Source organism: Panthera leo, chromosome B1 (assembly GCF_018350215.1).
Source record: "Panthera leo isolate Ple1 chromosome B1, P.leo_Ple1_pat1.1, whole genome shotgun sequence".
NCBI classification, from domain to species: domain Eukaryota; kingdom Metazoa; phylum Chordata; class Mammalia; order Carnivora; family Felidae; genus Panthera; species Panthera leo.
In genome coordinates this window covers 26466582-26578633 of record NC_056682.1, presented here as the reverse complement: position 1 = coordinate 26578633, position 112052 = coordinate 26466582, and the positions used below count along the sequence as shown (strand labels likewise).

Sequence of the window (112052 nt, the reverse complement as noted above, 5' to 3'; positions counted from 1 at the left end):
TCTACTGGTAAAACATCTGACTTTGGCTCAGGTGATGATTCATAGCTCGTGAGTTCGAGTCCCATGTCAGGCTCTGTGCTGACAGCTCAGAGCCTGGAGCCTGCTTCAGATTCTGTCTCTCTCTCTCTCTCTCTCTCTCTCCCTGCCCCTCTCTTGCTCATGCTCTCTCTCTCTCTCTCTCAAAAATAAACATTAAAAATTTTAAAAAAAAAGGAAGGAAGAAGAGGGAAGAGGAAGCAGAGTCAGAATCAGGGAAAAAAGGAGAAGTTACTGAACTGTTCAGAGCAGTAAGCCTTGAGAAAGACAGTAGGCAACAGCCCTTATGTCTCAAGGGACTCTGCAGTCGAAGACGACCAAAGAATTAACAGAAGAAAATCAGAACGACACCTAATGTCTTTGCTAAGAATTAATACATGGCTATATCAATCTCCAAGGCTTAAATGGAAACAATGTCAAAGTTGGCCTTTGTATATTCTATAATCCTGCCTAGTCACCAAGTAAGACCCATACTAATAGTTAGTTATCAGGTTGTTGTTTTTAGTGAAGTGTAATTTTATAACAGACCCGAGTAGCCTTTATAACAAATATTCTATTGTCCTCTGCATTGTTTTAAGCAGTAGGTGAAATAAACACGTTGGACCATGGGTCCCCCCTCTACCCTCCGAAATGTGTGCTCCTTGAGAGCTCAGGTAAGGCATGAGGCAGAGAAGGAATATTCTCCATACGGGGTGACTTCCTAGCTTCCATTGCTCAGCTTCTAGCTCCAAAACAGCCATGGTTTTCCATGTGGAGAAACTGTTACCGTGAGTTTCGAGAGGGAAGAATGCAGGCTTTAAGTCCTAATTCTCTAGAGGATATCGAATGATCATAAGGAAAACCACGAAGTCAGTTCAGGTGCTGCCTCTATGTTTCAAAGAAAAAGAGAAGTGATGGAAAATTAAAGGTGGCTGGAGAACATGGTGGGGTCCATTTAGAACTCATCGTGCATAAATATTTAATAGTTTTCCTCACCGCTCAAGTGAGTCACTGTTTTCTTAATGCCAATCCTATCGCAGCCTGTTTCTAAGAGTGCTATCCAGGCAGTTTTGGAAATAGCAGATGAAACCGGCTGAAACACAGTCGCTTACACCAAACCCAAAGTGCCTGCAGTATCCGAGGCATCTGACTCCAGAGGCATGTGGCACAAACAGCCCAGACCGAAGGGACAAGGCACGCGGCAGCCAAGTGGTCCGTCACAGGCCTCCAAAGAGCTTGACATATTGTTCTCCTCCGAAAAAATGCATGCCACTTGTCATGAAATTCTGGATGTTCTACAGAGGATCATATGTATACAGTCACGTGTTTAAATATAATTTATGACCACACCAGTCATGAACAAGGGATGAATGAGCAAAGAATATAAATATACATGGAGTTCTGCCTGATTCCGTTTAAGCCTGTGGCAAAGTGGTATTCCCCCGTCCCAGCCTCTCCACCTTCTCTCTGACCAGTCACCACCTAATACAATTTAAGTCAATAATATGGGTTATGAAGTCTCCATTCATAACACAAATTGATTCTGTACTTTGAGATTCAAAGCTAAAGCAAAAGATGAGGTATGTAGCTATTTTTACCCAGGCACAGAATGTATGATTCAGTGGTAAAAATTCCCATGTGCCTTTTTTTTTTTTTGTAAGCTAAGGTATAATTTGCCCCAAATCCACAAACCAAGACCTTAAGATTATTTAATTCTTAATTTTCCCCAATAGTGGGAATGAAAGATCAACATTGCTCTTTCTAAAAACAATTTGGCAATATAAATCAAGAGTCTAAAGAGCGTCTGTACTCATGGTCTGTACTCAGGGAAATAGGAAATAACCAGGGATGCAGGCAAAGGTTTAACTACAAAGATGCTTATCAAAGTGCATTAAAAATAGAGAAAATTTGGGGAAAAAACATCTAAGTGTCCCGCAATAAGAACATAGTTAAAGCATCGTCTTTGTATGCAAGAATATTATGCAGCTATCAAAAAGCATGTGAGAAAAAGTATAATATTATTAATGTACTCAAAATGAGAAGCTGTCATGAGTAAAAAATTAAGATCGTATACCTTCTTTATACTATGATCCTGATAATAGAATGTTTATGCATAGAATATACACTGAAAAAAAGATGGTGAATTATATTGGTAGCTATTGCTAGGTACTGCTGATTCTATCTCCAACTTTATATCTTTCCGGATTTTCTACAATGTCTACAGCAACCTAGCGTTTGTTTTACAATCATAAAAAAATAATAATAATAAATACAACTCAAAGGTATTGTAGCAGGTTCATAGGAAGAAGCTGCGACGCGCTCCGTATATGTAACTTTTAAAAAAGTAACACATTAGTCTCACTCGGGAACTCAAAGGCCCTCCCCAGTGAGGAAAATGCCCTACTGGGCTCTGGGAGCTTGGATGTGTAAACTCCTCAGGGTCTTCTCCCACACAAAGGAGACATTCTCCATAGACAAGAGGCTTACGGAATCCCTGTTAGTATTCAGATGCCTATCCCGTAAAACATGACCTAGCAAGTCTCTTTCAGTCAGATCTGAAAGAGGGGCAGAGGGCCCCAGGTAACCTAATGCGTCCAGAACATGTCTGCAGCTCTGACAGGTGCAAACAACTCCACTTGTCTAAATATAAATTCACTTAGGCAGTTTGGGAACAGTCTTTCCCACTTTCTATTCTGATCAGGCAAAAGAATGTTCTCTTCTTGAGTTCTGACTCTTGATGCTGGTTATTTATATTTAGAGGCACTTTGCAACAATTTTTATCCAAAGAGAAGGAAAAGTTAGGACTCTAAGAAGAAAAGAAAAAAGAGATTTTTCTTCCAAAATCTTGGATGAAGATAGACCTGGGCTTGGCTGTTTTTGAAATGTGCTCGGTTGAGAAGGAGATAAGATATTAATGATATTTTCAAAAACTTTATGGATGAACAGCAAGCTGATGTTAACCCATGCATAAAGAAACACTGTCTCACATTTAAGCCAGAAAGAAGACTTATTTTCTAATCAGCACAGTGGAAATTCTTTGGGGGAACATATAGAACTCTGCTCCTTTGCCAATTCCTGCCATGCTCTCCCCCGTTACCCCTAAACTCTGACTCCCCCTTCAGGATTCTGTTCAATGCTCACTTCCTCAGCTGACCCTCCTCACTCCCATCCCACCTCCACAGCCACACATAAGCAGTCTTCCTCTTAGCTCCCAAAATACAGAAAATGAACCTTCCACACACATTTATTCTACATCAGTACTTATTAGCCTAAGAGCTTCTTGAAAGTAAGGTCGTATTTCACTCGTTTCCCACTTCCAGCAGCCAGGTTTATAGTAGTTACTCAATAATGTGTTAAATGAATAAACAAATGTGTAAGACTGAAGCTGAGCCCAAGTGCAAGGAAGACAGCCACCAAATAGCCACGAATAGCTACCAAAAAGAAAGTTTATGGGAAAATGATAATTAGCTTTGCTTAGCTACTACTAGGATTTTGGTTTATTTTTGTGGGGAGAGTTGGCTTATTAAATGAAACTAAGGCCAGATTAAATGAAATTGAGTGCCAGATAGTCTAAAAGGAACTTGGTATGCGTTGACTAAAAGGTTGACACATTCTGTTTTTACTTTCTTTCTGCTATAAAATGACAGTGAGACAAGATTGTGACTAACGGCCAGTCCAGCTCTCAGCTTCTGGGGCACGGGAGTTGCTGAGTTCTGCTGGAACAGAACTTACTTCCCAGAACAGCCGACTTCCCAGCTCTGTTCTGATCTCGAAGGAGACCGTGCTCTTTTCAAACTCAAGGACGCCACACTCCTACCTACCAAGACTGTGGTGTGCCACAACTAAGTTTAGCCCCACTCTCCTGGTCTGAAATAGTCAGCTAACCCACAGGGGAAATTATGACCCATGGTTTCCTAGATCCATGTAAGGAAGATGCTTCCAAACCTTAATGCTATAGGTTTGTATTTACTTGTCCCAACTCCTTCCCAGTTTGGTTCAGATCGCCTTTTGCCTGCATTCATGTTGCAACACGGGTTGGCTCTTTATCTCTGCCCACTCCTCTAGCATGCTCGCTACCCTTGAGAAATGTAGCCAACACTTGGCTTAATAAATCCTCAACCTACTCATCAGCTAATAAAAGGGGTTGAGAGTTGGCAAAGGGAATATTCCATGGAAACTGTGTTTGCCAAATGCCTACCAACAGCTGATTTCAGAGGTGGTCCTCTATCATATATGTCCACTGAAAGAGAAGGAAGAAGCTAATAATTCCTCTTCAGATAGGCAGACTGTGTCTTGAGCTGAAGGCTTGTATTGGACTAATGCAACCCACCAGAGTTTTAGTTTTACATTTCTAGTAAAATTAGAATTTGCGCTCATCTCCCTTAAAGCAGAAGTTCCCAAATGCCGTGTTCAACAGAATGAATGTTCATAAAGCTAAATATATCCAATGTGAAGGAATAGCCTTTACTCTGAGATTGTTATTTTGTTTTTGTTGTTAAAGAGTATTTTTTAAAATAGAAGGACGGTAACACAAGACGGTAGGGTTTGTTTATGTTAATGTCTTGGCACTTTAAAAGGCTGACAACCCTCTATCAATTTCCAAACATCACGAAAACTAGAAAACTAGGATCCTCATCCCTGAAGTGGCTAGCTCAGAGCTGAGCGCCAAGGAGATGAATACATGACTATATAAATATATATTTAAATGAAACCATGTGAGAGGAAGGGTCTGGTCTCTTTTAGGGTCATCATTCTCTACAGACTTCAAGGTGTCTCACAGAGATCATGGAGGCCCTGTTGGTACAGGTAGTTGTAACAGATTCAAGCCAGGTAATTTCCTCTGAAATGTGCCTACCTATATACCTATATCTTCGGTACTCTGGCAGATGGCCCCAATAACAACTTTCTAAAACGATTTTACTGTATCCCTTTCACAGTTAACACCTGGACCCATGACTAACACAAAGCAAGCATCCGTAGTTACTTGTTTTCCACATGACCCTCACAGCTGAAGTGTCAATCCCAGAGCGCCTCTACCTAACACGGAGGCAAACACACTTCACATTCTCCTGGGGCTCCTCTGGGATCCGCACGTGATGGGGAAGTAAGGGACATCTGTGACCCCCCTGGCTCAAGCGTAAGATGAAGGCGGACCGCGGGACGGTGTGAATGCAACCGCAACTACCTCTGCAAATGTAGGCAGGCTTTGGCCCGCAGGGGCTTTGCCTAGGAAGAGGGAATTTGGCAAAGCCGCCTGCGACCCAGCCTTCTGGCTGTAACTGGACGCTCCTCTGTAGGAAAGTGCCTCTGCCCCCTGGCGCCCGTCCCCAGGCTTCTGATGAAAGAGTGACCCCACTGCCCCCTTCCCAGCCCCCGAACTGCAACACTATCACTCTGGGCGCGGGGCCCATCACGTGGCGAAGCGGTGCTATCCCGGACCGCGGCTCCACGGCCATTGGTCGACGGCTCGCGTCCCGAGCGCGCCCATTGGCTGTGGGGGGCGTTCACGTGAAAAGGGTTCCGGGATGGCTCCCCAAGTGGGGAGAGGTGCTGGAAAGTTAAAGGGAGCAGCGCGGCGGCTGGGAGCCTGAGTCCGGGGGACCGGCCGCAGGGACGAGGCGAGCGGGCTGCTCTCGCGCACGGACGGATGCGTCTGCCCGCCCAGGGCGCAGACCTGAGTCCCGGCCCCCCACTCCTGCCGTCGCCGCCTCTGCTCCTGCCACCTCGGCGCGGATGCTGCCGCGGGCTGGCGCATGTGTACTTCGGCACTTATGAGCTGTACTAGGTACGTCAGTCCCCAAGCCCTAGAGTCCCAGTGCAGGGCCGAGAAAGGGCTGCGAGGAGCGCGCAGTGGAGACCTTTGGTTCCTGCCACCTGCACTTGCACTGTCCAGCTTGCAGTTGCACTACGGGGGTGGAACACTCTAGACGCGCTTGAGTGGAGAGAGCAACCCAGGGACCAGAGGTGGGATGGAGCCTGGCTGGATCCACGTGTTCCACAGAAGTGCGGGTCTGGCCGCAAGGAGTGGCCCGGGCTGGGACTCTTGTGCCGAGTTCGAACCTGGGACACGGCGCTTCCAGCCTGGGACCCGACAGTCCCGGAGAGTGTCCCCTAAATTGGGCAATTGGGGACTGGAGTACAAGAAAGGTCTCTTTTTTTCTCAGCGCCTCGGTTTCTCTGTAATATGCAAGGAAACACACTTGGGCCATCTCTCAGGTCGCCAAGTTGCGATGGGACACAGAGCCACCCCGGTCCCCGGTCCCCGGGCAGGGAATGTCCCGGGACGGCGGGGGAGAGTCTGCCGCGCGGGGACGCTCTCGCGGCGCCGCTCCGACCGGGGTTGCCCCGCCGCCCCGCCCTGGTGTGATAACTTGGGCTCCTCCCCCTCGTCGTCCTCCTCCCCCTACGGGTCATATCTCCGGGAACGGAGCGCAAGCCCTGCCTCCCGGACACACGACGCTCACGTAGTCCGGTGGTGGCGGCCTCTCCTGCCACCTCCCTGCGGACTCTCCGATGCAGCGAACCAGCTGGGAAGGGGGCTTCCCCGCGGTCCAAAAGGTGGGTGAGGGACAAGTCGAAGGAGGCTCCAGGAGTGCTTGGGGGCGGGGTGCAGGCCGGTTGGACCGAGGGGGGGCAGGGTCAGGATGGCTTTGACCTGTGGGATCTTCCAAGTCTGGAAGCTCTGGCCTGCCCCCTGCCCTGTTCATGCCCCGCTTTTGAACTCGGAGAAAGGGGTGTGGAAGGGACTTGCTGTAAAAGACAGGGTATAGGGTCCAGAAGGACATACTTGAAGAGTTGTGGCCTGTCGGGTGTTGTTTTCTGCTCTAAAGGAGAAAATTGAGGACAGGCTTGACTTGAATACTTGGGAGAGTTGCTGAAAGGTGTTGGAGCCTGTGGTCTGTGTGGCCGGGCCTCCTTGGGAGACCCAGGGTCAGGGAAAAGAGACGTTAGAGCTTTGAGCTGGGGTGGGGAGAAGAGGAAATGGTTCATTTGGCGAGGTTGTCCAGGAGCCAAGACTAAAGTGAAGACAGCCTGTGGACTCACCACAAGAGGAAAGTAGAGGTATTTAGGGAAAAGTGAGTGGGAAGAGAAGAGAAGTTAGTGGGCATTATTAGCAAACAAGAACGTCAGAGCCAGAAAGGACCTCAGAGGAGAAAGCTGAAGCCTGGACAGATTCAGTGATTTGCTCCAAGTGGGCAGCCAGGCATTCCCAGGCCAGTGCTGTTTCACATTGGGCATTGTCAGGTGGCAGGTGGAGTTTTCTTTCCTGTAATATGCAGCTGTGTGTGTGTATCTCAAAGATGCTTTAGATGATGGTTACAGGATAGAAGAGTTCAAGTGGCTGTTAAGGCTGTGAACAAGGGCCCCATGGTCTCAGTACAAAGGAAAATACGTCAACTGTATTCATATTATGTCAGCCAAACCTTTTGGGGGGGAGTAAAGTAATGGCAAAGGGGTAGATGGACATATCTTTTAAAAAAGTATAACCTAGTTGTGAATGCTTACCTAAGGTAGTTTCAGTGTTCCTGGTGGGTTCTTGGTCATCTGATTTTTCTGCCTTTTCTTATCAGAGTATGAAAATGGAGGACAAATATCTTGGCCTCAATCCCCAAAAAAGTTTATTCCTATAAAAGGCACAGCCAAAAAGTCAGTAGCTCGGCTGTCTGAAACTGTGAAGGTCATGTGGTTATTTTCTACCAGTCTATAGTTTTCACAGGAAAAACCACCATGACATCTAACCTGACCAGCCGTCCTGAGAAGGTGTGTTTTTTGGCACTCGTGGAACAGGGAAAGTGTTTCTGCAGAACTCTCCCTGTTTTCTCCAATTTTCACGGAGAGCTGGGATTTGCCATCTTTTGACCAGGAACCCTGAAATCTACCCTTGGGCATGGCCCAGTCTCTCGTGGCGCAAAATTGGTCTCTTGGGCATCTATGTGGAACCCAAGTGTTTGAGACTCGGAGTAATAGCCACTCGTATTCTCATGATCTTGTCCCGCAGCAAACTGGTATCCAGTCCTCTGTCATGCTCTACTGGTTCAAATATGTGTCTGTGTCTTCTCCTGCTGGCTGTTTCCCTGGCCAAGCTTGGTGACTTATATTCCCTGGTCTGGGGAGAAAGGGGCTGAGCAGCCAGGGAGAGTGTCAGGCGGGGGCCTGAGATGCAGCCTGATGTGCACTGTGATGGCACCTTCTCGTTTTTATGTCATTTGAGGATAAAGCACCTTCCAGATGCCTTCCTTTCAGAGACTTAGGAAACTTACCTCGTACATCTCCACTGCTAGGAGGACTTGTGGGTGATGGACAGCCTTGTCACAGTCCATCGGGGAATTCCTGAGTAGAGGGTCAGGAGAGCTTCCATGAAACCAGAGTTTGGTATACTGCTTCTTAGAGAATGGTCTGGGTCATAAAAGCTGGGATCCACCTGTGAGGATAGGCAAGCGGCCAACAGTCAGATCGTATCCATATGTATGGGGCCACAGGGATTAATGTCCTCCCCTCCAGTTATGGTGACCCTAAAATAGTGAAGGGGACCCTGGGCAGTGATTGCTTGTGCAGTGTCCCTGAGGCAGTAGCCCTTGGGTGGCCAGGTAATTAACTTTATTTTTGCCTTTGATGGAAGAACGTTGCAAAACCAATTAGGCTGTAGAAAATGCCAGTGGAATTGTTTAATTAGAGCTGGCTCTGACCAGGATGTCACCTTCCCACCCCCATTTCCACTAGTGCTTAACAGCTTGGTGATAGAAGGGAGCTCAGGGGCAAATTTACACCCACTGGGTCCAAACAGGAAAACTTTACCAAGCTCTTCAACTAAGTCTTTGTAATCTTTAGGATTAGAAATTGAGAGTGACTTTAGTTTAAGTGTGCAGATCCTTTAACTGATCTGCTTGTTTTAGAATTCTGTTTCTACGGTATCCTGAGTTTCCCAACCTTTTTCTAATGAACTGTGCAGCAAAGCACGTAGGAGGTTGGTTTGCAGGCTTGAAGAGATCTAGAGAAGAAGATAGAGAACTTACAGTTGACCTTGTGCTGACTCAGGCAAGGAGGAAGGACTGTAGTGGACTGAGGGCAACTCCACCCCCCCTTGGGTCACACCCAGGTTGTCCAGGGTGGGCAGAGTGGGAGGGGCTGGGATGCAAGAGTGGGATGCTCACTTTGGGGGTATTTTCAATCCACATTTAATTAAAAAAAAAAAAAAACTACCCGTGTTAACATTAAAGCTGAAAGTACAATTCCAGTGCAGTCTAACCAATGCAATCTGTCAGTGCAGAGCCCGATATGTGGCTTGATCTCATGAACTGTGAGACCATGACCTGAGCCAAAATCAAGCACGTCCAGCTCAACCCACTGAGGCACCCAGGAGCCCCTAGGGGTTTCTTTTGACGTTGAACTCATTAGCCAACCCACAGACCCTCTGTAAACCTATCTTGCCTATTTCAGTCAGAACTTTTCCTTTCCAGGACGATTGCATGGATAAAACAGATAATAGAAAGCAAATTTGCTCCTAAAATGTTCACTCATTGGTTTTGTTAGAGGGGAAACAGTAAGACAAGTATCGTTTAAAATGTTATATTTAGGGGCGCCTGGGTGGCTCAGTTGGTTAAGCGTCTGACTTCGGCTCAGGTCACCATCTCGCGGTATGTGAGTTCGAGCCCCGCGTCGGGCTCTGTGGTGACTGCTCAGAGCCTGGAGCCTGTTTCAGATTCTGTGTCTCCCTCTCTCTCTGACCCTCCCCCATTCATGCTCTGTCTCTCTCTGTCTCAAAAATAAATAAATGTTAAAAAAAAAATTTTTTTTAAATAAATAAAATAAAATGTATGTTTAGATAACTACATTGCAGCTATAATTTATTGTTTTTGCTTTGAATGTGTATGTTTCTCCAGTCAGTCATCACTAAATGGTTCCTGCATCCTAGGGGAAGGGTTATATTTCTTTTGGAAAATGGGATCAAACCTAGTACGTCTTTGTTCTTATTTTTCTTTGTATATTTGATCAAATATACCATCACCCTGAAGCCCCCCACCAGTGGGCAGGAACCAGGGCAGGCCTGAGAGCAAGCAGCCCAATCCCAGCACATACCTTCCCCTTTGCCATGGCGAGGGGAGAGAGGTTTGGGAAGGAATCCACACCCTGTGTTCTGCAGTTCACAGACCAGATTTTAATCCTGGTTTCATCACTGACTTCTTCATTAGCCCATTGTAACCATCAAATCAATATAAATTTGCCATGGTAAGTGGAATGATAAAAATTGCTTGACTTTAGCGAGGCCGTAGTGTTTGATAGGATAGGTTTTTGGCCAATCTTAAATATTTGAGGCATTTTTTAGATTCATTTTACCCCTTGATGTGATTTTGGAAAATACAAGAAACACAAAACAGGAAAACAGAGTTCCTGAAATCACATCACCTGGATATTCTAAGGGTTTTAAATCTATCTCTAGTCTTTTTTTCTGCGCATATACCTAATATTTTTCTCCCACAAATCTAGTCTATGTACAATTTTATCTTCTCTGTTTTTTACATTGACAGTATATTATTATCCATTTTTTCTATGCCAGTTATATCTTTTTTTTCCAAATAATAGTTTTAATGATGATATAAAATTTTATCACTGGATGTGGTGGTATACTTGATTTAACCAGATACCTGTTATCGCTCATTTAGGTTATTTTCATTTTCTCACGTTTTCCTCCCTAGGATGCTGCATTGACCATTTTAGTACATTAACCCCCATGCATTTTTCATTAACTCTTTAAAATGAATACCTGTATGCGATATTAGAACCAAAAATGATCGGGACGCCTGGGTGGCTCAGTCGGTTAAGCGTCTGACTTAGGCTCAGGTCATGATCTCACGGTTCCTGGGTTTCCAGCCCCACATCCAGCTCTGTGCTGACAACTCAGAGGCTGGAGCCTGCTTCGGATTCTGTGTCTTCCTCTCTCTCTGCCTTTCCCCCTCTCACATGCTCTCTCACTCTCTCTCTTTCTCTCAAAATGTATAAAACGAATATCTCAAAACGAATAAATGTTAAAAAAAGAACCAAAAATGAGAAGAATATTTAGAAAGGTTGTGCTGACTTACACTAATACATGTGTTTATATTATCTTTTTTTTTTCTTTTTTTAAATTTTTTTTTTCAACGTTTTTTATTTATTTCTGGGACAGAGAGAGACAGAGCATGAACGGGGGAGGGGCAGAGAGAGAGGGAGACACAGAATCGGAAACAGGCTCCAGGCTCCGAGCCATCAGCCCAGAGCCCGACGCGGGGCTCGAACTCACGGACCGCGAGATCGTGACCTGGCTGAAGTCGGACACTTAACCGACTGCGCCACCCAGGCGCCCCTATATTATCTTTAAAATGTCTTTACTAACTCAGTAGTCAATAACAGGCATTGTTTTCTAATCTAAATTCTTTAAGTTGGACATTTTGTATATTTATGGGCCAATTTTAATTTTTTTCAGGAATCTTCTATTCATGTTCTTTGCTCATTTTTCTGTGTTGACTATTTTACTTTGTTATTGTTTTGTAGGAACTCTTTGTATATGAAGGTATTAACTCTTTGCTGCCATGCTTTTTATAAAATGTTTTCCCAGTTTGTCTTTAACCATTTGGTTTTATTTTTTCTCACTTCTAGAAAAATATAGTTTTTAGGAAGTCAGATTTAACCTGATCTTGTAGCATGATTCTCTTTGCCTTTTATTCTTATAGAGACTATTTTCCACTACAGAAAAAAACAAATATTCACCTATATGAAAGGCTGAAAACAACTGAATTGTTGGCATTTTTTAAAAGAAAAATATGCTGGAATATAAAAATCTAGGAGCACGTGGATGGCTCAGTTGGTTAAGTGACCAACTCTCAATTTCGGCTTCGGCTCAGGTCATGATCTTACAGTTTGTGAGTTCAAGCCCCACATCAGGCTCTATGCTGACAGCCAGGAGCCTGCTTGGGATTCTCTCTCCCCCTCTCTCTGCCCCTCCCTCACGTGTGCACACACACACTCTCTCAAAATAAATAAACATTTTAAAAAATATTTAAATAAGTAAATAAAAATAAAAACCTACTGTACAGCTTTGTGTCTGTCTTCCCCATTGAATCCCAGTGTCTAGCATAATATCTGGCATATAGGTACTACCAATATTCGTGGCATGAGTTCATTTATTTTTATCCTATTAAAGCCGTCTTCACCAAAGTGTGTTCCTCAGAACATGTGTTCCGCAAGCTGTTCCACAAAAAAAAGGATTCCTTAGTTAGATAAGTTTGGGAACTCTTGCAGACCGCCTGTTCTTTTCAGTATTCCCCAAAGCGCTCTGGCATGTGAGGCCCCCCAAGAAATTCCGACAGAAAAACCTGTGAAAATAGTTTGTTTTTTCATTTGTTTTGACCCCAGTCCTCTTTTTCACCCCACTTTACAGTCTTAATGTCCCCTGAACCCAAGGTCATGCTGGATCACACTTGAGTTAATACGGAACCACAGCGGAGGGGGGGCGGGGGGTGGGAGGCGGGGAGAGGGGCTGGGCCAGAGCTGAAGGCAGACATTGTTCGCCAGTCCCCGTTCGAATGAGGAGTTTAACTTCTGTCTGATCTCACGGCCGTTTCTTTCTTTCCCCTTTTGCCAGGGTTCTAGCCTGTTCCTCTAACCCAATGATGGCTGTGGACATAGAGTGCAGGTACAGCTGCATGGCCCCTTCCTTGCGCAGAGAGAGGTTCGCCTTCAAGACTTCGCCAAAGCCAAGCAAACCACTGAGGCCTTGCATTCAGCTGAGCAGCAAGGATGAAGCCGGCGGAGTGGTGGCCCCCACCGTGCAGGAGAAAAAGGTGAAAAAGCGGGTGTCCTTCGCAGACAACCAAGGGCTGGCCCTGACAATGGTCAAAGTGTTCTCGGAATTCGATGACCCGTTAGATATTCCGTTTAACATCACTGAGCTCCTAGACAACATTGTGAGTCTGACGACAGCAGAGAGCGAGAGCTTTGTTCTGGATTTTTCACAGCCTTCCGCAGATTACTTAGACTTTAGAAATCGGCTTCAGACCGACCACGTATGCCTTGAAAACTGTGTGCTGAAAGACAGAGCGATTGCTGGCACAGTGAAAGTGCAGAACCTGGCGTTTGAGAAGACGGTGAAAATACGGATGACATTTGACACTTGGAAAAGCTTCACAGACTTTCCCTGTTGGTATGTGAAGGACACTTACGCTGGTTCAGACAGGGACACGTTCTCCTTTGACATTAGCTTACCTGAGAAGGTTCAGTCTTACGAGAGAATAGAGTTTGCTGTGTGCTTTGAGTGCCGCGGACAGACTTACTGGGACAGCAACAAAGGCAAAAACTATAGGATCATCCGGGCTGAACTGAAGTCCTCTCAGGGAACAGCCGAGCCACAGAACGGACCAGATTTTGGAATATCCTTTGACCAGTTTGGAAGCCCTCGGTGTTCCTACGGTCTGTTTCCAGAGTGGCCTAGTTATTTAGGATACGAAAAGCTAGGGCCCTACTACTAGTGACTGTGCGTGACAGAGCGTGGCTGAGTGGGTCCAGGGAAGTCTAGCTGCAGTCACAGGCAGGCGGAGACGGAGCCAGAGAGCAGCTGAACTGCCATTAGGCACAGTTTTTGAAAAAGAAAGGATCCTACTCACTTTTTTCTGAAGCCAGCAAAACCCAGCCAGGGTTAGATCTCACAACTGGTTTCGCACGCCAGGGTAGATGCGGGGTGCTGGTCTGCTCGGCACCTGCGGCGGCCTCGGCCTCAAGGGTCGGAGCAGGAGACCAGTGCGGGAAGGGCCTGGGCGGGAACCAGCCTTGCGGGCAGTGCTGGAGAAGCTGGAGGGCAGTGGCTTTGAAATGATGCAACCAGGAGCGTGATCTGGCTGCCTGGAGGGGCCGCGCCTCCCTCCCCGAGATGTGGAAAATCAGTCACCTGAAAGTCACTCCGTGCCCAGTCACCTCCCATTGGACCCTTGCGGCTCATCTTTGTGCCCTGTCTGCCCAGCCGGGTCGCCCCCCCCCCACTCCCCACCCCTTGCTGCTGCTGTTCCGGGTCTCCACGTACTTCACGCTTTATCTCTGTGCTCTTTTTTTTTTTTTTTTGCATTTTATTTTCGTCCACAGCTCATCTGATGCAGAGGAAAAGATAAGCAAGGCAAATTAGCCTGTGCCGAAGACAGGCATTTCCTCTTTCTGACCCCACAGAGCGTCCAGCAGAGAACGATGCCCCAGTTAGCAAAAGTAACCGGCTCCAGTGCTGGGTTACAGACTGTGACAGGCAGAACAGTCTGGGCGGGATGCGGGTAGCATGTCCGCTTGGCGTTTGGGGGAGCTTTCGAAGTACTCGCTCCTGAGTCACCAGACGGCTCCGTTACAGGATTTGTTTGAACTCGCTCGCCGGTTTGCAGGCACCCCATTCTTCACAAAGGGATTTGAGACTCTCCTTTCCTCGAGAGCCCTCCTTCCTGCCGTGTTCAGGACATTGTAATTTGCAGATCCCATCTATCCTCAAAGCCTTCAGTGAGTGTTTGGTCTAATGCTGACCGTGATCTGCGACACCCGGGCCTCTTTCTGAGCACGCAGGGACTGTGACCTGGGGCTTCTTATTTATGGAGTGCAAGTGCATAAAGGGATCAGGGAGAAAAACCTCACCAAGTTCTCATATTTTATTTTCCATGTTTGGCGACTCTGAAATATCAGAGGTTACTTGTTCTTAACCATATTGGACTAATGCATTAAAAGTTGTCGGTTCATACTGATGTGAGACTCCTGGGACTTTCATTGACAGATGGATCCCCAGAGCCTGTGAGTTTTCTTGGGCAAGACTGGCTTGTACTTGGGGGTGTTTAAAAAATATTTTTACATATGTATTTGAAGAAGGTTGGGTTTTTTTTTTTCTGTTTTGCTTTTGTTTTTGGAGCTTAGTTACATGGCTGTCTCGTTTTCCTTTTGCCTGATCTGCGTAAAGTGAGGCAGGAAGAGGGGTGCACAGCTGCCTGGACACGGAGGCACAGCTACTGGCATCGGCAAGCGAGGAGTCGTCTTTGGCTTGCGTGTTCCAGACCGATTAGAAAAAAACCTCCTGGCTTCTGTGGCTTTGTCCATTGGCGCCAGGCAGGTATGGAGGGTCCAGGCTCCTAGAGTTTTGTGGTTGGGTTTTTTTTTTTTTTTGTTTTTTTCTTTCTGTTTTGAACTTTAACATATTTCGACTTTTTAAATGTTCTTAAGCGGTGTGGTGGTTGATGTTAGTTCTCGTTCCTAAAACTGGCTGTGACTAGTCTGCGACCTAGTGCTTTATTGCTTATGCCTCTCCCAGGTGGGTAGGACTCGGGATTGCGTAATACAATTTATGGGACAGTCACATTTTTGTCTTGTGCTGAACTTGGGCAGAACTGTGTTTTATTCTAAGCATATCTTACATCAGGCACACAGACGGCACTTTTGTTGTTACGGATCTGGCGACCAGCATGATTGATAGTGCAAATCAAAGTCGAATGGAAGCAAAACTGATTTCATAGAGGTCGGGAATATATTTTGTTTTAAGAAGTCCTGGGCCACCTCCGTCCAGTCAAGAAAGGTACAGGGTGCACTGTCATTTACATGTTACCAGACTAAAGGGAACGAGATCACTCTCTATGCAAAAGAAAAATGCCTCAGGTGGCTCCCGTTCGTTTTTTCAGTAATGGTGATCTTCAGACATTCCGGGGTCAAATTTGAAATATGGTAATTCAGTGATCAGTATCTCTTAAAACAGCCATAAACCCTCCCCCCACCATTCTTTCCTGGCAGCTCACCCCAGCTTTGTTGCTGGGGGCACTGGTTGCAACCCCCCCCAGCCAGTACACCTGGGAGCTCATCCTCCCAGGCAAGTCGTCACCTGCTTGCAAAGACCCTCCCCTGGCGAGAGAATGCAGTTCCCTGTCAGTCATTTCGCTGAGCGAGGGGCCTCTGAACAGTTGCACTGTCTTTATTCAGTCGTCAGTCCATCTCCCTTTGGTCCAGTTCTGTCCCAGGATATCCACAGATGGCCCCGGGACCTGCTTCAACAGAACCTCTCCTTTCAGAGCTCACCATCAGTAAGTAGGTCCACACACAGTGACAAGTTTCTTAGTTGGAGACGTCATTGCAGCCTGACTTGGGGGTTTGACCCTCAGACAGCTGTCGGTTATGGTGACCAACGTCCCCCAGCCCCAGTGCCCTTCCCAAAGTTGTCCCCAAAGGACCAGCCTCCCGCCCAGAAATGGAGAACCAGCTCCGTTTCATTTCCTATTTATTTCCCAAATACCCTGGGAAGCATTGGCAAATTAGGTGCAATAAATAAGCTGGACTATAGAAAGATATGTAATAAATAAGCTTTCAGTGTTTCTTGGAAGGTATGGAGCATTTGAATGGGTTTCTTTTCTCTTTCTTTTTTTAAGTATTCTTATGGTAGGGGAACTGGTGAGAAATAAGGGGAGTTTACGTAGTTCTCCAGAAATTAAAACCATTTCAGAGTCAAGGTAGAATTTATTTTTCCTCTAAGATTTAATTTTAACTGTGGCAAAACATTACTCTTTTCCACGTTTTTTTAAAGGTGTAAATTGTGAACTGCTAAAAGAATGTTTTTGTGGTTTTGATCCTTGCATATAATTTGCATTTTAAAAACAAGCATTGCTTGTAGTCACTTGGATGTTAAATGGGTTGTATATTATGTTTATAAACCAAAAAAGTGTCAGCTCATTTTTTAAAAGTGCCCTGTTTTCTGGGCTCTTCCCTCTCTGTGAAGTGAACGAAAACCTTGCGTGTTGTCCACCTGTTTCCTCCTGTAAAATTCCTCCCCTGGATGCGTGGCCCTCTGCTCTGGGAGGCGCCCATCACTGATACTGGGAATAAAAAGTCATGAGCATAATGGGACCTTACAGGGTCCTGGAAGACCTTCTGGCAGGTTCTGTGCACTTCCTGACCGGGAAGTTCGGCTGTGGTTACACGCGCCTTTGCCTTGCCATGGTCGTCAAGCTCGTCGGCCCAAGTTGTAAAGCCGTGAACGTTTTTGCAGTTTGGGTGATCTGATCCCAGAGACCTCTGGACCCGTGAGGACCCCCAGGAGGGCAGCTGCGATGACTGTGGCTCACTTTTACTCCAGCGTGAATGTAAACGGAAGGCTTGTCTTCATTCGATGCCTAAAAGTGCCTTGTTGTGAAACGTCTGCATGTTTTAAAAAAATAAATATTTTTGTACACAAAGTTAAAGGGGGGATGCACTTTAAAATCACAAGAATGGGTGTCTTTTGTGTGGTGTAAGAGAGTAGGTTGTCTGTATCTCAAATGTGAAAATATAATAAAGGTAGAAAAAACAAAACTGAAACTGTTCTATTTTAAAACTGACTCTATTCTGGGAGTCAGAGGCTGAGAATGTTTTTTATGGTTTTCTTTTCTTTCTTTCTTTCTTTCTTTATTTCTTCCTTCCTTCCTTCCTTCCTTCCTCTTCCTTCCTTCCTTCCTTTCTTTCTTTCTTTCTTTCTTTCTTTCTTTCTTTCTTTCTTTCAAGTTCTATGCCCAACGTGGGTCTTGAACTCACAACCCCAGGAGCGAGAGTCACAAGCTCTACCGACTGAGCCAGCCAGGCACCCCTGGGGAGAATTATTTTCAATCTGTATGTTTCGACATACAGAATATAGGTTTCCAGAGGGATGGACTGCAATCAGTGGCTGAGTTGAAAAGCTGTGAGACACACAGGAAGGGTGGTAAGGGTGGTAATTGCTTTTGAAGTTGTCACAGCAGTAAAGCTGGTCATAGTGACAGAAATAAGTGCTAGGGAAGAAGCACAGGGCCAGTGTTGTTCGGAACCCATTTTTACTGATCTGAGGGCATGTCTCCTACCCTCTCATTTGCTCTTGAAGCATATTTTTGGTTTCACTTTTTTTTTTAACGTGTGGGGTTTTTTTGTTTGTTTTGTTTTGTTTTGAGACAGAGAGCACACAGGGCAGGGGCAGAGAGAGAGGGAGACACAGGATCTGAAGCGGGCTCTGCACTGACAGCAGAGAGCCCAATATGGGGGGGTCGAACTCACAAACTACGAGATCATGACCTGAGCCGAAGTTGGATGCTTAACCAACTGAGCCATCCAGGCGCCCCTCTGGTTTACTGTTTTTAAAGGTGGAAAAACTGTAAATGCCCATGGTAGCTTGTAACTACTTACTCAAACTATAACCAGCAAAACGGACCAGCTCCTGGTGGGACCTCTTCTCCTTTGGGTGTCAGACATTCACCCTAAGTAAGATTTCCAGGGACGTTTTGGGGTGCCTGGGTGGCTCAGTTGGTTAAGCGTCTGACTTCAGCTCAGGTCATGATCTCACAGCTTGTGAGTTCAAGCCCCACGTCGGGCTCTGTGCTGACGGCTTAGAGCCTGGAGCTGCTTTGGATTCTGGGTGTGTGCGTCTCTCTCTCTGCCCCTCCCTGCTCGCATTCTGTCTCTCTCTCAAAAATAAATGATAAAACATTAAAAAAAATATATTTCTAGGGACATTTTATTTCAAAGTTCAGAAGATGGGACAGAGGGAGAGGCAAATTGTTGCCAGATGTTTCCTGTAACTCGGGCTGTGCCGCACTGCAGAAGGCAGTGGGGTTCTGCAGTGGGGAGGTAGAGCCTGTTAAACCTCAGCACCTAGTAAATAAACGCAAAAAAGGACCTACACACAACTGCCTTCCTCAAGGCTGCCAGGCACTGCCCACAATTGGCCTTCGCAGAAATGGGCAGGGGGAGGAAAGTAACAGTGGTTTCTATGAATGTCTATTTGAGATTCAGTATGGTTTGCATAATCCTTAAAGAAGTCTAACTTAGGAGACAGACAGCTCCGAGATGGCTGGAGGAAATTAACAACAACAGAACAAAACACTCTTCTAGGGCAGTGTCCCCAGAATAGCAAACACCCAGTCCTGAATTACTCTCAACATTTACTGCTTATCTATCATGTGCAAGGCGGTGCTAGATGCTGCTTCTACCCAAACCCTGTAAGAGACATTCATGTTCAAGGTGAATCCTCTCATAGCCAGGAAAAGCCGTGGGTTATGCTGTGTGTCAGTGTAAGGATTCGAGAAGCCTGGGCTCTGGCCTTGACTCTGCTGTCCCCCTGTCATGTGCTCTCCTGAAGGGGCTCTGAGTGTTTCCAGCAGGGATAAGGTTAAGGATAACGATACTGAGTACTTAGGAGCCAGCCAACACGTTCTTTTGAAAAATGCTCCTAAATATAAACTTGTGAGAAATACCATGTATCCTGCCTACATTCTTCATAAGAATCACAGGAACGAATAGCATTCCAGACAACAGCTTGGACTTCATAACACCCGTGTTCAAGCTGAAGAGACACCAGCTCGTTTTCATGGGTAAAAGGTATGAAGGCCCTGGGTGTGTTTCCTAAAGTCACATACCCAGTCAGTGGTAACGCCATGGACGACCACATGGGTCTTTTATTCTTTTTCCAAGAATTCTCCCCGTAACACTAGAATCACTCTCACAGAACTGAGACTAGAAGTCATTCTGAAAAGAAGTCCCTCAGATTGGAGAGATGCAGAAAACCGGGGAGGAGTGAACACGTCTTTAGATGCAAATGGCATGTCCCTCCCAAAGGCTTCCTCAGCACCCACGAGGCCCACAGGCCACGAGCAAGCATAAATGCAAACAGCACGTGATTTGGGTATCCAAGGGCCCAAGTGGGTGTGATCGGGGGCAAGAAACCACCAAAGGGTCCTGTGGCTACGGAGGCGCTGTCGCTGACGGGCAGGACTGGCGGCCTCAGCATTGACTTCCACGGGAGTGGAAGCCATGTGGTAGCACAGCAAGGCTCTAACCCTCCTTCCCCTCCCTTTGCCATGAGGAGCCTTGACGAGGAGAGAGAGAGGGAATCTCCATGGCGGTCTATGTCCACATGGGATTCTCTGGTAGGTGACATGTTCAGTTGGCGTCATTCACAAACTTACCGATGTGTCTCCGTAGCATCGGGCCCTCCGCTGGACTCGAACTTGGCAGCAGTAAGATGAGAAGGCATGACGGTCATTTTCCTTGGGGTCGAAAACATTAACAATGATCCAGGATCCTGGCCCTTCACCGCCAACTGCAAGACGAGAAGGTTAGAGCAGGGGCTGGCCACCTTTTTCTGGAATTGGCCAGGGAGTGACGATTTTAGGCGTTTTGGGCTGCATTCAGCCTCTATCACATATTCTTCCAAAACAAAAACAAAAAACGAAACTTTACAAATGTAAGAGCCATTCTGAGCTGCGGGCCTGTACAGTAATACGGAATCAGGCCAAGGACTAGACTCGAACTGCTGGCTGTAGTTTGCTGGCCCTGATAGAAAAGCCTCCGAGGGAGAGTGAGGCTTCAGAGTGGACACACAGACTCAGGGCTGAGGCCTGGAGTCCACTTCTCCATGTGTTCACTTAGAGACCATATAGTTTATGGCCCAAATGGGAATGCTTTTAAGAAGGAGCAGAGTTGGGGTGCCTGGGTGGCTCAGTCAGTTAAGTGTCTGACTTTGGCTCAGATCACGATCTCACAGCTTGTGAGTTCGAGCCCCGTGTTGGGCTCTTTGCTGACAGCTCAGAGCCTGAAGCCTGCTTCAGATTCTGTGTCTCCCTCTCTCTCTGCCCCTCCCCTGCTCACACCCTTTCTCTCTCAAAAAATAAATAAGCATTAAAAAAAAAAAAAGGAGCAGAGGTGCTATGAATTATCATGGAGCACTCAGCATGAGTGGGGAGCAAGCCCTGGCAAACCCTGGAGTGAGCCCTGACAGTGCTCACCTGGCCTGGGCCTGGAGATCTTCTCAGACCTTTGGGGAGCTCAGAAAACCCAGCCGTGGGCTCAAATCAGTTCTGGCTGGATAGTGCTTTTTTTTTTTTTTTTTGGATGGGTTACAACGGAGTGGTGATTTTGTCTGTGGTTTAGATGTGTTTTTGTTGGTTGGGTTTTCTGTTTCCTAATTGTAGCGCTGAGGGCCAAAAGCCCTCTGGAAACTCCAGTCAATCCAAAGAGGAAAGGGGTTATTCACGGTTTGGACTTATGTCTTACTACCTCTCTCTCCCCTCCCCGTGGTCCCCACCAAATAGGGCATGACAGACTCCCTGAGAAACTTGTTTACCGTGACAGAGACAGAGACTGAATCTAGCAGTCATGCAAGCCCTGGTCCCCAGAAAGTAACACGGAAGTGCTCCTGGGAATTTTGCCAATGACATGGTCTCAGCTCATCTTTCTCTGGCCCATAAAGTTCAAGAGGCCTTAAGAAGCACAGAAATGAAGGAGGTGGAAATTCATCTCCAAAGCATCCTGGGCCTCCCGTCCTGCTGGCCCACATGATCTTTCTTTTAAATCTGTCACCTCCTCCTGTTGGTGTTGACCTTTAGCCAGAACTGAAGGAAGGTCTGCTGAGAAAACCCTCATGTTAGTGCTGTGGGGACTTGGAAAGGTTTCTACGAAGCCCCAATATACCCAAAGGGAGCTAGTGGGGGGGGCGGTGAGGCTTTCCAGGGTTCACCCCTCTTTCAGAGAAAGTAGGGACACCACACATCACAACCTGTGCTGTTACAGTTGATGAGAAAGAGAAATGACTTACTTCTTCCACCGGGGCCACCTCCAGGGCCACCTAGTTAATTGCCCTTTGGGAGACACCTTGGTCCCATTTGAAGGTGGAGCTAGCTAGGTGACATTTCACTCATCCTACTATCATACCATGTTATTAAAAAAGTATTTTATTATTAATCATTTGCCATTAATCCATGATCGAAACACTGAAACACCCCCCCAAATATTTTCGTAAATTCTTTGTGCACACTGTTTTGCACATTTGCTCATGTGACAAAGCATTTGTTCATTTGAATTCTCCAGTAGCTTTTCCATCAGCTGATCAATCACCTCCCCACCTTGAATCCTCATGCTTTATATTACTCATGCATAATTATTATACACACACACACACACACACACACACACACTCTGAAAAGAAAAATCAAAGAAAAAATATTTTCTGTCCAAAAATGCCTTTCGCACCAGCTCATTTCTCTGCTCTCACAAGGGGAGTTTCTGCCCCAAAGCTTCAGGAGAGGCGTTCTTGGTTCTGGCCAGGACTGAGGGCAGCACTGAATGAATTCCACTGCCTGCAGTAGCCAGATCAAGAAAGGAAGGCATTTGACACAAGGCGTTGGTTCTTCTCCCCCTCCCAGCATCCCTCACTCCTCATCTGCTCAGTGTCCCTGCTATCTCCCCAGACAGGGAATGCGGAGAGACTCCAGCCCTGAGGAACAGCCACCTCAGTCAGGAGCCCTGGAGCTTTTCAAGTGTATAACGAAGGATTGAAATCTGTTCTTGAGCCAAATATTATGGGAATGCAATTTACAAAATAGATGGAAAAGGAGCTGCCCAAGGTGGAAATTGCGAGAAGCAGGGAACCATGCCCATTTCCCCTCCCTGGACTCCTAGGACACTTCCTAAGAGCCCCGTGGCCCAGAAATAAAGGGTGAGAACCTTTTCCTGAGAGCACAGAAGTTATAAGCCTCCTGCTTCCTATGCTAGTGAATGTAGTTCAAGGATATCCTGTAAAAGAAAACAAAAGCAAGCTGACAAACAAAATTTCTATGGGAGCAAAACACAAAAATTTAACCCCACATTCTGCAAAAGGGCTTGGTTATGTTTTGGTTATGCTATCAGAGATAATTATTATCTTCCTTCACACACACAAAAATCACTGGCTTGTTCACAAGAACCTCATTGGAGTTGCCTTTTCTTGTAGGTATGTGTCTCACATTTACATACAAAAATTAAACTTCCTGACAAGGCAACTTCTACTCCATACTAACAACAATACACAAAACAAAATTACTGAGTGCTTCTTTATTTTTTCTTTAAAAAAATTTTTTTTAACACTTATTCATTTTTGAGAGACAGAGAGAGACAGAGCATGAGCAGGGGAGGGGCAGAGAGAGACAGAGCACAGAATCCGAAGCAGGCTCCAGGCTCTGAGCTATCAGCACAGAGTGACACAGGGCTCGAACTCACTGACCATGAGATCATGACCTGAGCTGAAGTTGGACACTTAACCGAGTCACCCAGGCGCCCCCAAAATTACTGAGCACTTCTGTGGGCAAGGCTGCAGTTGGGGCCAAGTGCTCTGGGGAATCTAGAAAGAAAAAGACAGAACGTTGTCACCAAGTCCCTCCCATGGTGATGTTAGCCTTTTCTTCTCCTAAATGGCATATGTTTTTACTACATTTACTTGCATCAAACTAAGCCCAGACAGAAAGCACTAAAGTTTCTTTTTTTAAAAAATTAAATTTGTTATTTTGAGATCATTGTAGATTCACATGCAATTTTAAGAACTAATGAGAGCCAGGGTACTGTTTACCAAAATTCCCCCAATGGTAACATCTGGTATAAGTATAATACAACGTCACAATCAGGATGCCGACATTGATGTGGTCAAGACGTAGAACATTTCTTCAATCACGAAGGCCTCGTATGTCGTCCTTTTATAGGCACACCGCCTTGCTCCCTCTTCTCCCCATCCGCTCCCCCACCCCCATCCCGCTGGGGCCTTGACCTCTGGCAACCACAAATCTGGCGTCCATCATTTATAATTTTGTACTTTTGAGAATGTTATAAAAATGGAATCATATGGTATGTAACCTCTGGGGATTGGCTTCCACTCTACATACTTCCCAGAAGATCCATCCCAACTTGTTCCATGTATCAGTTTGTTACTTTTTATTGCTGAGTATTCCATGGTATAGACATTCCAGTTTGCTGAACAATTAATATATTGAAGAGCACTGAGTTGCTTCTGGTTTAGGGCGATTCCAAATAAACCTGTTAGGAACATTCATGTGCATATTTTTTACGTGAACATAAGTTTTTGTTTATCTGGGGTGATGGCCCAAGAGTGTGAAATTGCAGGGTGATATGGTAGCACCATGTTTCGTCTTGTAAGAAACTGACAAACGGTTCTCCAGAGTGGCTGTACCATTTTGCAATCCCACCAGCAATGTACACAATTTTTCCACATCCTCATCATCTTATGGGGGCATCACAATTTTTTATTTTAGCCATTCTGAGAGGCATATAGTGCTAACTCATTGTGCTTTTAGTCCGCACTGCCCTAATGGCTAATTAAGGTGGATGCCCTTTCGTAGATGGCTCTGTTCCCATCTATGTACCTTCTATGGTGAAATGTCCATTCATATCTTTTGCCCTTTTTCTAATTGGATTGTTCAGAGACTTTTGTTTGTTTCTTAACTGTTGAGTGTTGAGAATTCTTTGTATATTCCAGATATAAGCCCTTTGTCAGATGTGTAGCTTGAACATATCTTCTCTTCATCAATAGCTTCCCTTTGCATCCTTTTCACATGGACTTTCTCAGAGCAAAAAAAAAAAAAAACTTTTTATCAGTTATGGGATGCTTTTATGTCAAGTCTGAGAATTCTCTGCCTAGCCCTAAATCCCAAAGACTTTCCCCCATATTTTCTTCTAAAAGTTTTATAGTTTCACATTTTAAATTTAAATATATGATTCATTTTGAGTTAATTTTTGTATAAGGTGAGAGGCTTGGGTGCAGGCTCATTCTTCTCGTCACAGAAATCCACTTGCTTCAGCACCTTTTGTGGACAAGTTCCTCCCTGCACGGGATTGCTCTTGTATCTTGGCCCAAAGGCAGCTGGGTGTGTTTGCGGGGGTTCTCTATTCTGTTCCACTGGGGTACGTGCCTGTGCCTCTGGCAATACCACACAGCCTTAGTGACTGTGGCTTTACAGTAAGACCTAATATCAGGTGGAGTGATTCTTGCCTCTTTACTCTTCTTTTTCACAATTGTTTTAGCAATTCTAGGGATTGTCTTTTCACACAAAGTTTAGAAGAATCTACAGCAGCAGCTGTAGGTAGCGTTCTGCTATTCTTTCCTGTAATTGCAAGCACGTGCGCACGCACACACACACACATACACACACACACACACACACACACTGAGAAAGAGAGGTCTGTATTTTAGTATCCAGAGAAAGGTCTTTGCAGTGTTATCATAGACTGCACTTTTCACTCTTAGCTTTCCTTGTCGCTTTGCCACCTTTGCGCTGTGGTTCAGGATGTGGCCATGAATCACAGTATTTCATAATGCCCGAGTGAAAAAACAGTAGGACCACAGACGGTTAGAGATCGTGATGTCCAACCTCCAATTTTACGGATGCAGACAATGAGGCCGGAGAGGTTAGGAGACTTGGGGAAAGTTGAACAGAGAGTTGAAGGCAGAAGCGCCGACTCTGAACTTGAAGTAGCACAATTCACAGCAGGGCCATTTGACCATCTAGGTAAGGGTCATTCCTGCCTGAATCCTACCAGCCTATATATCAGAGGCAGGGAGGGAGGCAAGGAGGGCTTTACCTCGGCCTCTGACTCCCTTAATCAGCTCAGGAGTTTATAGATTTCAGTTCCTATCTAAAATGTAGACAATGGAAGTGACCAGAATACTACAGAAAAATAGACATGCGTCCTAACTCAATGTTATGGTGAACAATCTAGCTGGAAGAAAAAACAAAACAAAACAAAAAACCTTGAGCCATCAACTCCTAACCAGCCACTAACTGCAAGTCACTGTGGGTGGGTGATTGCCCAAGTGTACCATCCTGCCCCTTGCCCTCAAGGAGCTTACAATCAGCTTGGAAGGGCCAGCAAATACTTATTGCCCAAGTGACAGGAAATGTGAGCTCATCATTAGGTAACCATCATCCTGACTATCAGAACACATTTATTTTTCCGGTGCTCATTTCAACAGATGTCATCCTTGAGGATGCTTGGTATATAACCTCTTGGTGAGAACTACTGAAAAGTCAATTGTTTGTTTTTGTTCTTCTTTCATTAGAAATGAGGCATGTCTAGACCAGTTGAAATGCATTCTGCTGATTTAGCAACGTTAAAATCAGTGTCAACAGCCCTATTCCTGCTGCTATAGGCCAAATGCACCACACGATCACAACACGACCTCCTCCCACCCACCTGGCCATAATTACAGTTCCGAAGCAGACTTAGAGACACATATGACCCCTTCATGTCAGTATTCGTACCATACAGGTAGATGGGTTGTCTCACAGTTAACTCTTAAGGTGCATCAGTGAACCAAGAAATAACTATGGCAGATTGTTGCAATTGAGCCTTCGATAGTTTTTCTTCTAATTAAGAACACAAATTTGGCTCCCTTCCTCTTCTTTCTAATTTAGTCCAATAGTCATGGGGCAGGTGCAAGCAGGGGGTAACAGGGCCTGGGCAAGGATGGTATTGCAATAAGGTGACAGGGGCAGCTGGTGACGGCTAGTAATGGCAACGTTTACAAGGACAGTGTCAGAGCATGGCAGAGAGGCAGCCTCACATAGCTGGGGGAGTGGCTGAATACAGGGGAATTGAGCAGGTGAACATACTAAGGACAGTATGGGCCCTAGAGAAACAGAAGGAAACACAGATGTAAAGGTAGGTGTGCATACATACATATGTGGGTATGTGTGCGTGTATATATAAAAATACAGTAAAACCTTGGTTTGTGACCATAATTTGTTCCAGAAACATGCTTGTAGTCCAAAGCACTTGTACATCAAGGTGAATTTCAAGAACCACTGGCTCAGTTGTGATCATGTGACCTTTGGTGTCACATACTACCCGTACTGCAAGACATCGCTCGTTTATCAAGTTGAGATTTATTAGAGATGTTTTCTCGTCTTGAGGAACACTTACAGAGCAAGTTACTCGCAGTCCAGGGTTTTACTGTACGTGTATTCCTGAGTTCTGTCTGCTGAGACGGCCTATGAGAAACAACACTCCAGTAGCAAAGGGCACACTTAGCACCCAGATCTTGCCTTCTAAATATCACTCTCCAGGAAAAGGAATTGAGGTCTTGTGGAGAACCAGCTGACTCAGAGCTGGGGCAGGGAAACTACAAAGTCAGCCGGGAGCAACTTGTTGCAGAGAAAGTGCTTGAGAATGATGGACACAAGTCAAAAGGACACAGAAGCCAGGTCCATGGGACTTCTGGTGTCAAAAACTGGGTCAATCTGGGGGCACCTGGGGGGCTCAGTCAGTTAAGCATCCGACTTCGGCTCAGGCCATGATCTTGCAGTCCGTGGGTTCGAGCCCTGCGCCAGGCTCTGTGCCAACAGCTCAGCTCGGAGCCCGGAGCCTGCTTCGGATTCTGTGTCTCCCTCTCTCTGCTCCTCCCCTGCTCACACTCCATCTCTCTCTCTCTCTCTCTCTCAAAAAATAAACAAACATTAAGAAAAAAATTTAAAAACTGGGTCAACCTGAGCGTCAAAATAATTAATGACAATAATAGATTATAACCCATTGAATAATAGATTATAGTGAATAATAACTCATTTGTTTGTAAGCAAATGAATGAACTTAAGAATGGGAGATGAGAAAGTTCTTGCTTCCAGTAGAATGCCAACTAATAAATGTGTAAGAAATGATACAATTAGACATTTTTTTCAGTTGGCAAACACCACGGTGATAATAAATCAGGCAAGGAAGTAGAGGGGGTGCTGAAACTAGCAGCTGAAAGTAGAATGAATCATTACAATTCTTGTTCATTACAAAAGAAAAAATAAGTTTAAGTGGAAAAATGGGGCAGACGCTTTCTTCATCAGGTGATCAAAGCTACCACTGGGACACAAAGTTAATGGGACAAAGTGACATCAGGGGCCACTTCCTAGGGGGCCATAAGAACACAATATCACTTTTGTGATGTTCTTGCTCAAAGTGCATAATGTGGGACTAGTCACAAGGAAGCACGGGGCAAACCGAAGTTCAGGGTCATAAAGGTCAAGGATCAGACAGGCATTCCAGGTATAGAGAGACTAGATCACGTGATCGAGAATTGGACTCCACCTGCAAGCACATCATGGGTGAAAGGGTCTCGGGTGAAAGGTGTACAGTTCTTTGTTCTACTCTTGTAACTTTTCTGTAAATTTGAACTTGTTTTAAAATTCATCGTTTTAAATTTTTTTTTAACTTATTTATTTTTGAGAGACGGAGGGAGACAGAACGTGAGCAGGGGAGGGGCAGAGAGAGAGGGAGACACAGAATCCAAAGCAGGCTCCAGGCTCCGAGCTGTCAGCACAGAGCCCGAGGCGGGGCTCGAACTCACAAGCTGTGAGATCATGACCTGAGCCAAAGTCGGACTCTTAACCGACTGAGCCACCCAGGCGCCCCTAAAATTCATCGTTTTTAAATGAAGACAGCTTCTTAATAATTTATACATTGTAAAGATGACATCAGTGACAATAACACTATGCCAGTCTGCAGAGTCAGGGGGAGGAGACTGAGCTGTATTGCAGGCCAGACTCCTCACTAAGAACACTGCGCCTCAGCCTGTGCACTCCGGAAAGCTTCATTCACTAGCTCCACGGAGGAAGCAGTGCGCTGAGTTACATTCTGGACCAACCCCCTCCTGTCACCAGGGACAGACATTTAGAGCAGCACCAGTGTCAATGACAGCGAAACATGGATTTAAACTTCACAGAGCTGTTAAGTTGGACTTCTCTTCTGTGAGTGTCAGAGTTAAAAATAATCAGAGTCAGTGTCCAGTTCAGAACTTACTCCTCAAGACATTTGGGATGAAGTGATCGGCACTGGCCTGATCCAGAGAGGCCGTGAGTGTCCGCCCAGTAACCTCATGGACTTGTTCTGGTTTCCATCTGTTGGCATCCCAATAATCCTCAAAGAAGGGGAATGTCTCTCCACACTCCGTTGGTTTGTCATTGATTCTTCACCAAATGAACACTGATTAGACGCTTGCCATGGAGAAGAAAAGTACTGACTGAAGAAGCATGTTTAAGTGAGCTAGTGAAGGGAAAATGTTTCATGCAACTTTAAGAAAACCCTCCTTGGAGGGCGCCTGGCTGACTCAGTTGGTAGAGCATGTGACCCTTGATCTCGGGGTTGTGATTTCAAGGCCCACGTTGGTTGTAAGAGATTACTTAAAAATAAAAACTTAAGGGGCACCTGGGTGGCTCAGTCAGTTGAGCGTCTGACTTCAGCTCAGGTTATGATCTCACAGTTCGTGGGTTTGAGCCCCACATCAGGCTCTGTGCTGACTGCTTGCTCAGAGCCTAGAGCCTGCTTTAGATTCTGTGTCTCCTTCTCTCTCTGCGCCTCCCCCGCTCATGCTTTGTCTCATTCTGTTTCTCAAAAATAAATAAATGTAAAAAAATTTTTTTAATAAAAACTTAAAAAAAAAATAAAAAAGAGAAAAGAAAACACCCCTTGTACCTAAAAGAGATGTTTCTTGAAGATATCGTGCTTAGACTTTATGTCTAGCAAACTGAAAAACAAACATCTGCCCTTGATTTTAAAAGCTCCTGGTTGTCTATTTCTTTTTTACAAAAAAATTTTTTTAACATTTATTTACTTTTGAGAAATGGAGAGAGACAGAGCGTGAGTGGGAGAGGGGCAGAGAGAGAGGGAGACACAGAATCCGAAGCAGGCTCCAGGCTCCGAGCTGTCAGCGCAGAGCCCGACACGGGGCTCAAACTCACAAACCTGAGCTGAAGTCAGACGCCCATCTGACGGAGCCACCCAGGCGCCCCGGTTGTCTATTTCTTAATAATTGTCTTATTTCAACAAAATCCTTGTTGCCATGTCCCTCTCACAGTTTTGTTTTTTTTTTGTTTGTTTTGTTTTGCTTTTTGTAGACAGAAAGAGAGAGCAATCAGGGCAGAGGAGCAGAAGGAGAGGAAGAGAGAGAATGTTAAGCAGGTGCCACACTCAGCGCAGAACCAGACTCGGCGCTCGATCCCACAACCCTGGGATCATGACCTGAGCAGAAATCAAGAGTCAGACATTCAACCGACTGAGCCACCCAGGCGCCCCACCCCCTCACAGTTCTTCATGCTAGCTTTACATTTTGCCTTTTTGGTGGATTCTACTTGCTCATTCCAAGCTAGCATGAGCCCTTTTTTTCTTTAACTTCTTGTATTGACACACCAATTCCTACTGCTCTGCTTCTGTTGCCAAGCACTTACGCTGCCAGGGTAAACAAGATCACCTGATTTGCACACTGCAGTTTAGAGCAGGAGGGACTCAGGATCCAGCTTGGGGGTGGGATGCCAAGCTGGCCAGATGGCCTTTGAGGCCATCCAAGTCCACCCGTGGGACAAATGATCAAAGGACCCAGCAGGATCTTCAGCGCCTGGCCAGCATTGTCAGCACCTGCTGCACACTCAGGAAGAACATAAACACCAGCACTACCTTGACCCAGTGAATCAATTGTCCTGGCTGCCCTAGTTCATCTGTGGCACCCAGAGGGGACACCAAACACGGGGATGTCTGCCCAGGGCTGGGTGTTCCCTCCGAGCCAGCATTGTTTGTCCTGGATCTCCAGAAACTGTTTCATCAGCACTGCTAAGAGCTATATCTGAGGTACCATTTCCTTTCGAAACTTAAAAACCACGACACTGCTTGATGTAGGTTCTCCATCATCTGGCTTCTGCCCACCTCCACAGCCTCCACAGCAGGATCCACTGCCTCCCGCTGACTCACCGTCCACGGATGCCAAGTTGCTCGGCAGTCCCCACATAACCCACGCTATCTCCTACCTCTGGGCATTGCTCATAAAATTCCTTCTGCCCTGTTGACTAAAGGCCCAGTCCTTGGCTTGTAGAGACACTCAGGCATGGCTGTTGAGCCGAGCTCATGAGACCTCAGGCCCCTTTTGCTTATGTGAACTACACAAGCTGCTTCGGTTTCCTCGCTGCCGATTCTTTAAGGCCTCTTCTTGATCTATTTCCCATGGAAGACAGACCTGACATGTCTCAGCAATAGATTAATCCCATCTCAGAGACATGGATGCTGATCAGAATTTTAACCTGGAGAAAAGAGCCGTTGGTGTTAGATTTAGCCAACACCACAACATAGCCCATACAAATATCTCAGCTAATGAAAGGAATTGCCTCATCCAAACTAAAAGATGTCCAGGGTGTGACGATGTCTATTTCTGAACTAGCAAAGCACTAATCATCATGATTCCTAGTTGCTATGGTAATTTCCTCTGTTGACTTGATTCCCATGGGTGAGGATACCTAAACCCTGCCATTCTCCATCGTTAAGGCAACCTTATAAACTATCATCCAAACTAGGACACTCTTAAAGGTCAGAAGGACTGATATTAATAATTACTCCTACAACATGTATAAATAGGACAGTTTCTGGACAATTGGGATAGATCGCCACACTACCCCTCAGGCTTTATGGTGTCCCACACAAACAGGCCCTCAACAAGTGAATCCCAAGTGAGTGTACTTTGGTTTTTTTCTGCCCAGTTTCAGTTTATGGTCCTTAAGAGCAGGGGTGACGTCTAATGCTTCTTCTAGATTACTCATAATGTTAGATATATAATAGCTGCTCAAAAAATACCTATTGATTCACTTCAGGTGAAGTGTTCTTCCCAAGTGCAAATTTCCTATGAGTAACCATTTAAATGTAAGAATAGAACTTTACTGAGAAGTTAGAGCTAGAATATTTGGGTAGGTGTTTAGCATAGTTAAAATAGTGTCAACTATGAATAAAAATTCTTCCAAAATACTGTACACATCGAAGAAAACCCAAGTCAATGATGAGACCTGAAATGCTTCCCTAAGACAAAATCCTGCTGTCTTTTGCTAAGCCAGAACAAGATAAAGTTCATGGGCTTTTACTAATCTTAGTACTTTGTAAAGTGTGAGAAGAAGGACAAGAGGAGTTTGGAGATTATTTTGTTTAGTAAAAAAGTCATAAAATGAATAATTTTAGGCAACATCAGCTTTGATAATGATAACTGAACACAATAATAGTAGAAAGAAAGACTCAGACAATTAACACAAGACGGAATGTTGGACCACCTGTGACTCCTATTGTCTCATTTTACAGATGAGAAAAACTAAGACCCAGAGAAGTTAAATGACATCCAGTTACCCGTTGCCATTCTGGGAAACTCTGGCTGGGACAATTTAACAGCATTTAACTAGCCATCGGTGATTACTACAAGAGTCCTGAGAAAACTTAAATCTTCATTCTAAGGCATGAAGATTTTCTCCCTTTAGATAAGGAAGCAGAAACTTTTGCCAAGTTTTTGCCAAAATTTTTTCAAAAGTTTTGCCAAGATGAGGGCCTTCTCTTATTCTTTGCTGACTCTACTCCCAACCACGTTTTAAATTAGCAAATGTGGATCAGTTCTTGAAAACAACAGGAGTGTGTGGGAATGCAAGCTGGTGCAGCCACTCTGGAAAACAGTATGGAGGTTCCTCAAAAAACTAAAAATAGAACTACCCTACGACCCAGCAATTGCACTACTAGGTATTTATCCAAGGGATACAGGTGTGCTATTTTGAAGGGACACATGCACCCCCATGTTAATAGCAGCACTATCAACAATAGCCAAAGTATGGAAAGAGCCCAAATGTCCACTGATGGATGAATGGATAAAGAAGATGTGGTATATACATACAATGGAGCATTACTTGGCAATCAAAAAGAATGAAATCTTGCCATTTGCAACTACATGGATGGAACTGGAGGGTATTATGCTGAGTGAAATTAGTCAGTCAGAGAAAGACAAATATCCTACGACTTCACTCATACGAGGACTTTAAGAGACAAAACAGATGAACATAAGTGAAGGGAAACAAAAATAATATAAAAACAGGGAGGGGGACAAAACAGAAGAGACTCATAAATACGGAGAACAAACTGAGGGTTACAGGAAGGGTTGTGGGAGGGGGGATGGGCTAAATGGGTAAGGGGCATTAAGGAATCTATTCCTGAAATCATTGGTGCACTATACGCTAACTAATTTGGATGTAAAATAAAACAAAAGCAAAAACAAAAAACAAAAACAAAAAAACCCAGGAGTGTAAAGAGAGAGAAAACAAATAGAAGTCATAAGCAAAAGTGGTGACATCTGGCCCCCCCATGAGTGAAAGTCTGCCCTTTGCCATCTTCGGCACACAGATGGTAAAATGTCAACATTTGATTTAGATATCCCCAGAATGAACTGGAGAGTTCAGTCTCCGAGTAAATTGAGGACATTAAGTTTATGACAAGTCAGAGAGTTCCATTTAAATACTGTTATAGTTTTAGCAGTGACCAGAAACGTCACCTTTGTAAGATCAATTTATTTTTCCAAGACTCTCATAATATTTCAAGGTTCTTCACTGACACAAAATTATGAGAGGCAACACCTTGGCATCTATCATTCGTGTAAACCACAGAAAGGTTGGATTCATTTCCTAAAGTTACACAGTGAATCAAAAGGACAGTACAGTTTATGCTTACAGCCTCCTACTAAAGCCATTTCTGGGAAAATGAAGAATGTGAAGGCCTCTACGGGCTGTGGTCCAAGCTGTCATTCCCCAAAAAACTGTTCCAACATTATGAGTCTGAACTGTGTACCTCCTTCCATCCCACTTTTTTTTTCCTCCAAACAGGAAGGTTTGCCCAGCATGGTTATTGGAAATAAGAAAAGAGCTAGGTGTAGATGGGGGAAGGGAGAGGTGGACCTCGGAGATTCCAGAAACTGACAAGAGTCTGGTGCCAAGAAGGCATTTTAGTCAGGACTTCAATTCTTTCATTTATCTAATAAAAATTTTCAGATTGATGAATTCCTCAAAGAACAGGTCCCGCATCCACCCTACCTTGCTGTGAGTCTAGGGTGGGGCAAAGTGACTAAAAGGTAGGCGTGGAAATGGAGCTCCCCAAGGGAATTAGAAACGTAAACAACCTTTTCCTCCCACCTTGAACAGGTCAAGCAGGTAGATTCCTTCGTAGGTAGGAAAGTTTAACCACCCAACCCCCGAGCGCAGGCCACCAAGATAGATGACCATCGTATCTTTGAGCTTGTTCCCTCTGTAGGAATTAAAGCCCTAGAAACAAAGAGTGGCCTAGCCAGATCAAGGTACCCCTAAGTAATGACACTCTGTCAGGCCAGTAGCACTGATTGGGCAAGGAGGCTTTAGCTGGCGTCAGAGACTGAAGGACACCAGGTTAAGATCGTGGTTTGGTTATTTGTGTTTAGTTTTTGGAAGATATCTGGGGAGTAAAGACATCAATGACGCTTACTATGGATACTGTTAAGTTCAAGCAAGATTTGGACAAGAGGCTTCTTTCTAGCTCCTGGCCCCCAAAAGAAACCATAGAATTAGTCTGTTAAGCAGCTTTGGAAAAGATATCACTGTTTATCCAGATTGATGAGGAAGTAGAGGTAACTACACAGTGAATTTCCCAGCATCACACCAGGATGCTGGCAACAATGAAGTCTATAGTCAGAATCCTTGACTCTGAGATTAAAGCATATCTTCTACAGCTACAGGGATTCCCTCCCTTTGGGGTTCCTGGCACTGCAGGGGTCATTGGACCTAGATATTATCCCTATTGAAGTGGGAGACAAGAGAATCAGAAAGGTAAATATTTATGTATTTATAGGACCATGAACTATGCTACCATGTTTTGTCTGTAGGAAAGGAGAGGTAAAACCTGTAACTACTTTATGTTTATAAGAAAAGAGGCTTTAAAGTCAGGCAGATCCAGATTTTAGTCCCTCTTCCACACACGTTCAGCTGTGTGACTGAGAGAAAAATCCCTTGATCTCTTTAGGTCTCACTAGCATCATTTGCATAATGAGGATAATAATTATACCGAATTTAAAGATTCTGGGGAGGGCTAAATGAGATCTGTCTATGGAACACTTACCATGGTGCCTTGCAAAGAACACATAAGCTATCACCATTATTTTGGCTTCTGCGTGGTCGTTGGCCATGGCCAATCAGCTCCACTCAAAGTCACCTCAAAAGCTGCCCCATGTCCAAGAGGACCCTCTTCTATGCTTTTGGAGGCCAGTGTCCTATGGGGAACCTATGAGCCCCTCAACAGAGCTGGTACAGGGATCCCAGCCTGGATATATGTCTCTCATTTGCATAGGGGTCCACATCACTCCAGCCAAGCCTTAGCACTCTCTACGCTTCAACTTTCTTCTCTCCAAAATGAGGATGATTCTGCTCTTGGCAATAGAATAGGAGGCTCTCCTATTCCTCTCAGACAAATCCCCCTGCAGATAACAGCCATAAGCTCTGTATAAAATATCAAAGACAACTACCAGAAAGCATCAGAGAATGATCGAGAGCAGGCAAAAGTGAGAAGAGCCACTTGGAAGAAGGCAAAGGCACTTGGGGAGTTCCTACCTATTTCGAGACTTTTTCCCAAGCTCCTGCTCCTCACCCACAGGATACCTAAAACTTAGATAGAAGCTGGCAGTTTCAATAGCTTGATGCACCCTCGGTAGCTAGAAAATGAAAAGGGGAAGGATAGGCCCAGAAAGAAGACATCCAGCAAAGGGAGACCCAAATTCTGCATCGAAATTTTCCCCAGATCTCTGACTGACCCCTGAACTATGCAAACGTGGGGGTAAATTCCAAACAGCCCATGGCTAAAAGAGCTGAACACAGATTTCAGCCTCTGCTCACCACAAGAGTTTGGAGTTTGAGGCCAGACAAGTTAATTAATTGACTGTTAAAAAAAAAAAAGTGTATATATATATATATATATATATATATATATATATATATATATATATCTTTGGAGGAATATAAGAGAATCCAGACTTTATATAATGCATTATCATTATGTCTGTCATATAACCTAAAATTACATGATATATGAAGAATCTGAAAAACATGGCACTTTTCTAAAAAGAAAAAAAATGTAATCAATCAATGAAGAACCTTCAGAGGATATAGACATTAGCAGAAATGGGTTTTAAAGCATCTATTATAACTATACTCAAAGACACACAAAAAATATACTCATAATAAATGAACAAAGAAGCAATCTTAGCAGAAAAAAAGAAACTAAAAAAAAAAAGAGAGAAATCTTAGAACTAAAACACTCAATATCTGAACAAAAAATTATGTACTTGGCATATTAGACAAAAGAGAATACTGAGTCAGTGTACTTGAAAATAGATGAGTAGAAATTATTCAATTTTTATAAAAAGGGGAAAACGTTGGAAAAAAGATGACTTATGGCATAATATCAAAAGGCATAATATATGAGTGATTGGAGTCCCAGAAGGAAAGAAGAATGAGAATGGGCCAGGAAAAAAATGTTTGAAGAAATAATGACTGAAGATCTTCCAAGTTCAGTGCAAGGCAATAATTTATAAATTTCAAAAAGTCAGCAAAGCCCAAGTCTGATGTATACAAAGAAAATCACATCTAGGCACACCATAGTCAAATTACTAAAAACCAAAGGCAAATGGAAAATCTTTCAAGCAGCTAGCGGAGTAGATTTTATAAAGGAGAGCAACAATGTCCATTCTCACTGACTTTGCACCAGAAAAAGTGGAGGACAGAAGACAGTAGAATAATATCTTCTACAAGTGTAAAAACAAACAAACAAAACAAAACAAAACAACTGCCAACTCAGGGTTCTACATCCAGTAAAAAAAAATATTCTTCAAGAATGAAGGAAATAAATATGTCTTTAGTTAGATAAAAACATTTTCAGACAAAAACTAAATAAGTGATCACCTGCAGATCTAAACTATAAAATACATAGTAAGTTCTTTAAAATGATGAAAAAGCTGTAACAACTTGGATTTTCAAAGAGCTATGAAGAACATGAAAAATGACAAACATAGGAGTGCCTGGGTGGCTCAGTAGGTTAAGCATTTGACTCTTGATTTTGGCTCAAGTCATGATCTTACGGTTCATGTCATTGGGGCCCACATTGGGCAATGCTGCTTGGGATTCTCTCTCTCCCTCTCTCTCTGCCCCTCCCCCATTTGTGCTCACGCGCTCTCTGTCTCAAAAAATGTATTTTTAAATTGTGAACTTATTTTCCCACTTAATTTCACAAATGGTACATATTTAATTTCTTAAATTTGTAAATGGATATATATGAATATGTGTAATGTGGTGACAACTGTATCATAAAAGTGAGGTAAAGGGACCTGTCAGGTGTAAAGTTTTTATATTTTATGTGAAGTAGTATAAAAGTACCTCTAGCAGACAATGAAAGTTAAAGGTATGCATTTTAATCCTTAGAACAACCATCAAAAGCTAATTCAAAGAAGCATAACTAAAAAGCCAACAGACAGGAGCACCTGGGTGGCCTAGTCAATTGAGCATCTGACTCTTGATTTCAATTCAGGTCATGATTCCAGGGTCATGGGATAGAGCCCTGAGTCAAACTCCATGCTGAATGTGGAGCCTGCTTAAGATTCTTTCTCTCTCTCTCTCCCTCTGCCTCTCTCCCCACTCACTCTCTCTCCCTTTCTCTAAAATAAAAAAATAAAAAATAAATCTTTAAAAAAGCCTATAATTAATTAATTAATTAAAAAATAAAAAGCCAATAGACAAATTAAAAGAAACTCCTAAAATGTTCAATTAAAAAGACAATAGGGGCGCCTGGGTGGCTCAGTCGGTTAAGCGTCTGACTTCGGCTCAGGTCATGATCTCATGGTTTGTGAGTTGGAGCCCCGCGTCAGGCTCTGTGCTGACAGCTCAGAGCCTGGAGCCTGCTTCAGATTCTGTGTCTCCTTCTCTCTGCCCCTCCCCAACTTGTGCTCTGTCTCTCTCTGTCTCTCAAAAAATAAATAAATGTAAAAAAATATATTTTTTAAAGTTAAAGAAAAGCCAATCGACAAATTAAAAGAAACTTCTAAAATGTTTAATAAACTCAAAAAGAATGAAGGAAATGAGGAACAAAGGAACCAAAAGTATATGGGACCAACAGAAAGCAAATAGAAAAATAATAGGCCTAAATCCAACCAAAATAATAACTCTATTAAATATTAATAAGCCAAACATTCCAATTAAAAGGCAGAGATTGTGTTAATGGATAAAAGAGCATGACCTAAATACATAGTGTCTACAAGAGAGGCACAGAAAATTTAAAGACATGGGGCACCTGGCTGGCTCAGTCAATAGAGCATGTGACTCTTGATCTCAGGGTCCTGAGTTCAAGCCCCACATTGGGCATAGAGCTTATTTTATTTATATTTTTATATTTAATAAAATACATAATTTTATAATATATTTAAATGATATATATTTAAATGACATATATATATATATATATATATATATATATATATATATATATATAAAGACATACAGGTTGAAAGTGAAAGGAAAGGAAAAAAACGGAAATCGATATACCATGCAAACAGTAAGCATTATAACACTGAGTGGCAGTAACATCAGATGAAGTTGACTCCATAATGATTAAAGTGACAATTTATCAGGAAGATATAATAATTGTATGTGTGTGCATACTTGAAAGTATATATAACATATATTCCAAATATATATAAATAAATATATAAAATGAGGACGTTGCATATGACATTTTATTTTCCTACATGAGAAGGTGGTAGGAAGTCCTGGTGGCAGGTGGAGGTGAGGGAGGCACTGTATTTAGGTAAGTACTAGTGAGGCATTCCACCTCCCCACACAGGAAAAAACGTGGCTCCTTTTCAATAACTTTATGAATAAGACAGCCCTATGTTTTTAGCCACTCTTTGGTATAATTTCCACAACAACCTGAGCATCATTTGGAAATGCTTCACTGAAGCAGGTGAACAATTGTATATATTGATGACTAATAGTAATATGAGCTTGAAATCAACAGACTTTCTTGCTCTGAGCCTGCCATCGTGCCACATGCTGCCTTCAAAGAGCTTAAAATATATTTGGGGAAGGAAGTCAGAAAGACAAAAACAAGCCTAACAATACAAACTGAAGTTTCAAATAATCGGTGCAGATACAAAGTCACTCTGGTAGGAGGGCATTTAAAAATGGGTAGGATTTGGTAAGGGATTCCAGGGGTGGGTGTGTTGTGAGCAAACGTTCAAAGGCAACGATCTGGTTTCCCAGGAAACAAAGAGCATGGCAGACTGGCTGGAAAGGAGCTTCAGATAACAATCCTGCCCTCCAGATGAATGGAGCCCATCGAGACCTAAGGTTATTGTTGGCTCAGTCTTTCACCATTTAAAAAACAATGTACACGTTTGGATTAAAGCTATGCAAACAATGACCAGGGACTGTAGGCCAGATGTACCCTACAGGAGGTGGGAAGAAAGCAGAAATCGCTCTTCACTTCATGCAGGGAAGATATGTTTTTTATGCCAAGCAGAGCCCCCAAAATGGTGTGAAAAGCCAAGGTCTCCGTGGTTGGTGTGATGGACTTTCCAGTCAGGGCATGGCAGAGGCGCTCTTTCCTTCTCTTTGAAACAAAGGAGAATGATTTGCTCCTGAGCAGGAACAGGCAGGAGATAAAGATTTAGTGTCAATTTAAGGAAATGAAGGAATGATGTCACCCTGCCCCATTCTACGAAGTTCCTTCTCTTTACTTGATGTTCCCTTACCATTTTTGTAGAGTCTCTACTTCTCCAAGAGATGGCTGCTTATCTCACATCTTGGATTTTTCTCCTCATTCTTCTGCATATGGGTGTCTCACTACCACTTGATGATGAGCTCCCCAAAGTCGGGAGCGACTTCCTTTTCCCTTTCAGGTGCCCTAAGGTCCAGGATAAGCAGTGCCATGAATGGGTGGGTAGTTAACGTCCACGGAAACAATCTGGAAGAGAGCTGCTTCCATGGCTCAGGCCTCCTCGTGTGGCTTGACTGGGCGTGGGCTGACCTAACCAATGCTCCAACAGGGGCTCTGAAAGAGGTGTCCTCTTGATAAACTGGCCCCTGCCGTGTTGTTCAATGTCTGTAACTCTGAGAGCATAACTGATTCCTCCTATCCCACGACACGAATTCCATGGTGCGAGAGAAGAAGCCTAGCCTCGAGCCAGACCCAGCTTTGTTAAAAGGACAGAATAGGGCCACGGGGATGCTAGGTGAAAATATTAGCATGTAAAATGCACGCACTGTGGAAGAAAAGGGAAGTAAACAAAATCTGTGCACTTAACCAGGCAACTTTCTTTTTTTTATTGTGTTTATTTATTTTTAAGTTTTTACTTAAATTCCAGTTAGTTAACATACAGTGTTATATCAGTTTCAGGGGCACAATATAGTGATTCAACACTTCCATACATCACTCTGTGCTCACTACCCCAAGGGCACTCCTTAATCCCCATCACCTATTTAATCCATCCTCCTACCTGACTCCCCTCTGGTAACCATCAGTTTGTTTCTTAATTTCTCTCTTTCTCTCTTAGTTTTTTTCCCCTTGGCTTGTCTGTTTTGTTTCTTAAATTCCACAGATGAGTGAAATCATATGGTATTTTGTTTTTCTCTGACTTATTTCACTTAGCATTATAGTCTGTAGCTCCATCCATGTTTTTTGCAAATGGCAAGATTTCATTCATTCTTATGCCTGAATAATATTCCATTGTACATACATACACATCTTCTTTATCCATTCATCAATATTAGTTGATGGACACTTGGGCTGCTTCCATAATTCGGCTATTGTAAATAATGTTATAAACATAGGGGTGCATGTATCCCTTTGAACTAGTGGTTTTTTTGGGGGGGTGAATACCCAGTAATGTGATTGCTGGAACATAAGGTACTTATACTTTTTAAAAAATGTTTTAAATATTGATTTATTTTTGGGAGAAAGAGTGTAAGCAGGGGAGGGGCAGAGAGGGAGACACAGAATCTGAAGCGGGCTCCAGGCTCCAAGCTCCGAGCTGTCAGCACAGAGCCTGACACGGGGCTCGAACCCATGAAGCGTGGGATCATGACCTGGGCCAAAGTAGGACACTCAACCAACTGAACGACCCAGGTGCCCCAAGGTACTTCCACTTTTAACTTTTTGAGGAACCTCCACGCCGTTTTCCCCAGCGGCTGCACCAGTTTGCATTCCCACCAACAGTGCACAAGTGTTCTTTTTCTCCGCGTTCTCACCAACACCTGTTGTTTCTCGTGTTGTTGATCATGCAACTTTCAAAAGGCCATTTCTAACCCATCACTGAAACACACAAGCTGCAAATAGTTCCCGAGTGTCTGTATACACAAAGCACCAAACCACAGGCTAGCGTGGGAAGGTGCTCACCACGTAAAGCAGGCGTTGGTGACATGGCAGACTGAGAGGGTTTTAACAAAAGGTTTTCTTTTTTTAATGCATAAATGAGCTCCCAAGAAAGAAAGTGAAATTCTCATTTTCCCAAAATGCAGAGGTTTTACAACGTTTTAAAGACAAAAACAAGAACAAAACCCAGAAACCACGCTGGCCGATACCGTGCCTTCTCCAAGGTAGGTTGGAAGAAAGAGCTTTATATAACACGATGATCCAGGGTAATGCTTCTCAAGTTCTAGTGTGTCCATGAATCACCTGGGATCTTGTTAAGATGAACATTCCGGTTCTATAGGTCTGGGAGGGACTAAAGTTCTGTGTTTCTAACAACCTCCAAGACGCTGCTGATGTTGCTGGTTCAGGGACCACACGTTGGATCTTGGCAGCATCGGGTTATAAAGTAAATATTTCACTTGTGCATTCAACCTCAACAAGGCCTGATAGAGATATGAAGCCAGGAACTAAAATCCTTGTCTTAAGCTAGGACCCTAACAGAGCTGCCTCCCCGGGTAAATGACAGACTGGAAAAATCTACCCGTTTGACTGAAGATATTACGAGGAAGTTTTTCTATTTCCATCTGGACGCTGGGTAGGGAAATACAGTCTCCCCTGAAACTGTATCTTGCCTGGATGAAGGATTCAAATTTACCTGTGTGGTCTAGAAAAGGCTAAGTTCAGGAATTAATATAAAAGCCTGGTCCTAGGCCAGCGATACCCAGAGTCCTTGGCAGAAACAGAGGCAACCATTAGAAGTTGCCTCAAAACCCATGCCATGAGAGCCTTCCACACACACACAATCTGCTAGAAAACAAATAAACAATTACAAATACGTAAGGAGAGGGGCACCTGGGTGGCTCAGTTGGTTAAGCGGCTGACTTCGGCTCAGGTTGTGATCTCACGGTCCGTGAGTTCGAGCCCCGCATCGGGCCCTGTGCTGACAGCTCAGAGCCTGGAGCCTGTTTCAGATTCTGTGTCTCCCTCTCTCTTTGCCCCTCCCCCATTCATGCTCTGTCTCTCTCTGTCTCAAAAATAAATAAACGTTAAAAAAAAAAAAAACAAATACATAAGGAGACAACCCGCTATTTGCAAGAATGAGAAGGCAAAACAAAATCAAGAATTAGACTTTATTCAGTAGAATGGCAATATGAAATAGAATATAAAAGAAATATTAAAATGATTAAATACATACCCCCCAAAGGCAAAAACCCCAAGTAAAGACAAGGTGTTATGGGGAAAAACATATTTGAAAAATTTTTTTCTAAAAATGAACAAATGTCATTATAAGATTGAAATGCAATGTACAACTTAACCGCAAATTAGCAAAACTGAAGAAAGAATATGTGGGTGGTAAAACAGACCCTTGTCATTTGTAATTGCAAAATAGATATGCACAAGTTATCCGTTATGAAGCCAGAGGGAAAAGGGCTAGAAAATATTAAGAAGCATCAAGAGAAATAGAAAATGGAAAAGTAGGACCAACATTTAGTGGGGGGTTAAGTTTTGAGAAATTGAGTGAGTGATCATATTTGAGTGATCATATTTGAAGATACGGAGGCATTAGTCCCAGACAGAACAGAGAATAATAAATATACACCAACACGACCCAAAGCTATAGAACACACACACAGGGACACACACTTAAAAACAAAAACAAAACAAAACAAAAACCTTAAAAGCTGCCACAGGAAAAAAGTAAGAAAGAGAGGAAAAGGAAAAAACAAAGAGAAGGAGAAGGAGGGAGGGGTGGGGGGAAAAAAAGGGAAGAGGAGGGGAGCAGAGAGGAGAGGAGGGGGAAAACAATGGGAGAAAAGGACATACTACACAGAGGACAAGTGTTGCAATAAAAGGCTTCCCAATAACTGCAAGAGACCCTAGAAGGCAATTCAATAGTATTTCCAAATACGGAGGGGAAAGTAATTTTAATCTGGAATCTATGCAAGGCTAAACGACTAAACATGCATAGAGATGAAATAAGCCGTATTCAGACCAAGAGAGTATACTGTTCACAGACCCTCAATGAAAAAGGTGGACTTTGGGGCACCTGGGTGGTCAGTCAGTTAGGCATCGACGCTTGGTTTCGGCTTGGGTCCTTGTCTCACGGTCTGTGGGTTCATGGGACCTCGGGCTCTGTGCTAACAGCAGGGAGCCTGCTTGGGATTCTATCTCCCTCTCTCTTTGCCCCTTCCCCACTCTCTCTCTCCCTCCCTCTCTCAAAATAAACAACCATGAAAAAAAGAAGAAAAAAAGGGTGGACTTTAAGAAGGAAATTGAACCCAAATGGAAGAAATAGGTGCAAACAGCCCTGAGATCTGAACCAACGACAGCAAAACAGTAGGGGCGCAAGACAATAGGAACCGGAAGGCATTTCCAGCGACAGAAATTGTTGAAATGCACCCAACAAAGACAAAAGCTGGTGCTCGGTCCCCTTACCCTGCTCTATTCTTTTTCACAGTACTGTTCACTACCTGACATCACACACTTTGTTTTGTTTCTTGACTTTCTCCCACCAGAATCTAAATTGCACGAGGCTCCCCAGCCAGGCATATAACTGGTGCTCTTGTATTTATGGAACACAAGAAAGGGAACCAGGTTGTGCAGAAGGGCTTCCAAGTGGGTGGAGTCTAGGCTTCCTTCTCTGGGGAACAGGCAGCATGAGCTAGAGACGTAACTAACATTGATGAACATCCACAGGTCCTGGGCTACACAAGACTCCTCTCCTTTTACGTAGGCTGGGCAAGAACGAAACCCATATGCTAGGGAGAAAAATGGATTGGTCTTTCAATCTGGCTTCAGACACAAGCTGAGCATTTTTTTTCCTCTCAGTTTATTGTTTATAGACATTACTGCCTGTTTCCAAGGGAGATGTGGGCTGCGATCGTATGTGCAACGTGATGTCATAGCCAGCTGAGGCAGAAGAGAGACGATTCCTGTCTGCGTGCTTGGGTAAAGCTTGCACACTCAGAACGTATATACACTCAATACCACTTAATGAGCTAGTAATTCCAGTTTTCTGACACCTACCAAGGTAGACCCCAGGCCACAGAAACCCTGAAATTCCGGTTCCAACAATGAATCACTGGAAATCAGAAGGCCCCATCTGGAGGTCACGGCCGGCCCCCCTCCTTGCCAACACGCTCCCTCATCTTTTGCATTCTCCGCTGCACAATGAAGACACCCTCCTTAGGCCCCCTCAGGTCCACCGGCTGCCGTGGACTCTGCAGTTCTGACCCGCCAGCGCCCACCCCGCCCCCACCAACCACCCTCCTGCCAGGTCTAGATACACACTACCCAGATTGCTTGTTCTAATGAAAGGTGTTGGACACAGTGTTCTCATTCAAAGTCCTGATGGCGTGAGGGTAACCCTGTAAACACAGAACTGAGGGCAAAGGACAAGAACCACTTCCCTTCCTCGCCTCCAGCGAACACAAGAACGGAGAAGGCATGTTTGAGAATGGGCTGGGTAGCTGGCGAGCCATGCAGAAAGTTCACTAGTGAGACGCCTATAGCAGGCTAAAATGATGAGGAATAATCCCGATTGAGAAGCACCCGCGGTGTAGCCCCGCACCGCTGCCCCCACCACGCGGGCCGCCCTGCCATCTGCACGCACTCCCTTCCTGGGGTTGAAACAAGGTCCAAACCAAACAAACTAAACCTTCCTCTCCTCTTCTCTTTACCACCTTCCTTCGCTGTTTTTCCCTGTCCCCGAAGGCTTGCCACACAACCTCTTCTTCCAGATGTTGGAATTGATCTCCTGAAGGCCGCTGATGGCAGCCCATCTCACCATCCTTTCTTAGACCTTTAGGTGTAGGGCAGGCTTCTCTCCTAGATAGTAAGCTCCATGAGCACAGAGAGCACATGTTTGTCTTTCTTGCTAATCCAAAGCTTCGTACATAGTAGATGCTCAATAATTGCTAGGAGGAAGGGAGGGAAAGAGGGAATAGTTTGGGAAAGGATGTCAACGCATACTGTATTCTTAAGAAAGAGCCACTCTCTGAGCCTAGGGAGTGCCGGAGAAATTTGAAAGGGTCAGATTTCACACCCACTTTGCAGTAGGACAACAATGTGGTTTCAATTCTGTTCTCTCACTGCCCTAGGTGGGTTCAGCTGGCTGAGTGTATACCCTCATTCCTCTCTCACTAAGTAGATTTGTCTAAGAGGTCCTGCTGTCACTGTAGGCCTCTCGTCTATAATTCACCAGCCCTCTAAAGCAGGTCATAGCAGATCCTACCACATTCAGAGAGGCGGGGAGTGCTAGCTTGAACTTCTCATAAGTTCTCCAGAAAGCGGCAAATTGTCAAACATGTACTGTTTCCTCACCATGGAGGAGAATGAGTGGGAAACCGTAAGCAGAAGACACAGACTTGGGTTCCAATGAGCTTTTGCTCTCATTCTGACAAGATTAAAACCACAAGATAATTTATGAACCATACAGATGACTTTTAATTAGCCCAATACTTACTTCAGACAGGAGAGAGCATTGTTGAGAGGAGAGGTAGAAAGAACTTCCTGGAGTGGGGTGGGGTTGCACGTTTGTCCTCGGGCACTGTAGACTAAGGTAGCAATTTCCTGAGAAACTTGGGTCTCAGGTCTGTCTGTGGCATTACATAAAGCCACTAGCTGGGCTCTTTCAGGGATACCTTAGAAGGTTCTAAGGGAGGGAAGGAAGTGACTGACGCTACAGACTTTCTATGTCTCTTAAAACTTTTTCGAACGTTTATTTATATTTCAAAGAGAGAAACAGAGTGCGAACGGGGGAGGCGCGGAGACAGAGGGAGACACAGAATCTGAAGCAGGCTCCAGGTTCCGAGCTCCAAGCTGTCAGCACAGAGCCCAACGGGGGACTCAAACTCACGAACCATGAGATCATGACCTTAGCAGAAGTCAGAAGCTTAACCCACCAAGCCACCCAGGCACCCCTTTCAAGGACCCACAGGATGGGGCTGGAGTCAGGGGGAGGGGCACCTGCCTTGCTGGTAAGTGGAAAAGCAAGGCCCCCAGTATGCTCCTTCCTAGCTGTCCCACTTATGATTTGGAGCCCAGGGCTCCTGGCACACAAGAGACAAACGGCCATCCATGTTGTCCGTGACAGTTTCCATTTAAAAGTGAACGCCCACTTCAGTAGCACTGATGGCCACCCTACACCTGCAGCCTGGAGTGGGGTTTACACAACACACACCGAGAAGGGCTGACATGTGCGGGTGCCTCTGGAGATAGTGGCGGTTATATTTAGGCCTGAGCTCAAGTTAAACATGGGAGCTCCTGCAATATTCATGAAGACAGTGCAAGAACAAACACAAGTGCAGGGCCAGTGAAAATAAAAGAGCAAAGTGCAGGACTCGAAAGAATAAATATGCACATATCTCTGGCTCATATCCCGAGATAGGATAGAGCAGGTGGAGCTAGTCACTGTGGCAAGGTCGCGGAGGTGGGGTTGACTGTAGAGGAGCTTTTCCCATTGCCAAGTGCCCATTGTGATTGGAATGAACCACCCAGAACGTGCCTTCATTAACCATTAACCATCCGCTCTCCAGTTGCTATACTTATTGACAGCAGCCCATGCTCAAGAAAAGGCCAGGAAACCTTGGAGAAGTCACATGATGTCCCCGTGATTTAGTTTCTTAACAATAAGAACCGGGGAACTGAGTCACATAACCCCGAAAATCCCTCCAGCTTTAGGATTTTTCTACCTCACCTTGCTCGCTGCCTGGGAGACAAGGCTGAGAGACACCTTCTTCGTTTTCGAAACACTGTAGACATAGCGATCTGTTATCTTCACCACGTCCTCTAAGAGATCAGTTGGGCAAAAAGCACACCTTTTTCCCCCCAGACCTCAAGGTGATCTACCTGAAGGTTTAAGAGCTAAACTGCTAGAGGAAAATTGCACACTGTCCAGCAGCAGCACACCACGCTGGAGGCCCACACGGCACCTCTGAGCAGGTTAGAAAAGGAGCTCCCTCCAGGTAGGCTCACCTCCCCGTACCCCAGCCCCCCCAACGCCCCGGGTGTCGCTTCTGTCCAGGGAGGGGAGGGGCAGAGAGAGAGGGAGACAGAGAAACCCAAGCAGGTTCTGCATTGTTGGCACAGAGCCTGACACGGGGCTCGAACCCACGAACCGTGAGATCACGACCTGAGCCAGAACCAAGAGTCTGACGCTTAACAGACGGAGCAACCCAGGCACCCCAACATGGTATCACTTTCATCTATACCCTAGGACTCTTCTGCTTCCTGATTCATGTACCAGGCTTCCTCTCAGAGGTACATAGTTAGTGTGGGCACACACAAAATTACAAAATAGTACAGTGTTTTTATTCACTACTCTAAACTGTTAACCCCTTGAAAGCAGGAAGGACAGAGTTGATCTGTGCAAAATGCTTCACATGCGTAGGGGGTATTCATATGTTGTTGAATAAATGAAAGAAGTGAAGGATGAAAAATGATGCGACTGTGGTTTTGAATCGTGGATTTCTTTGAAATCTGATGAAAGCCGGAGATGTTTTCCCACCAAAAAGCACAGGTGCAAACACACAAAATTTTGCATCCAGTTTGGGAGACATCACCAACCTCCAGCAGGAAAAGTTTTAGATTTTAAGCCAAGATGAAAAAGTATGAGTCTTTAAAAAAAAAAAAAAAAAGTGGATAAAGGAACTTGGAACTAGCAGTCACCAAGAACCTAGGGATTTGACTTATAATCTTCTTTACCCTTTGCAACAACCCTTTAAAATAGACATTACTATCTCCATTCCACAGATGCGGAAACTGAAGTTTAAATAGCTTTTCCACTGTGAAATATCAGACCAATATTCATTCCAAGTCTTTTTCACTCCCAAATTCATATTCTTTCTGCTCTATCATTCTGCCTCCAAATATTACATGGTCAATTCCACTTATTGTGTTTTGCTGGAGGAGGCCTTCTAAAGAACTATCATCCAAACCTAGTAAAAAATATATTTTAAGTATTGTCATATATTTGGATTAGACAACTTTATAAATGATTTTTATTGAGTTCTAGAGAAATCTATAAAAATGATTTTTTCCCCACATTTCTTTCTTTCTGAGAGACGGAGAGACAGAGTGTGAGCAGGGGAGGGGCAAGAGGGAGACACAGAATCTGAAGCAGGCTCCAGGCTCTGAGCTGTCAGCACAGAGCCGACGTGGGGCTCGAACTCACGAACCACAAGATCATGACCTGAGCTGAAGTCAGCTGCTCAACCGACTGAGCCACCCAGGCGCCCCTATAAAAATAATTTTTAAATGTATCTTGCATATTATATTTTGCTTAGGTTTTCAGACTAACAGTTAAAATGAAACCAACATAAAGGTGCCTGCCTGGCTCAGTCAAGAGAGCACACAACCCTTGATCTCGGGGTCATGAGTTTGACCCCGACGTTGGGTGTAGAGATTACTAAAAACTCAATAAATAAATACAAACTTTAAAAAAATGACAGCCATACATCAACTAAACAGACCCCCCTCCTAGGCACAGAATGTCGTGCTGTCCCTCACCATCTGAGGACAAAGAAAAGCAGAAGACAGTGTTCTGACTTTAGGGTGTACTGGCTCAGTCTCACACCATGGTTATGAATACATACCTGAAGGTCAGAAAAGCCAGGGTCTGAGCCAGGGTCTGAGCCAGGCTTTGCTACTAGGGAAGAGAACTTGGACAAGCCATTTCACTTCAAAGTCTCAACTGCCTCGCTTATGCATAAGGAAAATTAGGGTTTGTTGGAGGGAATTAATGAATAATGCATTTACAATTCTTAGCGTAATGCCTGGCATGTGAGAAATGCATACTATATGTTAGCTATTATTTTTCTTCCCCACCATCTTTGTCTACGTCCACATCATTCTACAATGAGCTGACATGAGCAGAATGAGGGCCTGATAGGTCCTCAGAAAATTCGACATAAATTTACCACATGACTGAGAAATTCCTCTCCTTGTTGTCTACCCAAAAGAAATGAACACACACTCCACGTAAATACCTACATGCGAAGGTTCATAGCAGCATGACTTCTAATAGCCAATAAGTGGAAGCCACACAGAGGTCCATTAACGGGATAAACAACCTGGCCTATCATACCATGGAATTCTACTTGGTGGTAAGAAGCCAACTATTGATACATGTGACAACACGGATGAGCCCAAAAATACATATGCCAAGTGGAAGAAACCACACCTACAGAAATACATATTGTATGATTATTTATATAAAATTGTGAAAAATTCAATTCAATAGTGTGGCTCAGTCTTTGCTGAGGGCAGGAGGGAGGGGAAGGAGGGAACACAACCAACTTTGGGGGATGATGAATATGCTGTGTTGTGATGATGGCTTTATGGGTATACACATGTCAAGACGTCCAGGTGTGTATCTTAGATATGTGCAGTTTATCACATGCCAATTATACCTCAATAAAGCTATACTTAAAATGTTTTAGGGCGCCTGAGTGGTTCAGTCGGTTAATTGTCCGACTTCAGCTCAGGTCATAATTTCATGGTTCATGAGTTTGAGCCTCCTCTCAGGCTTGCTGCTATCAGCACAGAGCCCGCTTCAAATCCTCTGTCCCTCTCTCTGCACCTCCCCTGCTTGCTCTCTCTCTTTCTCTTTCTCTCTCTCTCAAAAATAAAACATTAAAAAGATAAATAGAACTACCCTACAACCCAACAATTGCACTACTAGGCATTTATCCAAGGGATACAGGTGTTCTGTTTCAAAGGGACACACACACCCCCATGTTTATAGCAGCACTATCAGCAATAGCCAAAGTATGGAAAGAGCCCAAATGTCCATCGATGGATGAATGGATAAAGAAGATGTGGTATGTGTATATATATATACACACACACACACACACACACATACATACATACATACAATGGAGTATTACCCAGCAATCAAAAAGAATGAAATCTTGCCATTTGCAATGAAGTGGATGGAACTAGAGGGTATTATCCTAAGTGAAATTAGTCAGAGAAAGACAAATGTCATATGACTTCACTCATATGAAGACTTTAAGACACAGAACATATGAACACAGGGAAGGGAAGCAAAAATAATATAACAACAGGGAGGGGGACAAAACAGAAGAGACTCTTAAATATGGAGAACAGACAGTTACTGGAGGGGTTGTAGGAGGGGGGATGGGCAAATGGGTAAGGGCCACTAAGGAATCTACTCCTGAAATCATTGTTGCACTATATGCTAACAAACTTGGATGTAAATTTTAAAAATTAAATACATACATACATACACACATACATATTTTGAAACCCTCTACAATGGCTTTCATTGCTTTCATAATAAAACCCTGTCTAAGATGTATTATGTATTGCTTATTTATCTTTCTCTTTTCTTTCTTTCTTTCTTTCTTTCTTTCTTTCTTTCTTTCTTTCTTTTTTTTTTTTTTTATCTCCCTTCTTAGTTACTAAATGGTAAATCTCTTCTGGGAAGAGGTCATGTTTGTTTGGTTCACCATTGGATCCTCTGTACCTAATACAGGGCCTGGTACAAAGGCAAATTGTTGATGAATGAATGATCATTCCAGGTAAAAGAGCAGTACAGAAAATATGATATAGACTACACTATACCATACCAGAGGAGGGAGAAAGAGCAGAAATTGAGTTGTCACAAAAGGCTTCATAAGGAGGGATGGCACAAAGTGCCCAGAGGGCTGGGGTAAATAGGAAGAGAGACAAAGAGGGGAGCTGCAGAGGGAGCCACAGGGAGAGCAAAGGCAAAGGTGTGATGGGGCCAGGAGTTTGTTAGGGACTTAGGTGGGAAAAGGAAGGCCTATCTCGATTGTGAAGAGTCTTCATTCCCATTGCAAGGCAGTATTTAGGACAGGCAGGATGGACCGCTGGCCGAGACCGAAGGCAAGAATGCTAGCCAGGGACTTATATGGAGAATGGCCACAGGAGGCAAGTGATGGACATTTCCAGGACAAAGATTACAGGACTTTGGATGTGCTTAGCATCCTTCTCCAGCAATCCTGAAGGTACCACCAAAGTCAAGCTTCTGGAGCAAGCCTCTTGACCAGCCCCATGCGACTACTCCTCCTCTCTCTTCATCCTCACCCTCGCAGTGACAATCCAACAGTGACACTGTCCAAGAGCTTCTCCTGGGACCACCCCCAGGCAAGAAAAAGGCAATTGCCTTAGGGCACTTGGCTCTGATTCATGGCGTGTGGAAAAGGCCAATTCCCAGGCACCTCGGTGGCTCAGTAGGTTGAGTGTCAGACTTCAGTTCAGGTCATGATGTCATGGTTTGTGAGTTCGAGCCCCTCATTGTGTTCTCTGCTGTCAGTATGGAGCCCACATTGGATCCTCTGTCCCCCTCTCTCTCTGTCCCTCCCTGGCTTGCACATGTTCTCTCTCTCTCAAAAAAATAAATACTTTATGGCACAAAAACAGACAATCAGATCAATGGAACCAAATAGAGACCCACAAATGTGGGTCCCAGAAATGGACCCACAAACGTATGGCCAACTAATCTTTGACCAAGCAGGAAAGAATATCCAATGGAATACAGACAGTCTCTTCAGCAAGTGGTGCTGGGAAAACTGGACAGCGACATGCAGAAGAATGAACCTGGACCACTTTCTTACACCATGCACAGAAATAAACTCAAAATGGATGAAAGACCTCAATGTAAGACAGGAAGCCATCAAAATCCTCGAGGAGAAAGCAGGCAAAAACCTCTTTGATCTTGCCCGCAGCAACTTATTACTCAACATGTCTCTGGAGGCGAGGGAAACAAAAGCGAAAATGAACTATTGGGACCTCATCAAAATAAAAAGCTTCTGCACAGCCAAGGAAACAATCAGCAAAACTAAAAGGCAACCGACAGAATGGGAGAAGATATTTGCAAACAATATAACAGATAAAGGATTAGTATCCAAAATATAGAAAGAACTTATCAAACTCAACACCCAAAAAACAAATAATCCAGTGAAGAAATGGGCAAAAGACATGAATAGACACTTCTCCAAAGAAGGCATCCAGATGGCCAACTGACACATGAAAAAATGCTCAACATCACTCATCATCAGGGAAATACAAATCAAAACCACAATGAGACACTACCTCACACCTGTCAGAATGGCTAACATTAACAACTCAGGCAACAACAGATGTTGGTGAGGATGCAGAGAAAGAGGATCTCTTTTGCACTGCTGGTGGGAATGTTGGCTGGTGCAGCCACTCTGGAAAACAGTGTGGAGGTTCCTCAAAAAAACTTAAAATAGAACTACCTTACGACCCAGCAATTGCACTACTAGGCATTTATCCACGGGATACAGTTGTGCTGTTTCAAAGGGGCACATGCACCCCAATGGTTTACAGCAGCACTATCAACAATAGCCCAAATATGGAAAGAGCCCAAATTCCATCGATGGATGAATGGATAAAGAAGATGTGGTATATATATATATATATACATATATATATATATATATATATATATATATATATATATATATGCGCGCAATGGAGTATTACTCGGCAATCAAAAAGAATGAAATCTTGCCATTTGCAACTACGTGGATGGAACTGGAGGGTATTATGCTAAGTGAAATTCATCAGTCAGAGAAAGACAAATATCCTACGACTTCACTCATATGAGATCTTTAAGACACAGAACAGATGAACATAAGGGAAGGGAAGCCAAAATAATAAGGGCACCTGTTGGGATGAGCACTGGGTGTTGTATGGAAACCAATGTGACAATAAATTTCATACTAAAAGAAAAAACAGGGAGGGGGACAAAACAGAAGAGACTCATAAATATGGAGAACAAACTGAGGGTTACTGGAGGGGTTGTGGGAGGGGGGATGGGCTAAATGGGTAAGGGGCACTAAGGAATCTACTCCTGAAATCATTGCTGCACTATATGCTAACTAATGTGGATGTAAATTTAAAAAATAAAACAAATAAATAGATACTTTAAAAAGCTTATTTCCTTAATTAAGTATAGGTATCTTTAGACATCCTTGTTCTGATGCCTGGCTCTTCCCCCACCTTCTAAAGGCCTGTGAGCTGGGGCGAGATATGCAATCCAACTCTCTCTAAACTCGACAGGAAGCACTTAAAGGGCCTGGCTTTGTTTTGAACAGAGAAGAGAGAAAGCAAAGCAACTGAAAAGCCACTGTTTACTTTTCATACAATGCTAAAGCCAAACAGAAAGTGTTTGCTGTCTGCTGAATGCCCAGGAATGGAGACTTGAATCTGAACCTCATGAATGGGGCAGTAAGTGTTCTATCTGCCTCAGAGCCTCAGCACTACATTTAGATAGTGCTGGAAGTTTACCAAGCACTTTCACAGACTTTATCTCATTTGATCCCCAGGTGGACCCCATGGTGAAGGTGGGGATTATTATGATTTCCACATCACACATGCCCCAGTGCCCTGGAGCTAGGAGGCAGGGGCCCAATGGACATTTCTTTAATGAGATCACTAAGGTTAAGTGACTTGCCTGTGGTCACAGAGCTGGGTTAATCAATGTTCTCTCCTTGTCCCCATAGAGGATCCTTAAACACAGAGCAAACTATAACTACTATAAAAGTCTATACCAATGGTTTGGGTATCCCTCGGTCACAGGTCCCGTATTTACAACACTTGACTCCTCGCCACCACACAGGATGATGATGGTAAGAGGTACCAATTATTAAGCATCCGTAATGTGCCTTCACTCAGCACCTCACTCATTTAATCTTTACAACAATCCAAAGAGCAGGTTATATTATCCTCCTTTCACCCGATGATGGTGAATTAACTTTCTCAAAGTCACTAGCTGTTCCAACAGCCAGTAGAAAGGAATCAGGATTCAAATCAGACCTTCTGGCTCCAACGCCTGTTCTTTTTTTCATTGTGCTATGATGGCTTTTAACCTGGGAATTATTTTTGGGTCTGTCCTACCCCCCACCACTCTACTCCAGTATACGACTGCACCCCGGTCCCCACCACCACTGCAACGACTCTCATAATATATACACACACCAGCCATAAGGGGGTTACGCATTTTTTTGTAGAATAGGAAAAAATCTCCTGAATCTTAGTATTTGGTTGAGTCTTTAAATCTCGCAAAGCACTTCAGGAGGTCCTGTCCTCTTCATAAAGACAGCCATTGTTAAACATTAGGGAAGGGCCAGTCTTGTAAGAGATGAAATACCTAGTAATCCCCAAAGCAATGAACCCCAGCAGGAACTCACATTGTAAAACAGAGCAAATAACGAGAAACACATTTATGTTCCCCAACCAGCATAAAGAGAAAAGAGAAAAGGAGATGTGGTCTTTGTTCCGAGCAGTTGGGTGGCTGGAAACTCACCATCCATCAAAAACACTGGACAGAAAGAATGAGCAAAGGCAAGCTCTCCCTTGTGTTCAGAGCAAGAGCAAACAGGTAGGGCAAATGGTTGGCAGGTTTTTGCCTCATCAAAGAGGTTCACAGATTGAAAAGTTTTGAGACTCGGTGCTTCCAAGGGACTGCGGAGAGAGGAATTGCTAGCTAAAACATCAATCCTTAACTCTTGTAGGGAGGCCTCTGGGATGTTGCGTAAGTCAGCCCTGAGAATAGGAATGAGATGATTTGCTGGCTGTCGAGATTCGTTGTGAGAGTCCACAATGATCTTCAATGTCTGTAATGCAATGGAATATTATTTTAGGAACTGGGGCTTGTCAAGAAGCACCCCAGCTCATTTTTCTACTTTCCTCAATGCTCTGTCTGCCATTTACAATATTTTCCAGTGAAGCTTTTAGGTTGCTAATAATGACTACTGTCGTTATTCTTAAACAATTACTTTAGAACAATTGTTAATAATTGTTGAAGCTAGGGGCGCCTGAGTGGCTCAGTTGGTTAAGAGTCCGACTTCGGCCTAGGTCACGATCTCACGGTTCCAGAGTTCAAGCCCTGCATCGGGCTCTGTGCTGACAGCTCAGAGCCTGGAGCCTGTTTCAGATTCTGTGTCTCCTTCTCTCTCTCTCTCTCTGCCCCTCCCCTGCTCATGCTCTGTCTCTGTGTCTCAAAAATAAACATTAAAAAAATTTATTAAAAAAAATTGTTCAAGCTAGCTAATTGACATGTGGGGAGCCATAATAAAAAAAAGAAGGGGGGTATTTTTCTGCATATAAATGATAAAAAGTATTAGCATCCTCCCTTAAAACTCAGATCTACCTGTCTCTTTGAAAAAACTCATTATTTTTCAAGTCTTAAGCTGTTTTACAAACATTATTTATATGGATACTGTGCCTTTTCATTTTGTAGTCTCTCAGCATCTGTATATCCACACCTTACACTCAGCAAACGTCTTCTTCTAGCTAAAGCTCTCTAGAACATTCAGGGATTTATGTTCTGTTTCCTTAAATGTGTGTTTTGCTCTCTTGGTCAGATGTGATATTTTCCTGACCCCTGGTGATTAATCCAGATTAACCCAGCTCTGTTCTCTGAAGGACTGGTACTGGGAAACTTATCATAGCTGCTCAGTACCCCCTTGGTTTCTCTGTGAATGACTTCAAAGAACAGATGACACCACAGGTCTTCAGAACTAACAGGGGCCATTGTCACAGAGCTTCATTGTTACACATGCGCGGTGTGGTCCACCATCCTTATTGCTGAGATGAGGCAAATCTAAAGTACCATGAAATGTCGTTTGCCCAGTCACCACAAGCTATAGAAGTCTTCAAGTTCTGGATGATCCAATCCTACCGTGTATCTGATCCAGGTCATGAGTGTCTGCTCTGCTGATGCACGCTTGCCCAAGTTGAAACGAAACTAGTGGGGAATAAATAAGTTTCCAAACCAAAACGAAGAAGTAAATTATGCTAATGACCTTGAGAAACGGAAGACATTTTGTGAAATCATAAACCACATCTTGTGCTTTTCAATTGGCCCACATGCTGGTTGCATGCATATCCAGCTATGATTCTTGCCAAAAAACAACTGCCACGCGAAACGTCACTGTACCATCAAATTAAGAGGCAATGTCACAAATCTATGTAACGCAGAACTGCTGTCATTGGCAACATACGCTCATTTTTTCATAATAATGCTAGGATTACAGTAAGATTCCATCATGTACTCAGTGTCCAGAGCAAGCCACTCTGGCCTTCACTGTGCTTAACTCCCCTCAAAAAATACGTGCACACTTGTATGCCCATTATCTGTTTATCTAATTGTCATGGGTTGAATTTTATGCCCTAAAAATGCATATATTGAACTCCTAGCCCCCACTACCTCATTTGTGTCCCTATTTGGAAATAGGGTTGTTGATGATGCAATTACTTAAGATGAGCTCATGCTGAAATAGGGTGGGACCTGACCTGATATGACTGGTGTCCTCATAAAAAGGAGAAATTTGGAGATAGGCATACTCACCGAGAAAATACCACGTGATATGAAGGAAGACATGGGGGAGGGGAGTGCATCTACAAGCCAAAAAATGTTAAACACTGCCAGAAAATACCCAGAAGCTAGCAGAGAGGCATGGGATGGGTCTCCCCCATCAAAGCCCTCGGAACGAACCCACCTTGCTGACACGTTGAACTTGGACTTCTAGCCTCCAGAACTGTGAGAAAATAAGTTTCTGTGGCTTAAGCCACCAGGTTGGTGTTACCTTGTTATGGTAGCCTAGCAAACCAATACCAAATATATCCATAAATACATAAATCACCAGGTCTCAAGAACTCATGGCACCATCGGCTCGGGGCTGCTATAAGGTATCCTCAGAAGTTGATAAACAGGGGAGGACTGAAGGAAAAATTGCTCATTTGGTGCCAATCATCACTTAGGCTCCATATCTGTTTATCTATGGCAAGAGTAAATGTCAGTTCAAGTAATTACTCACAGCATCACCTGCTTAACCAACTAAACAGTTTCTGGACATCAATAAGATTTTTTTCTTGTTCCAGCCCAGACTCAGTGAACCTGACCACTGCTCCTAGGTACAGTGGTATGGACAGAAACACTGTGAACAGCATGAGAGCCAGTATACTTCCAATCGCTCTACTTTAATGGTCTTCATAGCATTGTGGGAATCTCGTAATCAATACACAGACACGCACTTCAATATAAGTGCAGAAAGCTCTTTCCAACATCAGAAACTGATGCTTTTGCTTACTGGGTCCTTTTAGAGGTCTTTAAGAATGCCTGTCTCTTTAAAACTTGTGTATGGGTTCTGAAATACCATTGTAAATCCAGCGATCTGCATTTGACTCTCAAATGTACACTTAACATTTTGGGGAACTGGAGAGTTTGTTCCTAAGTGCTGTCATATGCAAACCAGACACTTACTTTCCCTTGGGATTCTTTTGGAAAATCTCATAACATTAGACCTTGACCTAAGAACCAGTGTCAAATTTGTTGTCCCTGATGGATTCATTTATAGAAAGGCAAAGTTCAAACTTGAGCATTTGGCACTCGAATGCAAAATGAGAGGAACTTTTTTATTTAAGCCCAAGATCACAAAACACTGGCCAGAACTCTAACTTTCTTGTGCGTATCGATGTAGAGATGATGGAGAAGTGTCAATGGGAAGATACAATTCATGTTCGGGGTATTCTAGAACAAAAGCAGATTGGCGGTGGTGGTATGGTAAATTTGCATATGAGGAGAATAGGGGAACATACATGCGTAAATAGAAATATTTTTTAATGTTTATTTTATTTTTTGAGAGAGAGAGGGACAGAGAATGAGACAGACAGAGCGTGAGTGGGCAAGGGGCAGAGAGAGGAGATACAGAATCGGAAGCAGGCTCCAGGCTCTGAGCTGTCAGCACAGAGCCCGACGTGGGTCTTGACCCCACGGATCGCGAGATCATGACGTGAGCCAAAGTTGGATGCTTAACCGACTGAGCCACCCAGGCGCCCCTAAACATTTATCATTTAAAGAAGATCATTTATGTTTGCCAAAATCTGAACGTGAATGAAATCTTTGGCTCCCTAAATGCTGAGTGTTAGAAAACAATATTGCACATTATTTTTTAAAAAGTAGAAAACACAGAAAAAAAAAAGCACCCTTAACTGCACCACTCAGAAGCTGTCTGGCATATATGTTTTCTGTGGTACTTTCATCCCGCTGTCAGATTTCAGTTATACTGCAAAGTTAGTTTTCTTATCTCTGTCTTTCTTCCCACCTCCCATTACTTTGGACTCATTTTCTTATTTCACTCCTTTCTTTTCTAAAGCACAATCCATAACTGATGAGAATAGTCATAGCTAGGGAAGGACTGGGGCCTAAGGTGAGAGAGAGAGCTCCTTCTCATTTCTTCTCTGTCGCACAATTTAAATTTTTGAACAATGGGCCTGGATTACTTTTCAGTTTAGAAAAGGAATACATCTAAAACATCCTTTCCATTGGCCATGTAATTCCCTCATATGGATGTACTTAAACATATTTAGATATTTCCCCTCGTTGGCTGTGCCAATTTTTCCCCGTTATTTTACTATCATATGTAATGCTATAGTGAGTACCCTTGTACAGGCTCATTGTCATCACTGGGATTTCTTTTGGCTGGATTTCTAGAACTGGAATTATTGGATCGATGAATGAGAACTTCTAAAGGCTTTTACACATTTGTGCAAACTGTTGTCTACAATACGGCACCCTTGTGCCCTCGCGCCAGCAAAACACCCTGAAGCTCCCCTCATCCCTCCTCCCACTGCCCCACTGCCCACCTCACCCCTCCTCCCGCTGCCCCACCGCCCACCTGTTCTGACAAAATACAAGAAGGAGGCTGAAGCAGTCAGGTTTCTAGATAATTGGGGCAAGTGAGCATCCTGGGCCCTCGCATTAGCTTTGCTTAGTCAGGTGGGGTTGTCATTACTCACTCTTCAGTGTGTGCGGGGGTCTGTGTCGCACACGCACACACGGGAATGTGATGTACACGGTGGGACTGATGCCAGTTCAACAGCATCCAAGCTGTGATTTCACCCTGCTGCCAGTCATTCTTCATTGGAAGGCAGCACGCCCTCCTTTCTGTCAGTCGTGTTGGGAGACGTTCTCACGGGGTGATTTCGGGGAAGCTCTCTCATCGCTCCCGTTCACGTCATGCTTCTCTGGATCTTACTCGCACTCCCATCAGCAAAACGCACCTGATCCATCTCACCACGCCTCTGATTTCTTGAGCAAAGAGCCAAGTGGACTCTCCTACGTAATCCCCCTATTCTTCCTAAAGGTGTAAAACAAACAACCAAAACCCAAGGGGTTGCTGGCTACCCAAACTCTGTCATCTTGTGTTGCTAGCAAAGAAGGGGTGGGGAGAACAACAAAGGTGTGGGCTCTTGGTAAGACTGAGATGGTGACCAGTAGAAGGAAAAAAGCGCATCTTCCAGAGCTCCAAAGTAGAAGCCCGAGTCGTCACCAGGGTCTGTGGGACTCGTCTGTTTCTTCCTGAATTCTACAGCCGCTGGGGGACCAGAGAAGCCCCTGTGGCACATGGAACATACACAGAACAGCTTTCGTCAGAAAAGAAAGATGAATCTACAGTTCCCCTGTGGATCCAGCCTCCGCAGGAGGACTCCATGTGCCAGAGATGAGAAAACACCGGAATACCCCGAAATACCCCTGGATCGACTTCATTCTCTCCATGAGTTTTGCAGGCAATAAGGGAGCACAAGTCAGGGAAACTCAGCAGAGAAGAACAATGAAAATGATGTAGGAATTATATTTATTCCCATTGGTCGTTTGAGGAAACTGAGACTCAGCAATGTCAAATAACCAATGTCACACAGTCAGAAAGCGGTGGGGCGGCAGTTCAATCTCAATTCTGGCTCACTCTAGAGTGTGGGCCGCTTCGCCTCACTACATGTGTAGACCCCGTGGGCGAAGAAACATGTCATTTTGGACGTTGGCACAGAAGACAGAGGGAACGCCTGGTGACACACCCGCATGACCTGGTCAGGGAACGTGCTCAGGCTGCTCGCGGAGATGTTCACCTGAACGCATCCCCGACAGAGCACTCTCGCACACTAAGATCCAAAGGGAACGAAGTGAGTGTCCGCTATGAGGCTGCTTTCCTGAAATTACCCATGAGAACATCTCTTGGCTCAGCTGATGGAAGAGAAGGTGTGCTGCTTTCAAATAAAGGATGACAGGGGTGCCTGGGTGGCTCCGTCTGTTATGCATCTGACTCTTGATTTCCACTCAGGTCATGAGCCCAGGGTCATGGGATCGAGGCCTTCGTCGGGCTCTGTGCTGAGCGTGGAGCCTGCTTAAGATCCTCTCTGTCTCTCTCTCTCTCTCTCTCTCTCTCTCTCTCTCTTCCCCTCTCTCTCTAAAAAAAATTTTTTTAATTAAAACAATAAAATGTTAAAATATTAAAGGATGACAGGCAGCAAGATGAGACCACAACTTCCATTTGTTGAATTGGCACTGGCCCCATCTCACCCACTACCCACAAACGTGTGCACGTTTGATTCAATGTCAAGCAGAAAGATTCAATGTCAAGCAGAAAGATTCAATGTCAAGCTCCCAGCAGTTTACGCAGACTTCCACTTCCGTCACATGTCAAACTTCCTTTCCACACCAGCTGTGGTTTGCCAGTCCCCAGTCCTGATCCCTTTCCTCTTTTGCTTCTTATAAAAGAAGGATGTCGAAAGCTTTAGCAGAACGGGTGCGATCGGGCTAATGAGTTACAACAAGTGCAAATTAAGCAACATTAATTCGTTCAGTGTTTAATAATAATTGAAGTGAGAAATTAAGTCATCGAATGGCCATTTGGCCTGACTTACTTTCAGATCACACTTTGTTTCATTTTACTTACACAGGCTCAGACACAGAACAAATGCATGCCCTGGGATAAATGCAGAGAAGAGAAGGTGTCATCTGAGATGAGCACTGCTCTCTTCAGGGTCAGAAAGCCTCTGGGGAGCACTGACCCCGCCCACCCTGCTGAGTTCACAGCCTCTCCTGGCCAGGGGAGCCGGTGGGCGGTGGGGGGGTCGGCGGGCGATGACAGTCTCATTAGCAGTCTCAAGAGACCACATACCATGGAGTGAGTCAGAAAGGCAGAAACGTACCTCTGCATACCTGTGTGAGTACTAGCCATTCCTCCCAGCCTGCCAGGAACAGGGTGACCAACTTATGCCAGTGTGCCTGGGACCTTCCCAGTGTAGCACCGAAAATCTCACAGCCTGGGTGATTCCTCAGTCCCAGGCAAACTGGGATGGTTTGCCATCCTAGCCAGGATGTGAGGAGGAACAAAGGGTCCCCAGGTATCATATGTACCAGCCTCTGTCTCTCTGTCTCTCTCTCCAAAAGTAGAGCGACCTACAACCCTCATGGGGCCTGCAGCCCAACTAGCTTCATGGGGTGGTCACTTATGTCAACTAGGACAGAGTGCAGATGTCTTCATTTATCCATTTAAATTTCGTGTGACTTCTCTGAACTGAGATACGCATATGTATGAGGGTGTACATATGGGTGCATTAACAAAGATACAGAAGCAATACATCATCGCTGTAGAAAAATTAAACACTTAAGATGAGACAAGAAGGGGATCAAAAGTATTTATAATCTTACTGCCTAGCGGTAACCATTTTGAGAATTTTTATGTGTGCCCTTATAGATTATAACGTAGTATATAGATAGGTATAAACAATAGTAAGCCCACTCCTGAAAAATATAATAACAAAAAATGATGCTCTGAAGCTCCTGTTCACTCAACAGTATGGGTATCTATCCATGTTAATGAGTATACTTTTGCAACATCTTTAAATGGCCACATAATATTCCATAATATGTACATACCACAGATCATTCAACAAATTGTTTAGGTAGGACATTGAGGCTGTTTTTAATTTTTCATTGTTATAAACAGTGCTGAAACCAATACGTTTGTTGCAATGTCGTTGAACCCATCTGATCTTATTTTTTTTAGAATTAATTCTTAAAAGTGGAATTGCTGGGTCAAAGAGATTGCATTGTTTTTAAGTACAATGTTGTACATTGTAAACCTGTCTTCCAAGGAAGCGAATGCACCAGGAGTGTACGAGAATAACTATTTCCTTCTTCTTTGAAGAGCCTAGGTTTGAGTACTGCATGGTCTCTAAGAAGTACCTTAGCGACTGAAATCAGTGCAAGAAGTGTCAGACCGTTTACAGAGCAATTATTGAATTTTTTGAACTAGAAAGAATCCTAGAGATCATCCGTTCCCACCCCTTCATTTTCCAGGCAAGAAAACTGACAACCAGGGAGGAAAACTGCTTGCCCAGGATCATTGGCACCCAGTGAACAGGCCCCTGAGCATTCCCCTGGGGCTCACTTAGAGGGACTAGTAGGTGGAGCCCTCAGTGTGTGGCTTCCTTTTCTTTAATTGGAAGGGTTGGAAGTCATTCGATGAAGCATGACCAAGTAACAGTCCTCTCTACTTGCTTTGAAGAGTTCTACTGCCCTATATCGATCTCAGATAATCTAGCCCAGCCCCCTTTTCACCCTCTGAACTTCTTTGCAAGCCCACTATCCCTATGTTTTGGCATTTGTGAAAAACGCCCCAACAACACAGATAAACATATTTGGATTTGGAAGAGGACTAGAGTTATTTCCCTACTACTAGGGATAGAGTTAGGCTTTGCTCTGCTTTTCCTGTCATTGCTCCTTGTTGTTTGAGAGATTATTTGTCTTCTGTATATACACACACTTAGCAAAAAAAAAAAACCCAAAACTATTTTGATCAAATAAAATTCTGTTAAATTTAAGTCCTCAGCGTCAAAGACTGCTGTTGATAGAAGTTAGAATTCTCCAGCTGTTCTGTATTCCACAGACCTCCACTAAACAGTGGAAGACTGTTCTTTTACGCAAACCATTCCCAACAGCTAGACTTTGTTATGAATTAGTGTCAGGCATTCCTGTCCAACTCTTGACTCATTCTTTTTTATTTTTATTGACTCATCATTTAACATGAATCTAAATCAGAGGTCAGCAAATCTTTTTCTGTAAAGGGCCAGGTAGTAAATATTTCAGGCTTTAGGGGTCATACGGTCTCTATCACAACCACTCAACCTTGCCACAGTAGCACTAAAGCAGACACAATACATACATGATTACAGCTGTGTTCCAATAAAACCTTACTTACCAAAACGGGCAGTGGGAAGGATTTGGTCCTCAAGCTGTCATTTTTGAGCCCAGATTTAAATCATCTAGCCCAGATTGCTGGGCCTCCCCTCACCATCAAGGTTTCTGATTCAGTAGATCTTGGGAATGGGCCCAAGAATTCGAATTTACAAGTCTCTAAGTATGTTGATTGCTGGTTGGAGGCCACGCTTTGAGAACTTTTGCTCTAGGACAGTCCCTTAAAGCCTGGAGTGCTCAATGAATTATTAAGCTCACACAAATCATCACCATTTTCTTCTGAGTGACTTCATCCCTTGTATGTGCCTCTCTTCTCGTGCCTCTTTGGAAAGTAAGCACGATTGGCTTTTGTATCAGTCAGGCTACCAAGGTAAACTCAATGGAATCCCCTCTAGTTGGTTCATGAAGGAAGGATGTATTAAGGTATGTTGTAGTGCTCACAGACTCATTGGAAAAGCTGGAGTAATACATTCTCGGGTCAGCTTCCAGGAGCAGCTCCCAGAACAACATTGCAGAGAGGGCATGTACCCACCATCCCTCCTGATTCCTTTCACAGCTTGAGTCCCGGCCAAAGTCTTGTGCCAGGTGCAAGGGAGGCCGAGAAAATACAGATTTTGGGATACTGTATTGGGAAGGCTAGCAAAAGGGGAACCAAAAAAACAGAGAGCAGCATTCAGAAGATTTTGGGTAGCCACTACTCATACTGTCCCATTACTGAGGAAAAAAAAAAAAGTACCATGAGCAACAGAAAGTTATAAGGCCATAAAGCTCCAGCTCGCTGGGATTTGTTTCAAAATAATGGGGTTGGGCTGGACAGAGGGGTGGTATAGATGAGGCGGTTTCGATAATAAGTGGATGATTATGGAGCCAGGTACATGGAGGGTACACGGAGGTTCATTGTTCTGTGCTTTCTTTGGTAGCAAATGTCTAACAATTTTTTATAGTAAAAAAATTTTAAGAGGCATGAAAGGCAGGAAGAGAATGGAATTAAGCAGTGATGTTTGAAGTCTCAATGCTATGCTCTCTCCAAGAAGCATGTATGTTGTAACAAAACCTTTGGATGAGAGTTATTTTCAAGGTACCGTCATTGTTTTAACAGCATTCTCCAAGGAAAACAATAAGTGCTTTTTTCACTAAAGTAGGTCAGGATAAAGCATTATTACCACAGTCATTGTGTTTGCTTCACCCAGACAAATACACCAGGACCACTTGTTACATTCAACGGAACTAAAAAGCTCAGAATGACTGGGCTAGTATATTGGGTCCCCAGCAACTGAAAACGCAGGACCCAGTCAAATCTGTGTTTGAGATAAACAGCAAATACACTTTTTAGTACATGTGTGCCCCCTGTAATATTTGAATATTATATTATTAGTATACTATTAGTATAGTATTAGTATACTATAGTATGAATATTATACTATATATTAGTATGAGCCTTATACTAAACAGGCTCATACTAAATACGTATTTGTTGTTTACTGGAAATTCCAGTTTAAGTGGGTAGCCCATATTTTACCTGGCAACTCTTACTCCTAAGACTTACAAAATTTAGGAGATTCCCTCCTCCCCACTTTTCTCCAACCCGTGCCATACACCTTACCTCATCCCAAACTAACCAGCCTGGACTCCTGTAATTATGACCCTCTGGGCGTTTCACCAATAACTTTCCTTATGTTCCTACAATGGCCTTCTTTGCAACCCCAGAAAGGTTCAAGCTGGACTGTCGGCTTAACCCTTGAAGAGAAGGGTAAGGAGAGAAGCCATTTGCCCACATGTTCCCAAGCAAGTACCTCCTCACTAAGATAAGAGCCAGACCTGGCTGGCCCACAAGTGCCTCGAAATATGTTTCCAATGCGGCTGAGATTAAGACCCCTGAGGTGGGCGGGTCAGCCCCGCCACTGCCTCCTCTGTACATCTGGATGCGCTCCACAGAATCTGGACTCTAAAGGAAACAAAGAAAGAGTGATTTCATGCTGGAAGGCGGGAGATATCTCCTCATCCAGCCTAACTCTGTCTCAGTTTGTCACTGCTGGCTCCAGGTGGTTAACGCCCAGAGGATCAGGTTTTTGCAGCAGGAAAGGCACTTTTCTGTCTTGTCCCACCTTGGTCAATTGGCAGTTCGTTAGCATCTCCCCTGGAAACGAGCCAGAGGAAGGAAGTGATAAAATATCATGAGTCAACATGTTACTTGCCAGAAGTTCTGGTAAAAGGAGTAAGAGTGTTTAAAGGAAGAGAAATACAGAAATGCGTATTCTTACAGAAATTTTCTTGTACAAAACAACAGTTATCGGAGATTGTGGGCTTTTCTATTCTGCCCCTCCAAACCAGTGACAAATCAAGAGTCAAGTCTCACAGCTGACCTGTCCTGATGGAGGTTTCTCCAGACGGGGACTAACTTCCCTTCCCTGCAATCGGAGGAAATATCTACCATTCATGACTCCTACTTGGAGGTTAAATGAATTTTAGAGTTTTAATGGGGGGAAATACTGTGATTTTTAAAGCTGGCTGCAGACCAGACTAGGAGGAAGGCGGAATTCTTCATGAGATTAGAACCACTCTTCTTCATAAAAACAGTATGAATGGGTATGTTTGGTTGCAAACGAGTAAGTACTTGTAGTTTGAGCTTATGAGAAGCCTCAACAAAGAATTACAGTCTTTGCTTCGTATAGAACAGGATGATATTGATGATGATTAATATGATGATGATGACGATGACGATGTAGCATTTTGCTGAGGTGGGGAAGACAGGGTTTTCGTGGGTCATAGAAAGAGAGAGAGGGGTGAAGAAATGGGTAGCAGAGGGGTGTAGGAGATCCAAGCAAACACATCAGCAGGCAGAGAAGGATGGCTAGAGAGAAACTGCCCATGCCAGCGATGGCTGAGGGATTGTAGGACAGTGATAGCTAGCATCCACTTTCAAAAAAGTCATTTATTAATGGATAATTTCAAGCATACACAGAAGTAAATAGATGAGTATAATGAACTTCCACGTACCATCCTCACTTCAACAATGAACTCACAGCCAATCTTATCTCCCCGAAAATGCCCCCAGCCACTCATTCCCTCCCCTATTCATTATTCTGAAGGAAATTCCAGGCATTGTATTTCATTGGCAAACGCTTTAGTACAGCAGTCCATTTTAAGCAGTAGCCTATCCTGGGCTATGCCACTGTCTCCCTAAGTTAGCCAATATCTGCATCGAAAGCTTGTATAAAGGAAAGACACTCTCCTGTGTGTCTCCTTTATTCTCGATACACTACCCCAGCACAGCTGTACTTTGGGCACCAGATGTGTAGTAGTTTTCCCACCCGAAGGAATTCTGCAACAGCAGCTGGGTGTCCTACAAGTTAACCCGATTCCGACACCATCCACCTGGAGGTAGCGTCAGATCCCACAGGCTAAGGGCTCAGCCCCACAAAACTCCATCCCCCCCTACCTGGCCGTGCAGATGCCAGTCACAAGTCTGGGTTGTCATGGCTATATATCACAACAACCACCCTCCACCCCGCTTTAGGTTCAACTGATTTGCTAGAATGACTCAGAGAACTCAGGTAAACAGTTGCCTTACTAGATTGCTGGTTTATGATAAAAGGCTATAACTCATGAATAGGCAGATGGAAGACTTGCACAGAGTTAGCTACGCGAGAGTCCTCGGAGAGGGCTCCAAGTTTCCATGCCCTCTGTGGACATCTTACCCTCCTAGCACCTCCACTCCTTCGCCAACCTGAAGGCTGTCTGAATCCTGCCCTTTGGATTTCTATGGAGGCTTCATTATGCAGGCATGATTTATTAAGTCATTGGCCATTGGTGATTGAACTCAATTTCTAGTCTCTTTCCCTGCCCTCTGGGGTGGGAATAGAAAGTTCTAACCCTCTAATTACACGGTTAGTTCCCCTGGCCACCAGGTCCCCATCCTTAGGGTCTGTCCAAAATTACCTCATTGGGCTGACTAGGAGAACATGAACCTGTAGAAACCTGTAGGAAGATGAGGAAAAGAGTGATGGACTTCCCATAATATATGTATGCGTGGTGACCCAAGCCACTCTCTCAGGACATTAAATGCAAGTTCACACCAGAAGGCACCCGGAGACTCATAGGGCATGGCCATTCAGGTGGCCGGCTACTGGGCTATGTGGTCATTTGAACTTTAGCAAGTTCCTCTTTTTTTGCGAGCTAATTCTATATGCATTTCAAATGAGAGTACCAATCAACATTTTGCATTATGCAAGTAGCCTAAAGAAACCAGAACCTTTTACAGCTTTTTCTCTTTAGAACAAAGCACTGCTTAGGAAAAATAAAAATAAGCAATAGCTTAACTCCCATTAGTGTTTCCAAAACAAAATGGTCACAGGCACTCAAACGTCCAAGTCCATTTTCTAAACTAAGAGGTTAACCTTGCCCTCCAGAATCTCACTGCCTTCTCTCGAAACTTGGGATCCTCCTGGACTGTTCCGCCCTTTTACCAAAAGTCTGTTGTCAGCAGGTCTTAAAAAGAACTTTTTTTAATGTCACTTCTTTCCCAAATTAAAATTCCGTAATAAATCTTTTTTTTCCCCTCCCTGTGAGTTTCTCTGATAACCATGAAGAGCTTTCCTTTCAAAGCCCTGTCTTCTTACCTCCTCTGTTTAAATCTCCACCTGTCACTTGCCTTCCAGGTAAGACAACACCCTTTTAGAGCTCATAATCTTGCCAGTTTAGTCTGTATGTTTTTTTTAATCCTCCATAAAATTTTTGCTTGCTCAGCACTAAAAGGGATCCTCTCTTCTGAGAATTGAGGTTTGTGTGCTTATTACTGATCTGATAATGCCCCTGTAGCCTCTGGAGGACAAGGGCCCCACAAAAAAAAGATATTCTTCTTACAGCCCTAGTTCTGAGACTTGAGCACACATCAGAATCCTTGGAGTGCTTGTCAGAACAAAGATCTTGGGGGTCAAATTCAGCAGGTCTGGGGGGAGCCTGAGAATGTGCATTTAGATGCAAAGATGTAAGTGACCTAGGCTCTGGCCTCTAGAATACTGCAGTCATGGAAAAATCCCTTCTTTTATGTGCATAGCACTTCAGAATTTGAAAATTGCTCTCATACTTAATTTTTCCTTTTTTAACCTAAACCTCACCACAATGCTAGGAAGGAAACAGCTCCTGGATTTAGGGTCAGAAAACCTGCATTTGAATTCCAGCTCTACCAATTATTAGCTCTGTGACTTTGGACAAGTTTCTTAAACTCTCAAAGGCTGAGCAGTTGCAAAATAGGAACAAAAACCTCCCAGGTAGATAATAGGATGTATTTGTGAAAATACTTTGCAAGCTGCGAAGTGCTATATGGACACATAATTTTAGAAAAGAAGACAGCCTGGGGTCAGTGTCAGAAAGACCGCCAGAGTATCATGCGAACAGAGAGGAAGAAGTGGGGGACTCAGTTGGCATGAGGAGGGCTTCAAGAAAAAGACCAAGTTTTCACAGGGCCCTAAAAGTTTTCAACAGGCAGGAAATTGAATGGGGAGGGTTTTCAGAGTGAACGGCACATAGGCAAGAAAAATGATTAATGATACAGTTGGTAAAGGAGCTTAAAGCCACATTACAGAAAACTTTGAACACCAGGAAAGAGAGTTTGAGCATGATTCAGTAGGTAATGGGAAGCCAATGAAATGTTCTGACCAGCAACTCAAAATGCTTAGGAGATAACAAACACTGGTCTGTGTACAGGGGAGACAGCAGAGGCAGGGAGACCTGTTAAGAGTATTTTCCTTAACAATGAAAGACCTAAATGTAAGCCATCAAGATCCTCAAGGAGAAAGCAGGCAAAAACTTCTTTGACCTTGGCCACAGCAACTTCTTACTCAACACGTCTCCAGAGGCAAGGGAAACAAAAGCAAAAATGAACTATTGGGACCTCATCAAAATAAAAAGCTTCTGCACAGCCAAGGAAACAATCAGCAAAACTAAAAGGCAACCGACGGAATGGGAGAAGATATTTGCAAATGACATACCAGATAAAGGGTTAGTATCCAAAATCTAGAAAGAACTTATCAAACTCGACACCCAAAAAACAAATAATCCAGTGAAGAAATGGGCAAAAGACATGAATAGATACTTCTCCAAAGAAGACATCCAGATGGCTAATGAACACATGAAAAAATGCTCAACATCACTCATCATCAGGGAAATACAAAGCAAAACCACCATGAGAGACCACCTCACCCCTGTCAGAATGGCTAACATTAACAACTCAGGCAACAACAGATGTTGGCGAGAATGCAGAGAAAGAGGATCTCTTTTGCACTGCTGGTGGGAATGCAAACTGGTGCAGCCACTCTGGAAAACAGTATGGAGGGTCCTCAAAAAAACAGAACTACCCTATGACCCAGCAATTGCAATAGTAGGTATTTATCCAAGGGATACAGGTGTGCTGTTTCGAAGGGACACATGCACCCCCATGTTTATGGCAGCACTATCAACAATAGCCAAAGTATGGAAAGAGCTCAAATGTCCATCGATGGATGAATGGATAAAGAAGATGTGGTAACTATACAATGGAGTATTACTCGGCAATCAAAAAGAATGAAATCTTGCCATTTGCAACTACGTGGATAGAACTAGAGGATATTATGTTAAGCAAAATTAGCCAGAGAAAGACAAATATCATATGACCTCACTCATATGAGGACTTTGAGAGACAAAACAGATGAACATGAGGAAAGGGAAGCAAAAATAATATAAAAACAGGGAGGGGGACAAAACATAAGAGACTCTTAAATATGGAGAACAAACAGGGGGGCTACTGGAGGGATTGTGGGAGGGGGGATGGGCCTTACAATAAATCCCAATCTTCTGCATCATCAATATCTCCCCACAGAGAGCCCCTTAAAAGTGCTGGGTAGGGGCACCTGAGTGGCTCAGTCAGTTGAGCGTCTGACTTCAGCTCAGGGCGTGATCTCATGGCTCGTGAGTTCGAGCCCCACGTCGGGTTCTGTGCTGACAGCTCAGAGCCTGAAGCCTCATTCTGATTCTGTGTCTCCCTCTCTCTCTGCCCTTCCCCTCTAGTGTTCTGTCTCTCTCTCTCTAAAAATAAATAAACGTTAAAAAAAAAAATTAAAAAAAAAAGTGCTGAGTAGCTTTGTGTTGGCCTTAGCCCTGCCTTCTGGAGCATTAGAGAACATATGTTCCTTCATCTGGCAGCCCTGTTGACCTCAGCCAGGTTTCTCTTCTGGTTGCTAAACATGCCTGCGTTTTTCAGCCATTTCTCATTTCTTTTCTGCCCTTCTAGTTACCCTTCTCTGGATATAATTTTGTTTCTCCCATATTCAGAAAGATAAGTACAAGGCCTTACCAGAGACACTTGGATCATTTAAACAAACAAACTCTCTTGATGGATGGATAAAAAATTTAATTCTTTGACCCTGCCTCTTTTCCTTACTAGGTAACTTTATCAGGGACGCTTTATCAGATAATTTTATCAAGGTCATGTTCAAGGTTCAAATGGGTTCTCACTTTCTGTGGTGTCACACTTTAGAGCGTTGGTCATATTTAAATCCTTCATCTCATTCTGACTTGGGTTTGCTCTGATTTATAGTTGAACCTTTTATGTTATATATTTTCCCTTTTAGAGAATTTTAGGGATGCCAGCCTTAAAATTTACATACCCTCTGTTGTACCCTGAAACGTGTGTCACATGACTTGCTTGTACTTCCTTCTTAAAATTATCTTGTGTCCTTTTCATGGTAATGATACTTAACCTTTGGACAATCATTACATGGTTGCTCCTCATTTCCATTTTCCAGAGCCTAAAGGGTTAACATATCCATGGCTGAGGTGTGCACACCTTCGAGATCATTTGTGGGTTCACTTAGTGCACTAGAAAGTCCCTTTAGCGGCAACACAACAGAAAGGCACTACTCATAAATTCCCACCTCTCCTAATAATAGGGTCAGTGCTATTCCAAGTTAAGATCTTGTGGACCTATGTTGTATGAACAACTCCCATCCCTTAATGTTTATGTAAAAGTTCTCAGGCATTCAAAATACCTTTAGACATTTCATTCTTATCGTACAGAAACCTCCTCAGTATCTTCTCCTCGGCCCCCAAACCCTGAACACATTTGCCAGTATGCATCTCCCTCTCTTCCTCAAACTACATAACATGTGTAGCTGAGGAAAAATAAGGACAGATTGGATTTTCACTTTGTGTGGAAACACATTTCACTTTGCTTACTGAAGTGAAAGGTCTCTCTGCGCTTAGCTGATGAAACATGATGCTTTGATTTGATAAAGATTTTTCTTTCACGTTGCTTGGTCTATAGGCATACTCAGATTCATTTGGAAAACAATTTTTATTGACTGTGACTCATTAGAAAGAATGTCATGTGCTGGTATTTCATCACAGAGCGGGGAATCTTTCCCTTATAGGGCCTTTGGCTCTGACATGACTCAGGAAAGGAAGAATGGGCTGCTTCCATGGGAAACCTGCCAATGCAGCCGGGACCACATGAGAGTGTGTAAATGTATGATACCCTGGCGCCCTTTTGCGTTACCTGTTGTGGTGCTAGAGGAGACAGTTTTGCTCTTGTGGCTCTGAAGATTAAGAACACAAGGAAATGCTCATTTTTCCCTTAGAAGAACTGAAATGAGCCAAGAGGACTACACCCTCGATTAATTAAAGCTTCAAGAATTAAAAAAAAGATGGTGGTAGGGGGAAATTACGGGGAGTACTCATGTATTGAGGGCACTATAAGAATATGAGGGCACTATAAGAATAAAGTAGTGTTTATTCAATCACACAATTTTATTAGGTATTATGGGGCTTTGAAGCTTTCACAAAGTGAATTATTAACAAATGAAAGACCCTAAAACAAAAGTTTGGCTGGACTAGATATAGGTTCATTCCAGTCTTTCCAGTCCTGATTGTATCAGAGGGAGCACGGCTGAAACATGTTTAAGCTTATTTGAGAAATGAGAGGCTTTCTAACGCCACAGATTTTTCACTCTCGAAGAATATAATTATTCGGTGACATTTTTAAAAGCCTGATACCCGTGTTTTCAAAATAAAAATTGAATGTGGAATCGTTAAGGGCTTGTGATTTTTAAAATGAAAGTGGAACTGGAAACCCAAAAGAAAATTATCAAACTTCTTCTACTTGCTATTTTGTCAATGGCTAGTTTCACTGATTTCTGCCACGCTATTTTCTATCATGCCCACCAGTACTGGGGGCTGGGGGGCGCTCCTCCTGACTAAACATCCCCACGTATACCTTCTCTCATGCTTACCCTTCTTGGAAATATTCAGGACCACGAGTGGAGACATTTTAATATGAGGGTGGACAATGCCCTTCAATGGAAAAGCACTCTCAGTTTAAATAATATATAGTGCCTTGCAGCTTTGGGATGATTTGGCAGATTAATGCTACTTTAAGATGGTGAAGATACAGCCTTCAGCAAAGATAAATAATGTTGACTCACTGTTCTTCCCAAACCAAGGACAAAGCTGTGCTAAAGTTTATGGCCGAGAAGACAACCAATATCCAAATCAACTGACAGCAAAAGCCAGAAGAAGGATTATTCATTTGTTCCCGGAGGAAGGTGGTAGATACAGATGAAAAACCCCAAAGGCGAGCAGAGTAGAAGGTGGAAGTAAATGAAAGGAAATCACGCAGTGAAGGTATAGTGAGAAACAAGGCAACAAAATGGTGTTGAACTTCAGAAGAGGCGAAAAAAAAAAAAAAAAGATGAATCCCCTGCAGTTTGATTTCCGCGAAAAGACTTAAGGCTGAGGAGGTTCTCCAAATGCTGGGTCAAGGTTTTCAATTCACCTGAGAATGCTCTGTGCTAACCTCAACCTTCAGCTTCTCTCTATGGCACTACTTTTGCTGGCAGATTGTTCTGTTCCCTCAGTGCGCTGGCTCCGACTGAAGGGGAGGGCACACATCAAGGACCAGGGAAGAACTGATTGGAAAAGACTGGAGATTTATATCGAGTGCTGATTCATGAGCGCTTCAGAGATTAAAAACGAAGAAGCAAATGGAGTAGTGGTTGTTTGGGGCTGGAGGGGATGGAGGGACAGAGAGGTGACAGCTACAAAATATTCGGTTTCTTCTCAAGGTGATGAAAGTGTCCTCATACCAACTGTAGGGATGGTTGCACAGATCTATGAACATACATTGCAAATGAGTGACTGGTATGGCATGTGGGTTACATATCAGCAAAGCTGGTGTGGGTTTTTCTTTAAGCCTACAAGAAATTAGAAAGAAGGGTCAATCTGGTGTGAAAATCAACCTTCACACAGCAATCTCACAGGGCTAGGAGGCAAAGACTAGGTATCAATGATCCTGATAAGGGAAGGCATTTTCAAATGCCAAGTAAAGAACCACAGGGAAACTCAAAATCATTATATTCTATCCTTCACGCCTCTTAGGGGAATCGTGTGACTCTCTCTTTCTCTAGCTACCACCTTTTCCAAAGTTGAATTACCTGGCCCTGTTGGAGCTCACAACCTACGGGTGTGATAAATGTGTTATAGTTCAAGCACGTGAAAGGAAGGTATCAGCCACAGAATGAATCACATGGGAACATTTTCCATGTATCTCTGCAGAGTTAGGACCAATTAAAGGAGCCAATTATCCTGTCCTATCCAGAGAAAGCATTTCTCAGGTGAATGAATTGGGAACTGGAAATGGGCTTTTATTACTTTACATAATTAGGACACCATTTACAGGACTTGTACTTCTTGGGTGTCCCCCAAAACTCCTCACATAAGGCTGGCATTACTAGAAGCTTAACAAATACTTTCTGCTTTTAATTATATTGAATTCCAAAGAGGAAGCTTAGGCATTTTATGATGAGTGTGCATTCTATTTCCAAATGTAATAACTAGAATATAAACCCTAGAAAAGGAAAAGTATTTATCAAATACCAAAGCTCCTTTGAGACATGACTGTGTCAAGTTTGCAGGTTCTCTTTAGTTTTATTAAAATGGTTAGGAAAAACTGACCTCACAGATGTCTATACCCATGCAATCTTCAGCTTAGAATAATGCCCTGTACTACACTGTGTAAACACCAGAACTTTCCCGGTGAGTCCAATAATCTTAGCAGCATCTCCCTTTCCAAACATGTCAAGAAAGATATGTTGCTTTGGGTTACAGACACTGGGAAGATCAACAGACCAAAACACGCAGAACTGAGTAGAGGGAGGACTGAGTCTGGTCATCCTGAAGTCTCTGGAGAGCTGCAGAGTGACAGAGCCGATTACAATGCCCCTAAAAGGTTCTCTCACCACTCCCTGACCACCACCACAGCATCCCTGCTCACCCCATCACACGTGGTCTGCCACAATGGCAAGGAAAAGAGGGGCTTACAATGAAGCCAGCCCCAAGATAGAAACATATTTCACGGAGCCACGGTTAAATTTGTGAAAACAATATTACACTGTATGTTAATGAACTAGAATGTAAATACAAATTTGAAAAAAGAACAACAAAAAAGGATATGATATTAACATCAGAAAAAAAAAAACATTGGGGCGCCTGGGTGGCCCAGTCGGTTAAGCGGCCGACTTCGGCTCAGGTCACGATCTCGCGGTCCGTGAGTTCGAGCCCCGCGTCGGGCTCTGTGCTGACAGCTCAGAGCCTGGAGCCTGTTTCAGATTCTGTGTCTCCCTCTCTCTCTGCCCCTCCCCCGTTCATGCTCTGTCTCTCTCTGTCTCAAAAATAAATAAAAACGTTAAAAAAAAAATTTAAAGAAAAAAAAACATATATTTCTATAAAAAAAGGAAAAGGTAGCTTTGACCTATATACATGAGAGACTGGAGCCAGAGCCCTTCGGATCCCAAGTATTCTCTTCCTGGGTGCATTTGCAAGGACGAAGTGCATTGGTTACGGGGGTTCATTGGTCCTTGTGAGCAATGAATGAGGTCTCGTGGGAGGATTCACTATGAATGCTCTGTGGGTGAATAAGTGGTTGGGGAAAGAGTCAGCCAGTTTCTTCATTTCTATCCGTACTGGTAGTTCTCTTAGTTCTGAGCACCATCAATGTCCCACCAAATATAACAAGCCATCTTTACTGTACTTTATTAACTACACCATTTGAGTAAAACCACGACTGTTCTCTGCCCTCCCACCCTGAGTATAACAAGTCATTATGATTGCGTGACTTGTTTTTACTTCTGAAAGCGCCTTCGTACATGTTTGATCTTCATAACTGAGACAGGCTGGCACAGTAACCTTGATTTACCTAGCATTCTCAGGGAAGACTAACTGAGAATAAAGTTTATCCCTTTGTGTTACCACCATCAAAAATAAATCTTGGGGTGCCTGGGGGGCTTAGTCGGTTGAGCGTCTGACTTCAGCTCGGGTCATGATCTCGTAGTTCGTGGGTTCGAGCCCTGCATTGGGCTCTGTGCTGACAGCTCAGAGCCTGTAGCCTGCTTCAGATTCTGTGTCTCCCTCTCTCTCTGCCCCTCCCCTGTTCTCTCTCTCTCTCTTTCTCTCTCTCTCTCTCAAAACAAAAAAAATCTTAACTAGTCTGAATAAAATTTTTCAAAAATGTACTTAAAGTAATGTACATTAAAATAAGAATAATAAGACTTAGTTTTTAAATTTTTTGCCTACCACATTAACAGAACTTTTTATTAAGTTATAATACCCAGGTTTTTAGAGGATGTAAGGGAAAGGATCCTTGTAGACATTGCTAATGAGATTGTAAATTTTGACATTTTGGGGAGGTTATTTGATAATTTGGATCCAAAACTTTGTATATGTTCAACTCACTGACCCCACAATTCTTTTATTCTTTTTAATAATAGTTGATTGCCTACCAAATGCTAAATACGCAAGGTACACTGACGAATAACACAGACCAGCTTCTTGCTCTCAGGAAGCTTATGTTCTCATGAAAAGAGAGAAAAACAATGAATAAACACACAGGTGAATAGAGAAGATCAATTCAGACAGCTATAAATTCTAAGAAGGAAATTAAATCATCAGTATGACACAGGAGGGACAAGGTTGCTTCTGGTGATGTCAAGAAAGACCCCTGTGGCAGAGACGTCAATGCCCTCACAATATCCAGCCTCCGACTTACCCTTAATAAAAGAGCCCTAACTAAAAAAAATAAAACACCTTTCCTGGCCTTCTGGAAGAGTAGGATAGCATGTGAGATGTTATGAAAGTCACTATGTAGGGCTTCCAGAAATGTTTCTTCAGAAGAGAAACTGTCAGGTGAATCACATATGATAAGATTTCATAGATACCTGGAAAAAAACCTGAATTTCAAAAGAGGCAAATTAATGGTAAGGAGAAAAGCAATTCTGGCTTAGCTTTGGCTCTGAAAATATATACCCTCTGCTTCCTCTACTTTTTTTAGCTATAAAGCTTTAAGTGAGACTGTGGACACTTCTTGCTTGGGAAAGGAGACTGTTGGTGGAGGAAAGTTCTATAATATATAGGGGGTATAACACTGTGCTAAAATGTATTAAAAATTGTATGATACTTGATAGAAGCAAAATGAAAGAATATTCAGCTGAGTGTCAACCTGGCTTCCAGTACTGATGCTGCTCTAACAAGCTGTGTATTCTTGGGTATCAACCACATAACATTATGGATTCTAGCCTCAATTTAAAATGGAGAAACTGGACTAAGTCATCGGTAAAGCTTCATCTACCTTCTGTAAGGCCTTGTTCACATTTCTTCCACAATTAACAGTGCAAATGCGCACGCGTGCATACACACACATACACACACACACACACACACACACACAGGTTAAAGGTTAAATCTCATTATGATCTTTATAAAATGAACAAGTCCATAGGAAAAAAAATTATTATAAAATAATGGACTACTTATACCCATAAAACTTAATACAGATTTGAGGATGGTGAAAGAATGTGTCTATGCTCTTGGGGTATAACATATATATTTTATATGTGCTGTAGTCCCCCCTTATCTGTGGGGGGATACATTCCAAGACCCCCCAGTGGATGCCTGAAACCACAGATAGTACTGAACCCTATATATACTATGTTTTTTCCTATATAAACATATGTACCGGGGGGCTTGGGTGGTTCAGTTGGTTAAGTGTATGACTTCGGTTCAGGTCATGATCTCACAGTTCGTGGGTTCGAGCCCCACATCAGGCTCTGTGCTGATAGCTCAGAGTCTAGAGCCTGCTTCAAATTCTGTGTCTCCCTTGCTTTCTGCCCTTTCCCCACTTGCACTCTGTTTCTCTCTCTCAAATATGAATAAACGTTAAAAAAATTTTTTTAAACATATGTACCTATCAAGTTTAATTTATAAATTAGGAGATTTGACAACAATAACTGATAATAAAATAGAACGATTATAACAATAAATTGTTATAAAAGTTATGCGAATGTGCCTCTCTCTCTAAATATCTTATTACACCATGCTCGCTCTTTTTCTCCTTGTGTTATTAAGAGGATAAAATACGCACATGATGAGATGAAAGGAGGTGAATTACACAGGCATTGTGACATAGCGTTAGGCTACTATTGACCTTCCAATATTCATTAGAAGAAGGATTATCTGCTTCCCAATTGCAGTTGACTAAAGGTAATCAAAATGGCAGAAAGCAAAACCGCAGAAAGGGGAGACCACTGTATAAATAATGTGCCTTGTAGCTAAATCAATAATACGGGCTTATATTTGTACAATGCTTTAGTGTTTGCAAAGCAATTTTATGTCCTATCACTTTCAGTTTTGAGCCACACAGCTACTTTAAGAAATAGGCAGGGCGATACAAATTATGTCCTTTTTACAAATAAATAGATGTGACGCTTCAAAGTGTCAAATGACTTGCCCCAGTTTACAGAGCAACGGGCTGACCTCGGACCTTCTCCCAGTCACTGGCATTCATTCCCATCAGCCACACTGCCAGGCCACGGGGATGACAGTAACCTTCAGTGGCTCCCTCACCCCCTCACTTCGCCTTTCTGTTCTGCTCATTCCACAGCTCAGCTAAAATCACTGAGAACCCCAGAACAGCGAGGCAATGCGACTGCCAAACTTTCATAAAATAGAGGCTCTCACAAGGATATTCAACCAGCCACTCCTCTGTCAACCCACAGAACCAGCACATTTTAGTCTCCGCAGTGGGGACCGCATGACTCCTTTTTTCTTTTCTCTTAAACTTTAAACAAGAAAATGAAATACACACTATATATTAACCTGTTCATTTACAAATGATGATGCACACAAAAAAATGATGACTCATATCACATATCCCTCATTCTTAACTGAACCCATCTTAAATAACAAAATGGCTTACATCTACACAAAATCATTTGAGTTCTTTCTATCTTTAATGTGTCACCGACTTTTGGGGCGCCTGGGTGGCTCAGTCAGTTAAGCATCCAACTTCAGCTCAGGTCATCTCACAGTTCATGGGTTCGAGCCCCACGACGGGCTCTGTACAGACAGCTCAGAGCGTGGAGCCTGCTTCAGATTCTGTGTCTCCCTCTCTCTATGCCCCTCCCCCACTCACGCTCTCCCTCTCTCAAAACATTAAAAAAAAAAAATCTAATGTGTCACCGACTTTCAATATGCCTAACAGTCCAAACACAATGTGAACACTAAATCACATCATTATAAGTGCTGGTGTGTTCAAACAACATCAGGCATAAATCCTGTCTAAGAACCACAACTGGTTGCCAACATAGTAAATATTCATTTTAATCCAATTAACTAAAGTTAAGCATAAATATATGAAGATTGTAAAAGGATGGACCCAATGCCACAGTCTTGTTATCACTTTTATTTGTCATCTCATTTAAATGGATAAACCACGGCTCCTTCTGAGTTCTCCTGGCGGGAGTTACTTCTCATGGCCTTAATACCTGGAGCTCTCTCCATGAGCAAATTTCTTTCTCATTTTAACTCTAGAAATGTTCGGGAACATTAATTATGGGTCTATTGTGCACAGAGTGACCTAAGAATATCTTAAAAAGAAATAGTCCTTGACTCCGCCCTTTATCACACTTGACATTCACGGTATGAAAGAGTCCCCTCGCTCTACCAGAGGCCTTCTCACCACCTCCACTGCCAAATGCAGCCTCTGGGTATTTGCAGGAGTCTCCTAACTGCTCCCCCTGCTTCTGCCCCTGACTCCCTGCCATCAGTATTTAATGCAGCCCAAAACCGATCATGTTACCACTGTGGCTCAAAACCTCCCAGGACCTCATGTCTCACACTGAAGAAGGCCCAAATCCTTACCATTACTCCCCAAAACCCTACAGGATCCACCCTGTTGGTTTCTGTGACCTCAATTTCTATTCTTCTACCTGCCGATCACTCCATTTTAGCCACCCTGGCTTCTTTGCCATTCTTGGAACACATCAGGCATGTTCCTGTCTCAGAACCTTCGCCTTGGCCAGTGCCTCTGCCAGAAGCAATTTACGCCCAGACTGACCTTGGCACATTGTCTCACCTCTTTCAATTCTCTGCTCCAATGCCGCCTCTCAATAAGGTCTCCCCCATCACCCTATTTAAAATTGCCGCATAAAAGAGAGAGAGGCAAATCAGGAAGCAGACTCTTAACTATAGAGAAGAGACTGATGGTTAGCAAAGCATAGGCAGATGGGGGAATGGGGAAAATGAGCGACAGGGATCAAGGAGGGCTCTGGTGGGGATGAGCACCGGATGTTGTAAGGAAGTGCTGAATCACTGTATTGTACACCTGAAACTAATATTACACTGGATGGATGGGAATTTAAATTAAAACATTACAAATTTTGCTGCATATACCCCCACCCTCCCCAGTGCTCTCTGCAATTAGAAGTTATGAGGAGAAGAACAATCCAGAGCTGGGAAACGCATAAAAAAAGAAGAAATAAGTGGTTAACAAGCACAAGAGGAAAGAGTGTGTAACTTCACGAATAATTGAAGACATACATGTCAAACCAATAAGACCATTTTTCAACTATTATGTTCGCAAAGGTTTTTAAAATTATAATACTCAATGCTGGCAGAGGAACACAGAAAAATGTACGTTTAGACACCGCCCTTTAGAAAATAGAGCCCTTTTGGAAAATTATTCGGCAAATGTGTCAAAAGCCTTAAAATATTCAGGAATTAATTTGCATAATTTTACCCTAAATGCGGAAAAAGCTTTATGAGCAAAGATTTTATTACAGCTGTATTTACAAAAGCAAATTTTGGAAGCATCCTAAATGACCCACGATAAGAAAATGATTAAGTAAACTATACATGGCTCATCAACTCGATTCCCTTGTTAATGACTCATTAATACTTTAACAACATGGAAAAATCCTAATGAGATGGTATATAACCCCCACCCCAGTAGATTAGGGAAAAAAGATGGGAAGGAGGCAAGTGAAATATACACAGAACCCAGGACAGAGCTGTGCTGGGTCTGACCCCATCTGTCTAATGCCAAACCCTCAAAGACTGATAATGTGTTCTGCTCTCCTGCATCTGAGGTTTGTAGTTTCAATGCCTAAAACCCTTACTATTTCCAAACTCTTATTCACTGTCTCCAGGCACCCTGAGCACGTAGGTACACAGGCACCAGTTCCAAGGCTCCACTGTTGCCAAGGGACACATTATGAATTAGGCCCCAGAGTCACCTCACTCCAAATACTGAAAGTATAAATACAAACAAAAATATAAGAACAGAAAGGTCAAAGAGACAATAAATGTATTTGTAGAAAAGTAAAGCTGAATCCTATGAAAGAGTAAATTGGAATCAGGACTGACTGGGCATATAATGCCGTATTTTGATGGGCATAATTTGGCCCCCAGAACTGCCTTATTATGGAGTCTGCCACACAGACAGTTCAGTCACAGGCTATTGTAAATATGCTACAAAACGCCCTCACCACTACAATTTCTATTATCTTTGACACCATCTAATCCCATGGCATTGCTTTTACACAGTAAGATCATTGGATCCACTCTGAAAAGTTCTGGCAGAATAAATCACAAGTTGGATAAACTTGATATGTGAACATGAAAATGGGAGCTCACGATTACACCAGGTAGCATACCGGGCCTTAGAATTTTCTGTACCACCTGACGTTATTTACTCATCTAACACAGACATATTTTCTTTCATTTCAAAAAGATCTGTTAACTATTGTGCTTTGTCTTAAAGTGCTTTGCTGGAGGCAACGGAGGACTGAGCGCTTGGCCGCTTTTCCGAAGAAAGTTCTTGTAGTCCATAGCTCTTACCTGGTTCCAACAGCAATTCTCTGACACCAAGTGGGTGTCCAGGATTCAGTCTAGTTCTGACACTAACCACCTGGAGTAAGCATGAGATCTTATGAGTGAAGGATTCAGTCTCACGAGATTGCCCCACTTCAGACACCAGCACAAGGGGAGTCCCTGGGCCACGCACACTGTGCTCAGCTGACTGCAAATATTAAATCATCATTTTGTACACCTGAAACTAAAATGTTATGTGTCAATTACACATCTGTTTAAAAAAATTCCAAAAAGAAAAAATTGAGGGTTTCCAAGGCTCCCCTTAGGTTCGATAATTTGCTAGAACAACTCCCAGAAGCCAGCAAAGAAGCTATATTTACAATGACAGTTTTATGATAAGGTATACAACTCAAGAAATGAACAAAATGAAAGAAACACACAAGGCAAGGTGTGGGAGGCGTGCAGGGCACAGAGTTTCCTTCCATGCCTTCTCAGCGGCTCTACCCTCCCAGGATCTCAATGAGTCCACCAACCTAGAAGCATCTCAGAACTTCACTGATCAAGAGTTTTTATCAAAGATTCCTTATATAAGCATGATTTATGGCATCAATGGCCATTAGTGATTGAGCTCAATCTCCAGGCCCTCTCCTCTCCCTGCTGGTGGGGCATAAGGCTTGGTCTTCCTGGTGTGGCCAGCTCTTCCCCTGAAACTAAGGGTCTACCAGGAGTCATGTCATTGGCACCAACTCAGATTTGGCCAGAAGGGAGGTTGTTATGAATAATATAAGATACTCCCATCACTTAGAAAATTCCAGAAGGTGGGGTGCCTTAGTGGTCAGTCAGCTAAGTGTCCAACTCTTGATTCCGGCTCAAGTCATGGTCTCAGGGTCATGAGTCCCATGTCGGACTCCACACTGACAGTGCAGAGCCTGCTTGGGATTCTCTCTCTCCCTCTCTCTCTGCCCCTCTGCCACTCATATGTGTGTGCTTTCTCTCTCTCAAAATAAATAAATAAAAAAAATTCCAAAAGGTTTTGCAGTTCTCTGCCAGGAACCTGGGACAAAGACCAAATATAGTTTTTATTATACCACACTTCTGAAGTGTGTTTTCTAGGTAAATCTCTTTACTTCCATTTTCTAAAATGTACTGTGAAGTTAACATATTTAATTTCCTTGACAACCATAACCCAGGTTTCTATAACTCTGGATGTACCACAGTGCTGAACACAGTTCTTTGTGCAAAGAATGTATTTCAACAGGTGTGCACTTTCCCAGAAGACTAAGGGCTGTAGAAGAGTTAGACCAGTTAGATTAAGAACAGAAGGTTACTGGGGTGTGTGGGTGGCTCAGTCGGTTAAGCATCTGACCTCAGCTCAGGTCATGACCTCATGGTTTGTGAGTTTGAGCCCCGTATCGGGCTCTGTGCTGACAGCTTGGAGCCTGGAGCCTGCTTTGGATTCTGTGTCTCCCTTGCTCTCTGCCCCTCCCTCCCCCGCTCATTCTCTCTCTCTCTCTCTCTCTCTCTCTCTCTCTCTCTCTCTCAAAAATAAATAAACATTAAAAGTTTTTTTTAAAAAACTAGAAGGTGACTTTTCCCAAACTAGTGGTGTTTTTCTGGATTCTTTGGATAGCAAGAGACAGACACCTGACTTGAATTTGCTTAGAGGAGATTTATTGGGGGGGGGGGGGGGAGGGGTAGCTCACAGAATAACAAGAAGAGCTCTTTCTTCAACCATGATCACAAAGACAGAAAACCAAGAAACTTCTGAGACTCCAGACATGAGAACCATGACAACACATTAGGTCTCTGTCTCTTTGTCCCTCACTGCCTCTCTCTCTGCTCCCCTCCTCTTATGTATTTTTTACTTTTCTATGCTAGCTTCCTTCTTTCCTGTTGCTGATTTGCTTCTTCTCAGATGCTGCAGCAGCAGCTTTGTGACTGGAGGGGGAAAGGGTCTTGCCACCACCCCATCTTAGGACTTTGATTAGAAATACCCAAGGCCTAGGGCGCCTGGGTGGCTCAGTGGGTTAAGCATCTGACTTCAGCTCAGGTCATGATCTGAGGTTTGTGAGTTCAAGCCCCGCCTTGAGCTCTGTGCTGACAGCTTGGAGCCTGGAGCCTCCTTCAGGTTCTGTGTCTCCCTCTCTCTCTGCCCCTCCCCTGCGCATGCTCTGTTTCCCTCTGTTTCTCTCTCTCTCTCTCTCTCTCAGAAATAAACCCAAAAAAAAAAAAAATTAAAAAAAAAAAAAAAGAAAGAAATATCCAAGGCTTGCACTTAGATTCTTACTCCTTGATCAATCATTATAGTCAGGCAGATGGAGGAAGAGGAGTCACGCGAGCAGAAAACAATTAAAATGTGTAACATGTATTCAAATTTACTATATGCCAGGCATCTAACCCTGTACTTAGCAAACACTGATAAAACATTTGGTATGTGCCCTGTTTTGGGTACATTATAAATATTAACCAGTTACTCCTCACAACAACCCTTAGGCAGATGTTACATTATTCCCATTGTATCGTGAAAAGCTAAGAATCTTGTCCAAGACCACATGGCTAGTAAGCAGTAGAGCTGGAATGTGAACCCAGGCAGTCTGGTTCCTGAGTTTGTGCTTTCAACCACACCGCTAGACAGTCTCCCCACTTTACATCGTTTAACCTACACGTGAGGTAAATGGTATAATTATCACCATTTCACAAAGGGAGACACAGGGTATGTCCATCAAGTGGTAGGGTCAGGATTCAAAACCACAGAGTGTGAGTCCAAAGCCTACGTTCATTTTTTTTTTTATGCTTATTTTGGAGAGAGAGAGAGAGAGAGAGAGAGAGAATATGCAGGGGAGAGGCAGAGAAAGAGGGGGACAGAAGATCCAAAGCAGGCTTCTTGCTGACAGCAGAGAGCTGGATGTGGGGCTTGAACCCATGAACCACGAGATCGTGACCTGAGCCGAAGTCAGACACTTAACCAACTGAGCCACCCAGGCTCCCCAAAGCCCACGCTTTTAATCACCGTGCTGTGTTGCAGAGTTGGGGGATGAGGGGTGTGGTGCCTTAAAGAAGAGGGAGAGGTATAAGAAGACATTGCATCCATTACATTCAGTACAGCGTGCCAAGCCAGTCATGCTTAGAAATCCTTACTCGCCCAGGGGTGTCTGGGTGGCCCAATCAGTTGAGCGTCTGACTTCTACCCGGGTCATGATCTTGTGGTTCCTGAGTTCAGAGCCCCCACACTGGGACTCACTGCTGTCAGCACAGAGCCCACTTCAGATCCTCTGTCTCTCTCTCTCCCTGTCCTTCCCCTGCTTGTGCTCTCTCTCTCAAAAATAAACATTTAAAGAAAAAAAAAAAAAAAAAAAAAAGAAATCCTTACTAGCCCCAACCTAACCTGGAGAGCCAGTCATGCTCAGCAGTAGAAAGCTGTGATCAGCGCCAAGTTGAGGTCAAGGTCAAAGAAGAGAAAGCCAACAGAGCCATGGGAGAAAATCAGGCCTAGAATAAGGGTCTGAGGAAACCTCCTACAAAGAGAGAGTCAGCTGGGACACTGACACTTCTCTGGGAGGGTGCATACGAAAGAGTACAGAAGGTTACATTCAAGAAACAGCTGGAATTCTTTTAGAGTTCCTACAGCACGGGTTATGTCCTTGCCCCAGAAAGTCACAGGACTGTGTCAACTTAGATTTCCTCAGAAATGCCTTCACTGAGCTATGATTTAATGTCATGCTTTCAGCTTTTATCAAGAGTTCAGTTAAGTGATGTCCATTTGAGGAACATTTTGTGGTCTTCAGAAAACCTGCAACTGAATACACTGTTCTTACCTTAACAATGAGCATAACATTCTGACCACAATTTGGAATCAGAGAAATCTTTGTCTTTCCTGGCAAACGTGTGCTTATTTTTATCAGACAATAGGAGTTATACAACATTACCTGTCTCCCTTTTTGCATGGGCCCCTGTGAACCAGAAGTTAAATTTTGTGCTTCCTTTTTCCATTATTATCCTAGATTCGTGGATGTCTCCTAATGAATTCTGATGGCCCTTTTTGCCTTGAACCATTTTGGTGTGTGTGTGTGTGTGTGTGCACTTTACTTTTTCATTGTGAAGTAGAGTATACATACAAAGGAGTGTACAAAACAAAAACACACAGCGTAACAATTATCTCAAGATAAATACCCATAAATACCCATATAACCACCACGCAGGTCAATAAACGGGAACTGCCAGCACCCCAAAATCCCTTTCATCCTCCTCCCAAACACCATGCATCCCATCTCTCCACCCACCCCTCATTCTCCTCCTTCTTCTTCTGATTGCTTCGCTTCTCTTTATACTCCTATTAACAGTATATCCCTCAATACTATGTTCTGGTGCTGCACTTTTTCTTTTAACCTTACCTGAATGGAATCAGGCATTCTGCGGTCTTCTGTGACTAGCTAATTTCACTCAATATTACAAATGAGTATATTTATAATCCCTGCTATTGTTTATATTTGCAGTTCATTCATTTTCGTATCTGTAGAGTCTGCCATCATATGACTAGATCACAATTTATCCATTTTCCTATGATAGGCATTATGATTTTTTATTTTCCTTGATTGCTAATGTGGCTGAGAACCTTTTCATATGCTTATGACTCATTTGAAAATCCTTTTTTTGAACCATCATTTTGAACCAAGGACATGGATTCTCACACGGAGCCTCTGGAAGGAACTCAGCCCTGCCCACTCCTTGAGTTTAGCCCAGCAACACCCATCTTTGGGTCCTTTGCCTTGTAGAACTGTGAGGTAATAAATTTGGGTTGCGTTAAGCCACTAGGTGTGTGGTAATTTGTTACAGCAGCAACGGGAAATTAATAAACAAGGAAAGGGAAGATGACTGCTTAGATCATTAAGATCATTTATATCAAAACAAATGAAATAAAGTAATGATATTTTTGCTTCATTAAGGTGTTACAGCACTGCCTATTCCTATCACTTAAAATAGAAAAATGATCTTTAAAATTGAAGTATAATGTATATGCAGTGATACGTACAGGTCTTAAACATACTATTTGATGAGTTGTGACAAATGTATACATCTGTGTAACCAACATTCAAATCAAGTTACAGAATATTTCATTCTTCCAGAAGTGCCTTAAGCCCCTCTCCCATCATTTCTCAGCGCCTCCCTGCCCCCACCATCTAGGAAACCACTGATCTGACCTCTCTTCCTATAGGTTAGCTTTGCCTCTTCCAGGACTTCAAATAAAAGAATCATACAATATGGGGGCGCCTGGGTGGCTCAGTCAGTTAAGTGTCTGACTCTTGATTTCAGCTCAAGTCATGATCTCACGGTTTGTGGGATCGAGCCTTGCATTAGGCTCTGTGTTGGCAGTGTTGAGCCTGCTTGGGATTCCCTCTTCCTCTTCTCTCTGACCTTCCCCCAAGCTTTCACTCTCTGTCTCTCAAAAAATAAAAAAATAAAAAATAAAAATAAATCATACATTATCTACTCTGCTGTGTTTGGTAAGAACACTGAGTTTGAAGTTAAGGACTGCAACACAAATTCTGGGTCTTCTACTCACCAATTCTTTGAACTCAACCAAGTATCAGCCTTTCAGAGGCTAAGTTTCCATTTAGAATATAAACTGCCAGGGTGCCTGGGTGGCTCAGTGGGTTAAGCGTCCAACTTTGGCTCAGGTCATGATCTCATGATTTGTGGGTTAGAGCCCCACATTGGGCTCTGGACTGACAGCTCAGAGCCTGGACCCAACTTCAGATACTGTGTCTCCCTCTCCCTGTCCTTCTCCTGCTCACACTTTGTCTCTCTCTCAGGAATAAATAAACATTTTTTAAAAATAGAATATAAACTGCAAAAATATATATATATTTATATATATATATTTATATATATTATATATATATTTTATATTATATATATTATAAACATATATTATATATATTATATATATTATATTATATAAATATATAAATATATATTATATATTATATAAATATATAAATATATTTTATATTTAATATATATTTATATTTTATATATATATTTTATATATATGTATATATGTATATATATATATACATATAAACTGCTCACCTCAGAGCTGCTGTCAAGATCACAGGAGATCATCTGATAAAAGTGCCTTGTCATTTCTTAAATGGTCTACACTTGTAAATACTTATTTCCAACTCAAAACAGAAATTGGGTGTTAACAATCTTTGGGTAATGGGATAATAACTGATTTTTAAATTTTCTTAATATTTTTCTATATTTCTCAAGTTTGTACATTAATACATATTCCTTTTAAAATAAAAACGTTATGGGATGCCTGGGTGGCTCAGTCTGTTAAGCGTCCGACTTCAGCTCAGGTCATGATATCGTGGTTTGTGGGTTCAAGCCCCACATCGGGCCCTGTGCTGACAGCTCAGAGCCTGGAGCCTCCTTTGGATTCTGTGTCTCCGGCTCTTTCTGCCCCTCCCCTACTCGTGCTCTGTCTCTCAAAAATGAATAAAACGTTAAAAATATTAAATAAAATAAAAATGTCATTTTATTTAATTTTAAATTTATTTATTTATTTTGAGAGAGAGCACATATGAGCAGGGGAGGGGAGGAAAGACAAGGAGAGAGAAAGTCTCAAGCAGGATCTGCGTTGCCAGCACGGAGCCCAATGAGGGGATCAATCCCATGAACTGTCCTGACCCAAGGCGAAATCAAGAGTCAGATGCTCAACCAACTGAGCAAAAAAAAAAAAAAAAAGTCATTTTAAAATAAATTAGCACAGGAATGTTTATCAACTCTGATTTCATGCCACACATTCTTTTTAAAATTCTGATTTAATTAATAATTCCAATCTTTAAATATGTATTGGTATAAATCATGGTAGAGTTTTAGTCATTCCTACACAAGAAGCAGCAGAAAGTAAGCTAATAAGGATAACACACTACTATTTTCTCATTTTATACATCTAAGGAATGCCTAACACAGCATAAAATACAATGCTGCTGTGATGCTGTACTTAAGAATAAGCCACATCATTCAGTATAGCATGTCACACTGTTCAGATACAAAATCCTACCTCTAAATCCTTCCCATTGCCATTGTGAAGAGAGGAAGAAAGCAAAGAAACGGAGAGACACAAACATTGAAGAAAGTGTAATAGGGAACTGTATTTGAAATCACAAGAATTGCCCCATAGAACAAGCTTTAGGTTTCAGAATTGCACAGATCAGGGTAGTAGCTTCCACAAATTGCGACCAAAACAATAGTGGCTAACACTGATGAAGCATTTACTATTCGCTAGGCACTATTTTAAGCACATTATAAACACTGATTCTTTTTATTTCTCACTACAGTCCTACGAGATGAGGGCTATTGTGCCCCCACTTAAGAGGGGGAAGGCCACTTATTTAGTGGCCGACATAGCATGGTATCAGAGCCCATGTTCTCAATCATAACTCTATACTCACTTTCTAATGATGGCTGGAAAATGACTGCATTTAAAGTTTGAATTGTAGGGGCACCTGGGTGGCTCAGTCAATTGAGGCTCCGACTTTGGCTCAGGTCATGATCTCATGGTCGGTGAGTTCAAGCCCTCCGTCAGGCTCTGTGCTGACACCTCAGAGCCTGGAGCCTGCTTTGGATTCTGTCTCCCTCTCTCTCTGCCCCTCCCCCACTCATGCTCTGTTCTGTCTCTCAAAAATGAATAAACGTTAAAAAAAATAATAATAAAAGTAACAAATAAAAAATTAAGTTTGAATTGTAAATAATTCCAGCCAAAAAAGACTAAAAATTGTCATGAATTAGTACATGACCTTTGAGAAAAAGAAGTGATCAAGTACGCACTCATGGAGAATGTGTAACCACATGAGACATTTAAGAAGATCAAAATATACAAACTTAGGACAACAGAGGAAGTGCTTCTAGGCAGGATCAGGAGGGAGACATGTCCCCCCAGTCGTGCTTGTTTATTTTTTTATTTTATTTTATTTTATTTTATTTTATTATTTTACGTTGTTTTTAATTTCTTTTAAGTTTATGTGTTTATTTTGAGCCAGAGAGAGACAGAGAGAGAGGAAGAAAGAGAATCTCAAGCAGACATCTCTGCTGACAGTGCAGAGCCTAACGTGGGGCTAGTACCCATGAACTGCAGAATCATGGCCTGAGCAGAAATCAAAAGTCAGATGCTTAACCAACTGAGCCACCCAGGTGCCCCTCCCCAAGTCATACCTCTTAAAATTATCCAATTTTAAGAAGTTCCCTACTGGGGAAGTAATATAGTTAATATCAGAGCTAGTGTCTAGTCTCTCTACTTGAAGTAAAAATTTAGCAAATAATAGGTAGTTCACTCCATAGTCCAAATTTTGTTCCTCCCAATCCTTTCTGTTATCATTTTAAAGTCCCGGGTAAAGAATCTACTTCCAAGTCTTATTGAAGTTCTGTATCAGCACCAGGTGAATCAGCCCAGACAAAAAATGAGCCTACTTAACGAATTGTACCCTAGGGGTGCCTGAGTGGCTCAGTTAGTTAAGCATCGGACTCCTGATTTCAGCTCAGGTCATGGTCTCATGGTTGTGAAATCGAGCCCCACCTAGGGGCTTTGCACTGAGCATGGAGCCTGCTTAAGATTCTCTCTCTTTCCTGCTCAGCCTCTCTCCCCCACTCCTGTGCGTGCTCTCTTTCTCTAAAATAAAAAGTAACAATAATAATAATAATAACAATAATAGCAAATTATGCCTTAAAGCTTATTTCCACCTGAGTCTGCAACTACCAGTCACTTTTGCAACTTTATCTCTATGGTCCCACAAGAGGAGAATAAGAAAGATACTATTATAATCTTCCTTCAGTAAAGAATAAAGAGGCTCAGAGATGTGAAAGGTTATACCTAAGTCCACGCAGCTCGTAAGTTCTAAACGTGAGTCAAGAATCCAGTCTTCTCCATTCCCTTCTCTAACCCTGACCCATTTTAGTGACAACCTCCCAGATTTATTAACAAGTAATAAACCTGACTGATTTGGCCTACCTCTCTGGTGAGTTATCAGTGAGCAGTGAAATGTACCAAAAGTGGACTGAGATAGGAAGGTGGAGCTTCTAGAACAGACTTAGAAAATGGAATAGTCACCTTACAATAAATGCCACGTTTTAGCACTTAGAACGTACCAGGTAGTGTCCAAAGTGCTTTATAGATATTACCTCATCTATCCTCCAAAATATCCCTGTGGGGGGTACATTATTAGCTCTATTTTACAGATAAAGGATCTGAAGGTTAGACAGGTTAACTGACCAAGGGATTCTAACCAGGGTTAGAATCCTGTATGACCGAGAGCTGTGTTCTCCCAGCCAAGTAAGTCAACAGAGACAGGAACTCCAAGCCTGCCCTGGGCACAGCGACTGACCTTAGCCTCCCCGAGCACGGTTCTCCACTCTCCCTCCCTCCTTACCTGCTGGCTCTGAACAATGAGGCTCTTTCTCTGTCCGAGTCGTTCTGGTACAGGAAATCCCATCAGGCCTCTGGGAGGCTAGTGTTCTTCTGGTGCTTTTGTGATATTCCCCTCCCTCAGTTCAGAAGGATCTGAACAAGCCAAAAAGAGGTTTACTCCCCTTGTGGGAATGTTTACTAGGATTCACAGTGGAACAAAAAAATTAAGAAAAATAATGCTTTAATGCAAAAAACTTTAAAAGTCAAGATCAATGTCCCAAAAAGTCCTTTTTAAATGAAGACGAAAGATCCAATCCTACACTTACTTGCACCACTCACTCCACCTCACCCCTGCCCCTTGGAGCCCTGTTGGATACTGTCTGTATTGAAATTCTTGACATTTAGTTCACCATGGATTTTTTTTTTTTGCATTGATATTTATTTTTTTAAATATGGCACTAAAACGTTATTTATCTTCATGATGGATGAGTTTTAGGTTTTGTTTTTGGAGTCCCCTTAAATTTTATGCTCAAGGCTTCACCGGCCTCAGCTTATCCTTGGTCCTGGACTGAGCACATAAAAGCTGGAATCACAGGTGGAGGGCCTTGTTTCCCAGTTTACAGTTTTCCCACATCTTTCCTTGTGTCCTCCTCATGTCAGCTATCCTCTGTGTCAGCCCCACCAAATAAGTGACCACCGTGTGTACTCAAGGTCATAGCTGAGCCATGGGGGAGAAGGAGAAAACAGTCTTCTCCACCTTTGCTCCAGAGCTATGGGAGTTTGGCTGTGTTTCTTTCTCCTTCTTAAAGGACACTTTTTATACCATCAGCTGAGTAATTTGCCAGGAGGGAAATTCCTGTCTTTGACACTCTCAAATCAGTGTTGACATGTAATTTTAATTATTGAATTCCTATCACTGTTTCTCTAAGGCAGTGGTTCTCAGTCTTTAAAAACAAATCCTTATGCCCAGGCTGTTCCCCAGATCTATTAAGTCAGTATCTCCAGGGGCAAGAGCCTGGCATTCATAATCTTTAAAGCTTCCGAGGTGATTCTAGTGTGTGGGCAAGGTTGAGAATGACAGCTCTCGCGAAAGGCTCACTTTTCATTTTCCTCCCCTAGATGGTTTTTCCTGTGGTCCATCCCAGGGACAGTATCAGGGCTCCAGGATCTGAGGGAGCTGGATTTAATTCCTGGCTTTCCCACCTGCTAGCTGTATGACCTCGGACAAGATACTTTTGTTTCCTCAACTATGCCAGGGAGATGATAACAGAATCTACCACTTGAACTTGGCTGAAGGAATCATGCGGAGGCATCTGAAACACCTAGCATAGTGTCTGGTGTGCGTGTGTGTACAAGCCCTCATGCAACCACACATTCAGTGTGAGCTACTACTATTATTAGTTACGAATCCATTCTGCAAAGAGACAAGAAGACCAGTGAATAGACAAAGGTAGAACCACTCTGTTAGAATCCAGGGGTGAGAGGAGACTCAGACCCCACTCTTTTTCAGTGTGTTCTGTAGAGCCCCTGCGAATTCTGGGAAATAATTCAAAGACCACTAGTGTGGCATGTAATGACATTTTGAACCCAATTTTACTCTGTTTGGGGTGGCTTTTTCTGCCTCAGAACTGCTCTGGCCCATTTCTAATCTTATTTCCAGTGGCAGGCGTCCGCCGGCTGAGCTCAGGGGCTGTTCTGCGGCCACAGGACCCAACGGAGCAGGGCTGCTCCGCCCACGTTGCCGCTGTGGCCTCAGGCTTACCAGGGGAGGAAGCAGCTGCTCAGTGACGCTGCTCTAAATTCCCAGTCCCCTGGCTGGATGAATGTCTGTTTGGTTTTCAGGTGTGTGATGGTGGCCAGGAGGGTTGAACGAGTTTCCTGTTCAAGAGTAGAGGAGTATTTAAATGCCCTGCGCAGGAAGACCCTTAAGGCATCCTGGCTTGGCAAGGACGGCTCCCTTCGGGAAAGACTAGCTCGCCTGTTTTCCCATTTGAGAACAGCTGTGCTCTATTTGTTTCTTAGGCAGTGTTGATTGTTTGAACCCAACCAGTCAAAAACCCTGGCCCGGTTCAGAGACCTCCACCAGCCTTGGGCTGATTCAGAGAGGGTGAGGCAGCAGGTACAGATCGGGACCAGCATAACTGAGGTTGGCTCGGCCTCAGAAATCATCTGTGCCACAAGATTGGCTATATTTCCTTTTCCATTAGGGAGCCCCATCTGGGCCCTGCTCGTTTGCGTGCCTTCCACTGCTCCCTTTCATTTCTTCCAAATCAATATAATGTCTTTGTTCTTGTTTCCATAAAGGAGTACCCCTCGTACCAAGTTAGTTATGGAATAAACTACTCGATAGCAAGAGTGTTTCATTTCTCCCTCCCCCAAGCCCCTTTCCAGACTTGTTTGGGAAGAAAGTTGATATTTCATACCATAGTGTGTTTAAAGTGTTTTCTCTGACTGTTCTTTAGAGTGGCTGTTTGAGTTAGACTTGGAGTAGTTGGGCTCCTCGATTCCAAGTAACTGAAACCAACTGGTGTTGGCTTGAGCCAGAGACGGGAATTTATTACAGGATAAAGAAACACCTCACGGAAGCAAAGACAGGAGGGGGGCTAGGCTTCCGGAAGAAACTGGAAATGGAAAGCTGCCAGAACATGTCTGCCATGTCTCATCTCTGAAGCCTTGCGTCTCTGCTGCTTTTTGTCTCTTTGCTGACCGGCTTTTACTGCCTCTGTGGACAAGGAGAAATGCTGCTGTCATCAGAGCTCAGAGCTTATTACTTCCATGTGAAAGGTGCCCAAAATGACTCGTGGCTTCCAGTATCGACTCAAGAGAGTGTGATTGGTCAGATTCCATCAGCGACGGTCAGTGGACAGAGAACACAGAGGCTGTCTTCTCAACCAAGGCTCCCGGATACAGCTGCTGACTAGGGTCATTTGTGGGAGATTTTTTTTTTTTTTTTAAATACAGACCCAGGCTCTGCTTTGGAATCTGTAGGAGTAGGTCCCGGGACTCTGCATTAAAAATTCCTTAAGCAATTCTGATGATAAATTAGATTGAGAGCCAAGGAGACAAAACTCTTTGGTACCCATTAATCTTTCTACTAAGGTCTAACAAAAGACTGCCTTTTAAGCTATCTACTGTTTGTTGGAGGCTATTACTATAAGGCTGGAGTGAGCAATTCATTTCAGTGCGAATATACGTGAGTGGGATGAGGAACTCCCTACCCCACAGAGCACTTGTTGTAGAACCAGTCGAGTGGAAATCTGAGAAGCCAGCTCAGAGTTGGATCTAATATCACTGCTCTTAAAGGCTTCATGGTCAGGACTTTTAGACAACATTTCAAGAACAGTTCTTACCAGGTGAAATCTGGTTCGGTGTTACCCAAGCAGATGATGCAGGTTCTGTGGGTCAGGGTGAGAGTCCAGAACAGGTTTAAAATCTAGGTCTTCACGCTGGGGGAAAAAACAGAACTCCATTGGGAAAATACAATCTTAAGAGAATCGGGTTATGTTTTGGTTCCCATGTTTTCATTTCTTACAACATGCTGTTTCTGCTGCTTGATAAACAGTTACCTCTTCTCTTTTTAATGTCTATTGCCTTGTTCTTGAAGACTTAACTTGTGTTTCCACTTAGAGGAAGTCTTCTCTGACTCCCTAGTCTATTCATCTTTTCTTCTGCTCAATATCCTCCATGTACCATGATCGTATCATGGATTGTAATCATGTTACTTTCCCATCACCTCCACTTGATGATGGGTAGTTGGCACTTTGGTAACTAAATCTGCTTGTTTGGGGGTTGGTATGAACTCTCCTTCTGCTGAATTGATGTAGTGATGTGTCTGCCAACCTGGCCCCTGGCTTCCCTTCTGTCCCTGTAACAGTCAGAGCCACCATTCTGAACACCATCCCAGGTTCTGGGATCGCTCATTTCTTAATCATAGAAAATGAAGGAGCCCTAGACTTGTGGCCCTGCCTCCAGTATGCCATGGTTATTAGGACACCCTTCAGCATCGTGATACACTTTGAAGATGTTTTATTTGTGTTTTACTCTAGGATAGTCTAGCTAAATCAGCCATAATTCACTAGGCATGATTCAGATATTAGCTCATTTAACTCCTACAACAAGCCTACAAAGAAAGCTTTATAGGGAAAACTGGGAGGAAAAAGATGAAGTAACCTGCCCAGGCCACAGCACCAATGTCAGAACCAGGATCAAAACCCAGATCTGATTCCAAACCCTTACACTCTTAAACACCAGGCTGCACAGTTAGGTCCCTTTTGAAACCTACTTCACATGGTCAGCTACTTAGTTAGCTAGTTAGTTACTTTATGTAGTTAGCTATCTTTCCCTGTTTATGCCTTCCTTTCTGAATTAGAATGAAATATTCAATAAGTATTAGCTGGTTGAAAATACATAACTGTGGATGATACATCACTGATCTGAACTTCAAAACGTGTCTAACATTCTCCTATCCGTTATCAAGTACAGAATTTTCTAGAAGTGTCTACCTAAAACCTTCCACCAGAATGTGAGCCTATGCTTATTTGCATCGCTTCTACTCAACATGGCTGAGGAGAAGATTTCTCCACTGCTGTCCATGGAACCACCAAACTCCAAGGAAGCCCTACTTCTACGGTGCTCTTTTAGGTGTGGCCCCTGCATGACAGGGTCTGAGAATGTGTAAGGACTGTATGAGGACAGGGTGACGGGGCCAACCACAGCTCTCAGAATATTCATAACCGAGTCATCAAAGAGTCACACAGTCCAAGCCTGAAACTGGGCAGTTAGGCGACAGCACTGCATAGTTTCCCCAAACACACCATCTCCATATCTGAGAGCTCACACGGGAACACATTCATCACTCGCCTTACAGGAGGGATGTTTAAGACACAAGAGTTCTAGGGGATATCAGAAATAGTTTGCATGAATTATAAATGAAGAAGTAGAAAGAAAATTCAAAATTTAAATCAGAATTATGTTACCCTCTCCATGCTCAAGTACAGTTCAAAGGCTAGAAACCTAGAGAGATGCACTTAGACATAAAGTACACCTGAAACTAATCTCGTATCGTATGGTAACTGGGATTTAAATAAAAACTTGAAAAAAAAAAAAAAAATAGAGGCAAAGCCCACCTATTCCGACAAATGAGATGAAACGTCAATGGCAAGGAGTCGGTAGCCAACTCTTCTCTTTCCAGAGGCTACAGCAAACTAGTCCAGGGCCTTGTAGAGATGACAGGTGCACCAGGCAGATATATGGCCCTATACTTGGGAGCAAGAGAGGGAAAGGCTGATTCAAGCAAGCTCAGGCGTCACCTCCTGAAAGCATAACATTTTCCTCCAGCTTCATTAGCAAACTTTTCATTCTAGATGCAAAGGGTAATCACATCTCGGGCTCCTCCAAGGGCAGAACGCCAAACCACACTGCAGTGTGACAAATGAGGTCTCCCCAGAAGTGTAAAGAACAGGGAATTGGCAGCTTTGCCACAGATTCTGAATGTGAGTGATGAGCAGGTGACAGAAGTATAGGCTGGAGGGTGGGGCTGGGGGGACAACCACGTTTTATTTCTTAATGTGTTAACTTTAAGATGCTGGCGACTCTCATGAAATATCCAGCAAGCTGGTACAGAAGAACTTCGGGAACTCAGAAGAGGGGTCAGGGCAATCGATTTTAGGAACTTCTTGCAGCGAAGTGATAAAATCTTGTGCATCTCAGGGAGACAGTAAAGCAAGGTGAGGAGCAAGGACACAAGCTTAGGGAAATATCCCCCGGCTGAGGCATTCTGGTTATACAGCCTCCAATTGCTTCCTCTTCTTTGTACAGAGATTCCTCTTAGCCTTGAGAAATTCCTAATGCTTATCTTATTCTATTCCCTTCTACCTTGAGCAGAAGTAGTAAATTTTCTCCCCAAACCTGACAGTCAAATAGAGCCTTGGAACAAATGACTTTAGTCAGCAAGGCCATAAAAAATGTTGTAGTAGAGTGCAGTCTTTGAATGGATTAATAACCTTTCTCAAAAAATAAAGAACCTTTTTCTCAAGAGACAGCGTATGATTCTTATTGCATTTGGTCTATACAACTTGAGCAAAAAATCACATACGAGAATGTTTTAAATTGTTAAGTTGAAACTTCACTACATCTAATTTTTTATTTCTTATTTTAGTAGGTTTCACGTCCAGTGCAGAGCCCAATGTGGAGCTTGAACTCACGACCCTGAGATCAGGAGTCAGACACTTAACCTCCTGAGACACCCTGGAGCCCCTACTACATCTTATTTTGAAATGCTCCCCTCCCTTCCCTTCTCCCCAAACACCACTTGACACAACACAAAGAAGCTGCCTGTATAAGGAATGCAGGATCTAACACAAGTGTTAGGACTTGAGGTTTGTTTATTATATCATACCTGTCTTTCCTGAACTTCTTGAGTCATCATTAAGTTACTGTTTGTAGTTCCCACATTTTTCTCGCTATATACAGAGCACGAACAAAAGTCATGGGCATTGTTCCCTGTGGGGCCCCTTATACGTTTTAAGCAAGCTAGCAGAAGTACGGTGTAATCGCTCAAACACTCAACAGAGAAAGTGACTGGGTCTCAGCTGTCTGCACTGAAAACTGTTTCATAACATTCTACCTAGTATGTGTGCAATTTCAACACAGCTCAGGGCTGAATAAGCACTAGACTGAGGTGGGAAGAACGCTAACCCAGGTGTTCTTGACATTATCTGATAAAGGGAACTCAAAAGGCTTGGTGTTGGCTGGTTGATGGATAAGCTTTATGACATTAATGAGGCTGGGGCACGATAGTTTGTTTTACACCCCCCTACAAAAGATTAAACGAGTTTTCTCGGTGCTCACCGAGAAAGTCCTAAATAAGAGCTTTTATCAAACGTAGACTCAAGAAAACCCACAGTATCACTCATGGAAAACATTTTACAACACACAGAAATAAGGGCAGAACTTTTCAACACTCTGGACCAGAGGCCTTCATACGGGGTTTGTTTAACCCTATGAGGGGTACCTTAAAACCTTTAAAGGGGTCCTTGAGCAAGGGTAATTTTAAAGTTTTTCTTGTAAATAATTATTTTGAAGGAGAGACAGATAGAGAAAGAATCCCAAGCAGGCTCCATGCTGCCAGCACAGAGACTGACATGGAGTTCTATCTCATGAACCCTGAGATCACGACCTGAGCCCAAATTAAGAGTTGGACGCTTAACAGACTGAGGCACCCTGGCACCTCAAGGGTAATTTTAAAGGAAACTTCCTCCATACATACCCTTCCCTCAAACTGAGCAATCTGAAAGACAACCACACTGAATCCACAATATTCCTTCGAAGCATCCAAAGGCACATCAGTCGTCTCTCCAACCTGTACTAAGAAGACTGTACTGCCCTGAGGCATTAAGATCTACAGAGCACAGTGTGTTGTTAGTCTTTGGGGCTTCCTGATTCTCCTTGTTCTGTATTTCTGTTAAGGGAGATTTAGAGAGGGGGCATCTGGGGAATCGTAAGAATGCTCAAGTTTTGGGCATGTGGTAAAGTGTAGTACAGTGGAAGGGATGAGGGTTTTGTTTAACAAACTGGCCACTTCATCTTCAGATTCCTGTGAAGTACATCCCTCCTGAGGGAAGCCACACCAGCAAAGCAGGAAATACCGGCGAGAAATACTAAATGCTAGGGGCGCCTGGGTGGCTCAGTCGGTTAAGCCTCCAACTCCTGATTTCAGCTCAGGTCACAATCTCATGGTTCGTGAGCCACGTTGGGCTCTGGGCTGGCAGCGTGGAGCCTGCTTGGGATTCTTTCTCTTCTCTCTCTCTTTGCCCCTCTTTTGCTTACACTCTTTCTCTCTCACAAATAAACTCAGAAAAAAAAGAAAGAAATACCGAATGCTACATCTTTTCTCATAAGTAATTTTTCCTGCTATTTAAAACTCATCTTAGAGTGCCTGGGTGGCTCAGTTGGTTAAGCGTCCAACTCTTGATTTTGGTGGCTCAGGTCATCATTTTAGTTTGTGGGATCAAGCCCTCAGTCGGGCTCTGTGCTGACAGTGCGGAGCCTGCTTGGGATTCGCTCCCTCTCTGTCCCTCCCCTGCTTGCGTGCGTGCACTCGCATGTTCTCTCAAAATAAATAAACTTTAAAAATAAATAAAAATAAAAATAAAATAAAATACTCATCTTTGGAACCATCACTGACCGGAAAGAAAACTACCTTTGAGCAGTCAAAACAAAAACAGTTTAGTAATGCTGATCATTTATTTTTTTAAGGAGGAGAACTTTCTTTTCCTTTTTTTTAAAGTTTATTCATTTTGAGAGAGAGAGAACAGGTGTGTGCAGGGGAGGGGCAGACAAAGAGGGAGAGAGAGAGTCCCAACCAAGCAGGCTCCACGCTGCCAGCAAAGCCCAATGCTGGGCTCAAACCCACAAACCATGAGACCATGACCCAAGCCGAAATCAAGAGCAGAACACTCAACCAATTGAGCGGTTCAGTTGCCCCAATGCTGACCATTTTAATTCTAACTTAAAATATAACTACCAAAATTTTCATGATGCACTGAATAAAATTTGCAAACAACTTTCCATGCATATCATGAAATATTTATTCCAAATACAGCCAAATCTTAATTTAATCTCATGAGATGATAAATATTTCCTACCACCTACTAACAGAAAATAGATTCTGGCTGCCACACCAGTTAGTTTTTAGCAACCTGTATAACATTTTATAGGAAAAGTCTGATCCCATCTAATTAATTTAATGTTATTTTTGATTCTTAATTCTACCAAGAATTGAGTGAACCAATTCTTTAGTTCACTATAAGCACACAGCTTTATTGAAAGAATATTTTGCCTTATAAACCTACTTGCTTCTTAAATAACATAATCTTAGCTTACAGATGACTTGTTACAAGTTAAATACTGAGAAAGAGTACATTGATTTATCTTGCTTCTTTAAAAATTATGTTAAATCTGTGTGATTTTAGACCTTGACTGCTTTTAGTCATCTCTTACAAAAAGTGTTCTATCATGTGCTTAATGCTTTTTTATAACATTCTTCAAAATTCACTAACACAACACTGAAATTTTCAAGTCAGACTTTTTCAGACAGAAAGAAAGTCTGATTTAGTTATTTGATTTATTGATGATACAGTGGATATTTGACTTGGTTTCATTAAATGGTGGACATTTACCATAAATTGATTAAATGTGCAGCTCCAAGGTTTTCATGAATTACATATTTAATGAAACATATATTATGATGAAAATATATTTAAAACACTAATTTATCAAAAGAATATATCTGAAAGGTGTTTTGAAAGTAACAGATTGGATTTCCCAATTGGATTAAATATATTGAATTAAATAAAGCTTTTTTGGGCCGCTTGGGTGGCTCAGTCAGTTAAGCGTTGACTTTGGCTCAGGTCATGATCTTACTGTTTGTGCGTTCGAGCACCACATCAGACTCTGTGCTGACAGCTCGAAGCCTGGAGCCTGCTTCGGATTCTGGCTCTCCCTCTCTCTACCCACTCACTCTCACCACCCCCCTCTCTCAAAAATAAACAATAAATAATAAATAAATAAATAAATAAATAAATAAATAAATAAAGCGTTTCTAAGTGAAAGAGTAACAGATACAAGTAGCAATCTTTGATAGTCTTGATAAAGCCCTTTGAGTTTATGTCCCTAAATTTGAGAATGAACAATTCTAAATAACAAACTCTTCTAAAAATGAAGAATTCTTCTAAAAAATGAAGAATAAACTAATCATGCTGTCGGCTGAAGGATGACTAAAACCACAATGTGATTTTGGGGATGGAATTTAAAGAATTGAGTAAAGTGATTTTTAAAGCTACTTCTATTCCCATCCCTTGATTTAGGGGCAGTTTTCAATCAACCTTTACACAGAAATGAAAGACAGAAATGGAATTAATGCTGATCTGTCTTTCATTCTCAAAATGCCACATTTATCCAAGGACACATAAACTAATCTGAAAAATAATCTCATTAAAAGAGGACTTCCAAAAACTTTACATCTCATTTAATAAGTATCAAATTTTTAAATATACTTATATTTTTATTGCATAAAATTATTTAAATAACTCAACATAGAAATTTAGCACAGCTTTAAGGATCACAAGAAAAAATTTAAATGTATATACTTGCTTTTGTTGCAAAGACGTGGATAGCATAATTGATAGGACTTTTGAGCGTACAAATATACAGTAAAATTTTAAGGCAACCAACTCCAGGAAAATGAAAATCTGATCTAATGGGATTGGCCCCTATCCTCCAAGCCAGCCCCCTATTCTCAAACATTCTAAGCTTCTCTAGGGAAGGCATGTACTGGTGGTGGTGGGTAGAAAGTGATCACCTCGTGATCAGTTCGGACTTTGTTTCGTGATTGGTCTTACCATTACTTTTGCCCTGTGTGACAATACAGACTAAAACATACAGGGCTTGTTTTTTTGTTTTTGTGTTTTTTGGTTTTTTTTTTTTTTTTTGCCATAATGATTATAATAATATGACCTCACATTTTCATAATTCAATTTTTTTTAAGTTTTTTTATTTTTGACAGAGACAGAGTGCGAGCATGAGCTGGGGAGGGGCAGAGAGAGAGGGAGACACAGAATCCAAAGCAGGCTCCAGGCTCCAAGCCGTCAGCAAAGAGCCTGACGCAGGGCTTGAACTCATGAACCGTGAGATCATGACCTAGGCCGAAGTCGGATGCTTAACCGCCACCCAGGTACCCCTAATAATTCAATTTTTTAAGTCCCATCTAGTAGGATTTTTCTGTGTTACATTAGGATAAAATATTGTGAGGGAACTGCAATGAAAATATAAGTCCAAGAAAAAGGAAAGATTAAAAATTGTAAAAATTGTAAAATGTAAAATGTCTTGTGTATTTTCTATAGTGATTGATGGTATTAAATTTCTATGCTATTTAGACTCAACTGGATATATTTGAAAGAGTAATGAACATTTTGTTTTAAAATGTCAATATGTATACTATGCTGGAAATTATACCCTTTTGCCAATATTTAAACTTAGGGACAGCTTTAAATATGCAGTGTTAACAGTTTCCTTTTAAAACTAGTTTATAACAAAGTAGGAAGTATTTGTGCATAAAAGTTCGAAAATCACTGCTCCAGACAAAGGAAAAGTAAGCAATGATCTTTTCAAAGCCAAAGATAGTTGGAGCAGATTTTTCATCAGAAGTGTATAGAGCAAACTGGGAAGGAGAGCTTAACATTTGTTTGCTTTTCCTGGCACCTAGAGGGAAAGCCAAGCATAGACAGGGATTACATATTACTGCTATAGAGTCAAAGTCTCTAAAAACCTATTTATGGCACATAGTAGCAGGGAAGGGAACAGCCCATAGCTATAACTCTGCCCATGCAGCAACTCTTTTATCAGAGAGTAGTCAAGACTTAATTTCTCCACCCTTTGCAATTTCAGAAAAAGGTACTGATCTCATGGAATATATTTCGCTGCCGTTAACTCTTTTTAACTGAGCATCCTTTATGTGTTAGGTCCTAGGGATACAACATGCAAGAACGTGAACTTGAAGAATTTACAACCTCGTCAGAAGAACAGAAAAAACACAGAGGTAAATAGGAACCTGTGCGATGACTACAAGGAAAGTGTTAACAAATAGCGGGACTTATTGCCAAAAGTCAGGGTAGTCTGGGAAGGAGAAGGCTGGGATCACAGCAGGTGTTAAAAAAAAAAAAACAAACTAGAAGCAAGAGAACAAGATTGATGAGCTAATTTGCTGGGGACTGAAGCAGGCTGGTGTAGGGGTGATGCAGGTATGATGGTGAGTGGAATAGTGATTAGTCCAGAGCAGGCAGCTGCTGTGAAAGTTGGAAGGTAGGTGGAAACCAGACTGTGGAGGGGCCTAAATGCCTGTGGAGGCCTATGTTTTACCCTATGAGAAATGGGCAGGTTTCTGAGATCAATGTGCAACATTTTAGGAAGCTTCTCTAATGACAGTAGTAGTGTGTAGGAAGAGACAGCAAGAGAGAAGAGTCAGTTAAATTTTAGCAACAGTCTGGGTAGCCAGGATGAAAACAGACTGGGGTTAAGGATCCTGTGACTGAAAAATAATCAAAGGACATACTGCTAAGTGGGGAGGGGAAACCACAAGGAATTCCAAGGCTTCAAGCCTACGTGACTGGGATAATCATGGGCCTACTGACAACAATAAATCCAAAAGGAACACAGGTTTATGTTCAATGGAACAGGGTCCGCAAGCAAGGATGGACGTGTGGAGGGGAAGGCTCAGTCTCTGACTTCTGCCATCACCAGCTATATAGACCATATGCTTTGTCCTGTTCTGTTCTCTCGTTCAATAGGGGACAAAAGGATTCATGTTCTAAATTTGTTATTGATCGCACTATAGGACTCCAAAATGACTTTTCAGTATTCACCCTAAAGAAATCCAGACAAATTTTCACTCCCTTAGAAGTACAAAAGCAGATGGAGCTTAAAGCCTCCGAAACATCAGCCTTTTACTCAAGTCTTAATACAGGCTCCATTAAAAACAATTACCTCCACCTCTCACCCCTGGACAGCCTCATTATAGACCTCACTTTGAGAACACAGTGAAAAAAACTTAAATATAAATCTTTTTCCTTCCCCACTGACCCCCAGCCCCAACAAGCCTTGAAAGCTTGTTACCTTTAAAGTTAACAGTATTTCATGCATTCCGTTCAAAATGAACATCGAATTATTTCCTGACATGTAACATTTAAGTACAACCAGACATTGAAAATGGCTAGTTTAAATTGCAGCAAGATGTTCCGACTACCTGGGACAACCTATCTGTTCTTGGAATATCAAATGAGCAAAGGTCTCTAAGGAGTGGTGGCATAGCAGAGGGGCAAAGTGCAAAGACCCAAGTGGGACTGCCTAACTTGGAAATTCCCACTGCTTAATCTTTGCCAAGGTAACCTCTCTGTACCTCAACCTTTCCATCTGTAAAATGGAGATGATAATGCCTAGCCTGCAGGATCCTTATAAAGAGGGATTTAAAGTGCTTTCACAGTGTTCAACAGTAGGTGCAATTCTCATTGTGCCTTAACATCCAGCTCTAAAGCTAGTTCATTTCTTATTTACTGATGGAACTCCTATGTTTCTTTAGATCAAGGAGGTAGGGGTAGGCAAACTTTTTCTGCAAAGGGCGAGGCAGTAATATTTTCAGCCTTCCTGACCAGATGGCCTCTATTCTAACCACTCGACTCTGCTACTGCAACACAAAAGCAGCCAGAGACCATATGCAAATAAATGAGCATAACAGCTATGTTCCAATAAGACTTTACAGAAACAGAAATTTAATTTCACATTATTTGCACATTACAAAGTAGTATTATTCTTTTGATTTTTTTCAACCATTTAAAAATGCGAAAGCCATCCTTAGTTCATAGGCCATACAAAAACAGGCAGCAGGCTGGGTTTGACCCATGGTGGTAGTTTGCCAACCCCTGCTCTGGACTAAGAAGCTTATGGGGTTTGGAAGGTTTGTGGGGGCAGGGAGATTTCAAATACAGGTTCGTGGTGCAGAATAATGAGGGAACTTCTAACTATAAGAGGAAAAAAAAGCCCTATTTAATGCTGCCATTCGTTTATTAACACTGGACTCAGCTATTACTGGGATCCCACATGGCTGGGATCAAACATGTAGGGAGTCACAGTCCCTGCTCTCAAAGAGTCTGTGCTTCTCCATAGCAGTTTAGAAACCGAAAGTCTGCCTTCAAAATACAACACATTCTATCGGGCATGGAGTTCACATGTAAAGTAGCTTCTTCGTGACACCGCCTGCAGCCCACACCAAACAGCAGTTACCTGTATGTCTTCCTCTCAGTAATTTCACTACCTGTTCTTTCCCTCTCCCCCCCAGATTACTGTTTTGCACAACCAGTTTGGGGGTAACATTCACGGTGATATACTACAAAGAGCAAGGGAAGTGGTCTTATCTTTAAAAAAATGACCATTTAATCTGGTCTTCAAGGATACATCTTCCTTTTAATACATAACGCGTTAGTGACTCCTACGGTTTTTCATTTCAATCCAGGGAGAAATTTGTCCCCAGGAGGCAGATTAAACATCTATCATTAGGCAACAAAAAGACACTTCAGACATATTTTATCCAAAAGAACACAAAACAAATAAAACACAAAGTATGGTGTTTTGGTATCTATCTCAGTTGGTTCTTAAGACTGTGGATTTGAAATAATACAGCAGGAACCAGCATTGTCATTACGTCCTAACAAGTGAAAATCAGAAAGCAAAGAACTAAACATACCTAGTGATTAAGGAAAAAACAAAGGGTTGTTTGTAACTAATAATGATTAATAAATATTAATATAATTATAGTACATAGTATACATTACGATGTTATTAATAATTAAAATGACAAAAATATTTCTAATATTGATGATTTTCTGGACTACTAAATGGCATTCATCTCTTAGACATCTTCCTTGCAAGAATGAGCAATACTGTATACCCTCAAAGACAACAGAGCACAACAAAAATCAAACAGCAGAAAGCAGTACTCCTGATGTTAAGATTGTCTCATCAGAACAGGAATGATCAGTCTCAGCAAAATCCAAAAAAAAAAAGTCCATTTGGCAGAAGGAGTATCAAATTGGTGGGGAGGGCAACAAAGGTTAGGAAGAGAGTGGTGTCAACAAGATGGGAAGGCTGGGAGGAGCCCAAGGCTCACCTCCTCCACAAAAACCATTAAGAAAACAACTAACTACAAGCTGACAAAAATAGGGAAAGCTAGGTTTCCCTACAACAGGGAAAACTCTGAACTACCAAGCAGCAGCAAAAACCCTGCAGAGCTAGAAGACCAAGGAAGGCCGCACAGAAAAGCACAGGCAGCATTTAGCTGTGTCACCTCCTCTCCCAGCCCCCAGTGGCAGGCAGGTGCCAGGAGGGATTCCCTCAGAGATTTCACCCCATGAGAAGAGGGAGAAGAGAACCCCAGGACGCCTCCCTGCCGTAGATGTTTGCAGCCTTTACGACAGACGACCCCGCGGTCTTTGCCAACGCCGATTCCAGCTGTTGCACTTCCTCTGGCCTCCGGGCTGGTGCTGCGGTTGCCGTGAGACCTGCCCCCAGGGGCCCCCACTGCAGCCGCCCACCAGTCTCTGAGATCGGGGCGCCACAGCACCCTGCCATGTGCAGGACCAGAGCTGCCACTGCTCTGTGCCCCACCCCGGGTCACAACTTTGTCCCCATTACGGGGGCACCTGCTGTTGCTCCATACCCTACCCTCAAAATCCCAAGTCACGCTTTGACTGCCATTACTGGGGCCATGCTGCCACTGCTGTGAGACCTGCCCTCCCCCCCCCGCCCCTCCCGCCCTCCAAGTCCCAGGTCACGGCTCTGACACCATCTTAGGAGCTAAGCTCCCGCTCTTCTGCAACCTTCCCCCTGGGTCCCAACATGTGGCTTCAGTGGGCCTCCACCAGCGATGTGCTACTGCCATCCCAGGACTGCCCCCCCCCGGGACCAGAGATGGGACGTTAACCCACCACCCCCAGGCTGTGCTGGGACTGCACTCTCCTCCTTGGACCCCAAGCCACCCAAGCCATCCCTGCACCCTATGATCCCAGGGCCTGTGCGGCTGTATCTCCCTCCCCACCCCTGACCTGAGTCGCTGAGAGGAGCCCAAGACTCAAACCCTGGTTTCACTGGAGATCTGCACATATCTGCACCTTAGACACCAGTGCCACTATGAATGCACCTGTGTCCCAGGACCCCACCCCACTACTGCTCTGAGCGCCAATATGCCAGTCAAGTGCCCAGAAGTATCCTCTCGGCTAGAAACTTCTCCCACAGGCAAAAGGAGAACTGGAGGACCTCAGCAGCCTTTGCCTCTGAGGATCCCAACAGCCCTAGCCACCACTGCCACCCGCAGGACCTCTGCAGTCTTGGACATGAAGACTGCCTTGATCTGTGCAAACATTGACCTCAGCTAACAAATAGGGCTGTGTGAGTTAGCCACTGTGTTTTCCCAGCAACCAAAGACCCTGCATCCCATCACAGCCACCTTCAGGTAAAAGTCTTTCCCATCAAAGCCAGGCCAAAGAAAAAGCTGGAAGACATGACTACTCCCTCAAATGCACAGACATCAATGTAAACCCAACAGAAACATGAAAAAGCATGGAAACATGATACCATCAAAGAACACAGTAATTTTCCTGTAACTGAGCCCCCCAAAATAAAGATCTGTGAGTTTCCTGAAAAAGAATTCAAAATAATCATTTTAAGGAAGCTGAGAACGAGTCAAAAGAACACAAATAGGTAACTCAATGAACTCAGGAAAACAACGCATGAACATAAACAAGTTCAAGACGGGGGGAATCATAAAAAAGAACCAAACAGAAATTCTGGAGCTGAAGAATTCAGTAGTCCCTCCTTACCCACGATTTTCCTTTCCACAGTTTCAATTATCTGTGGTTAACCGCAGTCTGAAAATATTCAATCAAAAATTCCAGAAATAAATAATCCCTAAGTTTTAAATTGCGCTCTATTCCAAACAGTATGATGAAATCTCAAGCTGTCCTGCTCCATCCTGTCTGGGATGTGAATCATCCCTCTGTCCAGCATACCCACACTGTATATGCTACCCCCCACTAGTCACTTAGTAACCATGTGCATTACAGATGGACTGTGGCGGTATTGCAGTGCTGGTGTTTAAGTAACCCCCCAAATTACTCAGTAATAGCCCAAAGGGGTAAGAGTAGGGATACCGGCAATTCAGAGAAGCCAAAGAAAAGCCATAAAGCACTTCCCTTTAAGTGAAAAGGTGAAAGTTTCTGACTTAGGAAGGAAAGAAAAAAAATCATATGCTGAGGCTAAGATCTACAGTAAAAATGAATCTTCCATCTGTAAAATTGTGAAGAAGGAAAAAGAAATGGGTGCTAGTTTTGCTGTTTCACCTCAAAGTGCAAAAGTTAAAGCCACAGTGTGTGGTAAGCGCTTAGTTAGGATGGAGCAGGCACCAGACTTATGGGTGGAGGACACGAACAGAAAATATGTTTTGACTGATGGCCACACGTTACGCCAGAAAGCACCGAGGCTGTAGAAAGACTTCAGAAGAACTGAAGGACCCCCACAGTCTTTGCCTCTGAGGATCTCAGCAGCCTTAGCCACCACTGCCACCTGCAGGACCTCTGCAGTCACAACAGTGGGAGCTTGGCCCCTCCAATGACGGGCGATCCTCTAAAACAAGTGACACCAAGCACTTTACTGCAAGTAACTGATGATTATTACAGAGATTCAGTAATAGGTTTGTACTAAAAAATATAAAAATTACTGGAGAGGCTGTGACGACCAATGAAGAATCTGCTGCTATATTTCTGGCAGAGTTGAAGCAGTTGGTTAAAGAGAAAGGATCCCATCCAAAGCAAGTCTTCAACTGCAATGAAGCCAGGCTCTTCTGGAAGAAGACGTCCAATAGCACGTACAGCGCCTTCCTAAAAGCACAAGAAGGGTCCCAGGGCATAAAACATAGAACGGCAGGTTAACTCTGTACTATGTACATGGCAACACTGCAAGGCGGATGATAAAGGCAGGCGCAGCGTGCAGAGAACCCATGCACTCTCAAAAACGAAAACAGAAATTATCTGCCTGTGTTCTGGCAACACAATCAGAAAGCATAGGTGACAGCCATCCTTTTTCGGGAGTGGTTCCACCAGTGCCGGTGCTGGCTTCATCTCAAAAGTGAAAAAGATACTTGGAAGAGGAAGGGTTGGAACCTAAAGTCCTGTTAATAGTAGACCACGTACTTGGCCATCCTGAATTGGTTTGCTAGGAAAATGAAATGTTGAGGTTGCATTTTAACCACCAAGTGCAACCTCACTGCTTCAGCCCCTCGGCCAGGGCATCATTTGCTTTAAGCCACGTACACCTGCCTGGTATTTGACTGCATTCAACCATCAATTGATGCAGACCCTAATCTGGATATGATGCAGGGCTGGAAATCACTCACTACTGCTGATGCAGTAACATTTCATCAAAACTGCAATGGATGAATTAAAACCAGAAACTGTAAATGCCTGCTAGAACTTACCAAGTGAGATAGTGGATAATTTTTTTTTTAAGTTTATGTATTTATTTTGAGAGACAGGAGAAAGAGAGAATGCTAAGCAGGCTCCACACTGCCAGCACAGAGCCCGATGCAGGGCTGGAACTCACGCATGAACCATGAGATCACGACCTGAGCCGAAATCAAGAGTCTTACGCTTAACCGACTGAGCCACCTAGGCACTCCTGGGGATAATTTTAAAGGCTTCCCAGGGACTGATGGGGAAGTTAGGAAAATCATTCACACAGCAAGACAAGGTGTTGTAGGAGGAACTACCCACATTCTTGATGAAGTGGAAGAATATACTGAAGGCCATCAAGGAGTGTTAACAAATGAGGAATTACAAGAAATTCTGGAATCATCTATAGAAGAGGAAGAGGAAGTGAGAAGAAAAGCTAGTAAAAACTATATAAAAGGGGCCAGCCAGATGCCCGAGGCTGGATACTCCCCTTGCATACTTTTGGCTTCTGTAATCTTGTTTGCCTCCTGTATCTACCAACTGCCTGGATAGTACCACTGGTAAGTGCCCCCCTCCCCTTTTTCTTTTGTCTCTCAAACCCCTACCATCCCAGCCACAAAAGGAGGCCGATGCCAAGGTTCAGGGCTCGGCCCTTGGAGGTGACTCCACTGGGCCAGCACTGGTGCACAATAAACAGTCTTTTCCTGATTCCCTGAGTGCATGTGGCTTGTCTCTTCCTGGGCGCCAAGTATTTGCTGTAACAGAAGAGGAAACTCAAGCAGAACCAGCAATGTAGACATTCCCAAAATTTGCTGAAGTGTACAGAACTGCACGGACATTAAAGGACAAAATTACGGAATACAATCCTCAGATGGAACACAGCATTAATGTCACCCATATGATCACTGAAGTATTACAACCTCTACAGCAATACTTTGATGACTTACAAAGACCACGCTTTCTGATTACAATGTTCTTCTAAAAGATTTTAGCAAAAAAAAAAAACAAAAAAAACAAAAACAAAAAACAAAACCCTTCAACTATCAAAGATCCCCAACCATCGACCTTGTCTGCTCCTGACATCCAACCACTAACATTGTCATGGCTCAATGATCCAGGATCACCCCAAGCAGATGATCCTCCTTCTGACATACTTCCAGAAAGTCAACAATATCTTAACACTAGATCATAGTGCTTATGTCATTCACGTCACTTCATCTCATCATGTAGGTATTGTGTCATCTCACATCATCACAAGAAGAAAGTTGAGTGCAGTACAGGAAGATATTTTGAGAGAGAGAGACCACATTCACATAACTTTTATTATAGTATAAATATAGTAGAAAGTAGAACTGTTCTACTTTATTATTAGTGATTGTTGTTAATCTCTTACTGCGCCTAACTTACAAATTAAACTTCATTATAGGTAAGTGTGCATAAGAAAAAACATTGTATAGGGCTCCTGGGTGGCTCAGTCAGTTACACCTCTGACTCTTGGTTTTGGCTCAGGTCATGATCTCACGGTTTGTTTGAACCCCACATTGGGCTCTGTGCTGATACCACGGAGCCTGCTTGGGACTCTGTCTCCCTCTCTTCTCTGCCCTTTTCCCACTCGTTCTCTCTCAAAATAAACAGACATTTAAAAAAAACACAGTATATATAGGATTCAGTACTATCTGTGGTATCAGATATTCACTGGACGTTTTAAAATGCATCCCCAATGGATAAAGGGGGTGGCGGGTACTCCTGAGCAATGAAATGAAAAATGCAATAGACAGCTTCAACAGCAGGCTCAATAAGGCAGGGAAAAAAATCTTGAGAACTTTAAGACAGATCTCTTGATAATGTCCAGTCAGAGGATAAAAAAAATGAGCAAGAAAAGAGTGGAGAGACAACAGCACAGACCCAGTGTGTGGAAAGATGGTGGCAGAACCTGGGCAGGGTGGGAGGCTCACCCACAGAAAGGAAGGCAGCAAGGAGCACCACTGCTGGGGAGAGAAGACACTTGGAGCTCCTGGTTCAGGCTGCCTACACTCCTCCTGCAGTGCAGATGACACAGCCCACGGAGGGCCAGCCACCTTGGCGATCCTGCACCCAGGTGGCACCCCTGAGTACGGCATTCTGCCACTTCCTGGACCACCATGGGCCAGATGCCCTCCCTTCCAGGCCCCTGAGCTTGGGATGAGGACATGCCGGTCTGGGCCGCAGGGAGGCGCAGGAGCCCTTGGCGCGCAGACCCGTGTGAGCACTGTGCTAGGTAGGGGCAAGGTGCGCAGAGTTACCTCACTGGGGCTTCTCTCATGTGGGTCTCACTGTCCCCACCCCTAACTCCTTTGCTGGAGCTGAGCCCTGAGGGCTTTTGAGGGGTGTGCCCTCCTTCCCTGCCCTCAACCTCGATGGTGTGTGCAGATCACCCCTCTGTTTACAGTCCACACCCAGCACCCTGCTCTGGGCCCACGGGACTGGAGGACTGCGACTTTAACGCTCTTGTAAGAGTCTAAGACTTGGAAAAAGGGACCTGGATTTGCTACCAGACAGTAGAAGGTTTTGGTTCAGCCATTAAATTTAGCTTCACAACTTAGCAAGTAGGATTGTTAACGCCTGCCTCCCTAGGTTTAAATAAAAGTACCCCCCCCCCTTTTAAAAAACATCCCTCATATAAATACATTTTTTAAAAAGAGAAAGTTTACTCAAACTACAAGATATCAACTGAAACAATATTTGCTTTATAGGAGTCCCAGAAGGAGAAAAAAAGAAAAGGGACAGAAAACTTATTTAATGGCTGAAAACCTCCCAAATCTAGGAAGATATAGTCATCCAGGTACATGGAATTCAAAGATCCCCAAATAGATTCAACCCAAAGAAATCTTTGCTGAGACACATTATAATCAAAATCTCAAAAATCAAAGAAAGAGAGAAAATTGTGAAAACAGCAAAAGAAAAAAAGCCCGATAAGTCCATCAGCAGATTTCTCATCAGAAACCCTGTAGGCCAGAGAGTGTGGGATGATATATTCTAAGTGCTCAAATAAAAAACTGTCAACTGTAGGGGCACTTGGGTGGCTCAGTCAGTTGAGTGTCTGACTTAGGCTCTGGTCATGATCTTGCAGTTCTAGAGTTCGACCCCCACGTCAGGCTTGCTGCTGTCAGTGCACAGCTTGCTGTGGATCCTCTATCCCTCTTTGTCTGCCCCTGTCCTGCTTGTGTTCTCTCTCTCTCAAAAATAAATAAACATTAAAAAACAAAACAAAAAAAAAAAAAAAAAACTCTGCCTTTTAAAAAAAAAAGAAAAAGAAAAAACTGTCAACAGTCAACCA

At 43.2% G+C, this 112052-nt stretch overlaps 1 protein-coding gene and 1 long non-coding RNA gene across 3 annotated transcripts; one reads left to right on the top strand and one right to left on the bottom strand.

The window, feature by feature from the left end:
- Positions 1-5598: 5598 nt before the first annotated feature.
- PPP1R3B (protein phosphatase 1 regulatory subunit 3B) lies at positions 5599-17334 on the top strand. Of its 2 annotated transcripts, none has more exons than XM_042934423.1 (2): positions 5599-5800; positions 12632-17334. In XM_042934423.1, the coding sequence occupies exons 1-2, from the start codon at positions 5769-5771 to the stop codon at positions 13512-13514; spliced, it is 915 nt and encodes a 304-aa protein (XP_042790357.1). In that variant the 5' UTR covers positions 5599-5768; the 3' UTR covers positions 13515-17334. The 2 variants fall into 2 exon arrangements, with proteins under 2 accessions (XP_042790357.1, XP_042790358.1); XM_042934424.1 differs by lacking the exon at positions 5599-5800 and adding an exon at positions 5826-6573.
- Positions 17335-18473: 1139 nt separating this feature from the next.
- On the bottom strand, positions 18474-97723 carry LOC122217454. Its single transcript, XR_006201508.1, has 5 exons — positions 97084-97723; positions 95813-95946; positions 94037-94132; positions 90709-90839; positions 18474-20086 (listed from the first exon to the last, which is right to left on the bottom strand). It is a non-coding gene; the product is annotated as an uncharacterized LOC122217454 (long non-coding RNA).
- Between the last annotated feature and the right edge of the window lie 14329 nt (positions 97724-112052).

Excerpts from the sequence above, each read along its gene's own strand:
- PPP1R3B (XM_042934423.1), top strand. The coding sequence starts at position 5,769 with ATGTGTACTTCGGCACTTATGAGCTGTACTAG. Across the intron at positions 5,801-12,631 it reads GCACTTATGAGCTGTACTAG|GGTTCTAGCCTGTTCCTCTA; the intron begins GTACGTCAGTCC and ends CCCTTTTGCCAG.